Raw genomic sequence first — 144179 nt, 5'->3', positions numbered from 1 at the left:
CTTGAGTGGGATCGCATATTGATCGTAGTATAGTTTTTGTTTGGAGCATAGTACCCACATGTCGTCGAGAACCGGTGCGTTGCCGGGGTCTCGGAATTGCTTTGCCGGTAGGATTGTCCGGATGTCTCTGCCGAAGAGCATTTGCGCTGGCGACAGTCCGGAGCTCAATGGGGTTGCTCGGTACGATAACAGAGCTAGGTTGATGTCAGAACGTGACTCGGCTGCTTTGCTGATGAGCCGTTTGATGATGTGGACACCTTTTCCCCTGCTCCATTTGATTGCGGGTAGCGATTCTGTGTCGCACCATTGTCTGACCTCGACTTTTTGTTGTGTTTGTAGTAGTAATTCTGTATGTCATCGTTCGTGAAAGCTGTTTTGCTGGTTTGTTCTGGAGCAGATGTGAATTTGTGAGATTCTTCATCATGCCATGGCATATTTGCAGTCTTGTCATTGTTTCACAGTGTGCTGTGGCATTGTCCTTCAAGGGCAGAGTTGTACCATGTTGTACAGATCGTTGTTTCATTGTTGTTGTTTGTGTCGTTTGTCTTTGTTGTTTTCGTCGGAGATCTTGTTATTGTCATTCTTGTTGTTCTTTTTGTCATGCTTGTTGATTCTGTGTTCGTTGTTTTCGCTTTTATTCTTGCTCTTTTTCTTGTTGTGCTTGGTGTTTCTGGGATGCTTCTTGTTGCTTTTGTCGTTCTTGTTGCGCTACATGTTGCTTTTGTTGTTGCTGTTGTTCTTGTTTCTGATGTGCTTCTTGCGATTTTTGTTGTTCTTGTTGCGCTCAATGAGTGTGCCATGTCGATGATTTGAGTCATTGTCACAGTTATTGGTGTCCGTGCCCTTTGTGGTCTCTGCTACATTGAGTGTATATTCTTGAGAATTGTGAGAATGATCTGATGTTGCATTGATGTTGGTGACATCAGTCATTTGTGGTGGATTCGATTCCTCTTCTTTGCTTACTTGGTACTCCTCTTCTAGAGTCATTTCTGGTTCACTTGAATCAGCATTGAGTTCTTGTTGCTCCTCTTTTGGAGTCATTCAGGATCTCTTGAATTATCATTGATTTCTTGGTGCTTCTCTTTTGGAGTCATTTCAGATTCATTTGAATCATCTGTGATCTTTTTGTGCTCCTTTTCTGGAGTCAAAATCGTCAAGATTTCTATTGACGTGGTCTCTCTGGACTCATGGGTGGCGATCCTCTGATTATTGAGTGCTTCTGTGCAGACGAGCTGAGATGTGTCAGTCTCGCTGTGATCCTGCACATCCTGTATGGGAATTGTGATTTCTTCGTCACTTGTCTCACATACAGTGGGTAGACATTCAGTGTCGTCTTCTGGTGGCTCAAATAAGCTTGCTAGATCTTCATGGTCTTGTACATGCATGGCCTTCGCTATGGAGTGTTTGCTTACTTCCATTTTTGAGCTGTCAAAGAACAAAGAACAAAGAAATGTACAGCACAGGAACAGGCCCTTCGGCCCTCCAAGCCCGTGCCGACCATGCTGCCCGACTAAACTACAATCTTCTACACTTCCTGGGTCCGTATCCCTCTATTCCCATCCTATTCATGTATTTGTCAAGATGCCCCTTAAATGTCACTATCGTCCCTGCTTCCACCACCTCCTCCGGTAGCGAATTCCAGGCACCCACTACCCTCTGTGTAAAAAACTTGCCTCGTACATCTACTCTAAACCTTGCCCCTCTCACCTTAAACCTATGCCCCCTAGTAATTGACCCCTCCACCCTGGGGAAAAGCCTCTGACTATCCACTCTGTCTATGCCCCTCATAATTTTGTAGACCTCTATCAGGTCGCCCCTCAACCTCCATCGTTCCAGTGAGAACAAACCGAGTTTATTCAACCGCTCCTCATAGCTAATGCCCTCCCTACCAGGCAACATTCTGGTAAATCTCTTCTGCACCCTCTCTAAAGCCTCCACATCCTTCTGGTAGTGTGGCGACCAGAATTGAACACTATACTCCAAGTGTGGCCTAACTAAGGTTCTATACAGCTGCAACATGACTTGCCAATTCTTATACTCAATGCCCCGGCCAATGAAGGCAAGCATGCCGTATGCCTTCTTGACTACCTTCTCCACCTGTGTTGCCCCTTTCAGTGACCTGTGGACCTGTACACCTAGATCTCTCTGACTTTCAATACTCTTGAGGGTTTGAGGATTCTACCATTCACTGTCTATTCCCTACCTACATTAGACCTTCCAAAAAGCATTACCACACATTTGTCCGGATTAAACTCCATCTGCCATCTCTCCGCCCAAGTCTCCAAACAATCTAAATCCTGCTGTATCCTCTGACAGTCCTCATCGCTATCCACAATTCCACTAACCTTTGTGTCGTCTGCAAACTTACTAATCAGACCAGTTACATTTTCCTCCAAATCATTTATATATACTTTCCTCAAAATCATTTACATATTTCTGTGGAGGCTTGCATCACTCTCTTTGTGGAGGCTTGCGTCGCTCTTTGTGGAGTCCATCATTGCTCTCTCTGTGGAGTCCTTCATCGCTCTCTCTGTGGAGCGCTTCATTGCTCTCTCTGTGGAGTTCGTCATCGCTCTCTCTGCGGAGTTCGTCATTGCTCTCTCTGTGGAATCTGTCATTGCTCTCTCTGTGGAGCGCTTCATCGCTCTCTCTGTGGAGTCTGTCATCGCTCTCTCTGTGGAGTCTGTCATCGTTCTCTTTGTGGAGTCGTGCAGTGTTCTCGCTGTAGAGACGATCTGTGCTCTCTCAACGGAGTTGTTCTGTGCTCTCTTTGTGGTGTTGTCTTCATCTTGGGTATTGCTGTCATCCAATGTATCGACGATCTGCCATGGCATCATGGTGTTGGATTCATCTACCATGAGAAGAGTCGTATTGAGCTTTTCAACAGTGTTGCTGATGCTGTGATCAGGATCTCCGAATAACTCAGCCATGTCTGAGCAGTATTGTGTGTATTGTTCGATAGACAAATCATCACTTTTTGTTTCGGAGTTGTGATCGTTCTCTTCATGTTCAATTAACAAATCATCTTCTTGTGTGGAGGCTGGGACCCTTCGTGGTGCGTGGACCACTCTCTGTTTCTTGGCATCAGGCCGCAGCATAATCCTGCACTCACGAGTCGGGATGTCATATATGCTGGGCTGAAGATTCCCCATTCCGAAGAACTCATCGTCGGGGTCTTCACGGTACAACACCTCTAGTTGCAGTTCGGATTTGGTACTGGGGTAGCCATCTCCCAAGATGAAATCTTCGTTGAGTCGTAGTCTACGAGGACCATATCATCTTCTAGGGCGGTACTAACTGCTTGTTCCAGGGTGTTGTGAAAGTTATTTTTAACTGCTGGTGTAAGTTCGGGCATTGTTCTGCCTTTTGAGGCAAGAAAATTGGGTGTTACAGCTTTAAATTTATTTTTGTTCATTTTCGTGCATTTCCCTTTTAAGTGGGCGTGGTCCTGGTCATCTGACGTCATGACGCTAGTGACGTTATGTGTTGGACTCGATTGCGCATGCGCAATTCGAGTTTCCATTGCTATGTGCTCTTGGCACAACTGCGCATGTGCGGCTCCTTCCTCCAAATGGCTGCCGCTCAGAACTTCCTTCAATCCTGTCTCTGCCTCGTGGTAAGCTTTGGCGCCGTTTTTTCCGATTTTCTTTTCTAGACACTGTTTCTGTGTTTGTAAAGACTGACAGTATTAATTTTGTTTTTGTTCATAGGCAAGGCATTTTTGTATAGCGATTTCTAGAGTTAGATGGTTATTTTGTAATAGTTCTTCCTTCAAATTTTTATCAGATAGTCGAGAAATTAATTGATGCATTATCACAGCGTCTCTGAAATCAGCATAATCACAGCCTTGTGGTATTAACTTGAGATTTGTAATAAAATCAGAGATGGGCCCTCCGTTTCTCTGGCAAGAGTTAAATCTTTCCAGCATCTCACCAGCCTGACTGCTACAGCATTTAGCAAATTTTTTGAGTACGATTTCTACTTTGGATTTGTCTTCATCTTCTAAGTAATTAAAGCAATTATAGATTTCTGTAGCTCCATGCCCTCCTGTTGAGAGAAGTAGGGCTATTTTCGTTGCATCAGAGGCATGGCTTAAATCATTAGCTATGATAAAAATTTGGAACATCTGTTCAAACATTTTCCAGTTATAACTTAAATTACCGGTTGTTTCCAGCCGCCATGGAGTTCCAACAAGTTCCATTGAATCAGTTAGTCACCGAGGATCCATTTGCTGCGAAGTCTTCTGTTGCTAACTTTTGGTTGGCTCGTAAATCGTAATTTGCTCTGTTTGTTTAACCTTTGCTCTAGAGTCGCCAGGTATCTTTATATCTGATATATACCATGAGGTTCAAGTTCAAGTAATGATCAATAACTCAACACATCAATTAGTAAGATTCAAATCAAAGCACATTTATTATACACAGTAAATCACTACTCATGCATAAACTCTACTTTCTAGGCTACTCCTATCACTGAAAGGCCTATACTTAGCTTTGGACTGGCCCACCAGGTCAGGGGAACAAATGGCCTTTCGTTCAGGTCCTGAGTCTGCAGGATTCAAAAGCTGGTATGGACTGGTAGCTAGGAGCGCCTATCTCATAGCAAGCGTTGACTTGAGACTTACTTGGTTGGAGGCAGCGAGGCAGGTCACTGTCAAGGGTTGGTTTGAGCTGCTGAGTGACCCTGCCAAAGAAGGACGATTTGAACTTGGGGGCTTTACTTTATAGTCCCCAGGGGCTTCCCGCCCTTTGGGGCGGACCCCGTACCTGGTTCCAAATGATTGGACTGCGTTCCGATCATTTGGATCGATTTCTCCAATACCGGAGGTGTTCCATGATCCCTGGGCGGTCCCTAAATGTACGTTGGCCCTCCTTTGTCTTGGCTCCTGCTGGCGCCGAGGAGTCTGGCTTGGCTTTATTCACCTCAACTGGTGCCATTGTGCCCTGGAATCGCTCATTACTATGCAGATGGCTGCTGTATTACTATGCAGATGGCTGCTGGTTTTAATGCTGTCCGGTTTCTTACAGGTTCCAATACACATGATTTCTGTATTTGCTAGTCTTTGCCTGTGTTGGCTGAATTTCCCTTCAGCCTTTGCGGTTCGCCATTTTAAGTCGGGAAGTGGTCAACTCAGGTGGCTACACTTCCACAGTCGAATATTCGGTTTAAGTTTTTCTTCTCTTGCTGATGTCTAGCTAGCTTTCTGAAATTACTCCTGGTATCATATATTAGTCTCTTAGTCTGAATAAAGATTGTAGACTCCCAGTTAACACAAATACTTTATTCAGTAGGTTTGTTCTGTTCCCAGAGCTTAACTAGATATACTACAGTCAAGAGGTATGACTGCTAAGGTAAGCTGCCTATGCTGAGCTGTCTCTGCCTGCTGCTGCTTCCTAGCCCTGTGCTTCTGAAAGAGGCGGATCCTACCTTGGGCTGGACCCTTTATACCCATCTCTGATGCCCTCTAGTGATGCTGTGGCTGTTACATCTGTCTGCAGTCCCTGGTGTATGTGCGAAGTATGTACAGATGTACAGATCACTACATGCTGAATTTTAAACTTCTCCCAATCCTTAGGCCTGTTATTGTTTCTGGCCAATTTGTATGCCTCTTCCTTGGATCTAATATTAACTCTAATTTCCCTTGTAAACCATGGTTTGGCCACCTTTCCCGTTTTATTTTTGTGCCAGACAGGAATGAACAATTGTTGTAGCTCACTCGTGCGCTCTTTGAATGTTCGCCATTGCCAATCCACACTCATCCCTTTAAATAAAATTCCTCAATCCATCATCGTCAATTCGAACCTCAGACCATCGTAGTTTCCTTTAGTTAAATTCAGGACCCTAGTCCCAGAATCAATTACATCACTCCCCATCTTGATGAAGAATTCTATTACATTTTTTAAAAATGTAGTACCCAGTTCATTTTTTTCCAATTAAGGGGCAATTTAGCATGGCCAATCCACCTACCCTGCACATCTTTTTGGGTTGTGAGGGTGAAACCCACGCAAACACGGGGAGAATGTGCAAACTCCACACGGACAGTGACCCAGGGCCGGGATCGAACCTTGGACCTCGGCGTGGCGAGGCAGCAGTGCTAACCACTGCGCCACCGTGCTGCCCTAAGAATTCTATTAAATGATGGTCGCTCATCCCAAGGTATCTTGCACAACCAGATTGTTCTCATTACACAATACCAAGCCTGGGATTACCTGTTCTCCAGTTGGTTCCTCACCTATTGGTGGAGAAAACAATCCTGTATACACTCCAGGAATTCCTCCTCCACGGTATTGTGACTAAACTATATGTAGATTAAAATCACCCATAATTATAGATGTTCAGTTATCGCATGTGTCCCTAATTTCCTGTTTAATGCCATTCCCAACATCACCACAACAGTTTGTTTTTTGCCCCTTGGTGTTTCTCAGTTCTACCCATAAGATTCCACATTGCCGCAGCTAATATCCTATCTCACTATTGCATTCATTTTCTCTTTAACCAGCAATGCAACCCCACTGCCTTTTCCTTTTTGTCTGTCCTTCCTAAATACTGATGGCGGGATTCTCTCAGCCCAGGCCGGGCTGGAGAAACACCAGGACGGGCACGAATCGCGTGATGCCGCCCCGACGCCGGTCCGCCAAGTGGAGAATCGGCGCCATTGGCTCTGCCATTGGCGCCGGCGCGGCGCGGGTCGGGGGCTGCTCTACGAGGACCCCCCCCCCCCCCGGCGATTCTCGGCCTGGGCTGAGCCGAGCGGCCACACAAAGAAACCCGAGTCCCGCCAGCGCCGTTCACACCTGGTCTTACCCGGCGGGACCTCGGCGTGGATGCATCCGGGGGAGGCCTGGTCGCGGGGGGGGGGGGGGAGAAAAGAGGGGTCCGGCCCTGGGGGGGGGGCCTCCGCTGTGGCCTGGCCCGCGATCGGGGCCTACCGATCGGCGCGTCGGCCTCTCGAGCTGGGGGTCTCTTTTGTTCTGCACCGGCCGCTGTAGCCCTACGCCATGTTACGTCGGGGCTGGCGCGGAAAAGGGAGCCACTGCACATGCGCACATTGGCGCCAGTCCCACTGCGCAAGACGCCCATCTCATGCCGGGATCGGCAGCTGGAGCGGCGTGGGTCACTCCAGTGCCGTGCTGGCCCCATGTAGAGGTCAGAATAGCTGCTCCTGAGGCCATATTGACGCCGTCGAGAGACATGACGGCATTTACGACAGCGTCAACACTTAGCCTCAGGATTAGAGAATCCCGCCCTGAATATCTCTGGATGTTCAATGCTCAACTAATAGGATGGAGGGAGAGAGAGAGAGAGAGAAAGTTAAAAATAACCACACTTAAAATGTGTTATTCAAAGGGGGCAGAATAGAGACAGTTGAAAGTGAGCCTGTCCTCTTAGGGAAGCTTGTTTTAGCCGCACAGTCTCTGTAGAAGCAATTTAAATATTGCCATGTTTAATCCTCCTGTGAATTGCAACTTAATTCTCAACAGATGGTGAGCTGACTACACTCACCTCTCTTTTCTTGAATTTCACTTTTAAACTCTTCATTTTCTGTGTTTCGTGGCCCTCTCCTGCTTGTCTCCGGGATGCTGACTGCTGGGAGGTAAGGGAAGAAACAAATAGCATCAAAACTGTCTAAATCGCTCCGTTAGTCAAAGACCAGAACCTGCAGACTTTGCATTTTAATAAATCTGCTTATCCTCAATTGCACTTTGATATAAATAGAAGTATATATATTATATTGAGGTCAGAGAGTTACATTGTGATATGCAAAGGAGGTCAATTACTCTGCAATACACAAGATCAATTAACCTGCAATATACACAAGAGGCGGAATTTTCCCATTTTGAGACTAAGGGCACAATTCTCCCAAACATTTCTGAATATGGGGCGAAATTCTGCGTAATCGGCGCGATGTCCGCCAACCGGCGCCAAAAACGGCGCAAATCAGTCTGGCATCGCGCCGCACCTTGGGGGGCCGAGCCCTAACCTTGAGGGGCTAGGCCCGAGCCGGACTGATTTCCGCCCCGCCAGCTGGCGGGAAAGGCCTTTAGTGCCCCGCCAGCTGGCGCGGAAATGACATTGCCGGGACGCATGCGCGGGAGCGTTAGCGGCCGCTCACGGCATCCCCGCGCATGCGCAGTGGAGGGGGTCTCTTCCGCCTCCGCCATGGTGGAGACCGTGGCGAAGGCGGAAGGAAAAGAGTGCCCCCGGCACAGGCCTGCCCGCGGATCGGTGGGCCCCGATCGCGGGCCAGGCCATCGTGGGGGCACCCCCTGGGGCCAGATCGTTCCGCGCCCTCCCCAGGACCCCGGAGCCCACCCGTGCCGCCTTGTCCCGCTGGTAAGAGAGGTGGTTTCATCCATGCCGGCGGGACAGGCATTCTAGCAGCGGGACTTCGGCCCATCCGGGCCGGAGAATCGCTGGGGTGGGCCGCCAACCGGCGCGGCGCGATTCCCGCCCCTGCCGAATCTCCGGTGCCGGAGAATTCGGCAACCGGCGGGGGCGGGATTCACGCCAGCCCCGGCGATTCTCCGACCCAGCGGGGGGTCGGAGAATCTCGCCCATGGAGCTGGAATCTCGGTTCTGGGCGCGATTCTCCGGAAAGATTTCTAAGTGTGGGAGCGAGCAGGAATTGCCTCGAGCTTCCTGGTGCTCAGTCTAGCAAGGCCTGCAATGCTATTCATCATTAATTAGTCTACTTAACAAGGCCAGTGTCTCGCCACAAATGAAGGCTCACCAGCTGGGACTGCGCCCCGTTAACAGCAGCACTTACCCAGCCAACCCCAGCCTGCTCGCAACAATGGCACCGAGCAGACCAGCCCCAAGATTCGGGGAAGCTATCCTGGGGAGGTTGCTAGCCACAGTGGAGGCCAGGAGGATTTTCCTGTTCCCCCGAGGGTCCTGGGTTAGCCACAGGACAGCTAGTGCTGTCTGGGATGAGGTGGCGGTGACTGTGAACACTGGGCGTGTGATCAGGAGGACTGGCCTCCAGTGCTGGAAGAAGGTTAATTACCTAAACCGGGCACCACTGAGTAGACAACATAGTCTCCTCCCCCGAGACCATCAGCCCCCCATTGGGTGGGGGGGGGAGGCTGACGGTCGCCCCAGAGGTGAGGAACCACCGTGCCCCACCCAGAGGACCTGTCAAACATGAGTTGTTATTGCCTTACTGACTGACCCATCCCTCCCGCTGACCACATGTCCATTCTCCCGCAGGTCCTCCAGCCGACGGCGCACGCCCATCCTGGCCATCCCCTAACCTCCCAGGAGACCACCTCGGAGCTCTGAGGATGCCACCATAATAGTCGCGGGACAGCTGACAACCTCACCCTCCACCAGCACAGATACACACTCCTCGGTGTTAGTGGTCAGGCTTCTGGGGAAATGAAAATCGCTTATTGTCACAAGTAGGCTTCAATGAAGTTACTGTGAAAAGCCCCTAGTCGCCACATTCCGGTGCCTGTTCGGGGAGGCTGTTACGGGAGTTGAACTGTGCTGCTGGCCTGCCTTGGTCTGCTTTCAAAGCCAATGATTTAGCCTGTGCTAAACAGCCCCTACTTCTGCCACATTCACCTTTTTCAAATGGAGTACTAATTGGGGCCAGCGTGATAACTTGCTGAATGATGGGAGGCGGTTGGATATGTGGTGGCTCTTGTTAATTGTATGGAAATGGGGCTTAAGTGATGATAATTGGTATCTCTCCACGGTCTAGCGGTATCCCGATTTTGCCTGCCTGAGTGAGCCGGTTGCATCGCAAACTGTTTGGCACCTGGTGCGTTTCTCGTTTTTGGCCTCTCCCGCAATGAGGCCAGAGAATCTCACCCTAAGTGCTGTGACCAGAAGAGAATCACGGAAACTGCCCTCTCACTTTCAGAGTACCAGCCAAGAGAAATTCATGTCATACAAATGGGTTAGCACGATGCCCACGTGCAGCCGGCCAGATTCCCGGCCCCACTGGCGTCTGATTCACTGGGGTCGGGAATTGTGTTCAGAGCATGACAAGCTGGAGCAGCTTTTAAGCGCTCCACTCACCACAGACCGTCATTCCAGACAAGAAGATGGCTGTTAAAAATCCTGCTCCAAGGTTCCGAAAGTCAGATATCAACTGAATGCTGGACGCGAATGAGGAAAGGAAGGACACCCTCTTCCCTTGAGTGGGGCAGAGACTCAAGTCCGCCCTTCTGAAAAATGGGATGAACATAGTACAGTGCAGAAGGAGGCCATTCGGCCCATCGAGTCTGCACCGACCCACTTAAGTCCTCACTTCCTCCCTATCCCCGTAACCCAATAACTTCTCCCATTCTTTTTGGACACTGAGGGCAATTTAGCATGGCCAATCCACCTAACCTGCACATCTTTGGACTGTGGGAGGAAACCGGAGCACCCGGAGGAAACCCACGCAGACACGGGGAGAATGTGCAGACTCCACACAGATAGTGACCCAGCGGGCAATCAAACCTGGGACCCTGGCGCTGTGAAGCCACAGTGCTTCCACGTATGCTACCGTGCTGCCCATATGAGATGGCAGAGATAGTCACTGCTGCCAGCCTCACCAGGAGGACCAGCAAGCAATGGCAAAAGAAGATGAACGACATCCTTGGAGCAGCTCGGGTGAGTCACCACCTCTGTGCCCCTGGCATCACTCCTGTCCCTCACTCACTCCTCACATCAGCTCCAATCTCCGAGAGGCAAAGAACATCCCAGGCAGATGTTGCACTTCTGGAAAAGATGATCGCATCACTGGTGCATAGCCAGAATCTAGAGGGGGGGTCTGCAACTTTCCAGCAGCTGCAAGTACAGCTGGAGGAGTAAAGCCGCAGGTGCAGGAGATGGTGTCGACAATGCGTGGCATCTCGGTCAACACTGAAAGGCTGGCAGCTGCGGTGGAAAGCCAGGGGCAAGACGTCAGAGCCATGTGTCAGGACATCCAAAGCTTGGGGAACACTGTGCTATCCATGGGACAGGAGAGCCCAGTCACAGGCGTTCATGTTCTGGGTGCACTTGGCACTCCAGAGTTCAGCTGGTTCACAATGGGTCATGGCTGAGGGCATCGAGAGCCGGGCGCTGACTGAATTTAGCCAGTCACAGAAGGACATGCCACAGGCACAGAGAGTCATGACATATTCCCAGAGGGACATGACCGAGGCAATGAGGGACATGGCTCACATGCTGAGGGTCATGTCCCAGTCTCAAGTGCACCATGGCTGACAGCATTGAGACAACAGTTAAGACAACGGTGAGCCTCCAGGATTGGCAGCACCAGGTGATGGTGGCACCTCCAGAGCCTCCTGTCTAGCCCATGGAGTAGCCCGGGGTCCAGCAAGCACCCTGAAGGAGGGAGAAATGATGGAGCCAATGCCAGCGCCTCTTGCAGGGGAGGTGCTCGAACACCTCAGCCCATCCGAATCCCACCCACCTGACACTGGCGCCTCTCATGGGCAGCGGGAAGAACAGGCTGACATGTCGTCACCTCTGACACCCAAAGGTCAGCCGGGCCCACCCAGGCCTGGGCCCTCCAGAGGACGCCTGTCAAGGGCATCACAGCGCAGAGAGGAATGCACTGCCTGGGAGGGTGGTAGAGGTGGGTTGCCTCGCATCCTTTACAAAGTACCTGGATGAGCACTTGGCACGTCTTACATTCAAGGCTATGGGCCAAGTGCTGGAAAATAAGTTTAGGATTGGCAGGTCAGTGCCTTTCATGCAGCGGTGCAGATCAGTGCCTTTCATGCAGCGGCGCAGATCAGTGCCTTTCATGCAGCGGTGCAGATCAGTGCCTTTCATGCGGCGGTGCAGATCAGTGCCTTTCATGCAGCGGTGCAGATCAGTGCCTTTCATGCGGCGGTGCAGATCAGTGCCTTGCATGCGGCGGTGCAGATCAGTGCCTTGCATGCGGGGGTGCAGATCAGTGCCTTTCATGCAGCGGCGCAGATCAGTGCCTTTCATGCAGCGGTGCAGATCAGTGCCTTTCATGCAGCGGCGCAGATCAGTGCCTTTCATGCAGCGGTGCAGATCAGTGCCTTGCATGCGGCGGTGCAGATCAGTGCCTTTCATGCAGCGGCGCAGATCAGTGCCTTTCATGCAGCGGTGCAGATCAGTGCCTTTCATGCAGCGGCGCAGATCAGTGCCTTTCATGCAGCGGTGCAGATCAGTGCCTTTCATGCAGCGGCGCAGATCAGTGCCTTTCATGCAGCGGTGCAGATCAGTGCCTTTCATGCAGCGGCGCAGATCAGTGCCTTTCATGCAGGGGTGCAGATCAGTGCCTTTCATGCAGCGGCGCAGATCAGTGCCTTTCATGCAGCGGTGCAGATCAGTGCGTTTCATGCGGCGGTGCAGATCAGTGCCTTTCATGCAGCGGTGCAGATCAGTGCCTTTCATGCGGCGGTGCAGATCAGTGCCTTGCATGCAGCGGTGCAGATCAGTGCCTTGCATGCAGCGGTGCAGATCAGTGCCTTTCATGCGGCGGTGCAGATCAGTGCCTTTCATGCAGCGGTGCAGATCAGTGCCTTTCATGCAGCGGCGCAGATCAGTGCCTTTCATGCAGCGGTGCAGATCAGTGCCTTTCATGCAGCGGTGCAGATCAGTGCCTTTCATGCAGCGGCGCAGATCAGTGCCTTTCATGCGGCGGTGCAGATCAGTGCCTTGCATGCAGCGGTGCAGATCAGTGCCTTTCATGCGGCGGTGCAGATCAGTGCCTTTCATGCAGCGGCGCAGATCAGTGCCTTTCATGCAGCGGTGCAGATCAGTGCCTTTCATGCAGCGGCGCAGATCAGTGCCTTTCATGCGGCGGTGCAGATCAGTGCCTTGCATGCAGCGGTGCAGATCAGTGCCTTTCATGCGGCGGTGCAGATCAGTGCCTTGCATGCAGCGGTGCAGATCAGTGCCTTTCATGCAGCGGTGCAGATCAGTGCCTTTCATGCAGCGGCGCAGATCAGTGCCTTGCATGCAGAGGTGCAGACTCGATGGGCCGAGTGACTGATGCACTGCGTTTTTCTGTGAAACTGTGAGACAAGGAACAGCCCACCTCCACTTCTGATGTGCTGTCTGGGCTAACACCTCAAATGAGCTGTAGGCCACAAAAGAGTAGAAAGACAGATGCCACTTAAGTTGGCATGGATGTAGGAGAGAGCAGATAGTAAGGGGATGGGGGGGGAGGAGGTCACATTTATTGTAAATACTTACACTTAAACACTTGCACCACTAGTCGGGCAGCACGGTAGCATTGTGGATAGCACAATTGCTTCACAGCTCCAGGGTCCCAGGTTCGATTCTGGCTTGGGTCACTGTCTGTGCGGAGTCTGCACATCCTCCCCGTGTGTGCGTGGGTTTCCTCCGGGTGCTCCGGTTTCCTCCCACAGTCCAAAGATGTGCAGGTTAGGTGGATTGGCCATGATAAATTGCCCTTAGTGTCCAAAATTGCCCTTAGTGTTGGGTGGGGTTACTGGGTTATGGGGATAGGGTGGAGGTGTTGACCTTGGGTAGGGTGCTCTTTCCAAGAGCCGGTGCAGACTCGATGGGCCGAATGGCCTCCTTCTGCACTGTAAATTCTATGATAATCTATGATAGTCCAATCTGCCTCCAACCTCTGTCACATTGGTGTGAAGGATAGGTGGAGGGTGTGTTGTGTGGAGGCCGGGTGGGTTGTAGGGGCACCCATGACCGTCGCACATGGTTACACCCTCAGGTTGCAGGGCAAGGGGACAGCAGTGTGAGCCCGCCTTGTATGACAGTATCCCCAGTGAGTGACCCCTTACGGTTCACCATCCCCCACAATCCCCCCATGGCTCTCCACACCACCCCCAGCATTGTTGGGCCGTTGAGGAGAAATTCCCAGCACATGTGCAGGGATCATTTGGCAGCACAATGCTGTGTTATCTTAAAGACAGGAGTCAGACTTTGACAAACAATGAAAAGCAGCAAAGCTCATCTAACATGTCGTCAGCATCCTCCGTCCCATGGATACGACCCACTGATATGCCAACCCGGGGCCAACACCTTGTGGCGATGATGGCATGACCCTCAGAGGGGGAGGAGTGGAAGATGGAGTGAAGGGCTTTGGGAGAGGGAAGGGGTGAAGGGGCTAAGGGGAAGCTGGAATCAGTGTGGGGTGCATGGGGGGAGGGGGGGGGGGAGTTGGTGTGGTGGGTAAAGAGATGGGACAGGGCAGCGGAGCTGCTGGTGGTCTGGCCTCATGGTTGATAAATCGGGAGCTAAAGAGGTTGTCCCATGTGTGGCAGCCCGGGATCACAAGCTGGGCGGCCTGCCTGGACAGCTCAGATTCCACGCCCGGATCCTCCTGGACACTATCATCATCCTCCTTGTCAGATGAGGCCTGCTGTTCCTCCTGCTCCTCCAGCATGTCATCTGCTGCCACATGATGTTATGAAGAACACAGTAGCCACCACAATGCTTGAACCCTCGGAGGGATATTTTAAAGCGCCCCACCATAGTGGTCTAGGCATCAGAACCACATCTTAAGCATGCTGATGCACTGCTCAATAATGCTCCTGGTTGCTGCGTGAGCATCGTTATAGCAGTTCGCTGCATCACTCTGCGGCCTCCACACATGTGTCATTGGCCATGACTTCAGCAGGTAACCCTTATCGCCCACAAGCCAACCCTCACCCAAGGGAGTGCCTCAAGGTACCGGGAACCTCAGGGTGTGCCAGGATGTAAGGGTTGTACCTGCTGCCTGGATATCGGGTGCAGACGGCATAATGTGCAGCTGGTGGTCACACACCAACTGCACATTCATGCAGTAGAAGCCCTTCCTATTGATGAAGGGCGTCCCATGTCGAACCGGTGCTTGGAGGATGACATGTGCTCCATCGATCACCCCATGGACCTGGAGCATACCAGCGATGGCAGCAAGTCCTGCTGCCCGGGCATCTTGTTGGGCCTGATCCAGATTGAAGGTCATATAGTCCAATGCCCAGGCGCATAGGTCATTTATGACAGCACTGATAAACCTGTGAACGGTTGCGAGATCCCACACAAGTTCCTGCGCTCAACCTCTGGAATGAGCCGGAGGCATAAATGCTCAGGATGACCGTCTCCTTGACAGGCACCGGGAGTGGATGTCCTCCTCTGCAGTGCCAGGTGCGCCACCATCTGGCATAGGTGGCGCACGGTCTCCCTGCTGAGCCAGAGGCTCTCCAGCAGCTCCTCGAAAGGCACGCACCAACGGTATACATGTGGCCTGATGTGGCGCCTCCTGCTCACCTTCTCCTCAGCCTGTTGGACGGCCAGTACTTGAGCCTCACCGGTGGGCCCCTGCTCTTCTGGGGCAGGATCACCTTGCGCAGGGTTCTCCCTGAGCCGACCCTGGTGTTCTCGCCACCGTGCATCTGCAACAGCAGTAGTGGCCAGGTAGATCGTGAGCACAGCTGGCTGTAGTCCAAATTTCATGTCTGTGTGGGGGGAAGGGGGAAAGACAGAGACTGTCAGCAAGGTGAGGATTCTCTTGACCATCCAATGCCATCAGGTTACATGGTCACCCTGAGTTATACTGCTGCGCTAACCTCAACCTGCCTGCCCCGCTTCCCGGCTCCTTCGAGATAATGTAGTCCACACAGCAATCCTGTCCCCCACCAGTGACTGGCACCCAGGATGTGATGCAGAGAGCCTTGATCCTCACCACCCATCCCTGCCAACAGGGATACCAGTAGCTGCCTCAACCGGTGTTAGTGATAGGTTCTTTGGCCTCTGTACTGTTTCTCATAGTGAGGTCTACTGTGGGTCCTCACTGGATGAGTCTTGTGCTCTCCCACCAGGAGGGTGGCAATCGGTTGTGTGCTGGAGACATTCATACTGTTGTTATGACCCCATGGGCAAGTGCGCAATCAATTCCAGCCCCACTGATCCCAAAGTCACAACATAAGTGAATTAACCAATAATTGTTATAACAATACCCAAAGTTTTGGGCCCGTGGCTGCCCAATAATTAGTCACCAGGTTTGTAAGTTTAAACACAATTATTGCTTATTTATAACAAGAACTATAATGAACTATGCAGCAAATACAACTGGTGAATTATTAACTAATTCCTAACTCCCCATTTTAACTTCCCCCCTACCCTCTACACAAACACTTACAAGAAAGACAAACACAGAGGAGTGGAAAAGGGTAAAAACAAATAAGCGAAAGGAGTCTTTGTTTCAGATGATGCTTTTTGGCACACCTTTCTTCACAGCAAGCTTGCAGGTTAAAGTCTCTGTTTGCAGCCTGTCCCAGTCTTTTCTGTAGAATCACTCATTCATTCAGGTTCTCTGTAGTTTAGAAATACAACACTTGTAATATCCCACACAGGGTCTACGGGGTGGGAATGCTTGCCTACCCCGTGTTCCTTGCCAGTCCAGGCTCTCCTGCTAGGGGTGGGGTATTTCAATTACCTAGTGCATATAAGGTCGGCTAGTAAGGAACCAACCAGAGAAGAAACTGCTAGGGGGTCTACCGAGGAGTGTAAATATACTGTTTGCAAATAAAACCTTGTTTTTACTTTTACTCGGTATGGACTCCCGCATCCTTATTAAAGCATTCACAGCAGGCTTTCTGGAGAGAGAGAGAGCACCCAGGGCAGGTATTCTGAAGAGAGCGTTAGTACTCAAAACAGATTTCCTGGAAAGAGAGATAGTTGGTTTTGCCTCTATTATTCTGGGGAGAGAGATAGCACTCATTGCAGCTTTTCTGAGACGAATTTGCAGGTTCTTAGCCTGGGCTGCCAGAATCAAAACTGAAACCTTGGGGCTCTGAAAAGCATACCAATGAAATAAAATCCAATCACCACCTGTTACCAGGCAGAGCACGGTCTTTTGGGCCAATTCATGGTGCTAATCCAATTTTTCAACTGAAGATCCATTTCCTGCGAGGTTGGGAAACTCGCTACTGGCAGTGGCCAAGAGGATCCACCCATGATCTACAGACAGAAATGCGATTCCCACTGGATGGGTTGGCACAATCCAGAACATAATCCACCTACACTTCGACATTCTTTTGAACATTGGGGTTATTTGTGCCACGAATAAGGTCTGCGGGACTAAAGACGCCGGCTGGTTCCTCCGAGATTGGGGCACCCTTTTTAAAGGAGACCCTGATCTTAAGGCAACCCTATGGAAGCCTCCCCCACCCAACTGCCGACAAATTACCCCCCGCTGATCTTCATTGAGCGGCATACTGCTCTGGAGTCACCAAAGGCTCTTCCCTTCATGGCACCCCTCAGACCATACCTTCCAAGCTCCCCACCCTGGCTCCCTCAGACCCTGCCCCTTTACAGTGCCAACCTGGTATTAACCCCAGCCCCCTGGTAGCCCCTACCGGCCTGGTAGCGCCAACCTGGAAGTGCCACATTGGCACTGCCAGGGTCCCAGGAGGTAGTACCAGGACACTTCCCACAACCTAGGGCCTTCAATGGTACCTGAGCCCCCTAGCATGGTCGTCACTTCTGTATTCCAGTTTTAGAGACCAGAAGTGATACCCACTGGCATAACATGAAGTGGGTGGGTGGAAAAATTGAAGGGGCCCGGTGAATTTGTCTTAAAACCTAATCTGAATATGTTAATGAAAATTTAAATGTGCTAATCCAGTTCACACCCTCGCTGGGTGCAAACCAGATTACGTGCCGGCTGGGTTGGAGAGAATCTCAAAATACGTTCTCCCCAGCACAAATCGCATTATGGCCCTCTCGCAATGGTCTCCAACCATATCGTGATTTGCGCCTGCGTGAGCGAGTCCAGAGTGGAGCGAGTGCAGTGGTGAGTGGCTCTGGTTGTGCTTTCCCACAAATCAGAACAGTGGGACCCCATGCCAAATTCTGCACTTGGAGAACCCCATTAATTTTTTTGCATGCTTCCATGCGCTAACAATTTTCACCAAATCATCAGTGATTACTGGCAAGGTTCGGTGGAGAAGAGAGCTCTGCACAAATGCCTTGTGCAATGCATGTTGCACTGCACAAGGTCTCATGCTGTGCTCTGCAGCCACTGACAGCCCTACTGGGTTTCCTTCCCCTCAGCCACACTGTTACGCTGCGACGGTGTGAACTGTGAGGCACCATGTCCAATCTCAACAGGGTGGGCATACCCTGGTATGGCAAGAGGTTGTGATAATGAGCCAGGCAGTGTTCACCATTCATCCACCCGCTGAGTCTTGGCAGCTAACCATATGACCACATAATCTCTATACCTGGTAGCGGTGGCAAGGTGGTGCCATGACTGTGTCTTGAGAATCCACTCCATGCGTACAGTGGTTCAGTAGAGAGCACTTTGATTGGGCAGCAACAATGTTAATTCACCCACAGGGAAAGCCAATAATTGGCCAACTGTTTCAGAATTAGCTAAGAGTTGGGCAACTTTGACACTCACCAGACAAGGTAAAGTTGTCTCCTTCTGGGCACAAATGTTTTACCATTGATGATCTGACTCTCAAATGGGCCTTTCTGAAGGCTGGCTTTTTATCCATGCCTGATCACCTAACCTGCTCCCGGCCCATCTTCCAACCCCTCACTATTTCTGGGGTCGCCTTCCCTGACTCCAATCACACCCGTCTCCCGGACCGAAAATTGGAAATTCAGGCAGCATTTTAACATGTTGGGTTTGCAGAGTTGGGAAATTCCCCCATCCTTGCGCACCTGACCAGAGAGAGAAAGGCTCTACTCCATCGCTCTCTTCACACTCTTTCGGAACTCATGCGAGTAATCAAGGGTTGGCGTTGGCATGGTAAACCCAACTAAAAGAATGAAATCGGTTCGCAGTTAAAAAATGATACAGATGTGGGTCCTTAAATGCCAGCATTCAAACAGGACTCCAGAGCCTTGTGTTTTCATTCTGAGCTGTAGATGCCTATTTCTGACCATATTTGTTAATGAGGAAGAGAACTCCTGAAGAAGCTACAAGTCAAGACAAGGTTATAAATAATCTTCTTCTTCAATTCTCTGTCCAAAGGCAGACCTGATCCACAGCGTCATGACCCCCAGCATGGGCAGGACAAGGACGCAGGGTCACAAATCCATGCAAGGCGATTGAACCCCGTGCTGTTGACTTATATCTGATCCATACTGACTGTCCTGCCAATTGAGCCAACCAACCGCCTCTCCCACCCAAGGAGCCCAAGTTGTTATGACAACATATACTTTAGATATTGCGGTCCAGAGCGGTGATGGTAGACGCTCCCAATTTTCTGTCCATCACCTGGCTGACTGGGAATCTCTCCTGCTGTTACCGCCAACCATTGGTAGTGTGTTGGAGAGATTTACAAGCTAATGTTCAATCTGCTGTCCATATTATGGGATACATCCTCCTTGTCCATAAAGTTCTGGAGTGGAACTTGGACCCAGGCATTTTGGCTGAGTGTTACCCACTGGGCCACAAGATCTTCCCTAGGGTTGTAAATATAAGAATGAAAATATATTTTGGTTCCAGAACATTGAAATGTCACTCTAACACCTATGTCATTGCCCAGCCATGAGACTGAAACAGAACCAGTGACAAGAACAAAGAACAAAGAAATGTACAGCACAGGAACAGGCCCTTCGGTCCTCCAAGCCCGTGCCGACCATGCTGCCCGGCTAAACTAAAATCTTCGACTCTTCCGGGGTCCGTATCCCTCTGTTCCCATCCTATTCATGTATTTGTCAAGACACCCCTTAAACGTCACTATCGTCCGTGCTTCCACCACCCCCTCCGGCAGCTAGTTCCAGGCACCCACTACCCTCTGTGTAAAAAACTTGCCTCATACATCTCCTCTAAACCTTGCCCCTCGCACTTTAAACCTATGCCCCCTAGAAATTGACTCCTCTACCCTGGGGAAAAGCCTCTGACTATCTACTCTGTCTATGCCCCTCATAATTTTGTAGACCTCTATCAAGTCGCCCCTCAACCTCAGACGTTCCAGTGAGAACAAACTGAGTTTATTCATCCTCTCCTCATAGCTAATGCCCTCCATACCAGGCAACAGCCTGGTAAATCTCTTCTGCACCCTCTCCAAAGCCTCCACATCCTTCAGATAGTGTGGCGACCAGAATTGAACACTGTACTCCACGTGTGGCCTAACTAAGGTTCTTTACAGCTGCATCATCACTTGACAATTTTTATACTCAATGCCCCGGCCAATGAAGGCAAGCATGCCGTATGCCTTCTTGACTACCTTCTCCACCTGTGTAGTTAATTTCAGTGACCTGTGGACCTGTACACTTCGATCTCCCTGACTGTCAATACTCTTGAGGGTTCTACCATTCACTGTATATTCCCTACCTGTATTAGACCTTGCAAAATGCATTACCTCGCATTTATCCTGATTAAATTCCATCTGCCATCTCTCCGCCCAAGTCTCCAAATTATCTAAATCCTGATGTATCCTCTGACAGTCCTCATCACTATCCACAATTCCACCAACCTTTGTGTCGTCTGCAAACTTATTAATCAGACCAGTTACATGTTCCTCCAAATCATTTATATAAACTACGAACAGCAAAGATCCCAGCACTGATGTCTGCGGAACACCACTAGTCACAGCCCTCCAATCAGAAAAGCACCCTTCCATTGCTACCCTCTGCCTTCTATGACCTAGCCAGTTCTGTATCCATCTTGCCAGCTCACCTCTGATCCCATGTGATTTCACCTTTTATACCAGTCTGCCATGAGGGACCTTGTCAAAGGCCTTACTGAAGTCCATATAGACAACATCCACTGCCCTACCTGCATCAATCATCTTTGTGACCTCCTCGAAAAACTCTATCAAGTTATTAAGACACGACCTCCACTTCACAAAACCGTGCTGCCTCTCGTTAATACGTCCACTTGCTTCCAAATGGGAGTAGATCCTGTCTCGAAGAATTCTCTCCAGTAATTTCCCTGCCATTGACGTAAGGCTCACCGGCCTGTAATTCCCTGGATTTTCCTTGAACAAAGGAACAACATTGGCTATTCACCAGTCCTCCGGGACATCACCTGAAAACAGTGAGGATCCAAAGATTTCTGCAAAAGTGTTACAAAAGAGTTTGTAACTTCTCTGGGAGGCCACTTCAAAACACTTAACTCTAGAAGGTTTAAAAAGTGATCTAATTCAGCTATTTAACTTGATTAAAGAATTTGATAAGATTGATAGAGAGAAAGAGTTTCTTCTCATGAATAGAGTTCAGAACTTATGGAATAACCTAAGAGTTAGGCTGTTCAGGGATGATGTCAGGAAACCCACGAGGTGGTGGAAAACTGGAACTCTATCCCTGCCAAAAAGCTAATGATTGAAAATTTTTGTGAGGTAAAGTTATTGAGGGAAGAGTATTAGGACATAAGACTCTTAATACCATTGGCCAAAGCAGCTAAATGGAGATAAGATACAGATCAGTCATGATCTCATTGGCACAACAGTTTTGAGGGGTTGAATGACCAGCTCCTGATCCTTTGTAGCTCATTCACTTGTGTCAAATTGCATTCAACTTCATTAAAAGTAGTTCTTGCTCCAAATGAATTGAGCCAACACGGGTAATTCTGGTCAGATACGGCTTTTTCTCCTTTTGCATTAGACGCATTGAATTTTTAGTGTGTCACTGAAGAACACACAAAGGGAAGTTAATGTTGAATAATATAAAAGTGGTGAGAAGCTGAAAGGAACCAGCTGCCCGCCTGGCACATTAATAAAACATAAAGCGCAGCAAGAAAATGGTGCAGGTTCTGTAATGGCACTGTCTCACTCCTTCCTTACTGGAAAGTGCTGTCACATAGAATTAGCCTCTTTTACTGCCCGTAGTTTACTCCCTCTTAAACATTTCAAAGAAAAAGATCTGTTTACATTTGTATGATACCTAACACATTCTTATGCTATAGAAAAGTGCTTCACAGCTAATGAATTACTTTTATTCCTTCAGCTGCTTCATTATTGACCACCTCTCATGTGACATGTTACACCGAGGTCTTGTCTTCCTTTACAGTTCAACATTAAAAGATCCCATTACACTATTTTAAAGGTGAATAGAAGAGTTATTCTTGGTGTCCTGGCCAATATTTATCCCTCAATCAACATCACAAAAACAGATTCTCTGGTCATTATCACATTGCCATTTGTGGGAGATAACTTTTGTACACTAAGGGGCAATTTAAGCTTCACTTTAAAAAGTGCTTAATTGGCTCAGAAGTACTTTGGGATATCCTGAGGTGAAAGATGCTATATAAATGTCACAATACTGAAGAAACTTGATACCATCCAGGACCACTTGAACTGCCAACAGATTCCTCTGTTACGTTGGTGAGATATTAAAATGCTGTCAGTGTTGGATTATAAAAGCAAGAGCTTATAATTCATATAGCACCTTTTACAACCTAGAGACACCCTAAAGCGTTTGAGAATAATGAAATATTTTTGCAAGTGTAAGTCACTTTTGTAAGGTAGAAAATGTGGTAGGCACAGCAAGATTCCAGTGGTGTGGCAATGATGGGTTAAGTTTGCAGCTTCAATTTCTCGATTCAACCGTCTCCCCTCCCACCCACCCCCAACCCCCCGCCACCCCCCCCACCCAGCACATCAGTTGCTAAGTGCCCACACCCCACTTGGACAACTACCCACTGTCTGTGGAGTCTTCTCCAATCCCCTTCCAGTACACAATGTGGTATCCCTTTCACCCCCTTGTTTGTGACCTTTTCATGCTGCTTTGTCGGGTTCAGATTCCCTCCCCTCGGTCTTACCTCTGCCTTCCATTGTTCATCTTCCATATCCAGTTCCTTGCCCCCTACCTGCCATTATAAACCCTCACTCTTCCGCCCCCCCCCCCCCCCCCACCCTGCACAGCCGCCTTCCACATTGTCCCTCTTTGTCTACCCACCTCATCCCCCGGCCACACCTCGCACTCCACCCCTGATCAAACTTCAGACCTTTGTTGTGATGGTTGCGTGAGTCCCACAGCACAGTGCTGTCCAGATAAACACTGCTGTGTAGCACCAGAGACAAGGAGAACCCTGTACTCCCCAACCCCAGGTGCAGTACTGACCTGGCTCGGTGACACAGGCGGGCCCATGGGTCCAGCAGCATGGTGCTGTCCATGACAACCAGCTCAGAGGTGGAGGCCTGCCCCGGCAGAGTGGGGAACAGCGCATCAGGAGCAGCGCAGCACGATGACAGAAAGTTATTGCACTCACCCCAAAGTCTCTGGTGAACTGAGGACTGCCTTGTACACACCATTCATTAGCAATCGTGTTTGACGCCAACATAAATTCCTGCAAGGTGGCAGAGTGGTTAGCACTGCTGCCTCCCGGCACCGAGGTCCCATGTTCGATCCCAGCTCTGGGTCACTGTCCATGTGGAGTTTACACATTCTCCCCGTGTTTGCGTGGATTTCGCCCCCACAACCCAAAATATGTGCAGGGTAGGTGGATTGGCAATGCTAAATTGACCCTTAATTGGAAAAAATGAATTGGGTACTCTAAATGTATATTTTTTTAAAATTGATGGGACACTGAGGACAGCTGCTTTACTGAGCATTCGTGAGATGTTATTGAATCCAAATGGAATTTGCACCACCTGGCAGTGGGAAGAGCACCCGCCAGTGGAAGAATTGTATCCGGATTTTACGCTGGCGGATTTATGGCATTTTGGCTCCCACCAGTCACTGTGCCCACCCACTGTCAGACCCATTGCGGACTGGTTGGGAAAATTCTGCCATCTGTTCCTCTGAAACGGCACTCTTGTGTATCGTCCTCCCTGCTTTTCACCCCCAATAGTCATAGCCTCAGTACCTAGGCTCCATGCTCCGGAATTCTATTTGTATATCCTGTACCTTTCTATGCCCCTATACATAAAACGTTCCTCCAAAAACAACCACTTTGACAAAGCTTTTGATCACCCCTAATATGTCTGCCTATGGCTTGCTGTTTTTTTAAATTACTTCTTGGTGATTACTTCTTGCTACCTTATGAGGTGGTATAAAATTGCAAGCTGTTGTTGTCAGCCTGTACCTCACTCCCAGGTATACATTATTCGATGTATTAAATCAACTAACCTACCAACAAGATTTCAGGTTGCCCCTCAATTCCATATACTCATTATTCTATGGGTAAACATCTGAATCTCTCTTTTAGTTCCAGCCTGCAGCTCATTGTAAGACAATAAAATGTGGGGCAAGTCAATGTATTATGATAACCCAGTGTACAAAACATCACCAGAAACAGCAATCCTTTGAGTCAATGTGATCAACCGAACCTGCTTCAGGCTAAGGAAATGCGTTAACACCTCTCATCAGAGATCACCAATGACTGAATTGTTTCCTCCTGTATTAAATATCCACAGATAATGTTTGAGGTAAAACTCACCAATGGTTCAAACTTGCCAAAAGTCTCCTTTATGTGGTTGATAATATATGATTATTCTTGTGAGCATGTTTCCAGAGTCTTGCCTTTCATCATTAGATTGTAACCGTTGGCATATCGCCTCATGACACTTTGTGTAGCCTGATACCTGCTAATGACTGACAAGTGACAAGCCAATCAGGACTTACAGGAAACACTCCAAATATGATTGTCTGATTCAATGGGCTGAGGCTGTGGGTGGAACATGGTGAGCTTGATTGCTGGCTTTACATTGCTCTGCATGATGCAATGTGAATAACAGCAATGTGTGCATTTATTGGGTATAGATCTGGATCACAGAAAGTGCAGGAACAACCAGAGAAAAATTCATCTCTTCCTTTCTGACTTTGTTCATTATTTTCAAATCCCCATGGCTATAATCTCCTCCCTATCTCTGTATCCTCCTCCAGTCCTACCATCCGCCAATTCTGACCTCATGAGCAACCCAATTTTAATCTCGACAAATGGTGGCTATGCGTTCAGCTGCCTAAGTCCTAAACTCTGGAATTCTCTTCTTAAAATTTTCCTCCTCTTCATCTTTCTCACTCTTTCTTTCAAACTCTCCTTAAAACGTACATTTTTAACCAAGCTTTTTGTCATCTATTCTAATATCTTCCTGTGTGACTTAAAGGCACGATCTACCCAAACGGGAACAGAGTCCCATAACGCGTGCAATTAGCCGGGTGTTTCCCAGTGCTCGGACGCCGAGAAACACCACGCTGTTGAATGGGCATTCGGCTAGATCGGGGGCCTCGGCGCACTCAGTCCCGTTGTCTGCACTGAGGAGCTCCACTCACGGAACTCCTCGGTGCTGCGAGAGATCGGGATGTCATTTTAAAATGGCATCCCTATCCCTTTACCCCCCCGGCACGACGCCCGAACCCCCAGCCCCAGCTCACAGATAAGGGAGTCCTCACCACCCACCCTCCCTGCACCCCTGGGCCCAATCCCTGTCATGCACATTGGCAGTGCCAGCCTGATACCCTGACAGTGCCAGCCTGGAACTGCCAACTTGCCCAGAGTGCAAATACCTGGGGGCCTCCAATCCCTAGGGAGACCCCCAATAGTGCCATTCCATCTAGTCCCCGTTTGTGGTCTCCAAGACGAAGGGGTTAGATCCCATGCCTTGGTTAGATATCAGAAATGCGTATGAAGAGTGAGACTAGCTACTGTGCAAATTTGCCAGAAAGTGATCCCACCCACGGGTCGTATAGGTGTCCCCCCAGGGCACCCCCTTGGGTGCCGTCTGGCCCCAGCAGACCTATCAGCTGTATGGGCGTGCTCCAGCAGAACCTGCACCATCTTGTTGGCTGGGTTGACGGTGTGTGAGGATTGTAATGTGTATGTGCAGCTGCAGCTTGTCAGCCTCCCGAGTGTCAAACACACGGACCCGGCGAATCCCGCACCGCTTTTCATTGGAATCGATTGTGTTCCACCAGCACAATAGTAGCGGAATCGGTCCAGGTGTGGCGCCAGTTCTTCTGTCATGAAGGTCCACGAATTCTGCATTGGCGTCAACACTTAGTCTAGTGTTTAGCTTAGTAAGATGATGTAGTTCATGTTTTGCTCTAATATTTTGCTTTAATAGTTTGCCAGATTTAAAAAACTGTTCTGGCAATGCTCACAGAAAAAATTCCATGTCCTCAGTGGAACAGTGCACACTTCACTGGAAGTTAAAATGTTTCAAGTGAAATCACTCTAAATTCACATTACACTCCACACTGTCGATGTTTAGAACATAGAACACAGAAAAGTACAGCACAGTACAGGCCCTTCAGCCCACAATGTTGTGCCGATCATTTATCCTAATCTAAGATCAACCAAACCTACACCCGTTCAATTTACTGCTGTCCATGTGCCTGTCCAAGAGTCGCTTAAATGTCCCTAATGATTCTGACTCCACCACCTCTGCTAGCAGTGCATTACACGCATCCACCACTCTCTGTGTAAAGAACCTACCTCTGACATCTCCCCTATATCTTCCTCCAATCACCTTAAAATTATGTCCCCTCGTGACAGCCATTTCCGCCCTGGGGAAAAGTCTCTGGCTATCCACTCTATCCATGCCTCTCATCACCTTGTACACCTCTATCAAGTCACCTCTCTTCCTTCTTCGCTCCAGTGAGAAAAGTCCTAGCTCCCTCAACCTTTCTTCATAAGACCAGTCCAGGCAGCATCCTGGTAAATCTCCTCTGCACCTTCTCCAAAGCATCCACATCCTTCCTATAATGAGGCGACCAGAACTGGATATTCCAAGTGTGGTCTAACCAGGGTTTTATGAAGCTGTAGCAAAACCTTGCGGCTCTTAAACTCAATCCTCCTGCTAATGAAAGCCAACACACATACGCCTTCTTAACAACCCTATCAACCTGGGTGGTAACTTGAGGGATCTATGCATGTGGACCCCAAGATCCCTCTGTTCCTCCACACTTCCAAGAACCCTGCCTTTAACCCTGTATTCAGCATTCAAATTCGACCTTCCAAAATGAATCACATCACATTTATCTAGGTTGAACTCCATCTGCCACTTCTCAGCCCAGCTCTGCATCCTGTCAATGTCCTGTTGTAACCTGCAATAGCCGTCAACACTATCTACAGCTCCACCAACCTTCGTGTCATTGGCAAACTTACTAACCCACCCTTCCACTTCCTCATCCAAGTCAGTTATAAAAGCCACAAAGAGCAGAGGTCTCAGAACAGATCCCTGCGGGACACCACTGGTCACTGACCTCCAGGCGGAATACTTTCCATCCACTACCACTCGCTGTCTTCTTATGACCAGCCAATTCTGTAATCCAGACAGCCAAATTTCCCTGCATCCCATGCCCCCTGACTTTCTGAATGAGCCTACCATGGGGAACCTTATCAAATGCCTACACCACATCCACTGCCCAACCTTCATCAATGTGTCTCATCACATCCTCAAAGAATTCAAGGAGACTTGTGAGGCATGACCTGCCCCTCACAAAGCCATGCTGACTATCTTTAATCAAACTATGTTTTTCTACATAATTATAAATCCTATCTCTCAGAATCCTTTCCATATTTTGCTCACCACAGACGTAAGACTGACTGGTCTGTAATGCCCAGGGATTTCCCTATTCCCTTTCTTGAACAGGGGAACAATATTCGCCTCCCTCCATTCATCTGGTACTACTCCAGTGGAGAGTGAGGATACAAAGATCATCACCAACGGTTCAGAAATCTCCTCCCTTGCTTCCTGTAGTAACCTTGGGTATATCCCCTCTGGTCCAGGGGACTTATCTATCCTGATGCTTTTCAAAATTTCCAGAACATCCTCCTTCTTAATATCAACCTGTTCGAGCCTATTAACCTGGTTCACGCTGTTCTCACAAGCAACAAGGTCCCTCTCCCTAGTGAATACTGAAGCAAAATATTCATTTAGTATCTCTCCCACCTCCTCAGACTCTAGGCACGAGTTCCCTCCACTATCCCTGATCGGCCCTACTCTCACTCTGATCATCATCTTATTTCTCACATAAGTGTAGAATGCCTTGGGGTTTTCCCTAATCCTTCCCACCAGGGCTATTTCATGTCCCCTTCTAGCTCTCCTAAATCCATTTTTGAGTTCCTTCCGGCTACCTTGCAACCCTCTAGAGCTGTGCCAGATCCTTGCTTCCTCAACCTTACATAAGCTTCCTTCTTCCTCTTGACTAGAAGCTCCACTTCTTTTGTCATCCAAGGCTCCTTCATCTTACCATTCCTTCCTTCTCTCAGTGGGACAAAACTATCCAGCAATACAGCAAGTGCTCCTTAAACAACCCCCACATTACTGTTGTGCATTTCCCCAAGAACATATGTTCCCAATTTATGCTCTTCAGTTCCTGTCTAATAACAGTATAATTTCCACTCCCCCAATTAAATACCTTCCCATACTGTCTGTTCCTATCCCTCTCCATGATTATGGTAAAGGTCAAGGAGTTGTGGTCACTGTAACCGAAATGCTCTCCCACCGAGACATCTGATACCTGGTTCGTTGCCAAACACCAAATCTAATATGGCCTCCCCCCTAGTCGGCCTATCTACATACTGAGTCAGGAATCCTTCCTGGACACACCTGACAAAATTTGCTCTATCCAAACCATTTACTGTCAATCCAGTCAACAAAACAATTGAGTAATTTTTATACAATCCTTAATTTGTGCTGTAGGAGTGCATTTTGGTAATTCAAGTGCAGAGATCAGGCAATAGTTTCATGGCCTGCATAATTTTCTGATCGACCATCAGCCATGTCTCAGTGGGTAGCACTCCTGAGTCTGAAGGTTGCGTGTTCACATCCCTCTCTTGGACTTGAGTTCCTAAGCCAGGCTGACATTTTGGTGCAGTCCTGAGGGAGTGCTTCACTGTTAGAGGTGCTGTCTGTCAGAAGAGATATTAAACTGAGAATCTGTCTGTCTACCTTCTCAGGTAGAAATGAAAAACCACTTGACACTATTTGCAATTTTGTCCTTCCATCATTTTTGGTGTTGGTTTGTGAAATGAAAATGAAAATCGCTTATTGTCACGAGTAGGCTTCAATGAAGTTACTGTGAAAAGCCCCTAGTCGCCACATTCCGGCGCCTGTTCAGGAAGGCTAGTACGGGAATTGAACTGGCCTGCCTTGGTCTGCTTTGAAAGCCAGCGATTTAGCCCAGTGAGCTAAACCAACCCCTGGAACCTAGCTAATTAAAGTAAATTAGATGCTGTGTTTGCCTGCATAACAAGTTTGGGGCATTTTTAGAACAAACAACACCATACAATGTTTTCTGTAATTGAGGGTTTCAAAATGAATTAAAAGATTAAATTTAAAAGACCTAGAATAAAGAGCCGAAAAATCATCTCTCACAGAGTGTTTTGAGGCTATAAAATACACTTCCAGTCTTATTAGATTAGACAGAATAGGTGAATGAAGGAACTGGGCTAAATAGGTGTCGGAAAATGGAGTGTTAATGTCAGCATAAATTTGTTGGGCTAAATGGCCTGTTTCCATGTTGTAATTTCCTTATGTAACAGTGAGTACACTTAAAAAGCACTTTATAGGAAGTGAAGCATTTTGGGATGTCCTGAGGACAAGCAAGAAACTGTATACACATAAGTTATTTTCTAATTGTTGGAAATCCAAGACAATCAGGCAAAGTGACCTCTGCGTTTGGATTTATGATACGCACTGGGGTACTACTTTGTAAAATTGGCTTCATGGGTTTTCAGAGGGGGCATTAACCATTGATATACTTCACCAAATAGCTTGGATAGTAAGTAGAAGTAAAGTCGCCATAGTCCACTTGCCCCTTTTGAGAGGGAGAGCCGACTGGTGGTGATATAACCTGAGGATCATCACACCTCAGGCGAGGCTGAGAAGGCAGGCCTTCATGAATAACCTAGGTAGTATGGGGATTGAACCTGCATCGTTGATGTTCCTTTGCATCATGCACCAGCTGCCCAGTTAACTGAACTAAACCTTTTCTATTCTTGTTCCAAACTGTTCCTGACCTAAGTATAACTGTGAGCCAATCAGATAAATGAGATTTACAGCGTAGGTACAAACATAGAGCAGGTGAGTAGCAAATTAGCCACATTTCTGGGTGAAAGGAACATTTTGGTTGTGAAATTTCATGTAATATAGGATTCATTCTGCTTGTAATATTATCCTGGAAGTTCAAACTTTGAACATTTGTAGGTTTGTTACACCTCATCTATTGAACTCCATTTCTTTTTTCTAAGCTTTTGTTTTTTGCATAATTGACATGCTAAATTGGATATTGCGTCAGAATAGGAAGTACTTCATGCTTTTTTCATGGAGGTTAGCTGTCAATACAAAGCTTTGTTAAAGTATATTTAAAGAAGACTAATCTAAAAGTATTTACAAACTGCGGTTGAACTTAATGTTGTTATATAATTTATTTTCAATGTGTTTTGTTTGACCATTGCTTTTACTTTTCCATTGATGGTAGCACAGTGGTGAAGCGCACTATTGCTTCAAAGCGCCAGGGTCCCAGGTTCGGTTCCTGGTTTAGGTCACTGTGCGGAGTCTGCACGTTCTCCCTGTGTCAACGTGGGTTTCCTCCGGGTGCTCCGGTTTCCTCCCACAAGCCCGGAAAGATATGCTGTTAGGTAATTTGGACATTCTGAATTCTTCCTCCTTGTACCTGAACAGGTGGCAGAATGTGGCGACTAGGGGCTTTTCACACATTGCAGTTAATGTAAGCCTAATTGTGACAAAGATTATTAAAATTAATGTAAGCTTACTTGTGACAATAAAAATTATTATATTTTTTAAATTTCCTTTCTCTATAGCCCAGACTCTCCACCCCTTTCCTCTCTAGCCCCACCCATTCTCCAGCCCTCCCATTCAGTCCCTCACCCCTCCAGCCCCTCACCCCTCCAGCTCCCCCTCCTCCCCCAGCCAATCCGCGTCCCCTCCTGCCCCACCCTTCCCCAGCCCCACCCTTTTCCTCTCCAGCCCCTCCTCCACTCCAGCCCCTCCTCCTGTTCAACTGCTGCTCCTCCGGCCCTGGTAACGTCAGCGCGGCTGTCTTGCTGTGCCTCTGCTCCCGGGCCCCGGCTTTTCTTCGAGTGTTGGCGCTGTCTCCGCCCGTCATGTCCGTCAACTACGCGGCCGGGCTGTCCGAGTACGAGCACAAGGGGAAATGCGGCCTTCCTGAGGTAAGCAGCCGCGGACCGCCTCGGAATGGAGCCGGGCCCCGGTCCGGCGATGCGGAAGATTCCGGGCCTGTCCCAGGACAGTCCCGACCCGGGGTCATTGGGAAGGGTTAACAGCACAGCCCCGGTTCTCAGCACACTCCCCAGGTCCTCTGGGGGTGCACAGCCTGGCCACAGAGCCGGGCTGAAGGGGGAAGAGGGAGTGGATTCCGGAGACACATCCTGCAGGAGGAGGGCACAGGGTGACAGGAGTGGGGTGATGATGGGAACAATGATGGGTTGTTGGAACAGGTTACAGAGACGTCGATCCGATTTTATTCCATTCTTATATTCATGAAGAACATTCTAGATGAGAAGGTACTGGTGAAAAAGCAATGGACGACTACATCCTTTTGTGGGCAGAAGCGAAAGGGTTAAATTTGTTTACGAGCTGGTTTAGCACGCACTTCCAGACAAAGTCAAATCATCAGATTTGCCATTCTGAATTTCGAGACTTGAGGCGGGAATTGGGTGAGCCTGTTGATAATTTCTTAAACAGAATGGATGACGCAGCCAGAAAATGTAAATTAAAGATGAAAGCTGCTCGATCAGCGCATCTAGGGCTCTACACACTCTGAAACACAAAAACAATTGTTTGGACAGCACCAGCTCACATTCACAGGCTTTGGACACTGATAGAAGACACAAAGCCACAAGACGCTGACTTCCCAGCTATGTTTCGGTTAAGTCAAGAGAAAGGCAGTGGCATTGATGCAATGAAACAGCACCCAAGGAATGCATCGCAGACCACCACACCAGAGTGGAAGGTGTACAGGAGAAATACACTCCAAGAAGCTCCAGCATTTTGAGTCTAAAGTGTCATTATTTCTAACTTGTTGGAACCAGAAGACACCACAGATTTCAAGTTGAGGTTGAGAGTCTTAAAATTGAAGGCTCTGTGGAATCAGGAGCCAATCCAGAGCAGTAGTGTTGAGTGAGTTTGACTGGTATGAGATTGGGTGCAGACAGTACCCAGTCATCTTTCTTGCATCTATCCTGTCAAGCCCTTAAATAATTTTGTATGAGATCACCCCATTCTTCAAAACTCTCGAATATATACCCAGTTTCTTCGACCTCTCCTCCGCGGACGATCACACCATCCCAGGAATCTCCATCTCGTGAACTTTGTTGCACTCTTTCTGTGAGACACCAGTAAAGAGACCAAAACTGTAAAAGTGCTCCAGCTGTGGTCTCACCATTGCAGCAATATTCCTGTACTTAAACCCACTTGCAAAAAAGTCAACTTCCATTTGCGTCTCAAATTGCTTCCTGAACTTGCATGCCAGCTTTCAGTGACTTGTGAACAAGGACGTTCAGGTTCTTTGCACATCAACTCTTCCTAATCGCTCATCATTTAAGATATACTCTGTATGTCTGTTTTACCGACCAAAATGGATAACCGCATTTTCCCCATTATGTTTGATCTGCCATGTTCTTGCCCACTGACTAAATCCCTTTGAAACTTCTTTTATCCTGCTCACAACTCAGATTCCCACTTATTTTATGTCATCAGCAAAATTAGACATCTTGCATTTTGTCCCCACATCCAAATAATTGCCATAGATTGTGAATAGCCAGGGTCTAAGCACTGATCCTTGCTTTGCCCTAATAGTCACAGCCTACCAAGCTGAGAATTACTAATTTATTCCTCTGTTTTCAGTCTGTTACCTAATTCTCAATACATGTCAGTATATTACCCTCAAACCCATGTGCTCCAATTTTGCTTGCTAACTTTTGTGGAACATGATTGAAAGCCTTCTGAAAATTCAACTACACACTATTCGCTGGTTCCCCCTTATCTATTCTGCTAGCTGTATCCTCAAAAACTCCCAACAGGTTTGTCAAACATGATTTCGCTTTCATAAATCTATGTCGACTTTTCCCAATCCTATGATTTTTTTCCCTAAGTTTCCAGTTATCATATCCTTTATAATAAATTCTAGCATTTTCCCCTATGACTTATGTCAGGATAACAGAATCTCAAACAGTGGGGTTTTATTTGCTACCTTCCAATCTGCAAGAACCATTCCAGAATCACAGGAATTTTGGAAGATGACCACCAATGCATCCACTTTTACAGCAATCTCTTTCAACACTGGGATGTAGATCATCAGGTGCAGCAGATTTATTAACAGTCCCATTAATTTTGCCAGTGCTACATTTTTAGTAGCACTAATTTCTTTCAGTTCCTCATTCTCACCAGTCTCCTGGGTCTTTAGTATTCCTGGGAGTATTTCGTTTCTCTGCCATTTCAAATAGTTTATTGATTCTGTTGACTCCTTAATCGTTTATCAAGTCTCAATTGTAGCACCCCTCAATCTTCTAAATCAGGGGATTACAAAGGGTGGCATGTGGCACAGTGGTCAGCACTGGGATTGCGGCACTGAGGACCCGGATTCGAATCCCGGCCCTGGGTCACTGTCCACGTGGAGTTTGCACATTCTCCCCGTGTTTACGTGGGTTTCAGCCCCACAACCCAAAGATGTGCAGGTTAGGAGGATTGACCATGCTGAATTGCCCCTTAATTGGAAAAAAATAAATAATTGGGTACGCTAAATTTATTTTAAAAAGTCAGGGGATTACATGACGCTTATCTGAACCAGTTTTCATAATTTAAGTCTATTCAAGCCCTTGTATCATTCTAGTGAATCAACCCCCTCAAAGGTCAATTTAACCTTCCTGAGATTCTGTTCCTGAATTCAATGCTGCAGCTGAGGTCTGACTAAGACTTTGGATAACTGAAGCATCCCTTTCACCCTTTTATATTGCAGTTTAGGTAAAGGCCACAATCCTTTTTGAACCTTTTGCACCTATCTGCTGGGTTTCAGTGAACTGTTAACCTGGCTACCCCGATATCTCACCATGAAGAAAACATCCTGACTTGTGGTGGATCCGAATGTAGGCAGGTTACAGGTGGCAGAAAGGACATAGGATTAGAGACTCTGGTCAGGGTCAAATAGAAGACGCAGGTTATGGACAGTGCAGCTCAACCCTGCGACTGGCTGAGAAGAAAGGGAATTTGTGTCAAGGATTTGGTGTTTGTGATAAGAGCAAAGACTGTGGCTTTGATCTTCCTGGCCTTTAGTTGGAGATATTACAGAAAATCCCCAGGATTGGATGTTCGGCACAGAGGCACCAGTGGAGCGGAGTGTTAGTGCACTTAAGGGAGCTAATTCTATGTCTGCTGATATTGCCTGTAGTTGAGGAAGGATAGAGCTTTGGGAGACTTCACAGGTAGCAGTGTGGTGCAGAAGAGACCATCATGGGCGAAGCTTTGGCTATGCTCATTGCAGTTGAGTGTAGAATGAAAGTGGAAAGAACTAGCATTTATAAAGCGTCTTTCATGACTTCAGGATGCTAAAAAGAATCTTCACAACCAATGATGTACTTTTCAAAGTGTATTCATTTTTGTAATGTGGGAAATGCATCATCCAAAATACACACACCAAGGTCCCGTAAACAGCAGTGAGATCAAGGATCTGCAGTGCTGTTGGTTGAAGGCTAGATATTCGTCACGGCATTGGGAGAACCTCCCTGCCTGTCAGATTGTGCCAGGTCAACTAGGACCCTCAATTGATGTTTTATTCAAAATGTGGCAATTCTGACAGTGCATTATTCCCTCAGTACTGAACTAGATTGTGTTCGGGTTCCTAAAGTGGAGGTAGAGTGCTATGACTGAGCCAGGGCTGATGCCAAGAGGTCAGTTTGCCATTGAGTTGCACAGAGGCTTGAAGAGGACAGCTTCATTTTGTATGTTGACTAATGTCAAAGTTTGTGGAAACTTCATGCATGGTCACAGAGGATGTCATGACATTCTTTAAACATTGTCTATAACATTGCTGAATGGGTTATAACATTCCAGTCTTGTGCTATATTCTATTCAAAAATATAACATTTTCCCACTGTTCGGGGGGGGGGGGGGGGGAGAGTCATAGGTATTGTTATAATATGGCTTTTCAATGTTAGTTGTTGCATAAACATTAGCTGCTTAAACTATTGTCTCATCAATGTCTACTGAGAATTGATGCCAAAAAGCTGAGTAAAATCTCTCTGTAACTTCAGTGTTGCTGATGAACTATCCTTTTGTTAAATAAATTTAGAGTTTTTTCATTTAAGGGGCAATTTAGCGTGGCCAATCCACCTAGCCTGCACATCTTTGGGTTGTGGGGGGTGAAACCCACGCAGACACTGGGAGAATGTGCAAACTCCACACGGACAGTGATCCAGAGCCGGGATCGAACCTGGGACCTTGGCGCCGTGAGGCAGCAGGGCTAACCCACTGCGCCACCGTGCTGCCCAACTGATGAACTTTCCTAACATTCCATGTACTTAACTGGTAGCCTGTTAGTATAGACAAATATTGTCATATGAAATCATTCACATCTCTTGGGAATGATTAGTTTCTGCCTTGCACTCCTGTAATTTTTAACTCCCAATCAAATGAACACCCACATTGAGTAGCCCCAAATATCCCCCAACTCTGTCACCCGCACGTGATCCACTCAGCTCCGACCTTATGCCTGCTTCCATCGGCTATCTCGTCACCTAGTCGCTCTGCAGATCCATCGGTCACAATCATCAGTCAGCCTTGATTGTTTTTTTGGGTGCCTTGAGAGGTACACCTCAATTTTCCTTTCGTGATGGCATTATTTTGAAAAGAGCAGAGGGAATTCTGCCACTGTCTTTTTCATTCCAACAATCTTGCTAAAGCGGATTTTCTGATTGTTTGTCTCCTTGGTGTATGTGGGATTCGGAATGCAAATTGACTGTTGCACTTGTCTACATTATAGCAGTGATTAAACTTCGGAAGTATTTTGTTGTGAAGCACTGGGGTGTTGTGAAAGGCACTGTGTAAATGGGGGGGGGGGGGAAAATCCCCTTGAAGCATCCAAAGTGATAGGGTTCAACACAGGTAAGCAAACACATGTAGAAACTAAGACGAATGAGCACTCATTGAGTTCGGGGATTCCTTACCATCAACACCCCAGTTTAAAAACTTATAATCTACTAAACACTTAAGGACAAAACTAATTTTGTGTCGACTTTTTGAAGAGAATGCGAGAGGAGACTAAGTTCCATCTGCCTGCTAATGAATTTGACCCCCATCTCAACGCGAATGGACACTGTTAATCACCCTCTAGAATACCATGCTTCAAGTAATGAATCTGCTTCCTCCTGTTTCAGGATCTGGAATGGTGAAAGTGCAGGCTGATGATAAGCTAGCCAGTTGTTTGTAAGCCACTTAAAGAAACATTTTATGCAACAACTGTCAGAGCTGCAGGAGGTCCAAGAAACCTCTCCAACATACTTGTCACATACTTTAACATACTTTTAAGAACTAGGAGCAGGAGTAGACCATCTGGCCCTTCGAGCCAGCTCCGCCATTCAGTGAGATCATGGCTGATCTTTTGTGGACTCAGCTCCACTTTCCCACCCGAACACCATAACCCTTTATTCCTTTATTCTTCAAGAAACTATCTATCTTTATCTTGAAAACATTTAATGAAGGAGCCTCAACTGCTTCACAGGGCAGGGAATTCCATAGATTCACAACCCTTTGGGTGAAGAAGTTCCTCCTAAGCTCAGTCCTAGTTCTGCTTTCACCCACTAGTGGAAACAACCTGCCCACATCTATTCTATCTATTCCCTTCATAATTTTATATCTTTCTATAAGATCCCCCGCATCCTTCTAAATTCCAACGAGTACAATCCCAGTCTACTCAAACTCTCCTCGTAATCCAACCCCCTCAACTCTGGAATTAACCTAGTGAATCTCCTGCACACCCTCCAGCGCCAGTATATCCTTTCTCAGAAGAGAGACCAAAACTGAACACGCTATTCCAGGTGTAGCCTCACTAACACCTTCTACAGTTGCAGCATAGCCTCCCTAGTCTTAAATTCCATCCCTCTAGCAATGAAGGGCAAAACTCCATTCGCCTTCTTAATCACCTGTTGCACCTGTAAACCAACTTTTTGCGATTCATGCACCAGGACACCCAGGTCTCTGCCCAGCAGCATGTTTTCATATTTTATCATTTAAATAATAATCCCTTTTGCTGTTATTCTTACTAAAATGGATAACCTCACATTTGTCAACATTATATTCCATCTGCCAGACTCTAGCCCATTCACTTAAACTATCCAAATCCCTCTGCAGACTTCCAGGTTCCTCTGCACTTTTTTACCACTCATCTTCGTGTCGTCTGCAAACTTGGACACAGTGCACGGTCCCCAACTCCAAATCACTTTGCGGCCTGCGTTCCCTCAATCCCCTCAGGCAGCCCCACGATCTGGAGATTCTGCCTCCTGGAAGGGTTCTCTAGGTCATCCACCATCTCCCTGAACCTCTTAAGACTATCCACCATGAGTACCATCTGCGCCTACCAATGATGCCAGCCGGTCTTCATGCTCTCCCATTGATGACTCCACCTTCTGGGGTGCCAGACCCTTGCACCTCCTGCCTCTGCTCCACTCTCTCGATAACTACCCTAAGCGGCTCCACCACTGTTGCCAGGTCTTCTGAGGCCTCCTGCCTCTGCTGCTGGAGCATAGCATTCAAAACGTCCTCGAGCAGTTTGGTATACCACTGGGCGGGCAACAGCACTCCAGTTGCTGCCTCTTTCTTGCTCCTCATCTGGAAAGCCATAAACCGGTCCCACCGGTGGAGTACTGCAATTCTTCAGTGCTCATGCACCTCACAACAGCAAAAAAACTCTAAATTAGGTGGGAAAGGACCAAACAATTCCACCTCGTGCGGGAGCCACCAAATGTGCAACCAACCACTCCATGGCCATCATCGGAAGTCGCTGTACAATGATCTTGAATGGGTAGAAAAAGCAGGAAGCCTGGTCGTAGCCATTGAGTTAAGTTTTGAATTGAAACCAGTTTCCTTTCTGTTTGTGTGTTGCAGAATTTTGATCCTCCTGAGGAACTGGAGAGAAAGGCGCTGGAACTGGCAGATCTCGTACGAAATGCCTCCTATGTGGTAGTGCATACGGGGGCTGGCATCAGCACATCCTCAGGAATCCCTGACTTCAGGTACATTGCCTTGGCTTCACAGTCTTTGTCTAGAACAATGGCCTGCCACTTTGTCATGTTTACTGATGTGTCTGAAATGCTTGACTTAAATGGTGCTACCCAGTTGACACACAATGTCTTTACATGACATTGATCGTGTTTATATTTACCCCTTATTTGAAATTGGTTGCACTTGGCAGATTTGAGATGAGTTTCTTGGAGTTACTTATTTTCAGTTTGTCGAGAGCAAATTGTGAAACAGTATGAATTTACTCCGCCTAAAGTATAAAACAGTATGAATTCAATTTTTAGTTAATTTCCGTGCTTTGCTTTATATTTCCACTTGTAGGGAAGGTCAAAACTAGAGATCATAAATAAAAGATAGTCACTTCCTTCCCAAAAGGATGAATGAAACTCTCTACCTCAGGTGGTTGAGCTAATAGTGTTGATGCAGCTAAGTGAAAGTTGGATAAATGGATTACGGAGAAATAAATAGAAGGACTTGCGGTAGGGTTGGATGAAATAGGACCTGTTTCTGTGTATAATTGCTACATGATTATATTTGTTCTTAAATTTATTCCTTGCCTTCTCTTCCCAATATGTGCATCTCCTGTAGCTGCTACACACTACTCTCCAAACTCTCTTGTTCTCTGATCTATTGTGAATTTCCCCCTCCTGTTTCCCTATCATCGACAGCTATGCCGTCCGCTGCCTAGACCTGATGCTCTGAAATTGATTCCCTTAATCACTCCACCTCCCTTTTCCTTTAAAAACCTTCCCAAAAAACAACTTCTTTCACCACATGTTTTATCACAGCTGCCAAATTTGGTGCCTATTTTTTTCTATTACAACTCTGAAGTACCTTGGGGCAGTTTAAGAGGCACTCGGTAAATGCAGGTTGTACAAGAATAACCAAATAATGTTCCTAATCATATTGTTCTCATTAATGTTCACTTTGCCATCTTGTTCAGAGAATGGTGAAGATCCAGTTGATTTGGTCGGAATATTAAATGGCTACATTGCTTAAATAACCAACGAGTACAGTTTGAGGATGGTGGGGATCAACAGAACCTCACCAGTCATTCGGTCTTCGGCATTATATGTTATAATAGAGATGTTTGCGCTCCTCTTCAGAACCTGGAGTTATTTGAAATTGGCTGCACTTGGCAGATTTGAGATGAGTTTCTTGGAGTTACTTATTTTCAGTTTGTCGAGAGCAAATTGTGAAGCAGTATGAATTCTGTAACTGTATTTGTTCTGTTTTCAGTGAGGCAAGCAGCACCTCTCTCCAAATGTCTGTAGATGGTGCTGTTGAAACATGGTGGAATGTCTCCATGTTAGTTAGGCCGTCTCCGGTCCATTTGCAACCATTCAGCACCAAGCATCCCCTCAGCTCTGTTCTCAGTCACAAGCTGCAAAGATCAATGTGGCAGTAGATCTTTATACCTTGAAATATCTCCCCAAATCATGACAGAACAAAGTGAAACCTATATAGTAAATTAATGCTTGCTATAAATTATCTTAAGATTTCATTTGTATAATTCTAAATTAAAAGTTCTGAAATAAAGCCACGGAATGCAGAGCCTTGTGAAGTTTGATCCAGTGGTGGCACTCTGCCTCTTGTGGACTCTCATTCTGGGGTGTTTATGTTGTTGGTATCTCCAACCAGTGGAAAAGTTTATCTTTATCTACCCTGTCTTTCCCTGTTAATATCTTGAATACATGGATCCGACCACCCCTTATATTCTAGTGAAAACAAGTCAAATTTGAGTAATTTCTGCTCATAACTGAACCCCTGTAATCCAGGTATAATTTTTGGAAACCTACATTGCACTCCCTCCAAGGCCAAAATATCCTTCCTAAGGTGTGGTGCTCAGAACTGCTCACCATACTCCCAGGTGGGGACTAACCAGGGTTTTGTATAGCTGCAGCATCACCCCTGTGTCTTTATAGTTCAATTCTCTAGGTATAAAGACTAGCTGCAGGTGTTCTTGGCATTTTAAAGACCTATGCACCTGATACCTCAAGTTTCTTTGGACATCCACTGTATCTAATCTCTTCCCATTTCAAACATACTCCGCTCTATCCTTTTTTGGTCCAAAATGGATAACCTCACACTTACATTAAATTCCACAATTTTGCCCATTAACCTCGTCTGTCAATATTTCCTTGCAATTTTATGCTATCACCCAGGCTGCCTACAATGCCACCTATCTTTGTATCATCTGCAAATTTGGATATTAGACTTTCTATGCCATCATCCAAGTTATTAATGAATAGTTTGGATAATTGAGACCCCAACACAGTTCCCTGTGGTACACCACTAGTCATCTCCTGCTGACATTTCCCTGTCAGGTATGACCTTCCCTTCACAAATCCATGCTGGCTCTCCCAGATCAACCAACATTTTTCAAGGTATTTCAGGGATATCCCATCCCTGATTATAGACTCCAGCAATTTCCCCACCATAGATGTTGGGCTAACTGGTCTGTAATTCCCTGGTTTTCCCCTTTCCCCCTTAAAAAATGGAGTGACGTGCAATTTTCCAATGCAGAGGGACTACTCCTGAATCTAGAAAACTCTGGAAGATTATCGTTAGGGCATTGTGCTCCCCTACATCCTTTCACACACACTCTGATGGAAATCATCAGGTCCTGAGAATGTGTTACTCTTTATCTGTGGAGGGATTCAAAATTCAGTAGCCTTCAGCATTAACATTCTGTTCCTTTCTCATGTTAATCTAACTTCCTTTTAAATGCATCTTTGCTATTCACCTCAATTACTCCAGATTAGCAAACTCTTCATTCTTACCACTCTGGGTAAAGAGATTTCTCCTGAATTCCCTCCTGGATTTATTGGTGACATAAATGACCCAAGTTTTGGTCTCCCCACAAACTGAAACATCTTTACATGTCCCTTCTCAAACCTCTTCAAATTTTAGGCACAGGTTGAGCACCACTTATTTTAAATGTTTAGGGCCCAAAGTGTCTTGGATTCTGTGATTTTTTTTAATTTTGTAATACCTGTAAAATTATATAATGCGGCAGCACATCCGGCAGGGATGGGACCCAAGTTTAAGCACAAAATTCATTTATATTTCATTTACAGCTTATAGATATAAATAGCCTGCAGGTAGATTTAGGCAATATTTTTCATCATTTTGTGCATGAAATAATAAGATGTACATTGAACCATCACTACCTCGTCCGCCCACGTGAGCAAGTGCCGAAGGCGATAGATGTGAAACGACGCAATCTAGCTAGCGGATCTCAGGTATATTTTTATTTTTTACTAGGAGCATGATTTTGAACTTTAGAAGTTAGGTGGGGATTAAATTCAGATTTTGTGCAAAAATAATATGTTTTGTACTTAGCAAAAAACTGTGACGATTCACACTTAACTTAGGAAAATACAAATGCGTCACGAAGGCACAATGGTTAGCACTGCTGTCTCACGGCGCCAAGGACCCAGGTTCGATCATGCCCCCAGGTCACTGTGCGTGTGGAGTTTGCACATTCTCCCCGTGTCTGCATGGGTCTCACCCCACAACCCAAAGATGTGCAGGGCAAGTGGATTGGCCACGCTTAAAAAAAACAATTGGGCACTTTAAAGTTTAAAAAAAAAACAATGGAAGGTAAATTCAATGAAACAGTACATCAGGTTTGATGTGGGAGAGAGTACATCATCACAGACATCGTCGTCATGAGGAGAAGCATCAGAGGCGACTGGGGAACAGGAAATGGATGCCATAAGGATGAGGATGCACTGTGCAGGATGGCTTTCTTAAATGTTTCTTCTGGCGTCATCTGCATCATTAACAATGTTTTCTGTCGTAGCAGTCTCTCTTTATTTTATAAACTGCCATGATTTCTTGATCTGTTATGAATGCTCGCTATTCTAGTCCTTCAATCAGTCTGGCACACATTTTCACCATGCCACCTATGGCCATTTTTTCCACTGAGTTAACAATGTCATCTTCATCTTCATACACGTTTTCACCATGAAGTCTATGGGCACTTTTTCCATTGAGTTAACAGTATCATCTTCACCTTCTCACACGTTTTCATCATGATGTCTATGGGCACTTTCTTTCCGCTGAGTTAACAATGTCACCTTCATCTTCTTGCACGTTTTCGCCATGACATCTATGGGCACTTTTTCCACTGAGTGAACAATGTCATCTTCATCTTCTCACACATTTTCACCATGACGTTTATGGGCACTTTTTCCACCTTCACTGTTATCATCACGATCGCCTTGATTCAGAACCATTTCAGCTATTTAACCAACAGTCATTGAATAAACAACTGGAGCCTCATTATCAATGTTGAGAAATTATTGACAGCATCCGAGGGTATCCTTTTCCATATGTAACTAGGTCCAATATCATCTTTTCCTCACTTGCCACATGGAATCCTTGAAACTCATCACTTTGTTCATCATCATTGAGCATAGTCATGCACAAGGGTGTCTTTATCCATGGTGTTCCATCCGTTAACAGTGGCATAGATGACATCCTTCACGGTAAACTCCTTTTGGAAACCTTCCATACCCATGCCTCTGTTCACTGCTGCCAATATGCTGTCCAATAAGCAGTCTTTCTATTTACTCTTCATTTGATCTAAGGATACCTTGGTCACATGGCTGAATTAATGAAGTCACATTTGGAGGAAAGTAGAAGGCATAAACATTATTTTGAAGAGAAGTTCAGCTGGGGGATGTGCAGAACAGATGTCAAGGAATAGCAAAATCTTGCAGTCATCATCCAGTCCAGCTTCCCTGCAATGGGCACGAGTTGCTGGTATAAAATGTTTGTGGAACCAATCAGAAAAGATGTCCCTGGTGACCTATGCACTCTTGTTTGTGTAATAACGGACTGGTAAGCTATTCACTCCTTTAAAACAGCAAGGACGCATGCTCTTGCCTATCACAGCAAGTTTGCACTTTTGCGTGATTGCTGCATTAGCACATCCCAGCACAGTCATTCTGCCCTTGGCATTCTTAACACCTTAGGCCTTCTCATCAGCTGTAGTATCTTCCTGGGACAATAACGCCAGAACAGCAATGTCTCATCAGTATTGTAGATTTGTTCTGGCATTAGATTTCCATCAGTGATAATCTTGGCAAAAACATCAATTAATTCCTCTGCTGCCTCGTGATCAGCAGAAGCTTTATCACCACAAATCTTAAAAAATTTAATGCTGTGTCTTTTCTTAAATTTCTGCAACCGCGATCCTGGCCCTGGGTCACTATCCATGTTGAGTTTGCACAGTCTCCCCGTGTCTGCGTGGGTCTCACCCCCCACAAACCCAAAGATGTACAAGGTAGGTGGATTGGCCACACTAAAGATTTCCCCTTAATTAGAAAAAAATAATTGGGTACTCTAAATTTAAAAAAGTAATAATTCTGCAACCAGCCTACTGAATATTCACAGTTACCTTCAATTTTAAGTTCGTCATGATAGATCTTTGCTTGTTTCATGATAAGCATACCGTTAAACAGCATATGTTCACTCCGCTGATGAATCCACCATTTCAATACAAGGTCAAGCTCTTAATTTTTTGCCTCATGCAATGTTTTTCTATTTTTCATTAGCTTCTGCTCTTCACTTTCAGCATAGAACATTAACAGTTTGTCCTTCTGTTTCTTCACATCATAGATGGTGGTCATTCCAACACCTCTGTAAGACGTCTCACACTTAGACCATGGTCAAGCTTTTGCGATAACTTGATTTCTGTTCTATAGATAAGCGTAAATGCTTCCTTTTTTTATTTCGCTATTACCCATAAGATTATCTGCAGGCCTTTTCGATACTTTCAACAGTATAAAAAAGTGGTTTAGCACAGTGGGCTAAATAGCTGGCTTGTAATGCAGAAGAAGGCAGCAGCGCCAGTTCAATTCCTGTACCGGCGTCCCCGAACATGCGCCAAATGTGGCGACTAGGGGCTTTAAAAAAAAAAAAAAAAAAATTTCGAACAACCAATTCATTTTTTCCAATTAAGGGGCAATTTAGTGCTGCCAATCCACCTACCCTGCACATCTTTGGGTTGTGGGGGCAAAACCCACGCAAACACTGGGAGAATGTGCAAACCCCACATGGACAATGACCCAGAGCTGGTATCGAACCTGGGACCTCGGCGCCGTGAGGCAACAGGGCTAACCCACTGCGCCACCGTGCTGCCCAGACATGGGGCTTTTTCCAGTAACTCCATTGAAACCTACTCGTGACAATAAATGGCTATCGTTATTATTATTCACACCACAAAGCACAAAAACCCCACAAAATATTTCGATAATCGTAGTGAGTAATGCCCTAACATCTGGCTATGATGGCTGCTGAAAACAAACTGATGTCTTGACACCAAAACAGCCACACCTAGGGCTCGTAACTGTCTTGAGGCGTATTGGGACCTGCGCATCGCCCGGGTACCTTCCCAGAGCCTTGTAGAATTTTCCACTTGTGTCACGTCGGCACTTGTAAAAAGTGCGGATTTGATAAAAATTTGATTAAAAACGTGTTAAGGGGATCTGGGGAACAGGTAGGGAAGTGGATTTGAGACCAGTAAGAGATCTGCCATGATCTGATTGAAAGACGGAGCAGGCTTGAAGGGCTGAATTGCCTACTTCTGCTCCTAATTCCTAGGTTCAAAACTTTTCGAATTTTGAGCCCACCCTGTTCAGCCTTTCCTGCTAATTAACGACCTCAGTTTTCGTATCATTAATGTGATTTTTTTTGTAGCCGCTTGACTGCTTCTATATTTCTTTATATAATATGGAGATTTGAGCAGTTCGCTGTACTCTGTGTAGTCTAACAAAGGTCTGGACAAGGTGAACACAATGTCTGCTTTTCAGTTCATCTTTAGCTCTCTGCTTGCGGGCAGATCATCTTTGTGTGTCATCTCATTTTGGGCAGCACAGTAGCACAAGTGGATAGCACTGTGGCTTCACAGCGCCAGGGTCCCAGGTTCGATTCTCTGCTGGGTCACTGTCTGTGCGGAGTCTGCACATCCTCCCCGTGTCTGCGTGGGTTTCCTCCGGGTGCTCTGGTTTCCTCCCACAGTCCAAAGACGTGGAGGTTAGGTGGATTGGCCATGATAAATTACCCTTTGTGACCAAAAAGATTAGGTGGGGTTATTGGGTTACGGGGATAGGGTGGAAGTGAAGGCTTAAGTGGATCGGTGCAGACTCGATGGGCCGAATGGCCTCCTTCTGCACTGTATGTTCTATCTCAGATACCCTCCTATCCACTCAACTCACCTGGCTCCCAGTCCTGCGCAACATGGTGCACCCTCACATCAGGAGGGAGATTGCAACAAGAAAGCTACTGGAGAAGATTTACATCAACCCAAGACTGCGGCTACACAAAAATCTTAACGAATCCACCTGCTGATCGTCTCCCATCATGCCAGCCTGTATAGCTAAGACGCTGCTAAGGAATAACAGCAGCGACCCTGTGGCAGCAGGAATGGAACCAACATGTCACCAATAAAAAAACACTTCCTCATCATAGATCCCACAGCCCGCCCGGCCTGAGCCTGCCACCCCAACCCTCATCATAGATCCCACAGCCTGCCCGGCCTGAGCCTGCCACCCCAACGTTTGTGGAGTTTTCACTATCTGCCCTTGTCTGTGTGCGTTTCCTCCGGGTGCTCCGGTTTCCTTATGCAGTCCATAGACTGCAGGTTAGGTAGATTGTCCATGCTAAATTACCCTTGGTGTCCAAAAAGGTTGGGTGGGGTTGCTGAGTTGCAGGGATAGGGTGGAGGTGTGGGCTGGAATGGGGTGGAGATGTGGGCTTGGGTGGGGTGCTCTTTTCAAGGGCCAGTGCAGACTCGATGGACCGAGTGGCCTCTTTCTGCACTGTCAATTCTATGACTCCTCAACTCCTTCCGCACTGGCCATGGCCTTTTTGACTCAAATTGGACCTTGGCAGGGAACCCGGACTGCAGCTGCGATGCACCCCAATCAATGACCCACATCAAAGAAGAAGGCGCCCTGCCAAACTTCAGCAGAGGGCTTAGAGAATTCCATTTAGCCATAGCGGGAGCTATTGCTTGGCTTGGTGTTTGCTGCACACTCTTTAAAAACAAAACGCATATCTTTGCCAATTATTCGCTGATCTGCAGCAAAGTGCCATATCTTGAACAGTTATGAGAAATCTCCAAATTCTTCCTACCAAAATGCACCACCTCACCCTTATCTAAGTTAAAATTAATTTGTCAATTACAGACACATTCTGCAATTTATTATTGCCCTGTATTTTTGTGCCTTCCGTAGTATTAACTATACCCCATGTCCACGCATCCTGACAACCCATTTTGGTGTAATTTGCGATTGTTGAAATTGTATTTCTGATCCATATTCAAATTGTTTATGGAAATTGAAAATTGTCAACAGCCATGGTCAAAGCACCAATCCTTCACACCACTTCCGACCTTATTGTCCTCGAGGGTCAGTGAATTCTCTTACCCTGGTGGTGCAAGAATGGGAAGGAAGTGTAATGTCGGAGGAAATAAGTTTGATACTCCTGAACACTAAGGTACCTTTATCTGTATGATGTTGAGGTTTCTGATCTTGTGTGACTGTTGCAGTTAGAGTTATCTTGCACCTTATACACTGACTCTTGAGAGCAACCTGTAACCAAGCTCGCATAATCTCAACTTATCCGCGTATTGTCTGACTTGCGTGGATTTGTGCTGGTTGGCAAGTGCAAGTAATGTTATTGCTGTACCTCGTGGTACAGAATGGATGCTTGATCATAGCTAAAAGAGCACAGCCAGTGCATTGCAAATAACTTGGGCAAGTGCCACCCCAGTAAGGTCATCTTTACTAGCAAATTTGGGAGTAGTAAACTTGGCAAGTTTACGCTTGATTTTAATGTAGACCTGCCAATACCCTGTCCTTCTAAGCATGCTAATAGCGATGGCCTTTGCTAGGCTGACACACGTTGGCTGCAGTGGGTATTGGCTTCGTTAAATGCCTAGAGTCAATGCCACATGTGTTGTTAAAAGTCATATTGCAGTGGTTCAAATAAGATTCCGTAGATAAGCCAATGGTTGTGTAATGAAGATCGATGGATCACATTAGCTGATCAAATGTTTCTTATACTTCAGGTGTAGTCACAATGCCATGTTTGTACTGCTGATTTCCCAGCTTGTAACCTCATAATGAAGACTTGCCAGCTTAATTTGTAAACCTATAAATGGTAATGTTGACAGGGGACCACGTGGAGTGTGGACGATGGAGGAACAGGGCCTGGAGCCCAAGTTTGACACAACTTTCGAGGAAGCCAGGCCTTCCAAGACCCACATGGCACTGGTGGCACTGCAGAAAATTGGCTTGGTGAAGTACGTGGTCAGTCAGAATGTGGATGGACTTCATGTACGGTCAGGTTTTCCCAGGTAGGATTTCTGTGCTTTCTAAAGGCAGTTTAACTGAGATTTTCTGATTTATAAATCTGCAAACAGTTTGTCTCAAAGTCATTCTGCTGCAAGCTTTCTATAAACAGTGAAGAAAAGTTGCCAGCATTAGTAAATGCCATCTAATTTACAGACCTAGACATGGATTTGCCCCACTAATAATACACTGCCAAACCTATTTCAAAGATTTGTCATTTACAATTACTAAACTTTAGGAAGAATGGGATGACCCAAAAATGAACATGTGAGTTTATTTAGAAAAGCATTAGGATAAATGTTATTTGAGAGATTTAGTAACCAGTAAGCCCAAATAGTGGATGCCTCTGCTTGGTCACAAATCTAATGTTGAGACCTTTAATCCAGATAGATGGATTTATTGGATAGGAAAATACTTAGCCAAGGCGGCATAATCCATTCTCATGGCTGATGAAATACATCTGAAATCTAGTCACTGCTGTCGGAAACGTGATAGCCAATTTGCAGACCACAAGATTCCATGACAATAAATGTGTTAAGGAACGGGTAATCTATTTTTAGTAATGTTGGTTCAGCGGAAAATATTGCCCAGAACACTGGGGAGAAAGTCCTGCTGTTCTTTGGAATAGCCCCATGCAACCTTTAACAAGGAGACAAGACCGCCACTTGGGCATCCTATCCTAAAGATGACACCTGCCATAGTGTAGCACTCCCTCAGTACTGCATTAGATTTTGTCCTGGAGTTCTTGTTCCTATTTTAAACACAGCAATACTGTGGCGCACTGCCCATTGTGATAGCCTTTAACAGTCTTTGAGTTGAAAGCCTGTTTCATATTCCAATTTAACCTAGGAATTTTCAGTTTACGCTATCAAGCTGATATAAACTCGGGTTCATAGATTTGAAAGATTAATTCTCACCGACTGAGCATTCTTTCTGTCACTTTGACACAGTAAAGTAGACAAAGATTGAATTGTTAATTAGCTCCTCCTGAAGGTAATGAGCCAGCTATTGAACCTGTTACCCATAACGATCTGAGAGAATAGATGAATCATTATATCGTTTCAGCCACTTTCAATAAATATTCACAGATGCGAAGGTGTTCCTCTGTACGCAGCTTGGATTGTCTGGGTGGTGTTCACTATTGATAAGTCAATTGAGTGTCAACTCCACCATACAATCCACCATCCAGACAATATTGCGCAGAAGTTGGACTCCTGGTGACATGGTAGCCAAGGACTCTTCACAAGATTTGGAAGCACCACTAACCTAAGACGACTTTTAGGATCATATTCTTGACAGCACCATGCGACCTTGCCCCTCACAATCAACATTCCAATGTATGTATGCAACAGTAGGGAGACACCAAGGTGATGTTTTCTGCCGTTTAACCCTGCATCCCACCCCTCCTCACCACCACCGCATTCACAGGATGAGGGAGGAATATTGATTAGTCTCAGGGAATGTCTTGTGCATTATCGAGCAACTGGGTAAGAATGGCTCTATGCAACAGTGGTTTACCTTTTGTGCTTTAATCAGTGAGATCTGAGGATGAATCCATCTTAAATGATAGTTTGAAAGTCTGCCTGCCCCACAGTCTGTAAGGGTCCAGTGCCAACCTTGGGTGCATTGAAGTGGTGGCGATAGGCGTGCTTAGCAACTTGGAACTGCAACAGGCTCTGAATAGTAGCCAGGTATTAACAGTCACCAAATTGAGATCTGCTGTGGGAAATGGCACTGTGGTTCTTCTGGGGCAAAAAGCTTGACATTGCCACGAGGTGTCTAAAGTATAAAACGCAGGAATAGATAACTCAGCCCCTTGGGCCTGCTCCGCCATTCAAAAAGGTCATGGCTGATCTGATTGTAACCTCAACCCCACATTCCTTCCTACTTCTATAACCTTTCATAGAATCATAGAATCCTACAGTGCAGAAGGAGGCCATTCGGCCCATCTATACTGCACCGACCCTCCGAAAGAGCACCCCACCTAGGCCCATGCACCCACCCTATTCCCGTAACCACTGAGGCCCCTGCACTTGTCACATCCTGCCATCCAGAAAAAACGCTGTTTCCTGTTAGCTAGCCAATCTTCAGTCCATGCCAACATGTTACACTCTGCACCATGAACTTTCATTACCCGCAGTGACCTTTGATGTAGCACCTTACCAAATGCCTTCTGGAAATTTAAGTACAGTACATCCACCGGTTCCCCTTTGTCCATTGCATATGTGACTCCTTCAAAGAAATCCAATAAATTGGTTAAATGTGATTCCCAGGAGACGGCATGGTGGAGCAGTAGTTATCACTGCTGCCTCAAGATGCCGAGGACCCAGGTTCGATCCCGGCCCCGGGTCATTGCCTGTGTGGAGTTTGCACAATCTCCCCGTGTCTACATGCCTCTCTTCTCTCTCCCCATCGCTCACAACCCAAAGATCTGCAGGGTAGGTGGATGGCCGTGATAATTTTTGCCCCTTAATGGGAAAAATAATGAATTGGGTACTTTAAATTTAGGGCCGCATGGTGATGCAGTGGTTAGCACTGCTGGCCCACGGCGCCGAGGATCCGGGTTCGATCTGAGTCCCGGGTCACTGTGGAATTTGCACATTCTCCCCGTGTCGACATGGCTCTCACTCCCACAACCCAAAAAGATGTGCAGGGTAGGTGAATTGCCATGCTAAATTGCCCCTTAATTGAAAAAAAAGAGAATTGGGTTATCTAAAAAAAAATTTTTTAAGTGATTTCCCTTCACAAAACCATGTTGACTCTGAATTTTTCCAAGTGCCCTGCTATAACATCTTTAATAATGGCTTCTAACATTTTCCTCATGTTAAGCTAACTGGTCTAGTTTCCTGTTTTCCGGCTCCCTCCCTTTTTAAATAAAGGAGTTACATTTGCTATCTTCCAACCTAAGAGAACTTTCCCAAGTCTAGGGAATTTTGGAAAATTAAAGTGAATGCATCAACTATGTCTTTCGCCACTTCTTTCAAAACCTTAGGGAGAAGTCCACCCGGACCCAGGGATTTGTCTGCTTGCAGATCCAACAATCTCAATGCCACTTCCTTTGTAATTGTACTTTTCCGGAGTTCCTCCCTCCCTTCCATTTCCTGATTTACAGCTTTTTCTGGGATGTTACTTGTGCCCTTGATAGTGAAGACTGATGTAAGATACCTATTCAATTCATCCGTCATGCTCTACTTTCCATTATCAATTGCCCTCTGTCGCACTTTCTATAGGTCCAATATCATTATACCACAGGAGCGTTTTTTCTTTAATTGCCTCATAGGCACGGCCAACATTTATTTCCCATCTCAAATTATTCTTGAGAAGGTGACAGTGGGCTGCCTTCTTGAACTGCAGCAGTCCGTGTGGTAAGTTACAGCCACAGTGCTGTTCGGTAGCGCATTTCAGGATTTTGACCCAGTAGCGACAAAGGAATGGCGGTGATATGTTTTCAAGTCAGAATGGTTTGTGAGTTAGAGACGGACTTGCAGGTGGTGATGTTCTCATTCATTTGCTGCCTTTATTATTGTAGGTGGTAACAATTGGAGTTTGGAAGGTGTTACTGAAAGAGCATGGTGGGTTCCTACAATTTAACATGTAGAGCTAGTACGCACTGCTCCACTGCACTGGTGGTGGAGGGAGTGAATGTTCAGGGTGGCAAATCAAATAGGCTGTTTTGTCTTCAATTTCATCAAGCAATTATTGGCACTGCACTCACCTGGCAAGTAGAGAGTATTCCATCACACTCTTGACTTGTGCCTTGTAGATGGTGAAAAGGCTGGGAGACCAGAATACCAAGCCTTTGATTTTGTTTTGTAGCATTAGCATTTATATGGCTAGGCCAATTATGTTTGTGGTCAATGGCAACCCCCAGGCTGTTAATGGTGATGGTAATGCTATTGAATGTCATGGGGAGATGGTTAGATTCTCTCTATTTACTTGCAACTTAGCAACCAATCTTGAATTAGCCCAGATCTTGCTGCATGCAAGGATGGAATGCTTCAGTATCGGAGAAGTTTTGAATGGTACAGTCATCAGCGAGCAACCCCATCCCATCTCTGACCTGATGATGGAAGCAAGGTCATTGATGAAGCAGCTGAAAATGGTGAGGCCGAGGACAGTTCCCTGAAGTCCAAGGGCAGAGATGGTCAGCCTGAAACAACAATAACCATTTTCCTTTGTGCTGGGTATGCCACTAACCAGTGGAGAGTTTTTCCCCTAATTCCCATTTACTTGAATTTTGCCAAGACTGCTTAATGCCACAATCTGTCAAAAGGTGCCTTGATGTCAAGGACCTCTGGAATTTAACTCTTTTGACCTTGTTGAGCAAGTGACACACACTTGTGAACACTGCGAAAGACTCCTTCCCCTATTTTGTTGATGATTGAGGATAGATTGATGGGTCAGGAATTGACTGGATTGGATTTGTCCTGTTTTTGTAGCCAGGCGTGTCTTTCATTGTGAGCACAAAATAAAAAGAAAGGTGTAACTTTAGCATTGACATTCGTGCTTTGTCTTCTTTTTGGATTGAGGATGATGAAAGACTAGTCCCATCTGAGGAGAAAATAATGAAATTTCAATACCGCGGAGAGAATCTGTCAACGCCTAACTATAGAGATTGTCCTTTAAAAGCCATGTTCCCATTTCGGGAGAAGAGAAATGCCCTTGGGTATGAATTCACTCAGGTTTGAGGCTAGCACTGTTAGAAATGTCATTTCTAGTTGTTTCAGATGACATTTGAATCCTGTATGATAATGGGCAGTGACATTTTTACTGAAAGCCTTTGAAGATCTGATCTGATAATACAGAGGATTTTTTTTTCAATATATTGCCTCATCAGTAGTTATTGAATGCACTGGATTTTTAATGTAATTATTTGCAGCACCCTGCATTATCTTGTCAGACTGGAATTAAATTATCACAGAACATTGTAGAAAATGCCTGTAAAATGCTTTAACCTTTGAGTGAAGCAAAAAAAAATCAATTGAACTGAAGTTCTGGCTGAAACCTTGAACTTTATGTATGGTTTTAATATCACGTCATTGTATTATGGTGAGATACATAACTGAATCTAAAATAAAAACAAATTACTGCGAATGCTGGAAACCGAAACAATAGCAGAAAATGTTGGGAAATCTCAGCAGGTCTGACAGCACCAGTGGAGAGAGAACAGAGCTTGGAGACTTGAAACGTTAGCTTTGTTCTCTCTCCACAGATGCTGTCAGACCTGCTGACACAGTTCAATCTGTCTGGTTCTTAATGGGATCCTTTAGACTGAGAGTGGAGATGTGGGGCGTGATTCTCCACTCCCACGCCGGTTGGGAGAATCGCCTGGGCCGCCAAAATTTCCGGGGACACCGGTCCAACGCCCTCCCGCGATTCTCCCAAGCGGCGGGAACGGCCCGTTTCGCGGGCCGGAGAATCGCCGGAGACACCGAAAATGGCGATTCTCCCGCACCCCCGCTATTCTGAGGCTCGGATGGGCCGAGCGGCCAGGCCAAAACGGCGGGTTCCCCCCGGCGTCGTCCACACCTGGTCGCTGCAGTCGTGGACGGTGAATGAACGCTGGGGGGTGGGGGGGGGATCCTGCACCGGGCTTTACCTGTAATGTGGGGTGGCCCGCGATCGGTGCCCACCGATCGTCGGGCCGTCCTCTCTGAAGGAGGACCTCCTTCCTTCCGCGGCCCCGCAAGATCCGTCCCCCATCTTCTTGCAGGGCGGACTTAGAGAGGACGGCAACCACGCATGCACGGTTGGCGGCGGCCAACCCGTGCATGCGCGGATGACGCCCGTTATGCGGCGCCGGCCGCGTCATCTATGCGGCGCCGCTTTTACGCGGGCGACAAGGCCTGGCGCGTGTAGATGACGCGGCCCCGATCCTGGCCCATTGTCAGGGCCTGAATCGGTCGGGACCGGGGCTGTTCCGCGCCGTCGTGAACCTCGATGGCGTTCATGATGGTGCAGCCACTTCGGCATGGGAGTGGAGAATCCCGCCCGTGGTGTCCTGTTCAAATTTACAATGCAGTTGGTTAGCTGTGTGGTTTGTATGTGCAGAATATCCTTTTAAAGGTGGTGAAACATTATTTTATCAGCAGTGCAGCCCTTTCTGTCTGGCTTTATTTTAAATAAAACTTTGTTGCTGAAGGAGAAAATGTGTTAAGATCTGTCTCTTTCTCTTGAGTTATTATTTTAGATGTCTGTTTTAGTGCAGAACTGCTGCAGTGATGTGAATTGTCTGCCTTAATTAGAGGCTCCATTTGCTAATATAGAACTTGGCATGCAAACAATAATAGACAGAAGAAGGGCCACTGGTCCATCCAGCCTGCCCCATACCACTGCAATATCTTGTGCATCACAGCTAGGGAATATTGGTTTAGTAATATAGTGCAAAGCTTGAGTATTGCTGGAAAAAGTTTTTTTTTTTTTTTTGTTGAAGCTTTTCATCTAGCTTGGATGAGTGCAAGACAAAAAGCTTTAATGAAAAATGTCATTTTTGTCTAGGGCAGGTGACAAACCAAATAAAAACCCAGGCTAATGAGGGGAGAGAAAATCTGGAAAGTTTCTCTGATCCCACTAACTGATCAATGCTAGTCCAGGTGCCAGGATTCTCTAAAAACACGGCTGAGTGTTGACGCAGACGTAAACACCGGAGTGTTTCATGCCGGCGTCAACGGGCCTCTTGGCCTCTGTAGCCCACAGGGGGCCAACACGGCGCCGGAGTGCTCCGTGCTGCTCCAGCTGGCGTACGCGGCCCTGCACTGCTCGCCGCAGGTCCACGCTTGTGCGCCAGCGCCGCGCAACATGGCGGAGACACAGCGGGCTGGCGCGGAAGAAGGTAGGCCGTCCCCAGATCGCGCGTGCCCGCCGATCGGTGGCCCCCAATCGCGGGCCTGGCCGTCGTGGAGGCCCCCTGCAGAGACTGATCCCCCCCGCCCCCCCCACCAGGACAGCCACCGCAGTCACGACGCCGAGATCCCGCCGGGTGGAACCATACGTGTGCCACGCCGGTGGGAACTCGGCTGGTCGACCGCGGAGAATCTACGCGGGGACCTCTTTCATCAACCCCCAACCAGCGCTGCGTCGACTGCTCCGCCGATTCTCCGGTCGCCGGAGAATCGCGTCCTGGCGTCGGACCCGATTGCGGGTCTAAGGCCCCATTCTCCATCCCCGCGCCGAAGCTCAGAGAATCCCGGCCCAGGTTAATGCTATAAAATATAAAGTGATTTCTGTCCCACATAATACGTCAACAAGTTCCCCTTTATCCACAGAACATGTTACTACTTTGAAGAACTCCAATAAATTGGTTTAACATGATTGCCCTTTCACGAAACTCGGTGGACTGCCTGATTATCTTGATTTGTTTCTAAATGCCCTGAGGTAATGTCTTTGATAATAGTTTGCATCATTTTCCCTATGACAGATGTTAAGCAAACTGACCTGTAGTTTTCTACTTTCTGCCTCCCTCCCTTTTTGAATAAAGGAGTTACATTTGTTATTTTTCAATTTAATGGAACCCTATCTGGGGCATTTTGGAAAAGTCAAACCAATTCATCAGCTATCTCACAAGTCAATTCTTTTAAGATTCTAGGATGAAGTCCATCAGGACCTGGGGACTTGTCGGCCGGGCACCTGTCGGCCAGCAATTCCAACAATTTACTCGGTACCGTGTCCTTGGTTGATTCTTTCACTGTTACTGGATCAAAATTCTGAAACTCCTTTCCAAATGGCACATGCATTCCAACGGTTCCAACTGCCACCCTCCAGCCCCGGATTCCAGACTCCAACTTTTTCTTGGGCAATAATCCCACATTCCATTAAATAATTATTTTATTTTAACAATGGAGCTTGCATTCCCCACTTTTGACCCGAGTTTCCAGGTTCAATAAACATTTTTACTTACTACTTTTGAGTTAAAAGTAGTTTTCATGTCAGCAGGCTAGTTCAATAAAGATAGCAGCTTTATTTTGCTGTGAAATATGAATTTAGATGGAATAGTTGAGCTGCACAGCATCAGTCATGTGGAAAATGTTTTTAGGCTGTTGAACCTCAGAATGCCAGGGACTGATTGTTCTTCATGATCTGTTTATCACAGAATTGTTGCAGTTCAGAGGAGGCCATTTAATGGTGCACCGTGTCTGCATTGGCTGCCCAAACCAGCATGATGACTTAGTGCTGTACGCCTGCACATGGTTTCTTTTCTTTTTTTTAAAAATTTGTTTTTATTCAAAATGTTTCAATAATTTTTACAAACCACTACAAGAAGAAAAACAACGACAAGAAAACATAGCAATAAAACAGAAAACAACTTAACCATTTAACAATTTAACAAAACAAGGTGGGGTAGCTGCCCTTCGCAAATGAAATCCATCCACCGCCCAAACCCCCCCCCCCCCCCTCTGGTTTGCTGCTGCTGCTGACCTCCGCCTAACATTCCGCGAGAAAGTCCAGGAATGGTTGCCACCGCCTGGAGAACCCCTGCAAGGACCCTTGCAAGGCAAACTTTATCCTCTCCAACCTGAGAAATCCCGCCATGTCACTGACCCAAGCCTCTACGCTTGGGGGTTTCGCGTCCCTCCACATTAACAAGAGCCTTCTCCGGGCTACCAAGGAGAAAGGCCAGAACTCCGGCCTCTTTTGACTCCTGCACTCCCGGATCGTCTGATACCCCAAATATCATTATCCCCAGCTCAGTTTTACCAGTGTCCAAGACCTTGGACATAGCCTTTGCGAAGCCTTTCCAAAATCCTGTAAGTGCCGGGCATGCCCAGAACATATGGACGTGATTTACTGGGCTCCCTGAGCACCTCACACACCTATCCTCCACCCCAAAGAACTTACTCATTCTCGCCACTGTCATCGCCCAGTGCACCACCTTAAACTGAATCAGGCTAAGCCTGGCGCAGGATGAGGAGGAATTGACGCTGCCCAGGGCGTCAGCCCACAGGCCCTCATCCAGCTCCTCCTCCTACTTGCCCTTCAGCTCCTCCACCGAGGCATCCTCCTCCTGCAGCTCCTGATATATTTCCGATATCTTGCCGTCCCCTACCCACACGCCCGAGACCACCCTGTCCTGTATCCTCCAGGCAGGCAGCAGCGGGAATTTCACCTGCTTTTTCACGAACGCCCGAACCTGCATGTACCTAAAGGTATTCCCCGGGGGTAGCCCAAATTTCTCCTCCGCCGCCCTCAGACTAGCAAAAGTCCCATCAATGAATAAGTCCCCCATCCTTTTGACACCCGCCCTGTGCCAGCTGAGGAACCCCCCGTCTATTCTACCCGGAACGAACCTGTGATTGTTCCGTATCGGGGTCCAGTCTGAAGCCCTTGCCTCCTGCCTGTGCCGTCTCCACTGCCCCCAGATCCCCAATGTCGCCGTCACCACCGGGCTTGTGGTATACCGCGTTGGCGGAAGCGGCAGCGGTGCCGTTATCAGTGCCCCCAAGCTAGTATCTTTACAAGACGCCGCTTCCAACCGTTTCCACGCCGCCCCCTCCCTCCATTACCCATTTCTGAATCATGGATATATTCGCGGCCCAGTAATAGCTGCAAAATTTCGGCAGCGCCGTCCCCCCCCCCCCCCCCCCGGACTGCGCTCCAAGAACAGTCTCTTAACACGCGGGGTCCTATTTTCCCACACACATCCCGTAATAATCCTATTTACCCGCTTGAAAATGGACTTGGGGATGAGAATGGGAAGGCACTGGAAGACGAACAAGAACCTGGGGAGGACCGTCATCTTTACGGGCTGCACCCTGCCCGCCAGGGAAAGCGGCAGCATGTCCCACCTCTTAAAGTCCTCCTCCATCTGATCCACCAGCCACGCTAAATTGAGCTTGTGCAGGACCCCCCAGCTCTTGGCCACCTGAATGCCCAAGTAGCGAAAGCTCCTCTCCACCATCTTAAGCGGTAGCTCTCCCAGTCTCTTTTCCTGGCCCCTTGCATGTATCACAAATAGCTCGCTTTTATCAACATTCAGCTTATATCCCGTAAAGTCTCCAAAACCCCAAAGAATCTGCATGACCTCCCCCATCCCCTCCACCGGATCCGCAAAGTACAGGAGCAGGTTATCCGCATACAGTGAAACACTATGGGCCCCCCCCTTTCCAGTATCTGGACTCCCCCAACGCCGTGGCCAGCGGCTCGATCGCCAGGGCAAATGGCGGGGGGGGACAGGGGGCACCCCTGCCTCGTTCCTCGATGTAATCTAAAGTATCACGACCGCAGCCGGTTCGTCGACACTCGCTACCGGGGCCTGATACAACAATTTGACCCACCCTATAAATTCCTCTCCAAACCCAAATCTGCCTAACACTTCCCACAGGTACTCCCACTCCACCCGATCGAAGGCTTTCTCCGCGTCCATTGCCGCTACCACTTCTGCATCGCCCCCCCCTTCCGAGGGCATCATGATCGCATTCAGGAGCCTCCGCACATTCGTATTCAACTGCCTGCCCTTCACAAACCCCGTCTGATCCTCATTGATCACTCCTGGGACACAGTCCTCAATCCTAGTGGCCAAAATCTTGGCCAACAGCTTGGCATCCACATTAAGGAGCGAAATTGTCCTATAGGAGCCACATTGCAACGGGTCCTTATCTCGCTTGAGGATAAGCAAGATCAGAGCCTGCGACATCGTCGGGGGAAGGGTTTCCGTTTCCTTAGCCTCATTGAAAGTCCTCAACAATAGCGGACCCAGCAGCTCCGAGAATTTCCTATAAAACTCTACGAGATACACATCCGGTCCCGGGACCTTACCCGCCTGCATACCCTTCAACCCTTTTACCAGTTCCTCCATCTCAATCGGGGCCCCCAATCCCTCTATTCGCTCCTCCTCCACCTGTGGAAACCTCAGTTGGACCAGGAACTGCCTCATCCCCCACCCCCCAACTCTTACAGTTTGCCATAAAAGTCCTTGAAGACCTCGTTAATCCTTGCTGAGCTCAGCACCGTGTTCCCCCTCTATCTCTAATTCCCACGATCTCACTGGCCGCCTCTCTCTTCCGCAGCTGATGCGCCAGCATCCTACTTGCCTTCTCCCCATACTCGTACACTGCTCCCTGTACGTTCCTCAACTGAGCCTCAGCCTTCCCCGTGGTAAGCAAGTCAAACTCCGCCTGCAGGCTCTGGCGCTCCTTCAACAACCCCTCCTCGGGGGATTCCGCATACCTCCTGTCCACCCTCAGTATATCCCCCACCAATCTCTCCCTCTCCATCCTATCCCTCTTGTCTCTGTGGGCCCTGACTGAAATTAGCTCCCCTCTGACAACTGCCTTCAGCGCCTCCCAGGCCACACCCACCGAAACCTCCCCATTATCATTGGTCTCCACATAGCTTTAGATACACCTCCGAACCCACCCACAGACCTCCTCGTCCGCCAGTAGTCCCACGACCATTCTCCACAGAGGGTGTTGGCCTCTCTCCTCCCACAGCCCCAACTCCACCCAGTGTGGGGCATGACCCCCCCATTACCAAACTGCATGACTCCAGATCCGGAATCCTACTCAACATCCGCTTCATGAACCCTGCATCGTCCCAGTTCGGAGCATACACATTCACCAGCACCACCTGGGCCCCCTGCAACCTGTCACTCACCATAACGTATCGACCCCTTTATCCGCCACAATACCCGCTGCCTCATGCCACCCGCTTGCTCACCAAAATTGCGACCCCCCCCCCCCCACCTGTTCTTTGCATCCAGCCCTGAGTGGAAAACCTGCCCCACCCATCCCTTCCTCAGCCTGGTTGGATCCGCGATCCTCAGGTGCGTTTCCTGTAGCATGGCTACGTCTGCCTTTAGCCCCTTTAAGTGCGAAAACACACGGGCCCTCTTGACTGGCCCATTCAGGCAGCTCGCGTTCCACGTGATCAGCCTAGTTGGGGGGCTAGCCCCCCGTCGACTAGCCATCTCCTTTTTTAGGCCAGCCACGTGCCCGCGCATCCCGCACCCTCCAGCCCCCCCCAGGCGGAGGCTCCCCGACCCGACTCTCCCCTTGAACATCAATTCCCCCTCAGTCAGCACAGCAGCATCCCAGCCCCCTCCCTTAACCCCCCAGTCAAGCATCCGCTTAACCCCCCTACCCCCCCCCCCATTGCATTCCTGTAAGTCAGCTGACTCGTGCTGACCCCGAACGCTCCCGCCTCCACCTCCAATCCCCCTGTGGGTTCCCCTTACAAATCTCCAACCCCACCTCCTGTGATGCAGCTCTTCCCAACTGCGACCTCACCCAGGGCAACGGGGCCACAAAAACACAAGAAAACACGGGGAAAACCCCATCATAACATTGCCCCCTCCCCCTCACCAACAACCCCCACAACATTCTGCAGTCCATTAACTCGAGTCCAGCTCCTCATTCTTGATGAAAGTCCACGCCTCGTCCGGCGTGTCGAAATAGTGGTGCCGGTCCTGATAAGTAACCCACAGCCTCGCGGGTTGTAACAACCCAAACTTCACCCCCTTTCCGTGGAGGACCGCGTTGGCCCGATTGAATCCTGCACGCTTCTTGGCCAGCTCTGCACCCCAGTCCTGATAAATACGGATCTCGGTGTTCTCCCACCTGCTGCTCCGCTCCTTCTTCGCCCATCGCAGGACACACTCCTTGTCGGTGAAGCGGTGGAACATTGCCACCATAGCTCTCGGCGGCTCGTTCGCCCTCGGCCTCCTTGCCAGGACTCTGTGCGCCCCGTCCAGCTCCAGGGACCGCGGGAAAGCCCCCGCGCCCATCCGTGTACCCAGCATCGTGGTCACAAAAGCCCCAGCATCCAACCCCTCCACGCCTTCAGGGAGACCCAGAATCCGCAGGTTCTGCCTCCTTGACCTATTCTCCATGTCCTCCAGCTTCTGCCATTTTTTGTGCAGCGCCTCGTGCGCCTCCACTCTAACCGCCAGGCCCAGAATCTCGGCGTCGTTATCAGAGGCCTGCTGCACCTTGATCGCCGTCCCCTGCATCTTCTGGGTCTCCTCCAACCTTTCAATCGAAGCCTTCATCGGGGCCAGCATCTGCACCTTTAAATCTGCAAAGCAGCTTCTTAAAAACTCCTGCTGCTAATGTGACCACTGGGCCCACGCTGCCTGATCCCCGCCAGCCACCATCTTGCTTGTTCGCGCCCGTTCTCCTCTCTTCTCCAAAGCCGCTTTTTTGACCGCCCCACTCCTGGTCCACTCCATACAGCGCTGGGGGACCCTCACTGTTTCCTTCCCACACCGGGAACCGTCGTCAAAGTGCCGCTGGAGCTCCTTAAAAGGGCCCAAAGTCCGTTATCGGCGGGAGCTGCCGACAGTACGACCTACTTGGGCATAGCCGCAACCGGAAGCCTCCATGGTTTCTTTTCATGTAATCATCAAATGCCCTCTTGAATGCCTCGATTGAACCTGCCTCTACCACACTTCCATGCAGTGCATTCCAGATCCAAACCACTCGCTGTGTGAAAAAGATTTTCTCATTACATTTTCTTCTTTTGCAAATCACTTAAGTCTGTGCCCTCTCGTTCTTAATCCTTTTATGAGCTGCCAGCCCCTTCATGACTTTGAACATCTCTATCAAATCTCCTCTTAGCCTTCTTCACTCCAAGGGGACCTGATTCAAAATCTTCAAACTAGCCTCATAACTGAAGTTTCTAAACCCTGGAACAATGTAAATATCTTCTGCACTCTCTTCAATACAGAGAGCTTCTATCGTATGGCGCCCAGATCAGTACACACTATTCTAGCTGAGGTCTAACCAATGACTTGCATAGTTTCAGCATAACCTCTTTGTTATTGTCCTCTATGTCCCTATTAATGAATCCCAGAATACCATATGCTTTATTAACTGCTCTCTCCACCTATCCTGTCACCTTCAATGATTTATGAACACATACACCCAGGTCCTTACTTGTGACAATAAAGATTATTATGTATTTTTCCTAACAAAATGCATCACCTCGTACTTTTCCACATTGAACGTCATCTGCCACCTATCTGCCCACTCCAACAACTTGTCTTTGTCCTTTTGAAGTTCTACACTGTCCTCATTGCAGTTTACGGTACTTCCAAGTTCAGTGTTTTGTGTCATCCGCAAGCTTTGAAATTGTCCCTTGCGCACCAAGAGCGAGATTATTTTTTCCCTAATTAAACATCAATTTAGCGTGGCCAATCCACCTGCCCTGCACATCTTTGGGTTGTGGGAATGAGATCCATGCAGACCCTGGGAGAATGTGTAAACTCCACACGGACAGTGACCCGGAGCCGTGATCGAACCCGGGACCTCAGCGCCATGAGGCAGCAGTGCTAGCAAATCATTAATATATATCAGGACATGTTGGAAGTTGAAAAAGGTAACTGCCTCATGGGTTTTAATCACCATCTGTTTGAATGGATTCCTTTCATAGGCTGAGGTAAAGGTGGCGTTTAAAACTCGCCAATTCAGTTATCGTGTTCAACAGAAGTGAAGTGTGATAGCAATTGAGAGCCAGAAAGCAGCTTGTGTTTGGATGAAGCACCAGCCACTCCTGTCCCATCCTGAATTTAGATAACATTAGATAGCTGGAGACCATGGCAATAAATAGCGAACAGGCCATATTGATTTTGTGGCGCAATACGTTATTAGAAGGGCAATACTTTTGACCTTCCATGATGTAGGGAGATGGAATGAAGAGCTAAAGAGAATGTGCCTGGAGAGCGAGTGACTCAGTAAAGATTCTTAGGAGGGTAGGAAAATGGAGGGCATTTTTAATACTGACGAACAAAAGGAGAAAACACAGTACAATAGACAGGAGGACATAAAATAGGGAGATCTTGTGAAAAGAAAACTGCAATGCTGGAGAACCGAAATAAAATGGGAAACTTTGGGAATGTGAGATAAATTTACTGGCATCGTTTAGAAGGAAGAGCAGGCCGTAATTCTCCTTTGTAGAATAAAACTTGGCCATTCTGTATAGATTAATTATTTTTCCGCTGACAGTCACATCTTGTCCTGCAGCAGTTACTGAAAAAACAAGTTGACTCCCCATCATTCTTTGAATAAATCGACTGAAAATCAGATAAGGCAATTTGCAGAACGAGGATGGAAATTTCCAGAGGTTTCGAACTTGTGAATCTCAAATATAGAATCAAACTTGTTTGAAATCTGGAAACAAGAAGTTATTAAGACATGTAAGTTAAATGGCACATGAGATTGAAATGTTCAAAATGTGAAGTGATCTAATTATTGGCTGCCATTTCAGGCTGTGGAGGCCATCCTGAAACTCTAATATATAATTCTCACCATTCTCTAGTTACATTGTTCCCTCTCAGACCATCTTGAAAAATCGGTAGGAAAGTAAGTTATGAAGAGGGCATAAGGAGGCTACAAAGGAATATGGGTTGTGAGTTGATAAAGATCTGGCAAATGGAGTATAATGTGGACAAAGGTGAAATAGCCCATTAGTGTCACAAGTAGGCTTACATTAACACTAATGAAGTTACTGTGAAAATCCCCTCGTCGCCACACTTTTGCGCCTATTAGGGTACACTGAGGGAGAATTCAGAACGTCCAATTCACCTAACAAGAACATCTTTCGGGACTTGTGGGAGGAAACCTGAGCACCCGGAGGAAACCCACGCAGACATTGGGAGAATGTGCAGACTCCGCACAGACCGTTAACCGAGGTCGGATTCAAACCTGGGTCCCTGGGGCTGTGAGGCAGCAGTGCTAACCACTGTGTCACTGTGACGCCCCATGAATCTCAAAAGGTTGGGATGCAGATACGGCAAGTAATTAAGAAAGCTAATTTAGTACCAGGAATGAGGCATTTTCTGAAGACAGATTGGACTGGAAAGGCTTGTATTCGCTGTTTAAAAGAGTAAGATTTAAACATACAAGATCCTGGGTGGCATTGACAGGGTGGATATGGGGAGAATATTTCCTGTTGTGGGTGAACCTTGAACTAGGTTCACTGTTTAAAAATAAGTGGTCACTCATTTTTGGAACTCCTTCTCAACGTTGTGGAAGGGAAGTCTTGAGGTAGTTGGATTATCGATAAACACAGGGTGAAAGGTTAGTGGGGGTAGGTAGGAGATTACAATCGGATCACCCATGAACTTGTTGAATGGTGGAGTGGAGCCGAATGGCCGCTGCCTCATTCATATATTCATATCGTTCGTCTTCCACAAACTTTCCCCTCTAATGAAAAATAGTGTCATGAATTAATTTGTCCCTGGGTTTACATGATGTATGTGCGCGGCATTGGTTTGTGCATCCTGAGACACATTGTATAAAGCATGTTCAATGCCATGTAACCAATTTAAGAAGAGAAAGGCTGGGGATGGAAAGGTGTAGTTGGCAATTAACCAGGAAGTGAGGCGCTTAAGGCAGTAACTTGGATTAAACAACAATGAAAAACTATAAACAAGGAACATCTGAGATGTTTACCGTTACTACATAACCAAAACTTTTTTGGAGCACCTCGCCCACTGTGCCATGGAATGGGCAAATAGAAACAAAAAATAGTTATTCATAGGAGAGAGCCTGCCGGCCCATCATGCTGATGCTGGTTCTCTGCAAAGAGAATTCAGCTCGTCCACTTCTCTGCCCGTTTCCCATAATCCTACATTTGTTTTGTCCTCGGCTGCAGTAGCCAGTTTAGTTTTGAAAGCCCCAGTTGTATCTGTCTCTACTCTACTCGAGCAGTGCATTCCAGACCCTAACCACTAACTGTGAAAACACGTTTTCTCCTTGTATCACTCTTCGTTCTTTGGCCAGTCACCTTGAATCAGTGCCCTCTAATTCTCGACCCCTTTGAATAGGAACAGTGCCTCTCTACCTACCCTCTCCGGACCATCCTCTCTGCCCCATGGTGCGGTGGAATCGGAGTCATTAAATGATTTCAAGAAGGAGATAGATATATTTCTGAGAAGAAATGGGTTAAAGGGATATGGGGGACAGGCGGGGCGGTGGATTTGAGACCAGGAAGAGGTCAGCCTTGATCTGATTGAATGACGGAGCAGGCTCAAAAGGCTGAATTACCTACTTCTGCTCCCAATTCTTATGTAAGTGCAGTGGGTGTAAGAAGGGAACAGTTGGGGCTATCTGATAGAGTGAAGAACAGAAATGGTTAAATGACAAAGGGATTGATGATGAAGAAACAAAAGATGTGTACAGATGTGGCATACATATTGAAGAATGTCCAAAAGGTAATGGAAGCAGTGGTTAAAATTTAGCTAGTCATTAATTTACAAAAATTACACTAAGATCTACACTCGTAATAGAAACTTCAAAATGCTCATGTCATTTCATGACAGCAACCTCTTGCCTTCAACATTCACATAAACTTCAATAATTTGGGGATTCAACACTTCTATCAGTTCTGCTTTTGCATAATGTAATAAAAGGAATCAGAATCATAAATTATATTCGATGCCCAATGACTGCCGTTTTATCCTAACCAGCATTTAGTACCCATCACTCGTTGCTGTCGAAGATGAACCACCTTGAGCCACTGCAGTGTTGAAAGTACCCTTAGTTCCAGGACACCATGCAGGAGTTCCTCAGCATCCTCGGCCCAACCATCTGCAGCTGCTTCATCAATGATCTTCCTTCCATCAGAAGGTCAGAAGTAAGGATCTTCGCTGATGACTGCATAATGTTCAGCACCATTCATGACTCCTCAGACACTGAAGCAGTCCCTCTCCAAATGCAGCAAGACCTGGACAATATCCAGACTTGGTCGACAAGTGGCAAGTAATATTCATGCCACACAAGTACCAGACAATGACCAGCTTCAACAAGAGAAAATTTAACCATCATCCGATGATTTCAATGGCATTACCATAGCTGAATCCTCCACTATCAACATCCTAGGGATTACCATTGGCCCGAATTGAACTGGACTAGCCATATAAATAGTATGACTAAAAGAAGTTCGAAGCTAGCTTGGACTCCTGCGTTGAGTAAATTGCCTCCTCCGTTCCCAGAGCCTGCCCATCATTGACGAGGCACAAGTCAGAAGCGTAATGGAATACTCTACACATGCCTGGATAAGTGCACCTCCAACAACACTCAAGCCCGACACCATCTAAGCAAAGCAACCTGCTTGATTCGTACCTCTTCCGCAAACATCCACTCATAAAATCATAGAATTTACAGTGCAGAAGGAGGCCATTCAGCCCATCGAGTCTGCATTGGTCCTTGGAAAGAGCACCCCACTTAAGCCCACACCCCCACCCTATCCCAGTAACCCCACCCAATCTTTTTGGACACTCGGCAATTTATCATGGCCAATCCACCTAACCTGCACATCTTTGGACTGTGAGGGGAAACCGGGGCACCCGGAGGGGAATCATGCAGAAACGGGGAGAACGTGCAGATTCCGCACAGACAGTGACCTGAGCCGGGAATCGAACCTGGGACCCTGGAGCTGTGAAGCAACTGCGCACTGTGAAGCACTGCTACCGTGCTGCCACTCGCTCCACCACTGGCAAACTCTTGCAGCAGTGTGTGCCATTTACAAGATGTACTGCAGGAATGCATCAAGGCTCCTTTTTCACCAAATGTTCTGGATTTGAATTGTTTGGTTGTACCAAAGAGCCCTGTTTACATCTGAAAGTGCAGCCTTGAGTGTACCTTTCAATGCAATAACTTAACTTTGAACTGTGTTAGGTTTTTAAGATGCTAATGTTTAGGACTATATATTTTGATTTATAGGATTTTTAAACCTATTTAGTTCTAAAATATAAGGTAAATTAAGGGAGTAATATGACCTACGCAAGATTGTTAGAGATAAAAGGAGGACTCAGATTGTTCTACCCAACGCTGCTAGATTTTTAAGCTTAGAGGCAATGAAAAGAAAGAAGAAAATCACTTATTGTCACAAGTAGGCTTCAAATGAAGTTATTGTGAAAAGCCCCCTAGTCACCACATTCCGGTGCCTGTTCGGGGAGGCTGGTACGGGAATTGAACCGTGCTGCTGGCCTGCCTTGGTCTGCTTTCAAAGCCAGTGATTTAGCCCTGTGCTAAACCAGTTGCAGTCCTTGAGTATGTTCTGAGTCCCAGAAAGGTGTTATAGGTATCACGTAAAGAGTGGTGCTGTAAAAATCTACTTCAAAAATGAAAGGGAATTGTTATCAAAGATCACTAATTAGTATTTGTCGTCGGAAACTAGGCTAATGTGACTCATGTTGTCTTGGGGAAGAGGGTAAAGGAAGCCATTTTTTAGATCAGATTGCAGGCTTCGCAATAAAGCAGTTGGGGACTTATGGCCAGATTGATGACTGCATTTGTGACAATTTAAGAGGCTTGAAGGGATCCCTTACTGTGAAAAACCGTTCCGGAAATAGAAGTTACCCAGTTGGAAAGGGAAAAAGGCAACAAGCCACTGGAAGATGAGAATAGTTTTAGATCGACTCCTTAAGGTTCCTGAACAGAAAATGTACCATATAACCTTAGTGGGAGATTTTTGTTTGTGCTCAAAGCTAAATGGGGAATTTCTTGCCTGTAGTTTGAAGTACAAGTTTGTCTACAAAATGAAGTGTTTGGTCAATAATGCTTGTTTTTAGTCATTATTACAGCAAAAATTTTAAAACGTGAAATCTTAACATGTTATTTATTCAGCTGTCAATTGGAAGGTTGAATTTCTCTTTAAAAGTCACCAGCCTCTACGAAGTTTGTAACAAAACCTTCAGCTTTGCTTATTAACGGGAAGGAATCTTTGATCATGCAGAGTATGATGACTGTGACAGGGTAACTTTTATCAAAGGCTGCCAAACGGTATTTTCATTATTGAATGTATGCAAAAGTAACTGGCATCTCGCACAGTTCTTATTGGCTTCAGCCTTCATATGATTCAATTTTTGTACGGTCAGTCGGAACTTTAATCATTTCTGACCTGAGGCACTTGAGGCAGGATCATTGAAACTAATCTCTTCAAACAAATAGTTTTTGAAATTCTGTTCAACACTTCACATGAATTGTCATCACCTGATGGTTCCATGCCTAATTTAAGGCGGTGATACTTACATAAAAGTATTTAAAATGCAGGTTTTAGAGAGGGATATTTTGATTAACTATTCATGTTGCAATAACATTGAAGGTGACACAATGTTGGTGAGGCCACTGCAGTACCATGGAGGGAAAAAACAAAGCGGGTGGTTTTGAGGTGTGAGCACTTCCATCTCAAGTCCCATGTGATGAGAAAGAAAGCGAAAACGTGCCAGTACATTTCAGAGTCTTGGGGCGTCCCACAGCTCTTTACTGGCTTTTGATGTTTATCCTCACTTGTGTGCTGATCAATAATTTGTCATGGGATGTGGGTGTCACTGGCAAAGCTAGCATTTATTGCCTGTCCTTGATTGTCCTTTAATTCAGTGACTTGCTAGGTCATTTCAGAGAGTGCCCCCTCCCCCCAGCCAGGTCTCACTGAGCTGCCAGGATTATATGCATGCTAAATAGCGGACGCAGCAAGGTACAGACAGAGTGATCAGATCAAAGCTCCTGCCACATCCAGCCTTAAATTTCTTTTAAAATTTAGAGTACCCAATTAAGTTTTTCCAATTAAGGGGCAATTTAGCGTGGCCAATCCACCTACCCTGCACATCTTTGGGTTGTGGGGGCGAAACCCATGCAAACACGGGGAGAGTGTGCAAACTCCACACGGACAGTGACCCAGAGCCAGGATCGAACCTGGGACCTCAGCGCCATGAGGCAGCAATGCTAACCACTGCGCCGCCGTGCTGCCCCACATCCAGCCTTAAATGATGGTGGATAATTAAGCAACTGACCAGAGGATGGGGCTTCACACATATCCCTTCCCATTCCTCAATGATGGGAAGCTCCAACACATTAGTGCAAAGGACATGACTGAACCATTTGCAGGTATCTTCGACCTGAAGTGCCAAGTGAATGGTTCATCACTGCCTCCACCTCCGGTCCCCAACATCACAGAAAACTGATTGCAGCCAATTTGATTCCGAGCAGGTAATGCTGAGAAACAGCTGATAGCACTAGACACAGCAAAAGCTATGGTTCCTGACAATATTTCAGCTGTAGTACTGAAGACTACTGCTCCAGAACTAGCTGTGCCCTTAGCCAGACTGTTCCAGTACAGGTACAAAACTGGCATCTGTCTGGCAATGTGGGAAATTGCTATGTATGTCATGTCGACAAAAAAACAAGTCAAATCCAATTCAGCTAATTCCAGCCCTTTCATTTTCCTCTCAATCACTTGTAAGGTGATGGAAGGTATTGTCGACAATGCTATCAAATGACACTTACCGACCAATAACTTACTCATCAGTGTCCAGTTTGGGTTTCACTAGGAACAGTCAGCTCCTAACCTAAATACAGCCTTGGTCCAAGCATGGACAAAAGAGCTGAATTCTAGAGTAGAGGCATCCCATCCACAAAAATTCACTCCCCCACCATCAATGTACAGTAGCAACAGTGGGTACCATTTACAAGACGCTTTGCAGGAACTCACCAAGACTCCTTCAATAGCAAGTTTCATACCCACGACTGGTACCATCTAGAAGGACAAGAGCATTAGGTGCATGGGAACACTACCATCTGGAAATTCCCCACCATTCCATACAACATCCTGACTTGGAACCATATCACCGTTCCTTCGCTGTCGCTGGATCAAAAACCTGGAACTCTCTTCCTAACCTAACAGCACTGTGGGTGTACCTCCATCCCATAGACTGCAGCAGTTTAAGAAGGCATCTTCTTGATGAAAATAAAGCTCAGCAAAAAAAATGCTGGCCTTGCCAGCAGTGCCCAGATCCCATCAAAGAATGAAAACAAATCATCTGAGCAGTCTTCTCTTATTGTCTTACTCACCACATCCTTGGTCTGTTTGCCTCAGTTCCTCACCATGCAGTAGTGAGCAATCTACCAGAGTGAGGACAGGGAAAGAGTATATTCAGCGATGAATTTCTGTAAACGGAAATGTAACGTGATACAATGTAGGTAAGAGAATTGGAGAAACACGTGATCTAGAAAATGGAAAACAGAATTGCCATTTGAGGTTCATGAAAATTTGTACATAATTTTTAGAAATACAATCAACAACAAATTTATAGGTCAAGAACAATTTGTAGAACGGTTGCTTGTGGGTTAAATACACTGGTTTTAAACTAAGGAACAAGTGTTTTTCAATACTCCACACAGTCATATTTCAGCAGCTGGTGTGTTCTCGCCACACAGGATCGTCATCCAAAATGCTAACCCATTCCTTTCCAGGCATGCTGGGTCAGTTATGTGTTTTCCAGCAATATCCTTTTTTAGTTAACCTGATTTTCATGTGCCTGGTCAAACATTTACACATGCAACACCGTGATCTGAATGCACTGCCACATGGCTCATATCTTTTTGTATTTAATCCGTGTTAAGGACAGAGGAGGAGAGAACAATTGAAATCTCCAATTCCTTCCTTTCTGTCCATAATCAGTGTTGTTTATTTTTGAAAAGATGGTTGTGTTTCTAAACCCCCATTAGTGTGTAGGCGATTTAAGGATATTAATAGGAGGCGATTGTAGGTTTAAACATAATCACCACAAAAGATCTAAACATTGTCACCTCCTACCCCTCCAGAAAAATACAATTAAAGTAGATTGTGCACTTCTACAAGTATTAAACTAAAATCATTGTTAACATTTTACGTGTGTTTGCAAGTCTAATAAGAAGGAAGTTTCATTCTGCACTTAAATTGTAGTTCCGGTTAAATTCAGGGAGCTGGGGTTGGATATCACCATTACCACAGGATTCCTTCGATGAGAAGAATATTCAGTAGTTCCTGAAACCAGGCACTCGTGACTGTCGTATCCAATTTTCTTACAGATGAATATGCAACTTTGAAATCGGGCTGGGAGGCTTTTAAAAAACATTTAAACTTCTTAGTTCTTAAAAAGCAAAAGTGGCATTGCCTTTTCTGCAGCTGTTGTCTCGTCGGTGTTATTCTACAGACGGCCTCCAGGTCTCTTCTGAGTTTTTCGATTAAATGATTTCAGTATCCGAGAACCAGTTTCAATCACATTGCCATTGATATACTGTAGAAAGTAGATGGTGGTCACTTGTGCATAACTGGTTTCGTCAGATTTACTTTGTAATGTTGCAAATCTGGAGACGGTCTAGAAGTCTATTGACTTTGTTTTGGAGTAAGCTCAGAACAGTGGCAGGTATGAATTCCACAAAGAAGTGCTTAAATAAATAAAAGCAATTCCTGAAACCTCCGTGTAAGAACAATCCATGTTTAAAGTTATGAATGTGACTGCCGTTTGACATCAGTATATTTCAAAACGTGCTGGTCAATCGACATTTTTATTGCACACATGATGAAACCTCAGTGTATTCTTCACATGAAGGGTTAGAAGGTTGGCGCCCATTGAACTAGAGGAGCAAATATAGTTCAGTCCCCCTTTAAGCAATTTTTTAACCTTATTTTCACTATAAATTTCCATATCCATAGTAAAAGCAGGGGCTATCTATGTAAACTTGTACCACTAAATTATAATTTGCTACTGTTCCAACACTCGAGTGAGAGTGTAATTACAGCATGACTGGTTTACATAGGCAGTTTCAATTTCAAAGGGAAACTTTATAATGGGGGACATGTTGACAATAGACATGATATACTGAAGAGTTTTAGTATATCGCTGAGCAACATCTTGCAATTACTCATCTGGTTCAAGTTAAAGACAAAGGTTTTCGGTCATTCTGCAAAGAAGTGTAGGCAGTTTTTAGTGTGCTTGCTGACAATCCTCATACACCAATAATAAATACCCAGAGATTAAGTGGTTGTCAATCCCTTCGCCATTTGTGCAATTCTGTGAATAAAATGGTTGCAATCTTGCCGAGTATGTGAAATGCTTTGAGCCATTTCTGAGAAATGTTAAGGTGCGATGGGAAAGTCTTTCTTTGCAACAAGAATAGGCTGCAAATATAAAACTTGTAACTGCTGCTTCAATTAGATGTACAAAGACTGATGAGTAATATTTGATGGACATGATTCATTTTTCTAAGGTTGCATCTTATAGCGTTTTATATAATCAGCATTAAACCCATCCGTGCCTTTTTCTTTCCTCCTTCCTCCACTCATGAACAGTGAGAGACCTTCCAAGCATCGCGACACTAACTTAGGCGATGTTCATTCCAAGTAGCGCCTCAATACAGTTTCAGCTTTCATAGAATTGACAGTGCAGAAGAAGGCCATTTGGCCCATCTGTGTCTGCACCAATTCTCCAAATGAGCCTGATGACTTAGTGCTGCCTTTCCTCATACCATAACACATTTTTTCTATTCAAATAAACATCTGATCCCCCCCTTGAATGCCTTAAATTTCCTTTTTTTAAATAAATTTAGAGTACCCAATTCATTTTTTCTAATTAAGCGGCAATTTAACGTTTCTAATCCACCTACCCTGCACATCTTTTGGGTTGTGGGGGCGAAACCCACGCACACACGGGGAGAATGTGCAAACTCCACACGGACAGAGCCGGGATCGTACCTGGGACCTCAGCGCCATGAGACAGCAGGGCTAACCCACTGCCACCGTGCAGCCCTTAAATTTCATTGTTATGTCAGTAATAGTTACTAATGTCATAAAGTAGTCAAATAAGGGTGAAATCCCTTGTAATCAAAGTGTTCTGGGAAGGGACGTGTAGGGTTACAAGTTCTGGGCATGAGAGGGGGGGGGTGGGTGGGAGTCCTATAATTTCTAAAATAGGTTTATAAATGGCTGGTTAGATTCCAGAGCCCTATCAAACTGCGATTGAATGTTTGAAGTAAGCAATGGAGGTGTTTACTTTTGCAAACAAGACGTCTGGGACCTGCTGATAATTACTTGGAGTAATGTTTGGCTGACCATTCCTAGGACGACATCTAGGATGACTTCTATGTTGTGAGACCCCTGAAACTGCAGCAGAGGCTTGCTAGTCCACCGTTCCTGGTTGCAGCTTCCTTTTAAGAGGATCCTTTAAATTAGTTCAAAATATTTACATCTGAATCTTAAGCAGCCCAGGTCTCAATTTGTGGTTGGGTCCCCCCCTCCCCCCCCGCCCGCTCGCTTGCTCGCTCAAGTATGTTCCACTTCCACCAGCACCTAATGAAAACCCAGCAAGTGACAAGTTTGCTTACTTTGAGTTCTAGCCACACTCCACTCTTCCACTCTTAAGGACATAAATCGATTTTGTCACTAATAAATCCTTTGAAGAATTCTGGAGAAACCTCTTTACCCAGAAAGTGCTTTGAGTATGAAACTTGTGACACATGGCGTGTTTGATGCGAAATAGTATTAAATATTTCAGAGAAAGCTGGTTAGAATATGTGCGAAGAGAAACTGCCGATGGGGTTGGATGGAGTAGGGGTCGGAGGACACTTGTGAAGCATAGGGGGAGGTGGTGACATAGTGGCATTGTGGACTAGTAATCCAGAGATGCAGGATAATAATCTGGGGACCCGGGTTCGATTCCCAAAGGGCGACACGGTAGCACAGTGGTTAGCACTGTTGCTTCACAGCTCCAGGGTCCCAGGTTTGATTCTTGGCTTGGGTCACTGTCTGTGCGGAGTCTGCACATTCTCCCCATGTCTGCGTGGATTTCCTCCCACAGTCCAAATATGTGCAGGTTAGGTGGATTGGCCATGCTAAATTATCCTTAGTGTCCAAAAAGGTTAGGTGGGGTTACTGGGTTGCGGGGATAGGGTGGAGGTGTGGCCTTAAGTAGGGTGCTCTTTCCAAGAGCCTGTGCAGACTCGATGGGCTGAATGGCCTCCTTCTGCACTGTATATTTTATGATTCTGTAATAAACACTGACATGGAACAGGTGGGCTGGCTGAACAGCTTGTTTGAGTTTTAAATTCTATGTAAATATGCTGGTCACAGGTGGGTTTTGATGTTTTTACTGCGTTTTGTTTCCACAGAGACAAGCTGTCAGAACTCCATGGCAACATGTTTGTGGAAGAATGCACCAAATGTGGCAAGTAAGTTAGCTCCATTTCCACAACCACACATTCCTGGGTTGAATACTCAGATGCTGCAATAACAGCTGGATAGATCTCATTTCATTCGAGGATCTGTGTATCATTTCCCCCCATTGTGCAATGTCTTATTCAAAAATTCAGCCAATTGGTTGGACTCCCGTGTTTTATTCAAGATTAATTTCAATGACCTGTTGAAATATCTTAAGTTTGCGAGAAGTTCAAATGTAATCATTATCAATTATTCATCTCCATTGGACAGCCTGCTGATGTGACTAATAGCTTTATTTTGTAAAGGAAAAGTTTGTGAAAAATTGTGGGGCATAAAGTTTAGAGGGTGTTAATTAAATGTTTGACACGTTAAATGTTGAACACATGCTGCCACATATCCATGGCTACCGACTGCCTCATCACCTTACAACTATTATCGCTAGGTCTTTGACCACATTGATCTATGTAGCCTTTTTGACATGGTTGACTACACCATCCTTCTAAAGCCACCTTGATTGTTCAGCTCAGTAGAATTGACGTTGCCTGCTTCCACTCTTCTCTGCCTACAAGCAGGCGATATTACACAAGAAGAATAGATTGTTTTTGTAGTGAAGAGGATATAAGGCCAGCAGCTTCACTTGAGATTGTAAACAGTCAGAGACAGTGGCTGGAATTTTCTGGCCATTCTCGCCGGCGCAATCGTCCGGTCCTGCCAACAGCGAACCCCCACAAGTTTCCTGGTGACAGGGCCGCATAGAACGGGAAACCCCATTGACAGCAGTGAAACAGAAGATGCCATTGCCAGCAGATGACAGGCCGCCTCTGCACCGTGAAGAATGCTTCAGTGGGAATTGAAAATCCCGACCAATATCTTTGTTGGGAGAGGGGGAATAACGAAGGAATCAGTGACGAGGGAATTAGGTTTTGCCAGGGCTTGAAGGCAATGACTTTGGTCTTCCATATTGATAGCTAAATAATCTGCAGTATTGGCTACTCTTCACTCCCGGTATTGTTGCCTCTGGAGCTCATCAAAGATCTGTCCTTAATAAAAACAGCAAAATACAATAAGAGTGGGAGCATTTTTGAAGAGAAAAACACCGTTATAACCCTACGACAGAACATAGACAAAGATCTTTCCCTGATCCCTTGTTCTTCGTACTTCTTGTCAGCTTCGTCAGAAACATGAAATTATCTTCCCCATTTAGAGTAAAGACTCCCAGCTTTGCCTTTTCCCCCCTCTTCAATCCCTCTACTGCCTCTTTTTTCTGATCTGTTTGTCCGATATCCAGCCTTGGGTGAGTCCCAGTTTAACACTGGGGAGATTGTCTCAAGCCCCCAGCACAAATGCCGGTCCCTTGTCACTGATGCCATCTCATTTCCCAACCCCCGCCATTGTCTCAGGCCATTCAAAATCTCAACCACGGGCTACGTTGCTGTGACTCCACTTCCTCTTCATCACAAAGACAAGTACTTCCTGGATCTATCAACTTGTCAAAGACAGGTTAGGGGCGTTTGATAAATTCAAATGGTTAGCTTGAGTAATAGCTAAACCTTATTGTGCTCCAATATTTTCTGGACTGGCACGCACACAAGCTACACCTGCGTACAGGCTGCACTTCTAATCTGATTGTTCAGTTCAAAGAACAAAATTATTAGTCCAAAGATGTGCGGGTTAGGTGAATTGGCCAATGATAAATTGCCCTTAATGTCCAAATTGCCCTTGGTGTTGGGTGGAGGTGTTGAGTTTGGGTATGGTGCTCTTTCCAAGAGCCGGTGCAGACTCAAAGGGCCGAATGGCCTCCTTCTGCACTGTAAATTCAATGATCTATGATTAATCTAGGACAAAGGTTCGGCACAACATCGTGGGCCGAAGGGCCTGTTCTGTGCTGTATTTTTCTATGTTCTATGTTCTTTTAATTCTCATATAGGCTACACTTTGTGCTCAACTTAAATTGGTTGCAGGTATTTCTGGGACCAATAGGAAGGTCTCATTCTGTAGGATGAAAACTAGTTTTGCTCCATTTCTATCTCCCATCCATTGAATCCCTACAGTGCAGGAGACCGTTCGGCCCTTCCGGTCTGCACCGCCATCTGAAAGAGCACCCCACCTCAGGCCACTCCTCAACCCTATACCCGTAACTCCACCTAACCTACACATCTTTGGAGGAGCAATTTAGCATGGCTAATCCACCTAACCTGCACATCTTTGCCCTTGCCAATTTGGTAACCAGTTATATTTCACAGGCCAGCAAAGAAGCTGCAATACTGTATCCTGTATCTGTTCCTCCAAATCTGTGACCCACCCCCAACCCAACCCACCTACTCACTCCTGCACATATAATGAGGACAAGAAGATTTGAATCTTCAGGCTTGGGAATGCAAATGTTGACCCTCTTGGGCGAAATTCTCCGGTATCGGCGCGATGTCCACCGACCGGCGCCAAAAACTGAGCAAATCAGTCGGGCATCGCGCCGCCCCAAAGATGCGGAATCATCCACATATTGGGGGGGCCGAGCCCTAACCTTGAGGGGCTAGGACCGTGGCGGACTGATTTCCGCCCTGCCAGCTGGTGGAAGTGCCCCGCCAGCTGGCGCGGAAATGGCATTGCCGGACGGCGCATGCGCGGGAGCGTTAGCGGCCGCTTAAGGCATCCCCGCGCATGCGCTGTGGAGGGAGTCTTTTCCGCTTCCGCCATGGTGGAGACCATGGCGAAGGCGGAAGGAAAAGAGTGCCCCCACGGCACAGGCCCACCCGCGGATCGGTGGGCCCCGATTGCGGGCCAGGCCACCGTGGGGGCACCCCCCAGGGCCAGATCGCCCCGCGCCCCCCCCCCCCCCACCCAGGAGCCCGCCCGCGCCGCCTTGTCCCGCCGGTAAGGTAGGTGGTTTAATCCACACCGGCGGGACAGACATTCTAACAGCGGGACTTCAGCCCATCCGGGCCGGAGAATCGCGGGGGGGGGGGCCCGCCAACCGGCGCGGAGCGATTCCCGCCCCCGCCGAATCTCCGGTGCCGGAGAATTCGGCAACCGGCGGGGGCGGGATTTATGCCAGCCCCCGGCGATTCTCCGACCCGGCGGGGGGTCGGGGAATCTCGCTCCTGGTTTGGGATTCTGGCCCTCTGAAGTTTGAGTAATTGCAAATCAATCATTGTGCATTTAATCATTTTTATTGGAGTCTGTGTGCAGTGCAGCAGATTTCTTAGCCTTCATGCTCCATAACTTTTCCCCTTTTAGCTGTCTATTGTAAAATTGCACTATTATGTGCGATGAATGCAATTTGAGACTCTGGTGGTTTTTCTGAAGATGTAGAGCTTGAGTGAACTTGCTGTGTAATGCAGGAACAGGTAAGACTATTAGAAAAATTGGTAGTGAAAGGCAAAGCTTGAATGCTCAGCTACAGTGTCTGGTTCCTTTATGCCTTCAGAAGGTTGAAAGCTTTTCATATTTCTTTGATTATAGCATTTTTATCACTAGTCTCAGTTGCTGCTCTTATTTTAAAGTAACCACTGTACTTCATCCTATTAGGAATTATTTAATGCAAACGCACATCTCCTCTTGCTCACTGAGTTCTAACATTGTGCTCATGATTCCTGAGCAGTGAAACTTTGCATTGCTTTTGGAGCTTGAAATATTTTGTAGATCCACCTCCCCTGGCTAGCCTTCTGCTTCCTGTCATATCTTTAGTAATTGTATGATATATGTTATGTTAGATGATATTATACTCTATCCTGGTTTGCTTGAACAGAGAAAAGTAGATTCATGGTAATGAAATGCAGTTCGTTAACCTGTTACTGTGTTTACTGTTATTGAGGACATAGCATTAAAAGCAGTAGTTGCCTGGGGTTAGCACTGCTGCCTCACTGCGCCGAGGAACTGGGTTCGATCCTGGCCCTGGGTCACTGTCCGTGGGGAGTTTACACATTCTCCCTGTATTTGCGTGGGTCTCACCCCCACAAGCCAAAGATGTGCAGGGTAGGTGGATTGGGGGGAAAAAAGAATTGGGTAATTACTTTTTTTTTAAACCAGTAGTTGCTGAGATGTTTAATTTCTTCTGGCATTTGTTTATTCCTCTTAGTTCCAATGATATAGTTAACACCCTCTGTTGGAAGAAAACTATTGCCTATTACTATTAATATGACCTGAAGACAAGATTACACTTCAAATACTACAGAAAACCTGAAAATCGATCACTGTTGGCTACAGTTGTAGGCAGAACCTTGGAACAGGAGTAGGACAATCAGTCCCTCGAGCCTGCTCCACCATTCAATGAGATCATGGCTGATCTTATTGTGGCCTCCCACCAACCCCTGATAATCTTTCACCCCTTTTTTTAATCACAAATCTATCTAACTCTGCCTTAAAAATATTGAAAGACTAATATTCCACTGTCTCGTGAGTAAGAGTGTTCCAAAGATACACTATCTTCTGAAAGAAAAAATTCCCCAAATGTCTGTGTTAAATGGGCGACCCCTAATTTTTACGCAGTTACTCCTAGTTCTAGATTCTCCCACAAGAGGAAACATCGTCTCCACATTCACTCTGTCACTACCCCTAAGGATATTAAAGGTTTCAATCAAGTCACCTCTTACTCTTCTAAACCCTAGTAGATGCTTTGCCTTTCTGTCCAAGCCTTCCTCATAAGACAACCTACCCAATTCTGGTATATCCAGCAAACCTTCTCTGAACTGCTAATTCATTTACATAATTCCTTAAATAAGTAGACCAATACTGTACACAACTCCAGGTGTGGTCTCACCAGTGTCCTGTACAATTGAAGCTTAACCTCCCTACTTTTACTTTCCACTCCCTTTGCAATAAATTATAACTTTTATACTTAACTTTCCTAGTTGTGCCTACATGGTATCCTTTTGTGATTCATGCTTAAGGACCCTTCGATCCCTCTGCATCTCCGAGCTCTGCAATCTTTCACCATTTAGATAATAAGCTTATTTCTTATTCTTCCTTCCCAGATGGACCATTTCACATTTTCCCACATTGTCAGATGTTTGCCCACTCACTTAACCTATCCATGTACCTTTGTAGCCTCCTTATATCCTCCTCACAGTTTATTAAAAAAAAAAGTAAATTCAGAGTACCCAATTATTTTTTTCCCAATTAAGGGGCAATTTAGCATGGCCAATCCACCTAACCTGCACATCTTTGGGTTGTGGGGGTGAAACCCATGCAGACACTGGGAGAATGTGCGAACTCCACAAAGACAGTAACCCAGGGCCTAGATCAAACCCTGGTCCTCAGCGCCGTAGGCAGCAATGCTAAGCACTGTGCCAGTGTGCCACCCCACCTCCTCACAACTTAATTCCCTACCTGTCTTTGTGTCATCAGCAAATTTATCAACCATACATTCAGTCGCTTCATCTAAGTCATTTATAAAAATTGTAAAAAAGGGTGAGGCCCGACACTGGTTGGGGCAGCATGATAGCATAGTGGTTAGCACAGTTGCTTCACAGCTCTAGGGCCCCAGGTTCGAATCCCGGCTTGGGTCACTGTCCGTGTGGAGGTTGCACTTTCTCCCCGTGTCTGGGTAGGTTTCCTCCGGGTGCTCCGGTTTCCTCCCACACTCAAAAGATGTGCAGGTTAGGTGGATTGGCCATGATAAATTGCCCTTAGTGTCCAAAACAAAAGTTAGGTGGGGTTACTGGGATAGGGTTGAGGCGTGGGCTTGGGTGGGGTGCTCTTTCCAAGGGCTGGTGCAAACTCGATGGGCCGAATTGCCTGCTGCACTCTAAATTCTATGATTCACTGATCCCTGTGGCCACCACTTGTTCTATACTGCCAACCAGAAAATGACCCATTTCTGCCAACTCTGCTTCCTGTTAGCCAGCCTTCTTTCTATCCATGTCAATATGTTGCTCCTATACCATGAACTTTTATTTTCCACAGTTTTGATGTGGTAGCTTATCAAATCCTTCTAGAAATTTAAGTATTCAACTCCTGTCATTTGCAACCCCCGTATCACACATTTGTTTATCTGTGTGAATGTGTATGTACCAAATCGCAGTTAGCTTCAAGATTTTACTCATCCATGATTTAGACTCATGTTAAACTGTTAAACTCGCACCGTCCCATATCTTTCCATGTAGAAAGTGCGCATTGTGCATGCATTGCCTCTGCGCATGCACAAGTTCACCGTTCGCGATTTCGTCCTTCGTAAGATTTCACGGGAACAGGATCCCGGAGAACAACCAGACTTGACTGTACAGTACATCCACCAGTTTCCCTTTATCCACAGTACATGTGAATCCTTTCAAGAACTCCAGGAAATTGGTTAAACGTAATTCCCCTTTCCAAAACCAGGTTGACTTTGCCTTGAATTTTTTTCTAAGAGCCCTGCCATATCATCTTAGTTTCTGACACTTCGATCATTGCTGATCTGTATCTTTATTTTTTTTAAAAATAAATTTAGATTATCAAATTATTTTTTTCCAATTAAGGGGCAATTAGCATGGCCAGTCTACCAACCCTGTACATCTTTGGGTTTGTGGGGGTGAGACCCACGCAGACATGGGGAGAATGTGCAGTGTCCACACTGACAGTGACCCGGGGCCGGGATTGAACCCGGATCCTCGGCGCCGTGAGGCAGCAGTGCGCAATCGTGCCGCCACGATCTGTATCTTTATTCCATTTTATCTACCTTCATTCCGTTTCCCTTCACAACCAAACAAAAATCTGTTGATGATTTTTCAGTTGACACTAAACCAGCAGTAACAAATTCTTGGGATCGGTAGTTCCAGATTTCCACTACTCCCTTTGTGTGAAGAAATGCTTCCTGGCATCACACTTGAATAACCAATTTTAAATTTATGGGCCCTTGTCTTGCACTTTCCCACCGAAAATATTTCTCTCTCATCGTCAAACCCTTTAAAACCTTCATATTGATCCCCATTAACCGTCCGTAGTCAAGGGAATGCAAACCTAGATTATTCAGTGTGTCCTCATAATTTAACCCTAAAGGTCCAGGTTTCATTCTGTTAGAAGAGTAATTTGCTCGATATGTCCGATGGGCATCTCTTACTTTTTTCAAATTCATTTATGGGATGTGGGTGTCGTTGCTTAGGCAAGCATTTATTGCCCATCCCTAATTTTCCTTCAGAAAGTGGTGGTGAGTTGCCTTCTTGAACCATTGCAGTCCTTCAGGTGTAGGTGCACCCACTGTGCTGTTGAGTGTTGTTGGAGCTGCACTCATCCAGGCAAGTGGAGAGTATTCCATTACACTCCTGACTTGTGCCTTGTACTTGGTGGACAGGCTTTGGGGGGTCAGGAGGTGAGTTACTTGCTGTAGCCCTGGTAGCCATAGTATTGATGTGGCTAGTCCAGTTCAGTTTCTGATCAATGGTAACCCCCAAGATGTTGATTGTAGGGGATTCAGCGATGGTAATGCCATTGAATGTCATGGGGCGATGGTTAGATCCTCTCTTGTAGGAGATGGTCATTGCCTGACACTTGTGTGACGCGAATGTAACTTGCCACTTGTCAGCCCAAGCCTGGACATTGTCCCGGTTTTGCTGCATTTGGACATGGACTGCTTCATTATCTGAGGAGTCACGAATGGTGCTGAACATTTTGCAGTCATCTGCAAACATCCCCACTTCTGACCTTATGATGGAAGGCAGGTCATTGATGAAGCAGCTGAAGATGGCCGGAACCCAAACTGAGCGTCCGTGAGCAGGTTATTGCTGAGTAAGTGCCGCTTGATAGCACAGTTGATGACTTCTTCCATTACTTTGCTGATGATGGAGAGTAGACTGATGGGGCGGTAATTGGCTGGGTTCGATTTGTCCTGTTTCTTGTCTACAGGACACACCTGGGCAATTTTCTGCATTGCCGGGTAGATGCCAGTGTTGTAGCTGTACTGGAACAGCTTGGCTAGAGGTGTGGCAAGTTCTGGAGCTCAAGCCCTCCGTACTATTGCCGGAATATTATCAGGACCCATAGCCGTTACAGTATCTAGTGCTTTCAGCCATTTCTTGATATCACGTGGAGTGAATGGTATTGGCTAAAAACTGACACCTGTGATGCACTTCTGGAGGAGACCGAGATGGATCATCCACTCCGCACTTCTGGCTGGAGATTGTTGGGAATGCCTCAACCTTGTCTTTTGCACATATGTGCTGGGCTCCTCCATCATTGAGGATGAAGATATTTGTGAAACCTCCTTCTCCAGTGAGTTGTTTACTAGTCCACCATCATTCACGGCTGGATGTAGAGCTTAGATCTGTTGTGTTGGTTGTGGAATTACTTAGCTCTGTCTATTACCTGCTGTTTATGCTGTTTGGCACACAAGTAGTCTTGTGTTGTAGCTTCACCAGGTTGACACCTCATGTTTCAGTATGCCTGGTGTTGCTCCTGGCATGCTCTCCTGCACTGTTGATTGAACCAGGGTTGATCCCCTGGCTTGGTGGTAATGGTAGAGTGATGGATATGCCGGGCCATGAGGTTGCAGATTGTGGTTGAATACAATTCTGCTGCTGCTGATGGCCCAGAGCGCCTCGTGGATGCCCAAACTTCAGTTGCTTGATCTGTTTGAAGTCTATCTCATTTAGCTCGGTGGTAGTGCCACACAACACGATGGAGGGTATCCTCAATGTGAAGATGGGACTTTGTCTCCACAAGGTCTTTGCGGTGGTCACTGCTACCGATACTTTTATGGACAGATGCATCTGCAGCAGGCAGATTGGTAAGAATGAGGTCAAGTATGTTTTCGCTCTTGTTGGTTCCCTCACCACCTGCTGCTGACCCAGTCTAGAAGCTATGTTCTTTAGGACCCAGCCAGCTCGGTCTGTGGTGGTACTACCGAGCCACTCTTGGTGATGGACTGCAAGTCCCCCACCCAGAGCATATACTGCGCTCTTGCCACCCTCTGTGCTTCATCCAAGTGCTGTTCAACATGGAGGAGTACTGATTCATCAGCTGATGGCGGCTGGTACATGGTAATCAGCAGGAGGTTTCCTTGCCCATGTTTTAACCTGAAGCCATGAGGCGTCATAGGGTCCAGAGTCGATGTTGAGCACTCCCAGGGCAACTCCCTCCCGACTATATACCACTGTGCCGTTGCCTCTGCTTGGTCTGCTTAACTAGTCTGTGAGACAGCTCTCCTAACTTTGGCTCAAGCTCCCAGATGTTAGTAAGGAGGACTTTGCAGGGTCGGCGGGGCTGGGTCTGCTGTTATCGTTGTCGTTTCCGGTGCCTGGTTCGATGGTCCATCCGGTTTCATTTCTTTTTTTATGTTTTTGTAGCGGTTGAATACAACTGGCTAGGCCATTTCAGAGTTGCATTTAAGAGTCAACTATATTGCTATGGGTCTGGAATCACATGTAGACCCGACCTGGTAAGGATGGCAGATTTCCTTCCCGAAAGGACAATAGTGAACCAGATGGGTTTTTATGACAATCGATAATGGTTTCACGGTCATCATTAGACTTTTAATTCCAGATATTTTATTGAGGTTAAATTCGGCCACCTACTGTGGTGGGATTCAAACCCAGGTTCCCAGATCATTATGCTGGGTCTCTGGATTACTAGTCCAGTGACAATACCACTACGTCACCGCCTCCCCTTTGCTACCTGATTAGTGCTGGATGGAAATGAAGAGAGCAGTGCCTTTAATGTGAGTGTAGTGCATGTGATTTTTGTGTTACTGTGAGCTAGCTTGGTAATCCACTGGTTCTTCTCTGTTACAGACAGTATGTTCGAGATTCAGTAGTTGGAACAATGGGACTGAAAGCCACCGGCCGATTATGTGACGTTAAAAAGGCACGAGGCCTTCGAGCATGCAGGTATGAGATCGTGGTCGCATTCTGTTGCACACGTCATGTTGTTATCTCCAAACATTGAATAATTATGATGTATTTTGGAACAGAGACAGTCCAGGCCACCTGTCATGTCTGTTTACTCTGACTTAATTTCAGAGCAAGTGTTAAGTGTTTCTAATTCTTCCCCATCACATTCGGTGATATCAGCCTTTCTACGTTTTTGGACCCACCTGAAGACAGTCGTGTCAATATCGAGTTCCACAGGCGTTGTCCACTTTCCAGTAACTTACCTAAAAGGGTGCACTTCGCAAATTAGGCTATAAACAGTGAATATTGGCAGATAATTAATCACAGAGCGCATCACTGCCAAACCTTTTCCTGGCCTCATCTAACTTCTCTGCATGTGGTAGGAGTTTCAGAGTAATGTGTAGGATTGAGAACCCTAGACCTGACACCAAGTTACTATTGACAGTGATTCCTGACAGAGGCATTAAAGGATGGAAATTCTATTTGGGTTAGACATTTACAATTTGAATACATCGGAAATTTATGATCATTGTGATCTTGCCATAGTGATGTTTGGATAACAGATTCAAAGAAGATTGAAAGGAAAATTGGGGAGTTGGTGATTTATTGTACAAAAATAGATGAGTATTGTTGGCCACATGTTCAGGGAGTTGTGGGCTTTGCTCCATCGCTGTCAGTTATAAAAGTAGATCGGTCCATTGTGCCTTCTCTGGTTCTTGTTGCATCTCCTAAGTTGAACTGTGAGCACCAAGAGATTTGAACATCTTTCTTTCGTGAGAATGAACTTGCAGTGTCCTGTATCTATTGTAAGTTAATGTGGCCATAGGCATAACAGTAGTATCCTCTTGAACCCACCACTGCTTATCTATGTCTTTCACACGCGCATCATCAATCTCCCCAACTGAACAAATCCTTGTTCAGAGAAGGTTAGACACAAATTGATCGGCTGCTTTTTTTTCACAGCCAAGGTAATGCTACAGAAAAGCCATTCCAAACACACTTGTTCAATTCAATTCCTAAAAACTTACCTTTGCAAAGAAATACAAAATAAACAATTCTCCACATATTTCCACAGCATTGTTTCACCTTTCTTGATTTAAAGGATGGTTTTTAACTAGTCATCAGCATTTTTGACCCCTTTATCCCAGCAAAAGTTCAAAGCTCTCACAGCTATCTGTAATAAAGCAAACTGTCTATTCAGCCTTTCTATTTCCCTGAAGCCTCACTGCCTGTGGTTGAGTTTTATTTTTATCTTTTATCATTCAAAGTAAGCAAGGGAAGGGTTGCAAGCCCACTCACTGAGTTCCTGGCATAAAAGCTGATAATGCTGATAATTTTGTGTGTTGTATATGTATGATGTTTACGTAGGTATGTGTGTATATAGTATATAATATAACTATGTTTATTTATATATGATGTGTATATATAAATATGTATTCATATTATGTACTCCAACCTAGATTGCTAGCATTTCTCACAATCTCCTGTTTGACTGGAACATTTAAATTGAGACCTTTCTGACTTTTTTTCTGTTCCAATTTTTTTTGTCTGACTCCAGATAATCAAGTCGCTTGCGTGACACATGAACCGTAACCATTCTATGAAAATAAAGTGAATAACAGTTTTGAATCAACCGGTGTAAAATAATTCAGAGCACATTGTTACTCAGTCGGCATGCCAATCAGGGAGATCATTTACAGTTAGAATTAATAACATTGTAAAGTTTGCTATATTTTATTTAATTGCATATTAAATTGAATGCAAAATAAACTCCCTGATGTGATTCCTGGTTTTCAATCAATGTCAGAAATGTAAGATCTTATTGATCTTGCTGTAGTGATATTAGGATGAATGGAAACAAAGAATATTGAAAGGAGAATTGTGAGTAAGGAATTTATTGTGGAAAAGTTGTTGAGTATTGCTGGCCACCTACGCAAGGAGCTGTAGGTGTTGCTTCATCGTGACAGCCTTGACCCATGCAATTAATTGTAAAATGCCTGCCTTGCAACTTTGGGCCCAATTGTCAGAGTGCATATAATGAGAAGCTGTAGAACGATGCCCACATCTGATGTATATTGAAACCTCTGCAACCACTTCAGTTTGATCATATGAAGTTCATTAAGGGGAACTTTAAAATGCGCTTCAACACTGATGGTGCTGAACACCAGGGATGGTGTTTCAGTGCCAAAGCCTGGAAATGCTCCAGAGATTATGCTTACAGTTTGGAATTCCAAATATGTCTCCATCCACAGTTAAGAGTACTTCTAACCATGTTATAGTTGAACATAATGGGGACTATATTTTGGTCAAGTATTCGCAAGACCTTCTGAACAATTTATGCTTCATCAGCGAGTTGCTGTGCTCTGATGGGAAGAACTTGGACAAATTGCATCAGTCCCATTTTTGGCCAGAAAGCAGGAATAGGTTTCTGGTGCTGTCATCGTCTCAGCTGTGCATACCCAAGATGAGAGCGCCTTATCTGTGTTATGATCCCAGTTGATGTTATTACTGGGCATGAAGACCCCAGAGTGGAACCTTGGCTCAAAAGGCAGTAACTTTTACTTTTTGTTGATAAACAGGGAGAAACAGAGTTGCAGGATCACTAATTCAATTCAACAACAAGAAGAAACATTTATTAAACATTAAAAGTTGAATTATTATACAAAACTCCTTTATTCATCCTGAGTTTAATAAATACACAAATTTAAAGATTAATATGGATTACAAAGTGCATCTTAAGATACATAAACACAAAGCCCTTTTTAATCACGGAAGATGACTGTGGTCAAAAACACACTCTGCTCTGAACCCATGTTCTGTGGTTTTCTCCTCTGAATCTCTCCAGATGATTGTCATGAGAGTTTCCAAACTCCACTCCCAAAAATACGCTTCAAATTCTTCCCTCACAATAACGCTTAATAATAATCCTTAACAGTTTGCATTCCAAAATCCAGTCTACGTTTTACAAATGACTTCTTCAAACAGAGCTTCTCCACTTTTAACAGCAAATCCAATCCAGGATTTCACACTAACCCCGTTAGTATTTATTTGGCTTTACTGCTGTGCAAACTGCTTTAACTTTTAATTCCCAGATTGTATTAAAGTGACATGAAACATTTCATCTACCTCCTGAAGTCTGCTGTCCCATTTTAAATTTAGTTACTGCGATTGTCTCTGAACACCTTGTTTACTCTCCCTTGAATTCTTCTGAACAATACCTTGGTCTCTGTTCACTTAACTCCAGACTTCTTAGGCAGTCTTTCTGTCCCAAATCCCCATCTTGTTCTCTAGGAAGCCTGCATCTTTGCAACTCCTTTTTTCCTAATCTTATCCTGGCAGAGTTGAGAGCTGTTCACTCCACCATGGCGTGGCTCCAACTGTTCTGTCTTCCAGTTAATGGCCTCCTATTGCTAAGCAACGCCGTGCAACTACTATTTTATCTTCATGCTGCAGCCCCCTCTAAGCACAATAGAAGCACAGTTGGAATTTAACCAACTGCCACACATAGAAACACCTTTTGAATCTATCTCTCAGTATTACCTTTCCAAGTACAGAAACATTAAATTAAACACACTTAAAACTGCACCTTATTTCTAATGATTACCAAAAGAAATATAAATCCCTTCCAAAAACTACTTTTGTTTTCCTAGCATCAGGCCCAATCTCATTCATGAGCTGTCTGTAGCACCCCATCCTACTTGTGCCCTTGCCTCATGTGAGTTGGAAAGAAATGCAGAACATTTAGTTGATTCAGGAATCCTCTGTGAAAAAGAGTCCTCTCCACGAGAGGTCAGACAAGAGGTTCCCTATTCACTCCATTACCCAGGAATGATTTACTCTTCTCATGCGATGATCTTGTTTTGTAGTTTTCTATCTAAAGCCTTATTCAAGGACTATAATGAATCAGTCTTCACTGCCTTCTCCAGAATCTTGTGCCACACCTTCTGGAAAAAGTAGTTTCTCGATATCCAACTTTACCTCTGCTTCCTCTTTTTTGCACAGGTGGTCCCTCGTTCTACTTGAACCCCTCACATCAAATAGACTATATATAATTCCCCCACCTTTAATCCCCCACCTTTAATCATCATAAATACTTTAATCAGATATTCCTCTAACTCTGCCTCCATCGCTACTATAAGCCCAAGGCATCAAATTGACATTTTCACCTTTGATTAGAAGTTACTCTTGTTTGCCCCACACTAACTTGCCACAATGTCCCAATCTCAGCAGAGTGATGATATTGCAAAGTTAACATGTAGGTGAAATCCTTCCACACCTAGGAGAACTGCCCCATATTAGAGCAACTTTCAGAAATCTGCAGCTGAACCAGTGTAATCAGTAATATTGAACTGTTGTGTCCTTGTAGAATACACAACGCTAGAGAATACACAACGCTAGGTTTATCAGGTGTGGCTACTAAGTGGGCTGGCTAAGTGATGATCACAATTATTTTTTATAAATTTTAAAACACTCTGCTAAACATGTCATAGATGTTTAACTCCAAATGTTAACAATGCAATAAAACCAGATAGCATAGACTTGGCACCATATTATGACACCTGTTCCTGTATAAACTTCCTTTAAATTAAACATAAAGCCCATGTACAGGTTAAAAATCAGTAGTAGGAAACTTCAACCATTATTGAACAGAACATACTCACTGCTGTCAATGGTTACTCATCCGTGATACCTGTCAGTCACGTGTGTGTTTTTTGATTAGCAGTGTTACAAAGATCCGTGTTTTTCTGGAGGAAGAATTCTTTGGGATGTTGCAGGGATTGACTGTTTTAAATCTTATTTCCAGGGGAAAGTTACGAGATACCATTTTGGACTGGGAAGATTCTTTACCTGAGCGAGACCTCAGTTTGGCAGATGAAGCCTGTAGGTATGTCTGAAACTATTTAATAGTGGCAGAAACTGGCAAAACATTGGTGACTTTATAACTTACATTTTTGTTTTGTTAATTTTAGGGAATAGTCTTAATTTTTCGGGCAATTCTTTTGACTTCTGATTGATTAAACATGGGTTCTATGCGTCACAAATGTACTTGCACATTTCCTAGTTCCAAACATTTGAGGCATTAGTTTAAGTTTTCAGATGTTAGATTATTAAGCACCCTCAGTGCATATTTTGCTCTTTGCTCCTACAGCTGCTTTATCACTGAGTTCCTATTGCTGGCAGTTTTGAAATAATTTTATAGTTTTATTCATCCCTGTGATGAGGGAATCGGCGGTACTTATTGCCCAACTCTGAGATATCGAGATAAAACAAACTGGCTCAATAGGCCCCTTCAGCACAGTTGTCCACTTGTGCTATATCAGTTCAGCAATTGGTCACTTTTCCTCCTCGTTCGTCCCAACTTTAAGTTTTTGTTTTCTTTCTACTTAGTTATCTTGTACCTTTATTATACACTGATTACATGGCATAGATCCTTGTAATTTTTTACCACTTACACTCTCAACATAGAAATAGCCTTTCCTCATCCAGCCATCATAGACCCTGAAACAAAATTTTGTCTTGTAATCGCCAAGGAATATTTCAGTTTTGAGGGTCGAAATCCTATTTGCTCATCCTATCTTTCAATCTACCCAACAACTGTTTTTCCCATTCTCCAAACAGCCTCATTCAAGACGCCACTGTTTGAGAGCAATCCTGATCTCAGGAAAAATGCCCTTGCTGCCTTTCTTCTTTCAGAATTCCGCCAAAACAAACAGTTCAGTCATGATCTAATTGAGTAGTAGAGCAGGCACGAAGGGTTGAATGGCCTACTCTTCTTCCCAATGATTATTTACACTCGTCCCAACTCTCTCATCTCTGAGTTGAACAGCTGATCTATAGTATCCATGAGCGATGGAATGACATAAAACCAAAGCGCTTAAAACCTTAACTTTCCACTTTCCTCTCCAAAGCCCCAAGTTCCGCACTTCACGGTTTTCTGCTGGTCTTAGCCCAGACCAGGCTGCTTCCTGCTAAAAACATGCTCCTTCCTCCTGATTAACAGGAAGAAAAACTTGCTTTTAAATAGTGCCCCATGATCAAAATCAAAATTATCCCAAGCTGCTTCACAAGTAGTAAATAGCTTTGTAGGTGTGAATCCGTAGAATCCCTACAGTGCAGGGAGAGGCTGTTTGGCCCATCGAGTGCAGTGACCCTCTAAATGTGCACCCTATCTAGGCCCACTCCCCCAACCTATCCCTGTAACCCCACCTAACCTGCACACCTTTGAACACTAAGAGGCAATTTAGCATGACCAATCCACCTAACCTGCACAAGTTTGGACTGTGGGAGGAAACTGGATCACCCATAGGAAACCCACGCAGACACAGGGAGAAAGTGAAAACTATACACAGTCTCCCAATACCGGAATTGAACCCGGCTCCCTGGCTTGAGAGGAGCAGTGATTTTCTTTTTAAAATGTATCTTATTCCACACGTATATGAAAAGTTACAATACATAAAACAGTTTGGAGAAACAAACTTCCCAACACACGACTATACAATTTGGATAAATCCCCCCCCCCGCAACAAACAACTCCTCAAACATGGTCACTAACACCCCGCACCTTGCCTCAAAACCCTCTGCTGAACCCCTTGACTCGTATTTGATTTTTTTCAAGCCGAAGAAAGTCAAAAGGTCCCCCAGCCAGGCCGCTACCCCCGGTTGCTGACCGCCACTCCAATAGAATTCATCACTGGGCAATCAGAGGTGAAGGCCATTAGATCGGTCTTCCTCCCCTCCATCAGCTCCGGCTTCTCCGATATCCAAAGAGTCCGGCTCAACCTCCTCCCCCTGTTATCCTTGTTAGTGCCGCGAACACTACCGCCGTCTCGAATCTCCCCAACTTTTCGCAGCCCCAGAACATGTGTGAGATTCGCTGGCCCCCGCTCAAACTCGTCTGTCACCCCTTGAAAGAACCCACCCGTGTCATCCCACTCATATGTCATATGTACCCTGCGTACGACCTTGAACTGCATCAGGCTCATCCTTGTGCACAAGAAGGTCGATTTACCCTTCATAGTGCCTCACTCCATACTCCCCAGTTTATCTCCCCTCCCAGCTCCCCTTCCCACTTCTCCTTAATCTTCATCACCCGTTCAACTCCCTGTTCTCCCAGCCACCTGTACATGTCTCTGATCCTGCCCTTCCACATCCGGAAGCAACAGTCGCTCCTGCCCCAAACTTCTCCAACAGGCCCATGATGCTCTCCAGCGGGTCAGAAACATACAATAGTAGGTCATTAGGGCAGCACGGTAGCATTGTGGATAGCACAATTGCTTCACAGCTCCAGGGTCCCAGGTTCAATTCCGGCTTGGGTCACTGTCTGTGCGGAGTCTGCACATCCTCCCCGTGTGTGCGTGGGTTTTCTCCGGGTGCTCCGGTTTCCTCCCACAGTCCAAAGATGTGCAGGTTAGGTGGATTGGCCATGATAAATTGCCCTTAGTGTCCAAAATTGCCCTTTAGTGTTGGGTGGGGTTACTGGGTTATGGGGATAGGGTGGAGGTGTTGACCTTGGGTAGGGTGCTCTTTCCAAGAGCCGGTGCAGACTCGTTGAGCCGAATGGCCTCCTTCTGCACTGTAAATTCTATGAAATCTATGAAATTAGCTTAGAGCGACACCCAATGCTCCCTTCGTCCCTCGTAATCCCCTGCCGACCCCCTAAGAGCCATTGCCAGAGGCTCTATAGCCAGCGCAAATAGCAGCGGCGACAGCGGGCACCCTGCCTTGTTCACCTGTGTAGTTCAAAGTTCCGTGAACCCATGTCATTGGTCTGCACACTTGCCCTCGGTGCAACATAACAGGCGCACCCATGCCACAACCTTTGGCTCAAACCCAAACCTTCCCAGGACCTCAAACAGGTACCGCCACTCCATCCGGTCGAATGCCTTCTCTGCATCCCTAGACACCGCTATCTCCGGTACCTGACCTCCCGACTGAATCATATTCACATTTAACATCCTCTTTACACTACTAAAAAGCTGCCTGCCCTTTAGGAAGCCTGTTTGGTCCTCCGTAACCACCCCGGGACACGACCTTTCATCCTTCCCGCACCAATTTAGCCAACACTTTCACAACTGTATTTACGACGCATATTCCAACGGGTCCTTCCCCTTTTTTGGTATTAACGTGATCGTTGCCTGCGTCATCGTCTCCGGCAGCTCACCCTTCTCCAACGCCTCATTAAACGCCCCCAAGTGGTGCCAGGTCTAGGCTACTGCCTCAGAGACCTGTGCGCTCTGTCCACTACAGGGGTCTTAGCCAACACCTCCTCCACCGCCAGCCTCGCCAGCATCCTCAAAATGTATGTTGTGTTACTCGCACCTTCCACTCCTTCAGGCAGGCCACTCTGCAGATTCTGCCTTCTCGATCTATTTTCCTGCTCCTGCATCTTTGCTCTCAATGCCTTGCAAAGGTCTCCTCAGAGCCCACCTCCGCCTCCAATGCCACCACCTGATTGCTGTAGTCTGACATCACCCTCTCAATCTGTCGGATTTGCGACCCCTGCGCCTCCAAACATTTCTCCACTCTCTTCATCGAGCCCCTCAAGGGTGCCACAGCCCCTTCGATGGCCTTCGAGCGATCTTCCTGCATCTCCTTCCTCTGCTGGCAGAACTCTTCCTTGATGAAGGGCATCAACTGTTCCATCGGGAGCCTTCCAACTTGCACTAGCCTTTCCCCCCTCTACCATCCTTCCACTGGCTGCTGCAGGTCTCTTCCAACTCCTTGGCCAGATCCTTCACCTGCCGGGTTTGGTAACCAGCAGGCATACCACTCCCAGTGGGAACTTCTCCGACCGTCAGCTACACTTTTCTGTCGAAGTTGCACCCAATTTCGGGTAAAAGGAGCTCTTTTCTGTGCCTTCAAGCAGGAGCTGCCCTGTGTGCGACCACTCACACCATGGCCGCCACCGGAAGTCCGAGAGGCAGCAGTGTGATGTATGGTAGGCAAACACAGGACTTGCTGTAAACACAGTGCAATCCCACAAACAGCAGTTAGATGAATAACCAGCCAATGTTTTTGCTGCTTGTATGAACAGCTTTCTCTATTCTTTCTACCCTCTACTCTGGGCTGCTTGTTACTGTACCACGCCCACTCCAGCCTTGAACGCAATCCTCTGCCACTTCACGTCTGTGTAGCCCAGTCTGCACTGCATATCGCTTTTCACTCTTTACTTTCCTTAAGAAAGAAAGTTGCAGACTTAATCGCAGTTTATGCTGCCACAAGTTACATACATCATTTAGAAGGATATGCATAAATTGAGCGTTTTAAAGCTGCGATGAAGGAATGTAGAGGAGAGTTCGGTTAAAAACCAGTTAAATTGGAAGTTGATAGCCGATTACCAGTGAAGCTCAGAAAACAAAATGGAAATATTTAAAAGATAATGAATTCTTTTAACATGATCAATATTTTTAGATTGTAATATTTCAGTCTGAGCATTGTCATGTGTTATCAACAAGTTGTATCGAAACTGTGACACAACATCCAAACTTCCAGAACTTTGTAGATTTATACTGTTTCCTCCCCTACCCCCGTTCTTGCCCCCATCCCCTGCCATCCCATAGGAAGTCTGACCTGGCCATTACGTTGGGAAGTTCTCTTCAGATCAAACCAAGCAGCAATCTGCCATTCAACACAAAAAAGAGGGGAGGAAAGCTGGTTATCGTTAACCTACAGGCCACGAAGCTGGTTGGTACAAATAACCCAATAACAAAATGGGTAAAGATGCATGTTTTGTAATATTGTCATGCAGTTGAAGACGATTTAGGGAGTTCAGTGAAACTTTGGATGGTGCATGTGGCAGCCATGGTGGCGGAATGTGGTGAATGGGCTGCCAAACAGGCTGCTTTGTCCTGGATGTGGTTCGGTTTCTTTGCTGTTGCTGGAGCTGTACTCATCCAGGTAACTGGAGAATATTACTTTGCAAGTTAGGAGATGGGTTATTCACCACCAAAGGCCCAGCCTATGACTTGCTCTTGTAGCCACAGTATTTTCTATAACTGATCCAGTTAAATTTCTAGTCAATGGTGACCCACAGGATGTTGATGGTGGCTGATCCAGCAATAAAGACGCCATAGACCCAGATGGCCATAGGCTGCTTTCTCCTTTGAGGGGAAGAGCTGACTGGTGGTGATTAGCTGAGGATCACCACACCTCGGACGAGAGAGGTATGGTTGAGTAGGCCTTCATGAATAACTTCAATCATGAAGCAGTTGGGCCGAGGACACAGAACAAGAATTGAGCTACATATTTAGAGTTTTTAAGTGTATGGTGATATTACATTGGACAGCAGATTACCTCCCTGTCATTTCTTTCCATTCTACCCTTTACCCTCTGAAAAGTAGTTATGCTTCATAGAACATAGAACAGTACAGGCCCTTCGGCCCACAATGTTGTGCCGTCCCCTTATCCTAATCTAAGATCATCCTAATCTACACCTTTTTCATTTACTGCTGTCCATGTGTCTGTCCAAGAGTTGCTTAAATGTCTCTAATGACTCTGACTCCACCAGCTCTGCTGGCAGTGCAATCCATGCACCCACAGCCACTTCCGCCCTGGGGACAAGTCTCTGGCTATCCACTCTATCCATGCCTCTCATCCACCTTGTACACCTCTATCAAGTCACCTCTCTTCCTTCTTCGCTCCAGTGAGAAAAGCCCCAGCTCCTTCAACCTTTCTTCATAAGATATGCCCTCCAGTCCAGGCAACATCCTGGTAAATCTCCTCTGCACCCACTCCAAAGCATCCACATCCTTCCTATAATGAGGTGACCAGGACTGGACACAATATTCCAAGTGTGGTCTAACCAGGGTTTAATAAAGCTGCAGCAAAGCCTCGTGGCTGTTAAACTCAATCCTCCTGCTAATGAAAGCCAACACACAACCTGGTAACCTGCAACTACTGACACTATCTACAACTCCACCAACCTTCGTGTCATCGGCAAACTTACTGACCCACCCTTCCACTTCCTCATCCAAGTTATTTATAAAACCCACAAAGAGCAGAGATCCAAGAATAGATCCCTGCGGGACACCACTGGTCACCGACCTCCAGGCAGAATACTTTCCTTCCACTACCACTCTGTCTTTCGGCCAGCCAATTCTTTATCCAGAGAGCCAAATTTCCCTGTATCCCATGCCCCCTGACTTTCTGAATGAGCCTACCTTATCAAATGCCTTACTGAAACCCATATGCACCACATCCATTGCCCGACCTTCATCAATGTGTCTCGCCACATCCTCAAAGAATTCAACGAGGCTTATGAGGCATGATCTGCCCCTCACTAAGCCATGCTGACTAACTTTAATCAAACTAAGTTTTTCTAAATAATTATATCTTTCAGAATCCTTTCCAGTATTTTGCTCACCACACAATCAAGACTGACTGCTCTGTAATTCCCAGGGGTTTCCCTATTCCCTTTCTTGAACAGGGGAACAACATTCACATCCCTTCAATCCAGTGGAGAGTGAGGATGCAAAGATCATCGCCAACAGCACAGCAATCTCCTCCCTTGCTTCCCATAGTAACCTTGGGTATATCCCGTCTGGCCCAGGGGACTTATCTATCCTGATGCTTTTCAAAATTTCCAGCGTCCTCCTTAATATCAACCTGCTTGAGCCTATTAACCTGGTTCACGCTGTTCTCACACGCAACAAGGTCCCTCTCGCTAGTGAATACAAAAGCAAAATATTCATTTGGGGCCTCCCCTACACCCTCAGACTCTAGGCACAAGTTCCCTCCACTATCCCTGATCGGCCCTACTCTCACTCTGATCATCGTTTTATTTCTCAAATAAATGTAGAATGCCTTGGCGTTTTCCCTAATCCTTCCCGCCATGGCTTTTTCATGCCCCCTTCTAGCTCTCCTAAGTCCATTTTTGAGTTCCTTCCTGGCTACCTTGTAACCATCTAGAGCCATGCCAGATCCTTGCTTCTTCAACCTTACGTAAGCTTCCTTCTTCCTCTTGACTAGAAACTCCACTTCTCTTGTCATCCAAGACTCCTTCACCTGACCATTCCTTCCTTGTCTCAGTGGGAAAAAAACTACCCAGCACTCACAGTAAGTCCCCCTTAAACAACACCCACATTACTGCATTTCCCTGGGAACACCTGTTCCCAATTTATGCTCCCCAGCTCCTGTCTAATAGCAGGATAATTTCCCCTCCCCCCAATTAAATACCTTCCCATACTGTCTGTTCCTCTCCCTCCCCATGACTATGGTAAATGTCAAGGAGTTGTGGTCACGGTCATGGAAATGCATGCCACCGAGACACCGGACACCTGGCCTGGTTTGTTGCCAAGCACCAAATCTAATATGGCCTCCCCCCTAGTCGGCCTATGTACAGATTGAGTCAGGAATCCTTCCTGGACACACCTGACAAAATCTGTTCCATCTAAACCATTTACACTAAGGAGGTTCCAGTCAATATTAGGGAAGTTGAAGTCAACCATGACAACAACTCTGTTACCCCTGCATCTTTCCAAGATCTGCCGTCCAATCTGTTCCTTCATCTCTCTGCTGTTCTTGGGGGTCTATAGAAAACTCCCAATAAAGTGACCGCTCCTTTCTTGTTTCTGACTTCCACCCATACTGACTCAGTAGACAACCCCTCCTCAACTACCTCCTTTTCTGCAGCTGTGGTGCACTCTCTAATTAACAGTGCCACCCCCCCTCCTCTTTTACCTCCCTCTCTATTCTTCTTAAAACATCTAAACCCCGGAATACCTAACAACCATTCCTGCCCCAGTGAAATCCATGCCTCCTTAATGGCCACAACATCGTAGTTCCAAGCACTGATCCATGCTCGTAAGTTCATCTCCCTTATTCCTGATGCTCCTTGCATTGAAACATTCCTAAATTGCATTTAGGCATAACTGCAAACAATCTTTTTTAATCGAAGTTGAGGATCAATCACGGCAATATTCAGCATCCATAGTGTCTGTCAGAATCTGGCCATTCTCGGCATGATTATTTGTTTGTTTGACCATTGCCTTCTACCACTGTGTGAATTTTCTAACCAGGCTCTCCGTGAAACCAGGAATTCATTAGCATTGGCAACTGCATTGGTTTCACAAAGATCTCGGCAACCTTTTAATCTGCTGTGTTTCGTAAAAGCATTCAAAGATGTTCTGGCGGCTAATCATAAGACCATAAGACATAGGAGTGGAAGCGAGGCCATTCGGCCCATCGAGTCCACTCCACCATTCAAACATGGCTGATTTCAACTCCATTTACCCGCTCTCTCTCCATAGCCCTTAATTCCTCAAGAAATCAAGAATTTATCAACTTCTGTCTTAAAGACACTCAACGTCCCGGCCTCCACCGCCCTCTGTGGCAATGAATTCCACAGACCCACCACTCTCTGGCTGAAGAAATTTCTCCTCATCTCTGTTCTAAAGTGACTCCCTTTTATTCTAAGGCTGTGCCCCCGGGTCCTAGTCTCCCCTGCTAATGGAAACAACTTCCCTACATCCACCCTATCTAAGCCATTCATTATCTTGTAAGTTTCTAATAGATCTCCCCCTCAACCTCCTAAACGCCAATGAATATAATCCCAGGATCCTCAGACGTTCATCGTATGGTAGGCCTACCATTCCTGGGATCATCCGTGTGAATCTCCGCTGGACCCGCTCCAGTGCCAGTATGTCCTTCCTGAGGTGTGGGGCCCAAAATTGCTCACAGTATTCTAAATGGGGCCTAACTAATGCTTTATAAAGCTTCAGAAGTACATCCCTGCTTTTATATTCCAAGCCTCTTGAGATGAATGACAACATTGCATTTGCTTTCTTAATTACGGACTCAACCTGCAAGTTTACCTTTAGAGAATCCTGGACTAGGACTCCCAAGTCCCTTTGCACTTCAGCATTATGAATTTTGTCACCATTTAGAAAATAGTCCATGCCTCATTTCTCAGCCTACATCGTTAAAAGCGATGTGATATGGGGGCCATAGTGCTTCTGTGCTAGTAATCCAGAGGCATGGATTGGTGAACCAGAGGCAGGAGTTCAAATCCCACTGAGACTTCTGTTGGTGGCCATGGAGTGTGCGGTTGCACATTTGATAGCTCCCGCTCGAGGTTGATTTTTTTTTTTTTTACCATTCCCCGTTTGTAGGGTGGAAATTTGGATGGAAAAAGGTGTAGGAGTGCCAGGAGAAAGTGAGACTCTAATGTGGCTGGAGGATGGATTCACGGACCAGAAGTGGGTCAAGAAGAGAGCTGGTGAAGCAGGAGAATCTTGGTGCGCCACAGGTCAAGATGGCGGAGCGTAAAGGGCCTGTCCTGCCTTCCCAATGGTCAACCATCTTGTCCTAAATGAGAAGTTCAGCCTGCAGAGAAGGGAAGCCCATGAGGACCTAGCCAGGGTGGTAGAGCCGCTGAAAGCGGGGATTGACCATGTGGAGCAGAGGCTGGAGTTCCAGGGCCAGGCGATCCAGAAAGTGGAGACAATGGTGGGGGAGCACGAGGAGCAGCTCGCCTCGTTGGTTGCTGAGATGCAGGAGACCCAAAAGCGGCTGAAGGTGGAGGATCTGGAGAACCACGCCAGAAGACAGGACTTGCGGATCATAGGGATGCCCGAAGGCATTGAAGGAGCGGAAGCTGGCACGTGTGTGGCCAAGATGTTGGAAAATCTGATGGGGGAGTGGGGCCTTTGGCCAGCCCCTGGAGGTCGGCCGAGTGCACAGGCTGCTGATGTGGAAGCCGCAGGCGGACGGGCTGCCGAGGGTGATGGTGGTACGGTTGCACCGTTTCCTGGACAATAAGATTCCGCGACGGACGAGACAGACGAGGAAGTGCACCTGGGAAGGGAACGAGCTGTGGGTGTACCAGGAACTGGGCACAGAACTGGCAAAGAGGAGGGCCTGGTCAAGGCTGCCCTCTTCAAGAAGGGGTGGGCGGCCACACAGTGGTTAGTACATCCCGGCATGGGTCACTGTCTGTGCGGAGTCTGCATGTTCTCCCCCGTGTCTGCGTGTGTTTCCTCCGGGTGCTCCGGTTTCCCCTCAAGTCCTGAAAGATTTGCTTGTTAGGTGAATTGGACATTCTGAATTCTCCCTATGTGTACCCGAACAGGCGCTGAAGTGTGGAGACTAGGGGATTTTCACAGTCACTCCGTTACAGTGTTAAAGTAAGCCTACTTGTGACATTAATAAAGATTATTATTGCAAAGATTATTATGAAGTTTGGAGTGTTATACCCCGCACTCCTCTGGGTGACTTTCCAGAATCGAGAATATTATTTGGTACGCCAGAGGAAGGTGACTGAATTTTTGATGGACAATGGACTGGCAGGAGAAGGAGGACATTGAACTTTGGAGGAGGTGATTTCTTTTGGTGATTACTAGAGAGCTTTTTCACCTTTGAAATGTTTTGTTAGACTTGGTGATCGGGTGATTGGGGAGCATCAAGATTGAGGCACCTTTTTCGGTTTCTTTGTTTCTTGAGGGAGTACAAATGGGAGGGGAGGAGAATCAGTGGGGTGTAGGAGGTTTGGAGGCTTTGGGCGGGTGCTATCAGGCTAGCTTGGTGGGTGAGTTAACGGGAGCACAGTGGGAGGCGGTCAGGTGATTGGTGTAGGGGTGGTTGATGAGGTTGTTTTGTTGGGGGGGAGGGGAGGTGCTGACAAGGGTGTGGTTGTTGTGGCACAGCGAGAAAGGGAGTGATGACAATGGACATCTGAGGGTGGGCCTGGAGGGTGTGGTTGTTGTGGCACAGCGAGAAAGGGAGTGATGACAATGGACATCTGAGGGTGGGCCTGGAGGGTCATGTGACACGGGCTGGGGACATACCCAATAAAGGATATCGGCATGGGAGGGTTGCAGGGTGCCCCGCAACCCGGCTAGTCACATGTAACGTAAGGGGGTTGACTGGGTCGGTCAAACGGTCTGGTGTGTTCGCGCACCCGAGGAGTTTGAAGGTGGACATGGCTTTTTTACACGTGACTCATTTAAAGATAGGGGGCGGGATTCTCCCCTACCCGGCGGGGCGGGGGGGTTCCGGCGTAATGGAGTGGCGGGAACCACTCCAGCATCGGGCCATCCCAAAGGTGCGGAGAATTCCGCACCTTTAGGGGCCAAGCCCTCACCTTGAGGGGCTAGGCCCGCGCCGGAGAGGTTTCTGCTCCGCCGGCTGGCGGGATAGGCGTTTGGCACCACGGCAGCCGGCGCCGAAAGGTCTTTGTGGGGCGACGCATGCACGGGAGCGTCAGCGGCCGCTCACGGCATCTCCGCGCATGCGCAGGGGAGGGGTCTCTTCCGCCTCCGCCATAGTGAAGACCATGGCGAAGGCGGAAGAAAAAGAGTGCTCCCACGGCACAGGCCCGCCCGCGGATCGGTGGGCCCCGATCGCGGGCCAGGCCACCGTGGGGGCACCCACCGGGGCCAGATCGCCCCGCGCCCCCCTCCCCAGGAACCCGGAGCCTGCCCGCGCGCCTTGTCCCGACGTTCAAAAGGAGGTTTAATCCACTCCGGCGGGCGAGGGTTGACAGCGGCAGGACTTGGGCCGGAGAATCGCCGGGGGTGGGCCCGCCGACCGGCGCGATTCCCGCCCTGCCGAATCTCTGGTGGCGGAGAATTCGGGACACAGCAGGGGCGGGATTCACGCCAGCCTCTGGTGATTCTCCGACCCGGTGGGGGGTCGGAGAATCGTGCCCAGGGGATCAAACAAGGTTGAGGAAAGGATGGATAGGGCAGATGTTCCACTCAGGACTGGATATGAAGGTGAAGGGGGTGACAATGCTGGTACACAGTGGCGTTCGAGGTGAGGAACATTTTGACACATTCCGTGGGGGGCGGGGGTGGGGGGGCTGTTCGTTATGATGAGTGGGAAGCTGGAGGGGATGCCGGTGGTATTGGTAAATGTTTACTCCCCAAACTGGGACTATGTGGAGTTTATGAGGCTGATGCTGGGAACGATTCGTGACCTGCTTGATCTTGGAGGTGGGGGTGGATTTTAACACGGCCATTTAGTCAAATTTGGGCCGGTCGAGCCCAAGGTCAGGGAAGGTGTCGGCGATAGCGATCAGGCTTCATGGAGTAGATGGAGGGGGGCGGACCCGTCAAGGTTTGGGAGGCCGAGGGCGAAGGAGTTTTTGTACTTTTCCCATTTGCACAGGGTGTACTCCCGGATTGACTTTTTGTGGTGGACAAGGCGTTGCTGGTGGGGCTGGTCGACTCGGAATATGCAGGAGGGACAACGCCTGTAGTGGAAGCTGGGTGAGGGCTTGTTGGCGGATGAGGAGGTGTGCGAGCGGGTGAGGGCTGCCATCTGGGGGTATGTGGAACTCAACGATAAGGGGGAGTTTACGGCTGCTACGCTGTGGAAGGCACTCAAGACAGTGTTTAGGGGGAGTTTATTTTGATTCAGGCACACAGGAAAATGGTGGAATGGGCGGAGGTGGCAATGTTAGTGGAAGAGATTCTGAGGGTGGATAGGAAGTACTTCGAGGCCACAGAGGCAGGGTTGTTGAGGGAGAAGCAGAAGCTCCAGATGGAGCTTGGGCTGATGTCCGTGGAGAAGGCAGTAGTGTAGTTGTGGAGGACCAAGGGGACAATGTACATGTACGGGGAGAAGCCGAGCAGGATGCTGGCCCACCAACTTAGAAAGCAGGCAGCAGCGGGGGGTATTGGTAGAGTGAAGAACAGGATGGGACGGGTGGTACTGGACCCGGTGCAGCCTTTGCATGTGTAAATTGGCTTCCATGTTTCCTGCATTAACAGTAGTGACTACACCCAAGTCCTTTGTTTTGGTTTTGTTTAATTTAAGGGATAATTTTGCATGGCCAATCCACCTATCCTGCGCATCTTTGGGTTGTGGGGATGAGACCCACACAGACACAGGGAGAATGTGCAAATTCCACATGGACAGTGACCCGGGGCCAGAATCGAACCCAGGTCCATGGTGCTGTGAGGCAGCAGTGCTAACACTGTGCCATCAAAGTCCTTTGTTGGCCAAAAAACACATTGCGTTGTCCTGAAATCGCTATATACATATGCACGCCTCTTTTCTTTTCTCATCTCTCTCAGTATTTTGAGTTATATACTTCCGTATACTTCAGAAAACTCTTCCCTGCTGCCAATCAAATTAATTAAGACCAGTTGAATGCTGAATGCATTCAGCACACATCCAATGTCTCTGCACCAATCAACTGAGGATTAATATCCTGGTTACAGACTCCTTGCTGTATTTGGTACCTAATGAGCATACAGATTAATATAACGCCTTTTGTTAACTGATTCATTTGTCAATTCTGTAATTATGTCACTCCAACCTTGTATAATTTAAACCAGAGGTGGCAGTTTATATATAGATTTAAGTAGCAGGCATTGCCTCCTTCCCTAGAATTCGTGTAATATCAAGATTTTTGGTACTTCTGTTTGGAATTTTTCTTTCACAACATAGATGCTTTTTTCAATAATTAACTAAAAGTGTTATTTTATTATTCAGCGTCTCAAACTTGGTGTGCTTGTCATAAAGATAAAGTTTATTGAACGGCGGTGGAAGCAGATTCGGCAGTAACCACTTGAAGGCAATTTAAGAAATATTTGAAAAGGAAAGTTGGGCTACAGGGAAAGAGTCAAAGGGCGGGACTAATTGGGTAGTTATTTCAAATAACTAGAGATTCTATCATTTAATGCTGTACATGTATCTGAGTTGGATGGAGTGGGATAATTTTGAAATCTGAAGTGATTACATTGTTTTGCTCCGTTAGCTCTGTTGAGATCCACATAATCAGCTGAAAGAGATGGTTTCCTGGGCACTTTGTGACCCCTTTAAATTCCAAAACTCAGTTGTTCAGCCAGTTTGCCAAAATGAGGTTCTTATAGCTCGATGTGTTCTTGATGCAATACGTTTGGTTGCTTAGTACATGGGAATCCTTACAGTATTTGATCTTGAGTGTCTGATACTCAAAGGTACGTTGGTTATCCAACTTCACCAACCTGTGCTCTCTAAATGATGTTTTACATTGTTTTCTCCTTGCGCTCCCAGGACAGACATTCAGACCTGCGGATATTTGGTTACATTGATGAAGTTGTGGCCAAACTAATGAAGCACCTTGGCATCGAAATCCCAAAATGGGAAGGACCACAGGTGGTGGAGACAACAGAAGCAATTAAACCAGAAGTGGAGATACTACTTCCCGTCAAAGCATACCTCAACAGCAAACCAAAAACCAAAGTCAAAAGGCAAAGTAGAGACATTGAGGAAGAAGGGGCGAGTGGGTCGGATTCATTGCTGCCGGCCCCTTCGAAAGCCAATGGCTCCTATAAGCAAGAAGATTGTAACACCTTTGAGAGTAAGCGTGTCAAACTCGAACCTGTCATGGTGTGAAACGTCAACTCTTTCTACAAAACCTTAGGACTTTTTTTTTCAACAAACATGAATGTTTAATTGTAACTTTATATTTAACTATTTTAAATTCTGTGCTCAATGCAACAAATCTTGCTGTTTGGTTTTCCGTAAGCTTTCAGAGGAAGAATAAGTTGAACCCTAAGTAAAAGGGTTCTGTTTAATTGTAGCTCGAAATCTTCATTCTAAAGTGTATTAAAGGGAACATTAGGAATATTTGAGCATTAACTATGGAGTTTATGTATTCTTAAACAACAGTCCTTGACCCCTGGAAATCATGAAATGTTGAGGGGCGTTGTACTTGGTGTGTTTGGAATTATTCTGCCGTATGTTTGATACTTTTTCTATAAATAAGAAAAATGAACACTGTTTTACTGCTCAGTTTTTCAAACTTTATGCAATTTATGCCGACAGTGTAGTGCTCGACATGGTCACGCTTGGAGTGTTGTGAATTTGAAATCTGAAATGCTAGCACCAGCAGGATTTTTCGCTTTCAGGTGAATCATATGAAAATTAAACTCTACTGGGGACTTGATGCCCCATTTAATTTCCAGTGTGAAACCCACTCAGCCAGTTGTCAAAATAAGGTTCAGGTAATTATTTTTTTTGCTTATTATGTGTGTGAAGTGTGTTCCGGCATTTGAAATGTGGACACAAATGCTTTTCATAATGAGATTATCCCTCAAGCTTAAATTTAATGTCTCCACCGGCAGCTGTAACATTCAGTGGTAAATTTATTTCCCAGCTCTGAGTGATTAATGGTGATATTGTTCTTCCATTTATGTAGTAGCTAAAGATGCCAGTGTCTCAAAGGCTTTCACATATTGAAGTGCACTTATTATGCAGACAAAATTCACCGAACAATGAATGTAAAACCAAATAAACATTGAAGACTCCAACACTTAAGCATCGGATGGTCAGCAAACTTTAACAATTACAGGATAAACGAAGAAACCTAATCCAATTGTCTTCTGCCAGTCAACTTGAATTACATTCAATTACTGTGTTTACTGCTTTTGTATGTGATAGAACCTAAATTCCAAATGGTAATTAGAATCCATGGTGTCACCTTGTGCCGATGTTTGCGCTATAGTCCCGAATCAGAGGTTGTGGGGTCATTTCCACTTCAGAGAGTTGAACAAGTAATCCAGCCTGATGCCCCAGTCCTGAGAAAGTTCTATACCATCAGAGGTGCCATCTTTCAGGTGAAAGGCGAATCTCAGTAGATCCCATGCAACATTGAAGAAACACGAGAAATCTCTCTGGTTTCCTGGCCAATATTTATCCCTTAAGAAACTTTGTTAAAACTATATATATCTGGTCATTATATGATCTCCTAGAGACTTATAAAATTCTAACAGGACTAGACAGGGTAGTTGCAGGGAAGATGTTACCAATGGTGGGTGTGTCCAGAGCCAGGGGTCACAGTCTGAGGATTCAGGGTAAACCATTTCGGACAGATATAAAGAGACATTTCTTCACACACAGTGGTGAGCCTGTGGAATTCATTACCACAAGACGTAGTTGATGCTAAAACTTTGAATATATTCAAGAGGTGGCTGGATATAGCACTTGGGGAGAATGGGATCAAAGGCTATGGGGAGAAAGCAGGATTAGGCTATTAGGTTGGATGATCAGCCATGATCGTGATGAATGGTGGAGCAGGCTTGAAGGGCCTCCTGCTCCTATCTTCTATGTATCTATGTATCACATTGTTGTTTGGAACTTGCAATGTGACAGTTGGCTGCCACAGTTCCTACATTATGACAGTGACTACGCTAAAAGTACTGTATTGGTAGTAAAGCACTTTGAGATATCTTGAGGTCGTGAAGGGTCCTGTCAAATACAGGCCAATTTTACTCTTGAGAAAACCAGGCATATCTGCAACTTGCTGTTATTTATTCTTTCACATCATGTGGGCATCGTTGGCTGGCTAGGCTGTTAGGATTTGTTGTCCATCGCTAATTGCCCTTAAGAAGGTGGTGGTGAACCGCTGCCTTGAACCCCTGCAGTCCGTGTGGTGTAGGCACAGTCATAGTACTGTTAAGCCACTGAGAACCCAGGTTCGAATCCCAGCCCTGAATCACTGCCCGTGTGAAGTTTGCACATTCTCCCTGTGTCTGTATGGGTGTCACCCCCACAAACCAAAGATGTGCAGGGTAGGTGGATTGGCCATGCTAAATTGCTCCTTAATTGGAAAAAAAAGAATTGGGTACTCTAAATTTATTTATTTCAGTTTTAAAAAGAGTGCTGTTAGAAAGGGTGTTTCAGGATTTTGACCCAGTGGTAGTGAAGGAACGGTGATATAGTTCAATGTCAGAATAGTGTGTGGCTTGGATGGGAACTTGCAGGTGATGGTGTTCTCATGCACCTGTTGCCCTTGTTCTCCTGAGTGGTAGAGCTCATGGGTTTGAAAGGTGCTGTCAAAGGAGCCTTGGTAAGTTGCTGCAGTGCATTTGTAGGTGGTTCACCCTGCTGCTACTGTGCATCAGTGATGGAGGGAATGAATGTTTAAAATAGTGAATGGGTGGCAGTCAAGCAGGATCTTTTGTGTTGGATGGTGTTAAGCTTTGAGGGCTTTTGGAACTGCACTCATCCAGGAAAGTGGAGAGTGTTCCATCACACTCCAAACTTGTGCTTTGTAAACAGCAGACAGGCCTTGGAGAGTAAGAAGGTGAACCTGCTGCAAAATTTCCAAGCCTCTGACCATTCCTTGTAGCCTCCGTATTTATATGGCTAGTCCATATGTTCTGGTCAATGATAACCCCCCCAGGATGATGACAGTGGCAGAATCAGTGATGGTAATGCCATTGAATGTTGAAAGAGGTGGTTGAATTCTCTCATGCTGGAGATGGTCATTGCCTGGCACATGTGTGGAGTGAAATTTGCTTGCCAGCTGCTGATGCATATGGACATGGACTGCTTCAGTATCTGAGGAGTCACAAATGGTGCTGAATATTGTGCAATCATCAGCAAACATCCCCATTTCTGACCTTATGATGGAAGGGAAGTCATTGATGAAGTAGCTGAAGATGGTTGGGCTCAGTACTCTATCCTGAGGAACTCCTGCAGTGATATCCTGGATGTGGAAATACCGGTGTTAGACTGGGGTGGGCACTGTAAGAAGTCTTACAACACCAGGTTAAAGTCCAACAGGTTTGTTTCGAATCACTAGCTTTCGGAGCGCTGCTCCTACATCAGGTGAATGTGATGAAGGAGCTGCACTCCGAAAGCTAGTGATTCGAAACAAATCTATTGGACTTTAACCTGGTGTTGTAAGACTTCTTATTGTGATAACCTGGGACTGCGATGATTGACTTCCAACACCACAGTCATCTTACTTTGTGCTAGGTATGATCAGCGGATGATTTTCCACTGGATTCCCATTGATTTCAGTTTTGCTAGTGCGTATTAATGTTACACTCCGTCAAATGCAGCCTTGGGAGAAAAGCCAGTCATACTCACCTCGGCTCTTTGTCCAAGTTTGCATCAAGGCTGATGTCAGGGGGCCAAAACTGTTGTGGGCCAGCCAGAACCCAGATGAGCATCAGTGAGCAGGTTATTGCTGATGAAGTGCCTCTTTGATAGCTCTGTTGCAGCACCTTCCATCACAAAAGTAACATGATGGGATGGTAATTGGTACAGTTGGAGTTACCTGGGCAATCCCCCCACTGCCGGGTAGATGCCAGAGTTGTTGTTGTACTGGAGCAGTGTTGCTCGGGTTGCAGAGAGTTCTGGAGCACATTTTCAATACTGTTGCCAGAATGTTCTCGGGGACCGTAATCTTTGGTATCCTGTGGAGTGAATCGAATTGGCTGAAGGCTGGCATCTGTGATGCTGAAGATCTCCAGAGGAGGCAGAGATGGATCATCCACTCATTACTTCTAGCTAAACATCGTTACTAAAGCTTTAGCCTTGTCTTTTGAACAGATGTTCTGGGCTCTGCCATCATTTAGGATAGGGATTTTTGTGGAGCCTAAACGCACACCACCATTCATGACTGGCTGTGGCAGAAATCTGGTCCATTGGCTGTGGGATTGCTTGGTTCTGTCTGCTACTTGCTGCTTCTGCTGTTTGGCATGCAAGTAGTCCTGTGTTGTCGCTTAACTTTATGTTTTAGGCATGCCCTGGTGCTGCTTATGACATGCTCTCCTGCACTTTTCATTGAACCAGGGTTGATCCTTGGCTTGACCGTAATGGATATATGCTCAGGGTGAGGAAGTTGCAGATTTGTGGTTCAATGCAGTTCTGCTGCTGCTGGTTACCCACTGTGCCTCATGGATGCCATTTTGAAGAAATCTTACTCCATTTGGTGGTTTACCACATCATGGCGAGAACATAATGGGTTTGGAGTCATAGTTCAGATCTTCCAGTGCAACTTCCTCCTGACCATGTGACACTGGCCACTACCTCTGACGGATCTGTCATACCATTGGAGCAGGGCTTCCCCAGGGATGGTAAAAGTGGTGTATGTAAAAGTTATTGTATGTAAACTTCAGTGAGTATGATTGTCAGCTGTTGCTTGACTAATCTGTGGGACAGCCCCCAGATGTCAATCTGGACTTTGCAGGGTCGACGGTGCTGGGTATGCTGTTGTCTTTTCTGGTGCCTCGGTCGATGCCAGGAAATGTCTCAACTCTGCGCACCTGACCGGGAGCAAAAACCTCAGCCTTCGTTCCCCCTTCTGATTTTAGCTATGTTGCTAAATTCAGTGAAACAAGATTAGTCTAAAATTAATGTAATAATCTTATAAAAATATATACTTAACCTGGGGCTTGAAGAGTTAAATTAGGAGGGTAGGTTGTACAGCCAGACTTGCATTTTTATAGACGATTAAGAGGTGATCTCATCGAGGTTTTTAAGATGATTAAGAGATCGAATGATGTTGATAGAATGTGCATTTTATGTATATATTCTATTTCTAAATTTTAAAACTGGATCTTGACTGAACACGATCCTTAAAATGGCTGAACCTACATCTGTCTGCGACCCCAAAACAAGGCCTTTTGGCTAAGATGAGCGCGAGGTCAGGTGTAATGCATGAATCTGGGTTTTTTTTTTGGAGCAGGCAAGGAGCTGGATAAGGGGTTTGCCCCCGTCCACACTCTGAGCTCTGGCTTTGTAACTCCGATAAAGTAATTTAAAAAAAAGAAGCCACTTGCAGTTTTAGCAAAACTCACATCGTTATCTCTGAAGAACCACGAATGAACACCTGCTGCCTGCACAGCCCAACGTTAAAGAGAGCTGGAGAAAGACCTTGTTTGCCAGCAGGTACACAGGGTTTGCTGAGACAAAACAAAACCTCAAGTACTCTTGAGCATAACAGAAGTGGGATCTTGTCTGGGATCACTCACTTGAATTTGGCCAAATTCATGTTTCAGCCATGAGCCAAATCGGATAGATATAAAAGAGCCAGTAGGAAACCAAAAGGAAAAATCCAGTGGCTGTAACAAATTTGAGAACGTAGTAACTTAAGATGAGCAAATTCCTTTTCTCTAATGCTTAATAATGGCAACGTTCGATACTCAAATGTGGCAAACAAGGAAACCTGAATGGTGAAACAGTAGAATCCCTCGGCACAGAGCAACTGAATGCCACAGCTCGGGAGACACCATTAAAATTACCGAGAAAAGTGAAGAGGAACTGATCTAGTTGTTGGTAGAACACTTGACTCTCTTGTATCTGACAGAGCAGTTATATGAAGGGCTTAACCCTGATTCTGAATATCCACACCCCCAGCCAAATTTGAGCTCGGAAAGCTCAATGCTGCTAGAATTTCAGGAGAGTGAAAAAGGTTAAGAAAGAGAGAGAGTAAGGGAACAGAGATAGAAAGAGAAGCTTGGGAGATGGAAAGAGAATTCCAGCTCCGGAAAACAGAAATGGAGCCAGCAGCTTAAAGAGAGAGAGAGAATCCAGACAGGTGGAAGCTGTGAGGAAAAATGTCTCTATCTGGTAGCATCCCCAATCTTCCTGACCCAGAATAACTAACGCATCAAATATACTAGATCAATTTCCAAATTCGAAGAGAGTGACGTAGAGCCATTTGATGCCACTTTTGAGAAATTAGCAGGACAGCTAAAGTGGCCATTTTTAATTCAAGGGCAGCTGCCAGAGCCCACGGGGCCTACCCACTGCTGATTCCTGACATTTCCATGAATTACCTGCCATTTTAGGTGCTTTTGAGTTGGTCCACGAGGCATAGCGCCAGCAATTCCAGAGCGCACGTAAGCAGCCCACCCAAACCTACATTAAGTTTGAATGACCAAAGCAAATGGCATTTGACAGATGAATACGGCCCTTAAAGATCTTGGAGGGATTGTGCGATTGATGTCGTGAGAGAAATTTCAAAACTGCTTGCCCTCCTCTCTGAGGATACACTGGAGGAGAAGAGAATCCTCATAGCCCAGGATGCAGCCATCACAGTATATAGCCACAAGCCAGTGCCTAGGCTTGCATATCCAAGCAGCCATTTTCCAAACCATTCCCCTGACCATAGGAAAGATTGACAGTGGTACCCAGATGGGGGAGGCCCCCTGACCCAGAAAAGGAAAGACAAAAGAGGGTGGGGGGGGAACCCCTCCTGCAGCCAGAGAGGAGAGTCCCTGGAAACTACTGTATTTGCAATTTAATAAAATAGGCCATTGGGTGCTGAAAACTAAGAGGAAAGCCTGTTGGTGCAATAGGGCTCCACGTGAGTATTTCCTTTGAAGGTTGCTCCCCAATTCGTATCGCAGCAGAGCAGACAGATTCTCACTACAGAAACCTACTCCTTAGACAACATGGCACTTTTTGTGCACAAGCTGGACAACAAACTGTGAGCTTCCTAAATGTTGCCCTTTCAGGAAGTGTCCCCTTCCCCACCCTAACATTTGCACAAGTCAATTGCGTTGCTCCGTGACACAGGCTACTGAGGCCTTAATGTCAGAGGGAAACACAAATCTTCCCACCCAACCCACTCAGAACCCTCCATTAAGGGCAAAGCCCTGATCAGTAGAGCGAAAGCAGGATCTGTGTTTGCACCACTCCGTGGGGTCCACCTAGAGTGTGACCTTGATTCAGGCTCTGTCACAGTAGGAATTGTCCCTAAATTATCAGAAGCAGGAGTTTACTTCCTCCTCGGAAGTGGAATTGCACACCCTCCTTCCCGTGCTTTGAGTATGTATATAAACTTACTCTTTGAGAGTTCATCCTATCTCATATTTGCTGTGGAGTTAATAGAAACTTGGATGGCACAAAGACCAAGAGGTTGGGTGGATGCACCACTGCTTATAAAGCGTGAAACAAATCAAGTCGCTTTCTACTTACAGGTGGGTGGTATAAGGACCCTTCTTATTTATTCCCTTATTTCCCCTTTTATTTTTGCTGTTACATTTTTGTCTAGTACAGCTGCACTCTCTGTAAACCCGCGGCTCCCTTCCCGCTCTTTGAAGAAATGAAATGAAAGGAGCACCTTGCTCTCTCCTCACCTAACCCCCTCAGTCACCGAACTCTCACTTTAACACTCTATGCAACCCAGTTAGCGCTCCAGTGGAAAGATGTTTTATTTCTCATCAAACTGGGCCTTCAGCTCAAGCTCCACATTCAGGCCTTTATCTTTCTGTCACTTTATCTCACATCTATCCTAACTTTCAGCTTGAGGTTTGACTTCAAGCCTCTGCAGTCTCAAGAAAATGACACCCAGACTTCCTGGAGAGGGTCAGCCTTCACAGTTGCCTCATGGTGAGGATTAGTTAGATCTTTTTAGAGAGAGTTAGTTAGATTCCTTCATCCAGGCTGTAGAATCAAAAGAGAAACCAAACTGGAACTTTGTGACTTTAAACATTATCGTGGGATGAGATCCAATCAGCACCTTTTACCAGACAGAGCACAGCCTTTTGGGCCAATTCACTGGCCATCAGCCAAATCAATCAAACCGAGTCACCACTAATGTCAGCCTATCCAAAGGATTTTCACGATAACATCATTGCAGTGTGAATGTAAGCCTACTTGCAACACTAATAAAGATTATTACAGCGTTCTGGATCTTTCTGTTAGAATTAAAGACACAGGCTGCCTTAAAGGCACATAGAACATAGAACAATACAGCGCAGTACAGGCCCTTCGGCCCACGATGTTGCACCGAAACAAAAGCCATCTAACCTACACTATGCCATTATCATCCATATGTTTATCCAATAAACTTTTAAATGCCCTCAATGTTGGCGAGTTCACTACTGTAGCAGGTAGGGCATTCCACGGCCTCACTACTCTTTGCGTAAAGAACCTACCTCTGACCTCTGTCCTATATCTATTACCCCTCAGTTTAAAGCTATGTCCCCTCGTGCCAGCCATTTCCATTCGCGGGAGAAGGCTCTCACTGTCCACCCTATCTAACCCCCTGATCATTTTGTATGCCTCTATTAAGTCTCCTCTTAACCTTCTTCTCTCCAACGAAAACAACCTCAAGTCCATCAGCCTTTCCTCATAAGATTTTCCCTCCATACCAGGCAACATCCTGGTAAATCTCCTCTGCACCCGCTCCAAAGCGTCCACGTCCTTCCTATAATGCGGTGACCAGAACTGTACGCAATACTCCAAATGCGGCCGAACCAGAGTTCTGTACAGCTGCAACATGACCTCCTGACTCTGGAACTCAATCCCTCTACCAATAAAGGCCAACACTCCATAGGCCTTCTTCACAACCCTATCAACCTGGGTGGCAACTTTCAGGGATCTATGTACATGGACACCTAGATCCCTCTGCTCATCCACACTTTCAAGAACTTTACCATTAGCCAAATATTCCGCATTCCTGTTATTCCTTCCAAAGTGAATCACCTCACACTTCTCTACATTAAACTCCATTTGCCACCTCTCAGCCCAGCTCTGCAGCTTATCTATATCCCTCTAACCTGCTACATCCTTCCACACTATCGACAACACCACCGACTTTAGTATCGTCTGCAAATTTACTCACCCACCCTTCTGCGCCTTCCTCTAGGTCATTGATAAAAATGACAAACAGCAACGGCCCCAGAACAGATCCTTGTGGTACTCCACTTGTGACTGTACTCCATTCTGAACATTTCCCATCAACCACCACCCTCTGTCTTCTTTCAGCTAGCCAATTTCTGATCCACATCTCTAAATCACCCTCAATCCCCAGCCTCCATATTTTCTGCAATAGCCTACCGTGGGGAACCTTATCAAACGCTTTGCTGAAATCCATATACACCACATCAACTGCTCTACCCTCATCTACCTGTTCAGTCGCCTTCTCAAAGAACTCGATAAGGTTTGTGAGGCATGACCTACCCTTCACAAAGCCATGCTGACTATCCCTGATCATATTATTCCTATCTAGATGATTATAAATCTTGTCTCTTATAATCCCCTCCAAGACTTTACCCACTACAGACGTGAGGCTCACCGGTCTATAGTTGCCGGGGTTGTCTCTGCTCCCCTTTTTGAACAAAGGGACCACATTTGCTGTCCTCCAGTCCTCTGGCACTATTCCTGTAGCCAATGATGACATAAAAATCAAAGCCAAAGGTCCAGCAATCTCTTCCCTGGCCTCCCATAGAATCCTAGGATAAATCCCATCAGGTCCCGGGGACTTATCTATTTTCAGCCTGTCCAGAATTGCCAACACCTCTTCCCTACGTACCTCAATGCCATCTATTCTATTAGCCTGGGGCTCAGAATTCTCCTCCACGACATTATCTTTTTCCTGAGTGAATACTGACGAAAAATATTCATTTAGTATCTTGCCTATCTCTTCAGACTCCACACACAATTTCCCATCCCTGTCCTTGACTGGTCCTACTCTTTCCCACGTCATTCGCTTATTCCTGACATACCTATAGAAAGCTTTTGGGTTTTCCTTGATCCTTCCTGCCAAATACTTCTCATGTCCCCTCCTTGCTCGTCTTAGCTCTCTCTTTAGATCCTTCCTCGCTACCTTGTAACTATCCATCGCCCCAACCGAAACTTCACACTTCATCTTCACATAGGCCTCCTTCTTCCTCTTAACAAGAGATTCCACTTCCTTGGTAAACCACGGTTCCCTCGCTCGACGCCTTCCTCCCTGTCTGACCGGTACATACTTATCAAGAACACGCAGTAGCTGATCCTTGAACAAGCCCCACTTATCCAGTGTGCCCAACACTTGCAGCCTACTTCTCCACCTTATCCCCCCCCAAGTCACGTCTAATGGCATCATAATTGCCCTTCCCCCAGCTATAACTCTTGCCCTGCGGTGTATACTTATCCCTTTCCATCATTAACGTAAACGTCACCGAATTGTGGTCACTGTCCCCAAAGTGCTCTCCTACCTCCAAATCCAACACCTGGCCTGGTTCATTACCCAAAACCAAATCCAACGTGGCCTCGCCTCTTGTTGGCCTGTCAACATATTGTTTCAGGAAACCCTCCTGCACACACTGTACAAAAAACGACCCATCTATTGTACTCGAACTATATCTTTTCCAGTCAATATTTGGAAAGTTAAAGTCTCCCATAATAACTACCCTGTTACTTTCGCTCATATCCAGAATCATCTTCGCCATCCTTTCCTCTACATCCCTATTAGGAGGCCTATAAAAAAACTCCCAACAGGGTGACCTCTCCTTTCCTGTTTCTAACTTCAGCCAATACTACCTCGGAAGAAGAGTCCCCATCTAGCATCCTCTCCGCCACCGTAATACTGCTCTTGACTAGCAGCGCCACACCTCCCCCTCTTTTGCCTCCTTCTCTGAGCTTACTAAAACACCTAAACCCCGGAACCTGCAACATCCATTCCTGTCCCTGCTCTATCCATGTCTCCGAAATGGCCACAACATCGAAGTCCCAGGTACCAACCCACGCTGCCAGTTCCCCTACCTTGTTTCGTATACTCCTGGCATTGAAGTAGACACACTTCAAACCACCTACCTGAACACTGGCCCCCTCCTGCGACGTCAAATCTGTGCTCCTGACCTCTATACTCTCATTCTCCCTTACCCTAAAACTACAATCCAGGTTCCCATGCCCCTGCTGCATTAGTTTAAACCCCCCCAAAGAGCACTAACAAATCTCCCCCCCAGGATATTTGTGCCCCTCAGGTTCAGATGTAGACCATCCTGTCTAGAGGTCCCACCTTCCCCAGAAAGAGCCCCAGTTATCCAAAAATCTGAATCCCTCCCGCCTGCACCATCCCTGTAGCCATGTGTTTAAATGCTCTCTCTCCCTATTCCTCATCTCACTATCACGTGGCACGGGCAACAACCCAGAGATAACAACTCTGTTTGTTCTAGTTCTGAGCTTCCATCCTAGCTCCCTGAAAGCCTGCCTGACATCCTCCTCGGGTTTACAGAGAGTGCAGCTGACTGGGAGCAGAGTCGGAGGGCCGTGTTCCAGTTGGTTCACAGGACAGGTACAATCTGTCAGGTTTTGTGGTTTTTTAATTTGTTTTTATTTTTGTGTTTGTTTTGTTTTTTGGGGACAGCAAGCTATCATTGTATCATTTATCGGAATCACCAATTTTAGAGGGTTTACTTTGGAGAGTAGCAACAGTATATACATGTATATATTTTATTTTAAGGGCCTAATGGGTGTTTAATCTTTTCTTTTTTTCCCCCCTTTAAATCTCTTTGGGAATTCAGATCAGAGGGGATGGAGGCTAGGGCAGTTGCATGCTCCTGTAGGATGTGGGTGGTGAGAGATACCACCGGTGTCCCCGCTGACTACACCTGCGGGAAGTGCACCCAACTCCAGCTCCTCAAGAGACCAGGTTAGGGAACTGGAGCTGGATGAACTTCGGATCATCCGGGAGGCAGAGGGGGTGATAGAGAAGAGTTACAGGGAGGTAGCCACACCCAAGGTACAGGACAAGAGTAGCTGAGTTACAGTCAGAGGAAGGAAAATGAACGGGCAGACAGTGCAGGGATCCCTCGTGGCCGTTCCCCTTTAAAACAAGCGTACCGTTTTGGACGCTGTTGGGAGGGGGGGGGGGGGGGGGGGACACCTACCGGAGGAAGGCCCTAGCGGTCAGGTCTCTGGCACTGAGTCTGGCTCTGTGGCTCAGAAGGGAAGGGGGGAGAATAGAAAAGCAATAGTGATAGGAGACTCAATAGTTAGGGGAACGGTATGAGATTCTGTGGTCGCAAACGAGACTCCCGGAAGGTATGTTGCCTCCGAGATGCCAGGGTCAGGGATGTCTCGGATCAAGCCTACATGATTCTTAAGGGAGAGGGGGAGCAACCAGAAGTTGTGGTGCTCATAGGCACCAACGACATAGGTAAGAAAGGGATGAGGATCTAAAAAGTGATTTTAGGGAGTTAGGTTGGAAGCTAAAGAGCAGGACAAGCAGAGTTGTGATCTCAGGATTGCTACCGGTGCCATGTGCAAGTGGCACTGGTAATTAGGGAGTGCATCACAGCTGCAGAAAAGGAGATAGTTGAGGAGTTCTTGTCTACTGAGGCAGTCTGGGTGGAAGTCAGAAACAAGATAGGAGCAGTCACTTTATTGGGAGTTTTCTGTAGATCCACCCCCAATAGCAGCAGAGAGATAGAGGCACAGATTGGGTGGCAGATATTGGAAAGGTGCAGAAGTAAGAGTTATTGTCATGGGTGACTTCAACTTCCCTAATATTGACTGGAACCTGGCACCAACGACATAGGTAAGAAAGGGATGAGGATCTAAAAAGTGATTTTAGGGAGTTAGGTTGGAAGCTAAAGAGCAGGACAAGCAGAGTTGTGATCTCAGGATTGCTACCGGTGCCATGTGCAAGTGGCACTGGTAATTAGGGAGTGCATCACAGCTGCAGAAAAGGAGATAGTTGAGGAGTTCTTGTCTACTGAGGCAGTCTGGGTGGAAGTCAGAAACAAGATAGGAGCAGTCACTTTATTGGGAGTTTTCTGTAGATCCACCCCCAATAGCAGCAGAGAGATAGAGGCACAGATTGGGTGGCAGATATTGGAAAGGTGCAGAAGTAAGAGTTATTGTCATGGGTGACTTCAACTTCCCTAATATTGACTGGAACCTCCTTACTGTTGCACAACTCCTTTCCCGTAACAGCCTCCCCGAACAGGTGCCGGAATGTGGTGACTAGGGGCTTTTCACAGTAACTTCATTTGAAGCCTACTTGTGACAATAAGCGATTTTCATTTCATTTCATACTGCAAATGGTTTGGATGGAGCAGATTTTATCAGGTGTGTACAGGAAGGGTTCCTGACTCGATATGTAGACAGGCCAACGAGGGGGGAGGCTATATTGGACTTGGTGCTCGGCAACAAACCAGGCCAGGTGTCAGATGTCACGGTGGGAGAACATTTCGGTGACAATGATCACAACTCCTTGATCTTTACCATAGTCATGGAGAGGGATGGGAACAGACCGTATGGGAAGGTATTTAATTGGGGGAGGGGAAATTATACTGCTATTAGACAGGAGCTGAAGCATAAAGTGGGAACAATTGTTCTTGGGGAAATGCACGACAGTAATGTGGGGGCTGTTTAAGGAGCACTTGCTGCGAGTGCTGAATAGTTTTGTCCCACTGAGACGAGGAAGGAATGTTAAGGTGAAGGAGCCTTGGATGACAAGAGAAGTGAAGCTTCTAGTCAAGAGGAAGAAGGAAGCTTACGCAAGTTTGAGGAAGCAAAGATCTGGCACTGCCCTAGAGGGTTACAAGGTAGCCAGGAAGGAACTCAAACATGGACTGAGGAGAGCTAGAAGGGGGCACGAAAAAGCCCTGGCGGGAAGGATTAGGGAAAACCCCAATGTGTTCTACACTTATGTGAGAAATAAGAGGATGATCAGAGTGAGAGTAGGGCCGATCCGAGAGAGTAGGGCCAGATCCGAGTGAGATCAGAGATAGTGGAGGGAACTTGTGCCTAGAGTCTGAGGAGATGAGGGAGGCCCTAAATGAATATTTTGCTTCCGTATTCACGAGAGAGAGACCTTGTTGCTCATGAGAATAGTGTGAACCAGGTTAATACACTTGCACAGGTTGATATTAAGAAAGGATGTGCTGGAAATTTTGAAAAGCATCAGGATAGATAAGTCCCCTGGGCCTGACGGGATATACGCAAGGTTACTGTGGGAAGCGAGGGAGGAGATTGCTGCGCCTTTGGCGATGATCTTTGCGTCCTCACTCTCCACTGAAGTAGGACCGACCGGATAATTGGAGGGAGGCGAATGTTGTTCCCCTGTTCAAGAAAGGGAATAGGGAAATCCCTGGGAATTACAGCTCCATCAGTCTTACGTCTGTGGTGAGCAAAATAGTGGAAATGATTCTGAGAGATAGGATTTATGATTATTTAGAAAAACATAGTTTGATTAAGATAGTCAGCATGGCTTTGTGAGGGGCAGGTCATGCCTCACAAGCCTCATTGAATTCTTTGAGGATGTGATGACACATTGATGAAAGTCGGGCAGTGGATGTGGTGCACATGGATTTCAGTAAGGCATTTGATAAGGTTCCTCATGGTAGGCTCATTCAGAAAGTTAGGAGACATGGGATACAGGAAAATTTGGCTGTCTGGATTCAGAATTGGCTGGACGAAAGAAGACAGCGAATGGTAGTGGATAGAAAGTATTCCACCTGGAGATCGGTGACCAGTGGTGTCCCGCAGGGATCTGTTCTGGGACCTTTGCTCTTTGTGGTTTTTATAAATGACTTGGATAAGGAAGTGGAAGGGTGGGTTAGTAAGTTAGCCGATGACACGAAGGTTGGGGGAGTTGTAGATTGTGTCGAAGGCTGTTGCAAGTTACAACAGGACATTGACAGGATGCAGAGCTGGGCTGAGAAGTGGCAGATAGAGTTCAACATAGAATAATGTGAAGTGATTCATTTTGGAAGGTCGAATTTGAATGCTGAATACAGGGTTAAAGGCAGGAGTCTTGGAAGTGTGGAGGAACAGAGGGATTTTGGGGTCCACCTACATAGATCCCTCAAAGTTGCCACCCAGGTTGATAGGGCTGTTAAGAAGGTGTATGGTGTGTTGGCTTTCATTAACAGGGGGATTGAGTTTTTACGAGCCGCGAGGTTTTGCAGGAAAGGATGTCCCAAAGGGTGGTACATTGGCGAGACCATGCAGACGCTGTGACAATGGATGAACGGACATCGCGCGACAATCGCCAGGCAGGAATGTTCCCTTCCAGTCGGAGGTCTACCTCATTTGCTGCAGGAAATTATGTCCCGAAGCGTGGTATATTGGCGAGACCATGCAGTTGCTGCGACAACGGATGAATGGACATTGCGCGACAATCACCAGGCAGGAATGTTCCCTTTCAATCGGGGAACACTTCAGCAGTCAAGGGCATTCAGCCTCTGATCTTCGGGTAAGTGTTCTGCAAGGCAGCCTTCAGGACGCGCGACAACGCAGAATCACCGAGCAGAAACTTATAGCCAAGTTCCGCACACATGAGTATGGCCTCAACTGGGACCTTGGATTCATGTTGCATTACATTCACCCCCCCACCATCTGGCCTGGTCTTGCGAAATCCTACCAACTGTCTGGCTTGAGACAATTCACACTTCTTTAACCTGGGAGTACTCCTCTCGCTGGATCTGTGAAGACTTAATTAGCTGCAAATACTCACATTCAAAGCATTGTCTTGCATTTTTGACTTTGTCTATATAAATGTTTCTGGAACCTCCTCTTCTTTCACCTGAAGAAGGAGCAGTGCTCCGAAAGCTAGTAATTTGAAACAAACCTGTTGGACTTTAACCCGGTGTTGTAAGACTTCTTACTGTACTTGGATTACGTTTAAGCAGCGATTGCCAGCAGGAAATCCTATCACTGTCAGAAGACGGGACACTTCATCAAATCTGATCCTCTCCTCTCCCATTGTTAGACCAGCCACCCCAATCTCCTTTTCAGTGTCAAATGGTGGCTGATTTTAGAGCAACATTTGCCTTTGAAAATTACTTACCCTTAAGAAGACAATTAAAGGAAAGAATTATAGTTTGATTGCACCTTTCACAATATCAAGACAACTAAGTAATGTTGAAGTGTAGTTCCTGTTGTTTTGTATGAAATACTGAGCAGCAAGTTCCCAGAACAATGGGACGATGACCAGGCAATCTACTTTTATTGATGTTGGTTGAGAAATTAATATTGACCAGGACACTGACTGGTGAGAAATTACTCTGTTCAACTTCAAAACAGTGTTGTGGGATCTGTTCCATCAATCTACCTCTTCATCAAGATAAAATTCATTTTTCTTGTTTTCCAATCCAGTTTGTGGTGCTTCATGATGCAATTCCAGGCATCTAATCAATGGAAGAGCATCACAAGGTAATCCTTTTGGAATGTGCCCATTGTATCTGGAAGCTAATGTAATTAAATGGTATGTAGAAAGACTTGCAGACAAAACCAAAATAGATCAATAACCTTGACACAGTTTAAAGTGGAGAATGCAATCTGAAAAAAGCCTTACTGCCCGGTGACCATTCATTATGGGTAGCAATGTAGCACAGTGGTTGGCACTGTTGCTTCACCGTGCCAGAGACCCGAGTTCGATTCCCGGCTTGGGTTACTGACTCTGCGGAGTCTGCACGTTCTGCCTGTGTCTGCTTGGGTTTCCTCCGGGTGCTCCGGTTTCCTCCCACAAGTCCCGAAAGACGAGCTTGCTAGGTGAATTGGAAATTCTGAATTCTCCCTCCATGTACCCGAACAGGCGTCGCAGTTTGACGACTGGGAGCTTTTCACAGTAACTTCATTGCAGTGTTAATGTTATTATTATTATAATGTAAGCCTACTTGTGGCACTAATAAGGTTTATTATTTTAAGAGCCTTCAGTTGATTCTATATAAAAAAAGGGCAATGAATAGTGTAGTCCCTCTACCTATTGACCGGTTTAGCTCAGTTGGTTGGATGGCTGGTTTGTAATGCAGAGCAAGGCAAACAGTGCGGGTTCAATCCCCGTACCGGCTGATGTTATTCTCAACCTTACCCCTCGCCTGATGTATGGTATCCTCCTATAAGTCACTAAGTGCCAGCGCTCCCCCTGAAAGAATGGTCACCTGGGACTACGACGACTTTAATTGACTGACCATCTGTGCCCTTGAGAAACTCTGTTTAAAAGTCATGAAAGAATGTGTATCCAAATTTTCATTAATCAGAGTTTGCTGGATGATCACCAGGATACCCTCAGGTAGCTGACTTTGAAGCAAGATGCAATAATGCTAACATGGAGAAAATAGGCTCATCTTCTATTTTTAATTTGTAAAGGACATTAAAAGTGCACTTGCCTTATACCACGTTCACATGCCAATGCTGAAGTAAATGCAGCAGTACTGCTACTTCTGGGATCCGTTTAAAGAGATGGTAGTTTCTTAAGTGTCTACTGATGCCACTACCAGAAAGACATGCATTTATAGTATGCGAAATGTTCTGAAACCTGACCCGGAATCCCTACAGCAAGAGGAGTGGTACCTTACCCCACTTCTGCAATACCAATTCAGCTTAAGTTCTTGATGGTAACAGTTGAAGTCCTGTACATCAATTTTATTTCACTAGTAATAGATCTATTAAATGGTGTTGCCCAGTTAGAGCGGGCTTGGTGGCCTAGTTTGACAGCAAGCAGTCGGAGTTAAATTCTCACAATGTTGAGTTGAATTTAATACATGCGGCACCACCCAGCACGAGGTGGAGAAGGCCATCTGACAGCTTAAAGAACAACAAAGCATCAAGAGCAGATGGAATCCCCATCAAAGCACTAAACCATGTGGAGAAGCACCATTAGCGTGAATGCATGACCGCATTTCCCTTATCTGGAAGGAGGAGAGCATCCCAGGATATCTCCGAGATGTTGCAATTGTGACCATCTTCAATAGAGGCGACATCTCCCACTACAGTAACTATAAAGGAATTTCCCTGCTGTCGGCCATCGGAAGAGTCCTTCTTAATCGCCTTCTCCCTGTGGCTGAAGAACTCCTCACAGAGTCGCAATGCAGATTCTGCCCACGAAGGGGCACAACGGAATTGATCTTCACTTCCCAGAAACTACAAGAGACCCTGGTCAGTTGGCAGTTAGTGACATTAGGGTGTCTTTTTTCCCCGGTGCAGGTGTTCAGTTTGTTCATCACTGATCCAGGACCAAACTTTCCCCTTGCTGACCTGGTCGAGGTTCTCACGCAATTGCTCAACCATCCATTGTCTGTAGATGCTGCACAGTGTCCGGTTCCGTTGCCTGGCATCATCTCCCACCCTCCCTTGGGCGATCTGATTGATAGTTTGGGTGTCCTAGAATAGTAACCAAAAGGCTACTGGTCCTGTTTCCGGCAAAATTTCCCTTGGCATCCCGTTGAGCATTTCTATTTATGCTGTCAAAGGTCTGTTTAACTTGCCGGGTTAGGACTCTTGAGCTTATTATCCAAATCTGCCAAATCCAGCGCATTAATGATAGATAGTTCAGGATATCTCTCCTCTTGCTCCCCTTCGACCTAGGTACCTCTTTTCCCTCGTGTGTCCCAGTCTTTCAGCTTAGTATCCTCTGGGTCAAGTGGAGGTAGATGGGGAGGGACACCGATCTGGTAACTGTTCCGGCCAAATCTACAACTACTAGTACCAATTCGTAGTATGTGTTATCGAATAGTACTTTCCCCACACGTTTTAATATCAATCCATTTTGAGGCCCTGGGTTAGTTTCAGGACAAGGGGGGAGGGCCGGGCCAACTGTTGGGTTTGAACCATTTCTAATTTCGTAGTAGATGTGCTTGTTCTGAATAACCTTACCGCGCACCTCTTTCCTAATTCCAGCCCTTTCTTCGGGCCATGAACTAGGCAGGTTAGCTATGTACACCCAGGGTCGTCGTTCGGATGTAGTGATCTGAGTTTCCATCCTCCTTCCTGTCCACTAGATTTTGGATGTCACACTCATCGGTGGCACTCTAGGTAATCCCATAGGATGCCATCCTCCCATTCGCCTGAATCTGGCGGGTGAACCACGTATATCCGGGGTATCGTGGGTTGATCTGCTGGTCTTTGGTTCGTGTAGTGTCTGTGGTTCGGGTAGCACAGAAATATGTAGTGCATTCTGGGAGGAAATCAAGATAGCATCGGTTATTTTCATTGACATCCGATTCTGTTTTTATTAATTGACATCCTATTCTGTTTTTATTAATCAAAGTGTCTTCTGACTTCCCTGTTTTAAAAAAAAAAGTACAAAAAAATGGTGTTCTCAATAGGATTTCCTTTTGAAATCAGCGCTTAATTTGGTTGCCTTTCTCGGGGTGGTGGTTTGTGCCACCAAGAGGATTTTGTTTAGAAATCAGTGTTTAATGGGGTCTGTTTTCCTGGTTGGAGATTAGTGTCACTCACAGGCGAAGGGACTGGTGTAGGTGTTTTCCTGGTTGGGGATTAGTGCCACCCACAGGCAAAGGGAGTGGGGCCGCGTTTTTCCTGGGCGGGGATTAGTGCCACCCACAGGCGAAGGGAGTGGGGTAAGGTAAAGAATTGTTGGCAACTGGAGCTGTATGGGTTTGGGTGAAGAGGCACCCTTGGAGTGTTCTCCCAATGTGAGTGGGTGCAGAGTTTCACAGCTAGAAGCTATGCCACAAAGGAAAAATCACATATAAATATGTAAATATGTGAAGACTCAATTGCAGTAGGAATGGATAACTACATTCTTTATCCCCAACCAGCCTGCTGTTGATTGGAGGGTGAAGTGGGAGGAAAAGCTTTTGCAATTGGGTGGATGTGTGGAGTGGGCAAAGAAAGCTATTTAAAATTGGGACAGAGATGTCCTGATACCTCGGAGGAGGAGGAAACCTACATGGGGGGACTTTGGTTACCGGGTACTCACTCTGTTACCACCTCTGGTAGCGAGCGCTGGTCAAGTGGTTTTGGGAGTCCCCGGTGTCAGGGACCCCATGGGGAGTAAGGTTTACTGGTGCCGCATCTTTTTGGTCAGAGACCCCACGGGCGGGTATTTAATAAAATGAAATGAAATGAAAATCGCTTATTGTCACAAGTAGGCTTCAATTAAGTTACTGTGAAAAGCCCCTAGTCGCCACATTCCGGCGCCTGTTCGGGGAGGCTGGTACGGGAATTTAATCCTGAGGCCCTGTGAATTGGTGCTGGAACCAAGTGGGCATGGGTTGGTCCTGGAGGCACAGCATGGAGGTCTGGAGCCTGGGGACAGGGTGTGTTTTATCTTTGGGGCTCGAAGATTACTTCTAGGGTGATGTGGTGCTGGTGGAATTTCTGTTGGGACCCAAATGCCTTCATTTGGTTGATATGGTACCATCTGGCTTTCTTGGGGTCCACCAATACCTTGTATACAGAGGAGCTGGTCTTATCTACCACGGGATAGAGTTCGGCGTTTTGGGGGGATAAGAAGGTACCAGGCTAGAAAATTCAGCGTATCACCTTTTGCCCAACTTCATATTGAACAGCATTCACTTTCCCATCGAAGTAAGCCTCCTTGTTGTTTTCGTTATCCCATCTTCATCGCTGCAGCCTGTTGCGCTGCCTGTCAGTTTCCTATTCACCCTTTCGTGGCTTTCCCGTGTGTGAGGACCGCGACTTTGAGTCCAGACAGATCCAACCCTAATGGAGGTTTGATTCCTCGCATAAGTTGCCCAGTCATTAAGACCTGGGAAGTGAAAACTGGTGGAACTAGTCACAGAGTTTTGTACTATCATGAGGACAAAGGGCAGGACTTTATTCGAAGAGTGGTCGTTCTGCTGAACGATTTTACGGATTATGTCTTTTAATATACAGTTCATTTTTTCCACAATACCACTTGATTGGGGGTGGTATGCAATGTGGCATTGCTGTTTAATCCCAAACAGTCCATCACCGGTTGGATTAATTGGGCTATGAAATGGGTGCCCTGATTGGAGTCTAGGCTGCGGGGAAGACCCCACCTTCGTGAATATGTGCTGCATTAGGATGATGTGACCGTGACTGTGTAAGTGCGGGTTTGAAAGGCCTCCACCCACTTACTAAATGTGTCTACATCGACCAGGATGTATTTGTAACCTCCCGTGCTGTGCGGTAAGGGGCCGATATAGCAATCTGTAAGTCCAGGGGCCTTCCACAGGGCGGGTGTGTCTCAATTCCCCTTTGTGAGCATACTTGTCGGGATTACTCTGTGCACATATTATACAATTTTCAACGTAATGCTGTACATCCTGTTCCAGAGTTAGCCACCAGCTCAATCCCTTAACTCGCTTATATGTGATCCCTGCCCCCTGATGGCCCTGGCCATCATGATTTTGGAAAATAATTTAATTGCAGTCCCTGGTCAGAGCCACATAGAAGCCGTCCTTGAGGACTAGCCCGTCCTTTATGGTGATAGTGTTCTGCCATTTTTCAAAGGAGGCGGGATGTGTCCCTTCCTGAATCTGTTTCAGGTCCTGGTCTAGCTTTGGGCCTGTTTCAGCTCTTCGACCTTGGTCTGGCTGATGCCAACAGCTTCAATGCGTTTGGGTTGCCAAAATTCTCCCACTCGGGCACCCTGTGTGGCTAATTCATCCGCCCTTATATTCCCAAGTGGGAAGGTGTGGTGGTTTTGGGCCTTGACTTTAATTATGCCATACTCCCAGCCTAGGGATGTCTGAAAAATGAATCTTAACAGTGGGGCTGATGCAAAAGGTTTCCCTTCGGCCGACATGAATCCCCTTGCTTCCCATGAAGTCCGTTAAAGTGTTGCAGATATCCACTCAAGTACTATATATGTCTGCTGGCGTGAGGAACAGGTCGGAGTTGGTGATTACTTATGCTTTCACTACTAGCTCTGCAGCCTGGGCACTCGTGTGTAACAAACTTTAGGGCTACCTCCCTCAGGGGCTTGCCTTCTTGGTCTTCCACATAAATGCCACATCCCGTTTTCTTGTTCCTGTTCCCCTCCTCCATCATGGATTTTTTAACTGTCCTGGGCTTGGCAGCCTTCCCTGGCTCCTCCTCCCTTTTGTTTTGGCAGAAATGGCTCCTTGGGGTAATTTATTGCCGAAACCTGCATTGGAGGTGGCGACGTGGCATTATCGCTGGACTAATAATCCTGAGACCTAGATTAATGCCCCGGGTACCTGGGTTCAAATCCCACCGCGGCAGATGGAACAATTTATATTCAATAAAATTCTGGAATTAGAAGTCCAATTGACGTAAAAACCCATCTTTTTTTTTAAATTTAGTGTACCCAATTCATCTTTTACAATTAAGGGGCAATTTAGAGTTATCAATCCACCTACCATGCACATCTTTGGGTTGTGGGAGCGAAGCCCATGCAAACACGGGGAGAATGTGCAAACTCCACACGGACAGTGACCCAGGGCCAGGATTCAAACCCGGGTCCTCAGCGCCGTGAGGCAGCAATGCTACTCACTGCGCCACCGTGCTGCCCGTAAAAACCCATCTTGTTCAATAATGATCCTTTAGGAAAGGAAATCAACAGAGGCAGCACAGTAGTTCAGTGGTTAGCACTGTGGCTTCATAGCGCCACGGTCCCTGGTTCGATTTCCCCACTGGGTCACTGTCTGTGCGGAGTGTGCATGTTCTCCCCATGTCTGCGTGGGTTTCCTCCTGGTGCTCCGGTTTCCTTCCATAGTCCAAAGACATGCCGGTTAGGTGGATTGGCCATGCTAAATTGCCCTTCGTAAACAAAAAAGGTTAGATGGGGTTATTGGGTTACGGAGATAGGGTGAAAGTGAGGGCTTAAGTGTGTCAGTGCAGACTCAATGGGCCGAATGTCCTCCTTCTGCACTGAATGTTCTACGTATGGGCTCCCCTCCGTAGGTTAAGTTGTCCGCTAGGAAGTTGGGCCTTGGGTATGCTTCACCGCAATGTTACGACCCTGGAGCATTAGTGTCCACCGTGTTATGCGGTTTTGGCTAACTGTCCTGTCTTTGATTCACCTGTTCAGCAGTAGTGGTATGGGTGGGGGTTCTGTGAGGATGGTAAGGGGGTTTAAGAAGACTATATAGTTAAAACAGTGTACCGCCCAAATTCATAATCTTTATTAGCATCACAAGTAGGCTTACATTAACACTGCAATGAATTTACTGTGAAAATCCCTAGTCCGCACTGTCGGGTACACTGAGGGAGAATTCAGAATGTCCAATTCGCCTAACAAAGGCTGATAGCTGATGTGTCTCACATGCCAGGAAGCTTTGGTCCACCGGAGTTAGTATGCGGGAAGCTTAGGCCATTGGGCCGAGTTGCCCGTGCCGTTCTTGGAGGAGCACGGCGGCCAGTGAGCTGTAAGTGACCACTACTTCAAGAGCAATGGGGAGGTCAGGGTTAGGTACCTGTAGGGCAGGGGCCTGTGCCAGGGATTGTTTGAGCTCTGAGACAGCTTGCGTGTGTCGCTCAGTCCAGATCCACGGGGTGTTTTCCGTAAAAGCTCAGACAGGGGTGTAGCTTTAGTGGCGAAATGTGGTTCTGGCACAACCTCACCAAGCCTAGAAAGGAGTGCAGTGAGCTTATGTCCTTTGGTAAGGAAATGCATGTTACCAACTTGATTCTCTTCCTTTCAATCTCATGCTTTCCCTCAGTCGCTACTGTACCCAAGTAGGAGACTTGCGGTCTCATGATCTGGGCATTCTTGGAATTTATTTTTAAACCTAATGTCGTGAGGAGGTCCAGCAGTTCATCTAATAATTCAAGATGTTCCTGTCCACTTTCGATTTGGAGGAGGAGATCTATCCAGCCAGCCAGGCCCAGAATAGTTAAAAAAATGCATAATGGAGGTGGGGAACAGGAACAGGAAAACAGGATGTGACATATTGTACCAGGAATTCTGGTTTGGAAAAAGCTTCCAGGGTCTTGGTTAGTTGCTGGTGAAATATGAAGGGGGAATTATGAAAACCTTTCAGTAGGCACGTCCAGGTGTACTGTTGTCTCCGAAACGTGATGACAAATTTTGACAGTGCTGTCTACGGGGACTGACCAGAAGCTGTTCCTGATATCTAACACCGTGAAGTACTTGCTGTGCGGAGCTTGTCTCATCATGACTTTAGGGCTGGTTGCCATTGTGGGGGCTGTCACAGGGGTAGTTTGATACGCTCGGTAGTCAATTGTGAGCCTCCAGGAACCGTCCGGCTTTTTCACCGGCCATATGGGAGAGTTGTTAGGAGACGGGACGGGGTGCAGGACTCCCTGCTGGAATAAACTATGAATCACTTTAGTTACTTCCTCTTCGGCTTGCTCAGGGAAGCAGTACTTTCTTTGGGGTTTTGGGTCAGGGCCTTCGATTATTATTTCTCTATTAATTTGACTCGATCATGCTTTTGGTGGGCGAACGCCTGCACATGTTCAGCCAATATGCCTGCCCCAGGCCATCAGTCATTTCTGTGGGTCTTAACCACAATTTTCCAATAGTGGAGATTGTGGTAGTCACCCCTGATGTATATATTAGGTGATTTGTGGTAAGGCCCTGTACTACAGGTAAGGGGGTAGTTCCCTGCCTGCTGGCTCCGCCCAGTAGGCAGAGTATAAATATGTGTGCTCCCCATACAGCAGCCATTTCGCCAGCTGCTGTAGGAGGCCACATATCTTAGTGTAATAAAGCCTCAGTTGCATTCAACTCTCGTCTTTGATCGTGATCGTGCATCAATTTATTACACTCAAGTTTTCAGAAGGTGGACCTCCGCATCAAGCCGGATCGCCTGCAGCTGGATCCGCAATCGGGCAACGCCAAAAAGGACTTTGAACATTAGCTAGCCTGTTTCGAAGCTTACATCAGGTCTGCACCAGACCCAATTCCGGAAGCTCAGAAGATTCAGATCCTCTACATGCGGCTGAGCTCCAACACCTTTCCGCTTATCCAGTACACATCGAACTACGACAAAGCCATGGCGCTACTGAAAGAAAACTACGCTCAGTGGACTAAACACGCTTTACGCCAGACACATCCTCTCCATGCGCAGTCAACTCCCTGCTGAGTCAGTAGAAGACTTCTGGCATGCTCTAATCCCCTAGTCAGAGACTGCGACTGTCAGGCCACCACGGCCACGGAACACTCAAACTTGCTTATGAGGGACGCTTTTGTTACAGCGATAGGGTCAGATTACATCCGCCAACGCCTTTTAGAAGGGGTCACGCTTGACCTCGCGGCAACCAAAATGCTTGCGCCCTCGCTGACCGTCGCCTCGCGCAACATCCAGACCTACAACCCCGGCCGCGCGGCCCACCCCTCCTACGCATTGTGGACTCCGCAGATGGCCACCCCATCGGGGACCCCACTCAGCCAACCCTACGCCTGTGCCAAGCAGCAGCCAACCAACCCCGGGGGGCCCAAATGTTACTTCTGTGGGCAGCCAAAACACACCCAACAACGCTGCCCAGCCCGGAGCGCCCTTTGCAAGGCCTTTGGTGAGAAGGGGCACTTGGTGGTGGTGTGCCAGGCCTGTTCAGTCGCCGCTATTGTTCCGACCCCCCACCACCATATGGCCAATGGGCACCGCCATCTTCCCCTCCTCGGACCACGTGCAGCCCGTGGGCGCCACCATCTTGTTCAACCCCCACCACGTGCGGCCACACATCTTAGTGTAATGAAGCCTCAGTTGCATTCAACTCTCGTCTTTGTGTAATTGATCGTGCATCAGAGATCGTGGTCTATGTATTTGCCAGTGGTCACCTTGACCGGAGATCGCAGGTGGTCAGCATCAGCCATGTACAACAGTGAGCAGGGTCAAATCATAAATTGCATTTTCTCATGAAATTGGGCTCTTAAATATGTTCTGCTTCGGGGTGGAGTTTAATCACGATAGCAGGGTGAAAATATATTACATTACCCAGTCGAGATTTTAGTGGGCCCGTTTCTGAACCCTTCTGTAAATGTCCCGTGAAGCCACTTAACCTGAAGTGTTTCCCTGGTACGCCAGGTATAGCCTAGGTTGCGGAATGTGTTGAGAGTAGTGCGGGATCCTCCTGTATCATATAGGAACCTGATTGGCGGCCTCCTACCTCGCCTTGTACCAGGGGCCTACCTGCACTATCCTATTTAGCGTTACACACCCATGTGGGTGTGGTCGACACCGTCACCCGTCCGGTTCAGAGTCTAATTGTGGGTATAAGTTGTAGGGAGTGGCCAGGTCATCTACTGGGGTTATTGTGGCCTGTCAGGCAGGTGGACAATGTTGGGGTTCCTGGTAGGGGAATGGTTGCGAAGGCCGTGGTGTCTGTCTGGGTGGTGCCCTACATCCCCTGGCACAATGTCCAATCTGGCCGCAGTTACAACACTATGCTTTTGGGGGTGGATATCTGGGATTGATTTTGTCTTGTTCCCTGTACCTGGAGTTGGGAATGTACCGGGGTTCAGCTCGGGGCTGCAGTTCCCTGCGTCAATGATTGACGGGTATATGGGGATGGTGCACTGAGCTCCCCTGCCCCCAGGTTCACCCCTCACCCCCTCGTTGTGCCAGATGGACTGGATGCAGGTCTGTGAGGATTGGATCCATCTTCCTTGGTTTTTTGGGCTTGGGGTTACTTATATGTTTGACTTCCTGTTCCCAGATGCGATTCATTTTCCGGATGGCCCAGACTTCGGTATTGGTATTGTCATTGGGGTAAAAATTCTCACAGGCTTTCCGACTCCCATCGGATTTGTGTGCTATCAGGGTCCGGATCCGTGTGGACCGGTTTACGGGTTTACTTTGACCCAAGCTAATTGACCGTAAACCCCCACAAATTGGTTCCATAACCCACCGGCAAATGCTGTTGGATGTTCCCCCCTCTTTTGGCAGTTGTTCAGCCTGAAGTTATTGGGATGGGAACTGAATCTGGTGGTGCTGTAGGTTCCGTTGCCTGGAACGGAGGCGGCGGTCCCCAGTCGGTAGTGGGGATAGCCATCGCATAAGCACAGGCATCTTCCTCTAATTCCTCCCATTCTACCCCACTGTCCCCGGCACGGGTGCACACTACACCCCTCTTTATAGTTAATTGCGACTTTAATTTTTACATCTCGTGCAGGCGTTTGGTGTGGTCTGTTGCGCAGGCTCTATTTTCTTTTCCTGCCTTGTCCAGGACTTTTACTGCAGCTTACAGATCACTGCATTTATGTTTCCCTTCCTCCAACTGCTACAGTGCAGCTTGTTCTCACCAGCAGCTCGCTGCGCTTTCTGGTATGGATGCTTTATCACATTGAGACTGGAATTGGCTCATATGGATCAGATTTACCTGGTTTCTTTCCTCTCGTGAGCCTCGTTCCGCTTCCAATTGTTGGATGCGCACTGTAGCGCCCAGCAGGTCTTGTTTTAATTGAGTTATTTCTGCATCTCTGTCTCGTTTAACCCTAATTATTTCTATCTCTTTCCCACAGAGCTGTTCTAGATAACTGGTGATCGCAATGGCCTTATTAAGCTTGGGAACCCATTTGTCCACCTCTGAATGGGCATGACTCCCACAATTCTCTCCCTCGGATCCCAGACCCGATTTCAGGATAGTGCCTCACTGCACCCACTTGGGCCATTTACTATTCAAACATTCCTTCCATTCCCCACGACTGGTCATGACTATTTTTCTCTTTTTCCTTTCAGGATTCGCCGTGGGACATTGGAATTAATCAGATTGGGGTCTGGCTTTCACTAAATTCCCTCCCACAGGTTTCACATTTCTAACTATACAGTTTGTTCACCTCGTCCTACAGACGCCAAATTTACTGGTCGAATCTGTATTGGTCCTTCACTCACTTAAGACTGACCATGACATGGGGTATTTAGCCTGTTAATTCAGGCTCAGATGGAGTATTGGAGAATACGGCATTTATGGGTTCGACTTCGGAGCAACAGGGTTACTTATCGAAGTCCCATCTGACGGTGCCAACATGTTGTACCTGTCAAATTCAGATATTTTGGCCAGTATATGAATCAAAGTTGGCTTTACCCAGGGGCCCTTAGTTGTGAGATGCATAAAGGGCAAAACGTGAGTATAAATTCAACAAACTTTATTAAACAACAATATTATTTACCCATAAATTACCCACATATGGTACAAGAAAATACACAAGATTCAGCTATACTACCCGTAAAGATGGCTGGATTGAACTGTAGATCCAATCCTTGAGGCTCTTTGGTCCATCTTCATGAAGGTTAGTCGTGCAGCTTCTTCCTCCTTCCTTCTCTGGTCAATCTTCGGATGGTCACGGTCACCTCCCACGTCGAGTCTTTGCTGCTGATGTGCCTCGGGTGCCTATTTTTATCCTCCCTCCCTTTGCGCCCTTTTGCCATTTCCTCTGGCTTTCTGCCAATGAGGCTTAGGAGGAAAGTCACAACACCCAATGGTCTGATTGATGACCTGTTGACAGGACACCTGGGCCCATCCCAGGTGCCCATCTTTGATAGTGTAGCCTGCACTTACCCCTTTACCAAATAAGGTATTGGCGGGAACTCTAGGTTTTGGCCTGATCTGGGCTACTGACTCTGGGCTTGTGCATATGAATAGGGTGCAATGATCTTTTGATGGGTGATTGCTGGGGCCGGTTCAGACTGTCCTGGGACTTGTGTGTTGGATTTTGGTCTGTCTGAATTTCAACAGCTTGCCTGAGGTTGGACTGTATTTAATTTAAAGTAAGAAGTCTTACAACACCAGGTTAAATTCCAACAGATTTGTTTCGAGTCACTAGCTTTCAGAGCACAGCTCCTTTATCGGGACTCACCCGATGAAGAAAACGTCTGATAGTTTTCCCAATATTCCAAGTACCTTTTAAGTTTCAATCTCCCTTTTACTTCTTGATTTTCAAATATTTTTGGTTGCATTTTGTGCTATCCATTGTGAAGACAGACACAAACTATGTGCTCAACCCATGCAGCCATTTCCTGGTTTCTTATTATTAATTCCTCAAAATAATCCTCTAAGGGACCAACACTTGCGTTACTCCTTCCTTTCTAAATAGTTATTAAACAATTCCCTCACTCACCAAATTCTCTGAGCTAAATACTTTGTGCCATTTACGTCATGTGTAAGAAAGTCTGCTGTGTTTACACCAGCTGAAATACGAAAGATCTGAGTCAGACCCTGCCAGCTCAGGAACCAGTTATAATTCACTGTGCTGCTACCACTAACTAAGATTAGAAGAAACTAAATGCAAAACCTGACCAGATTCTAGAATGAGTCGAAGTCTCAAAGTTCCCAAAATCATCAAGTTCCCCTAGTCTTGTTGCTAACTTTTGGTTGGTTCAATTAGTTCTGTTTTATAACCTTTGCTCGCGAGTCGCCAGGTATCTTTATGATACCGCCACGAGGTTCAAGTTCAAGTAATGATCAATAACGCAATACACCAATTAGTAAGATTCAAATCAAAGCACATTTATTATACACCGTCACCGCTACTCATGCACAAATTCTACTTCTAAGCTACTTCTACAACTAACAGGCCTACACGTAGCTTCGGACTGGCCCACCAGGTCAGGGGAACAAATGGCCTTTCGTTCGGGTTCTGAGTCTGCGGGATTCAAAGTCGGTATGGACTGGTAGCTAGGAGCGCCTATCTCGTAGCGAGCGTTGACTTAAGACTTACTGGCTTTTGGTGGCAGCTGAACCGGTCACTGTCAAGGGTTGGTTCGTGTTGCTGAGTGACCCGGTCAAGAAGAACGATTTGAACTTGGGGGCTTAACTTTATAGTCCCCAGGGGCTTCCCGCCTTTCGGGGCAGACCCCGTACCTGGTTCCAAGTGATTGGACTTTGTTCCAATTGTTTGGTTCGATTTCTCCAATACTGGAGCGGTTCCCTGATTGATGGGCGGTCTTGAGGTGTCCGTTAACCTCTTTTGTGCTGGCTCCTGCTAGCGCCGAGGAGTCTGGCTTGGCTTTGTTTATCCCAACTGTTTTGATTGTACCCGGGGATCGCTCATTAGTATGTAGATGGCTGCTACATTATTATGCAGATGGCTGCTTGTATCGATGCTGTCTGGGCTTTTGCAGAGTTTAATACACAGTAAACTTGCACCTGCTAGTTTCTGCCTCTGTTGGCTGAATTTCCCTGCAGCCTTTGCTGTTCTCCATTTTACGTCGGGAGTTGGCCAACCCAGGTGGTTACAGTCTTGAAGCATTTTTCAGAGGCTAAGTATTAAAATGGCTTAGTTCTTATTGTTATGGGCCAGGGTTTTGAGAACCCCAAAGTGTATAATGGAGTTCACCTGACCCACAACTTTTAATAGATTGTGTCATGGGGAGCACACGGCCCACTCTACAGGTGTGGTACAGCAGAAATGGAAAAGTTGTTTTTTAAAGCAAAACAATGTTTATTCTATGAACGCTAGTTAACCTTTTTAAAACATACAGTGAACATCTTAGCAACCATCAATTCAAATACAACCCCCAAAGAATACAACACTAAGTAATCCTTAATAACTTCTCAAACAACATCCAGAAGACAAAAGAAACACCTTTTAACAGAAGTACATCAGGTTTACATTCACTATTGAGAACATTTATAATTCTGAATTCACCAAATGATCAAGAGATAGTCTTTTCATGGCAGAGAGAACAGCAGTATACCTGCTTTGTCTGGCTTCAGCTCCAACACTGAAACAAAACCAAAGAAACACAGACACACCCAAGCTTTTCTCAAAGTGGAACTGAAAAGCAGAGCCAGAGCTCAGCTCCACCCACACTCTGACATCACTGCACTAACATGAGCAGCCAAACGTTTCTTAAAGCGACATTCTCATGACATTAAGAGTCACGGAAACAGCAACTCTGTAAAGATGATTTTATTCTCCAAGCTTGTTTAACGTACAAAGGAGAGTGATTCAGGTCAGTTTCCAAATCACTCTAACTTTACATGTTTGTGTGTACAAACTTTGATGAATGGTAACAGTTATTACCATCTCCAACATTTTACTGTTTGGCTAACAACCACATACATTTCTACTGTGCTTTACTGTAATAAAACCCTCGATGTATTTCACAGGACCATTATCTGACAAAATGTTACACCGAGCCACATAAACGTGATCAGACAAGTGGCTAAGACCTTGGTGAAAGAGGTTGGCTTTAAGAAGCATCCTTGAGGGGAGAGAGAGGAGAGTAGAAGAGACGCTCAGAGAGGGAATTCCATTGCTTTGGGTTTCGATGGTAGAAGGCATGACCTCTGACGAAGGGAAGATGGAAATCATGGATTCACAAAGGCCAGACTTGGAGGACTGCAGTAACCTCTGAGGATTGTAGGGCTTGAGGAGGCTACAGCTATAAGAGAGTGAGACATGGCCCAGAATTCTCCAGCTGTTCGCTGGCAGCGGCATTCTCTGATCCCGCCAGCAGTGCACCCCCACCTGTGGGTTTCCGGGCAGTGTGGGGTGGCTTCAATGGGAATTTCCATTGTCAGTGGCAGGAGCAGAGAATCTCGCCACCACCAAACAGCGCACTGCCGAGAAAAACACGTCTGCGAGGCTAAAGAATCATGCCCATAATCTCTACGCTGTATATATGGTAACATGACCATAACAGCCAGTGCTTACCATTGAAATGCATAAAGCAGCAGCTGTGTGTGCTAATGTGAAACTATTCTTTCACTTCCAGAGAATCTGGAGGAAATCCAGCTTGAGGCCAAGGGACCAAGGTTTTCTTTGTCTGATAGCTGCTCTGAATGGGTAATTAAAATTTGCCACTGGGTTCACCAGTATCAAACATTTTAGAATAAATTATGAATTGTCTTTGTTGCATTGTGATAAAGTCCTCAATTTAATATTAATGGAATGTAGGTTCCAAAAATTGCACTGTGCCTAGCAGGCAAGCCTAGGAGTTAACAATTAGAAACCATTTTCAATAATTTCTGACAAGTAGTCAAAACGCCACGAGCAGTAATGATTTTTTAAAAATATATATAAATTTATAGTACCTAATTCATTTTTTCCAATTAAGGGACAATTTAGCGTGGCCAATCCACCTAGCCTGCACATCTTTGGGTTGTGGGAGCAAAACCCACACAAACAGGGGGAAAATGTGCAAACTCCACACGGACAGTGACCCAGAGCCGGGATCGAACCTGGGACCTCGGCGCCGTGAATGGTTAATCCACTGCGCCACTGTGCTGCCCCACGAGCAGTAATGATGAGTGAGTCAGTGAAAGTTTCAATGTAGTATCATAGAATGCTGCAGCACAATAGGAAGCCATTTGGCCCATCGAACCTTTGTCGGCTCTTTGGTGGAGCAATCCGATTCATCCCACAAGTGTGCTCCTGCCCTGTCATCCTGTAATTTTTCTCCGCCTGAGGATTTATCCAATTCTCTTTTGAATATTACTTTGATTCTGCTTCCTCCACTCTTTCAGTCCGTGTTTTTCAGGTAGCAGCAATCCACGGTGTAAAAAGAACGATGTTCCTGCATATCTCACCTTCTGGTTCTTTGGCTTTCAGTATGTGTCCTTTGTTCCTGATGCTTCCTCTACTGCAAATAGCCGTTCATGATCATAAACGCCTCCATCAAATCTCTTCAGCTTCCCTGTTCTAAGGAGAACAATCCTGGCTTTCCAAGTCTCTCGTCACACCTGAACTTCCTCAGCACTGCTACCATTTTGGCAAATCTCTTCTGCACCCTTTCCAAGGCCTTGACATCCTTCCTGAACTGTGCTGAAAACAAAACTATAGCTGAGAGCTAACCAGTGTATGGTTTAGCAATACTCCCTTATTTTCGTACACTATACTTGGACAAATAAAACCAAGGATCCCATTATCATTTTTATTAACAGCTTTCTCAACTTGTCCAGCCATTTTGTTTTAAATTGAGCGCACGTAGCCCAGGCTCTCTCCCTTTCTGCTACCATTTAAAATTATACCATTTAGTTTATATTGCCTTTCTTAATTTTTCCAACCAACTTCGTATTGCACTGTGTTAAATTTAGTTTGCTATGTGTCTACTAATTTCACCATTCTATGTATCTACAGCAGTGTTGTGTATCCATTGTACAGTCAGGAACAAGTGTTTCTGCAGGCGCACAGTGTTTCTCACTATCCTTTTACTGTCTTTCTGGTTGGGTGTGCATGAACAAAACAATCCTGGTTGTCAGATCAGATCTGTACTTCGGTTTCACATGATTTAAGTTCAAGGAAAAACAGATCCACTTAAGGTGAACCACACACAACCAAAGAAAGGGAAATGTTCTTGTTTATTTTTGTATCTCACCAGGTCTCCTCCATCCCCAATTAACTCAGGACCAAGATGTCTAAAACCGTCCAGGCACATCATCTTCCTTCCTGCTCTCATTCAAGGAGTATCAGTCCTCACACAGGGACGGGATATGGTTCTTTGAGAATTTAATTTTTTAATCAGATTTTTTATTCTCCCGCTAGTTTTGCCTCCCTGGAAGTATCCAATTAAACAGCAATTGATGCTTCAGAAAGATAGATTTCCATATTAGTAAGGCTGAAACCCCACAATCCAGCCTCAGCCACAGAGTGGCATTTAATTGGAAACATTTTTGGAACACAATCTTCCGTAGAATAATATATTTTGTTTTAAAAAGTTGTTAAAAGTACGAGACTGCCCTCACGTCCCAGTGTGGTAAAGTTCAGGTCATTCATATTGTGATGTCACGAGGGCTGGGACTCAAGATAGGCGGGGTGGAGTTCACTCAATTCAATAGGCCACACAGTTGTCCAAATACCAAAAACTGAATGTTTATTCAAAGGTCTTTAGCAAAACTGAAAAGAAAGGAAATAAATACCCAGCCCTTCTTTAAACCCAACTTTACACACAGCATATCCCTATTTAAACCTGAACGGCTAATCGATTTCCCAGGGAAAACTCGAGTATATGACAGCAACACTCAGTGCTCTGCTTATAAAGTATGGTAAGGCTACACAGCTGATCCTTGTTGCACTGATTCCTGATGGGGGTTTTCCATCAGACTACCATGTGACTCCCGGGTTGACGTCCTGTAGCCAACTGTCAAGGAACTGGAGAATCGTATGAGTAAATACTGTCTTTCGAACACAAAGCCCCTGGTGACACCACAATGAAGAGAAAACACACCAGATTTACATACCATTGTGTTGCTACTGCTCTCTTAACTCCACTGCTCTCCTTTCTTGGTCCTCTTGTTTACTCCTTTTGAACCCACTGTTCTTCTCCCTTAATTCTACTGCTCACTGCTCTTGACTCCTCTAATCTCTTCACAGAATCACAGAATTGTTACGGTGCAGAAAGAGGCCATTTGGCCCTTCCCCCAAATGACCATCATGGCTTAGTGCGATTCCCCTGCCTTTTCCCTCTTCCCCTGCACAGTCTTTCTATTCAAATAATCATCTAATGTCCCCTTGAATGTTTCATAAACCTTCTAACCAGAGAGTAATTCTTGTTGAGCTGTCTGGTTCCAGTCCCACTTGCAAGCCCTGACACTTAGCAATATTGATTCTGCTCTATTCCCTCTTACAAATGCAGTCCAATTCCAGTCACACGAACAAACATTGGAACCACTCCAGTCCCCATTTTAAATGTCAACTCTGCATTATAATCCATATGTAAACACTGATACCTCTCCTATCTCCCTTGTTAATCTCACTTTGACTCTAGTCCTGTTTCTAACACCAGTCCAACTTGTAAACATTGGTCCCTCCCCAATTGCACTTGTAAATCCCAGTCCCACTCCAGTCCCACTTGTAAATCCTAGTTCCACCGTGGCTTTAATGGATGCATCAACAAAGCCTTAATCCAACACAAGTCTGCCAGCCTTTCGGTTTTGTGCTGAAGTTAACTCTGATAGTTTGCCAATTAAATTTGACATCTGACTCACAAAAGGACCTCAACATGAAAATGTAAATGCTGAAAGGGTCAATTTGGAATAAAGGTTGAGGGGATAGTGTCAATGTTAAGTGTTGCTCATTAGTGTAATGATGGCTGGGAGTGTCCTAGGTGGCCGTTGGCCTGGCTTTGTTTGTGCTTTCGGTTTGGGGACCTGGCGCCGTGAGGTCTGGAGCCAGATTGGTTACTTGAGTACCTCCCTTCCCGGAGATGGGCCATCAATATGCTAATGAACCTACAGCATAAGTCTAGTCTGGGAGCTGCGGTTCCAATACACGTACACGCTCTGTGCCTGCCTGCTTTCTTAGCATTGTCCATAGTTCCCTGCAATCTTTGCTAACATCCATTTTGTATTCTGGAAGTGGCCATCCCAGATGGCTGCACAATGTTTACAAACATTGGGCCACTGAAGTATGAAAGGTTTTGAATGGATCAAAGCTACAGATGGTTTTTACAAGACCACTATTGGAAAACTATGAATGGCTTGCAGACAATGGACCTGTGGAAAACCAACAGATGCTCTCCTTCCAAGAATGAACATGTGGAACTGCAAGGCAAGTATTATAGATATAATGCTTCCCACAGCCTCTGTCGGGACTGCTCTCTAACTTCCAGACAGGGGTCCCTTTACGGGAGGATGATTGGTCTGTGTTATCTGGGGTGGGGGGTGGGGCGGAGACTGTGGAGGGGATTGCTTCAGGTAGCGGGTCTCTGTGGAGGACACTAGTTCCTGTAGCGGGGTCCCCCTAATACAGTAGTCCCTGGGGACAGTGGATCGGGTCACCCCCATACTTGGGGTAGGAGGGGAACCCAGGCATCCCACCCAGGGATGAAGGACTGCTGCGTGGTGGGGGGGGGGGGGGGGGGGGGGGGGCAGGCAATGGCCCTGGTCGGGACCTCGCTATTGGGCCGCCCGCTCAAGATGGCGGCCTGACAGCAGGATTCCCTGGAAATCCCTCGTATTCCATGCCATACATAAATTTGCATGGAGAGGAACTCCGAATTGCATCCCACTTTACGAGCACAAGGGGATCGTAAAACTGGTGCAATTCAGCTCCGCCCAGGGAACAAATAGTCTTCCAAACGGAGAATCCCACCCAAGATCTTTGTGCTTACTTTCTTATCTACTTCTAAACTTTCAATTTAGCAAAATACACACACACAGGTCAAATTCCACTTATTAATACAGTTAACGTTTAGTGGCATACAGATGTATTCACAAAGTCCTTGGAGGGCACCTTGCAGAAGTCAGTCTGAGAAACATGCCTCCTTTCCTCATAACCCAGAGCACAACTCAAAAACAAAACTAAAAGCAGAAACAGGACAGGACCGAAAAATGAAACTGAAAACAGACCCGCCCGTCCCCATGAGTGACATAAGACCATAAGACATAGGAGCAGAATTAGGCCACTCGACCCATCGAGTCTGCTCCACCATTCAATCATGGCTGATACTTTTCTCATCCCCATTCTTCTGCCTTCTGCCCATGACCCATGATCCCCTTATTAATCAAGAACCTATCTATCTCTGCCTTACACCCTGCCTAACTGTTAACCCCTTAATCACAGCTTTAACACAATCTGATTACCTTAACCTAAATTCTTTTAATATTACTGCAACAGACATTTCATGCAATATATATATTAAAAAACTGATCTATATCCTTTGAATCCATTATCTTCTCCTTGATAAGGCATTAAGCCATTGGCCAGGCTGCCCTCTCAGTTAATTAGAAAATATTCCATGGCATTAGTTAAAGAAAAACAGAAAACCTCTCTGGTGCCCTGAACAATTAGTCTTGTCAGCTCCACTAAAACAGGTTACCTGGACATTTTGTTCCTTCCTTGCTGTTTGTGGTTTCTTTTTAAAGTTAATTTTATAGGATGTGGCCATTGCTGGCTAGGCCCGCATTTATTGTCCTTCTGTAATTGCTCTTGACAAGGTGGTGGTGAACTGCCTTATTGAACTGCTGCAGTCCCTCTGGTGTAGGTGCGCCCACAGTGCTGTAAGAGAGGGAGTTCCAGGATTTTAACCCAGTGACAGTGAAGGAACGGTGATATATTTCCAAGTCAGGATGGGCATGCGGCTTGGAGGGGAACTTCCAGTTTGTGGTGTTCAAATATATCTGCTGCCCTTGTCCTTCTGGATGGGAGCGGTCGTGTATTTGGAAGGTTGGGTGCAGGACATCGGGAAGGAATGCGTTGAGCCTCGCAGCTGTGACCACCCGAATGTCCTGGGGAATCCAAATGCCCTCAAGGATCGAACGGGCATTCAGTTGACGCTGAACATGATGGCAGGGCGTCTGAATGTGCCTACCGGAGACAGTGAGGGTTTGAAAGTTTCCAGGACCAGGAGGCTAAGAGATGTCAGGAGGGTTTGGGGGTAACGGAATGGAATATCAACCTGACTGTCTTTCTCACTTTCTCTCATCTCTCCCAGAGTTCCGATTTGTATCGGGGTGGAGCCCATGGAATTTGCCATTATACACAGAACAGACTGCAGCGATTACAAGATGCCCAACCAGGAGACCACAGCACCAGGAGGTCAAAAGTAAACTGCACAGGCTGAAGAGCTGGCCACCCATAAGGCCGAAGAATGGGCTCAAAAGCATCAGAGAAGGAGACCAAGGGTTTACAGGACCCGGATGTCATTCACGGAGCTGTTGGATACCATTTGCCACAGGAGACTCCGCATTAACAAGGAGAGAGTGCAACACCTGTGCCGCGTTCTACCAAGCCTCGTACCACGTGCAGGAGGAGGGCACCCACTCCCTCTGGCTGTCAAGGTCACGGCAGCCCTCGACCTTTATGCCATCAGTTTGTTCCAGGCTCAACCGGTGATCTATGTGAAATATCTCAGTCATCTGCCCAAAGGTTATGGATGCTCTGTATCCCCTGGCTTCGGATTACATCAACTTCAAACTCGACTTCAAACTCGACTAGGCCCATAAGGATGAGATGACTGCAGACTTTGCAGCCATCGTCAGATTCCCACAGGTCCAAGGGGCCATCGATGGAACTCATGTGGCGTAAGGGGTTCCACTCCCTTAACGTTCAGCTCATGTGCAATGACCAGATGAACGTTATGCATGTCTGTGCACCTTTCCCCAGGAGTGTGCATATAGCTGCAGCCTGGGATATTCGCAGATGCTTGGTTTTTGAGGACTATCCTAAACTGCCAGAGGGGGACAAGGGCTACCCATCAAGGCCAGTGCAAAGGCTCGAGACCAAGGTAGAGTCCCGTTATAATGAGGCTCATGCACCAACCAGTCAGTTATAGAATGGTGCATTGGGGTCCTGAAGATGTGCTCCCGTTGCCTCGACAAGTCCTGTGTCTTCCGCAACTTGGTGCAGCAGCAGGGCGACATGCTGGAGGAGGACAAGGAAGAACATGCCGCTTCCTCTGATGAAGAAGAGGACCAGGAGGGAGTGGAGTGAGAGCCTGAGGAGGGCGCAGAGGAAGGAGGACAGTCAGCATGGTCAGGCGTGCGCTAAGGTAGGACGACAAGTGAAGCCACCATCACCTCCAGGTTCACCCATTAAGAGGCTTGTCATCCATCAGCTCCGCAAAACCAACCCCTCTCCCCAGAGGGTGCTCTGACATCTGGACAGGGCGGCACAGTAGCACAGTGGTTAGAACTGTTGCTTCACGTCTTCCGGTGACGGCATGGAGTGAGTGGTCGCATATGCAGTAGCTCCCGCCAGTCTTTTTGTGGCCTTTACCCCAGTTTGCAGCAGGAATTGTGAAGGAAAAATGGTGTACAAATGCGAGCAGAAGAGATTGACCCCCTAGTTTATGGAGCAGTGGACCAGAAGTGCCTGAAAAAGAGCAAACCAGTTGGTTGAGATGGGTGTGGTGCTGGCAACGCATGCGGAGATGGCGGAGGGGCAGGGGGCAGCCCTGCTGGCTCAGAGATCGATGGAACAGTTGGTGAGCTTCCTGCACGAGAAGTTCACCCAACAACGGAAGGAAAGGCCTGGGCGGGGACTCAATCAAGGCAGTGGTTGACCGCGTTGCGACGAGACTGGCAACCCACGGACAGACGATCCAGAGGTTGGAGGAGCTGGCGGGGGAAGCATGAAGAACTGTCCACCTCGATGGCAACAGAGATGGGACTGATGTGAGACCATAAGAAGCGACTACAGGAGAAGATGGAGGATCTGAAGAACTGGTCTCGTAGGCAGAACATTCGGATCGTGGGTCTGCCGGAGGGGAGCGAAGGAGGGGAAGCCCCAGGGGGGGGGGGGGGAACCCCTGAGAGCGATGGTGGTACAGCTGCATCGGTTCCTTGATAAGGAACGTACCATGAGGTGGGCCAGGCAGACGAGGCATTGCACCTGGGAAGGTGGTGAGATCTATGTGTACCAGGACCTGGGGGCAGAGCTGGCAAAGAGGAGGGCGAGCTTTAATAATGTCAACTCGGCCCTGTACACTGAGGAGAAGTGGAGTGAATGTACTGTATTGCAAAATACTTTGCTTTTTGTATGTTCTTTTCTCTGTTTTTTGGCTTTAGGCTTGTTTACTGTTCTTTGTTAAGGGATGAGGGGTGAGTCTCTGTTCGGGCCTTGGGAAGGATTGTTTGTTTGTTTTTACTTCTTGCCTTATCTTGACTGTTTGCACTAATGTTCAAGTGGGGGTGGGAGGGGAAGCAGTGGGGGGTAAGATGCCAGGCGCCTTGGGCGGGCTAGTTTACAGAAGCGCAGTGGGGGGGGGGGGGTGGTTGAGCTGAAGATCAGTGGGGGGGGGGGGGTGTTGGAGGTGGGTCAATCGGGTTGGGGGGGGTGAAAGTATTGCTGACAGGGAGAGGTCTTTCAAAGTGGAGGAGGAGGAGGGTTGATGATGGTACTTGCCCGAGGGCGGGCCAGGTGAGGTGCGTGACATGGGCCGAAGACTGGCCTCGGAGAGGTTATGGCTGATTGGGAGGGGATGGGGTGGGGTGCCCCCCGACCAGACTGGTCACATGGAACGTTCGGGGACGAATGGGCCAGTCAAAAGGGCCCGTGTTTTCGCACATTTGAGGCAACTGAAGGTGGATGTGACCAGGCTTCAGGAGACACATTTGAAGGTGGGGGATCAGATTAGGTTAAGGAAGGGATGGATGGATGGGTTGGGCAAGTGGTTCATTCAGGGTTAGACTTCAAAATGAGGGGGGGTGGCGATTCTGGTTAATAATCGGGTGGCGTTCGAGGTGGGGAATATAGAGGCGGACCCAAGGGGGAGGGATATGTTATGGTTAGTGGGAAACTGGAGGGAATTCCTGTGGTGTTGGTGAATATACATGCCCCGAACTGGGTAGACGTGGAATTTATGAGACGGGTGCTGGGGAAATTCCGGACCTAGATTCGCATCGACTGATCATGGGAGGGGATTTTAATACAGTTCTTGATCCAAGGCTGGACGAGTTGAGTTCTGGTCTGGGAAGGTATCAGCTGTGGCAAAGGAGCTCCAGGGGTTCATGAAGCACATGGTGGGGGGGGGGGACATCCGTAGAGCACCGGGAGGACGAGAAGTAAGGTATACTACCATGTGTACAAGGTGTATTCCCAGATAGACTTCTTTGTGATGGACTAAACATTGCTGGCAGAGGAGGTGGATGCTGAATATTCAGCAACAGTGGTATAGGAGCACAGTAAGAAGCCTTACAACACCAGCTCCGAAAGCTAGTGTTTGAAACAAACCTTTCAGACTTTAACCTGGTGTTGTAAGACGTCTTACTGTGCTCACCCCAGTCCAACGGCGGCATCTCCACATTTTGAAAGAGCGGCAGAGACTGCAACAAGAATTTGGGCTCCTATCCACAGGCAAGGCAGTGGGACAGCTGAGGAGAGTAAGGGTTTATGAATATGGGGAGAAAGCTCGTAGGATGCTGGTGCATCAGTTGAGGAAACAGGAGGCGGCGAGAAAGATAGGGAAAGTGAGGGACATGGGTGGGAAGGTGGGTCTGGACCCAGCGGGGGTGACCATGATGTGTTTCGGGAGTTTTACAGCAAGTTGTGTAAGCCGGAACCCCCAGCCAGGGAGATGGGGAGGAAACGATTTGGGGGGGGGGGAGCTGGTGTTCCCGAGTGTTGTAGCCATCTGGGATGGCCACTTTCAGTGTATAAAACGGACACTCGCAGAGCATACAGGGAATAATGGACAATGCAAAGCAACAAGCAGGCACAGAGCCTGTATGTATATTTGGAAGGCAGTCTGCAGACGGAACCGAAACTCCGGGCCGATTTACATATTGATGGCCCATCTCCGGGAAACAAAGAACTAGTGCTCAGGTAGCCGATACTGTCTCAGACATTCCGGCGCCACTACCCCAGCAAGAAGACACAAATAAAGCAAGGCCAATGGCCACTTAGGACACGCCCAGCCATCAAGGCACCCGTCCCTTTATTGGCTCAGATCGATGGCAGTGATCGAGAAGCTGCCCAATTAATTGGCACCAAGTTTAAGGCCCGCCTAAAAGCGCGCGAAGCCCCCCCGAGTATAAGAAGGAACCCCCGCCACAGGTTCACTCTCTTGGATTCGGCTCTCAAGCAGAGAGACCCTTCCACCAGCACCACCAGAAGCAAGTAAGTTCAAGTTCAACGCTCACTACCAGACGGACGACCTTAGCTGTACTCCTGTTACCTCTTCGAACCCAACAGCCTCAGATCCGAACAACGGCCATTGTTCCTCTGACCTAAGTGGGCACCCAAAGTTAAGTATAGGTGTTAGTGATAGATATAGTTTAGCTTGTAGTGTTATTGTGCATGAGTAAATCATACTGTGTGTAAATAAAGTAGTATTGACTTTGAAATATCTAACTGGTGTATTGGCTCTTTGATCGGTATTCGGGTTGAACCTTGTGGCGTTATCAAGAGATACCTGGCGACTCTGAAAGCATACTCATAATTAGGATTAAGAAAGGCGACCTTATTAACCGCCATATTTATAGCAAGTAAATATAGCAACAGTGTAGATGAGGAGTTGGTGGAGGGTCTGGGGGCCCCTTTCAGACTCGGGGAGGTAATAGAGCGGTTGGGGGCAATGCAATCGGACAAAGCCCTGGGACCGGAT

At 46.6% G+C, this 144179-nt stretch overlaps 1 protein-coding gene across 4 annotated transcripts; it reads left to right on the top strand.

Annotated features, from left to right (window-relative positions):
* Positions 1-30794: 30794 nt before the first annotated feature.
* On the top strand, positions 30795-102844 carry sirt6 (sirtuin 6). Of its 4 annotated transcripts, none has more exons than XM_072482815.1 (8): positions 30797-30982; positions 37929-38056; positions 47254-47436; positions 73294-73353; positions 83041-83136; positions 87944-88024; positions 92700-92853; positions 102121-102844. In XM_072482815.1, the coding sequence occupies exons 1-8, from the start codon at positions 30917-30919 to the stop codon at positions 102460-102462; spliced, it is 1110 nt and encodes a 369-aa protein (XP_072338916.1). In that variant the 5' UTR covers positions 30797-30916; the 3' UTR covers positions 102463-102844. The 4 variants fall into 4 exon arrangements, with proteins under 4 accessions (XP_072338918.1, XP_072338916.1, XP_072338920.1 ...); XM_072482816.1 differs by having other exon boundaries at positions 30800-30982; positions 92700-92823; XM_072482817.1 differs by lacking the exon at positions 47254-47436 and having other exon boundaries at positions 30795-30982.
* The last annotated feature ends 41335 nt before the right edge of the window (positions 102845-144179 follow it).

This window comes from Scyliorhinus torazame, chromosome 18 (genome assembly GCF_047496885.1).
Source record: "Scyliorhinus torazame isolate Kashiwa2021f chromosome 18, sScyTor2.1, whole genome shotgun sequence".
NCBI lineage: Eukaryota > Metazoa > Chordata > Chondrichthyes > Carcharhiniformes > Scyliorhinidae > Scyliorhinus > Scyliorhinus torazame.
Note: the sequence above shows the minus strand (reverse complement) of the source record. Positions and strands in the feature narration are given on the sequence as shown.

Bases quoted from the DNA above. Each gene is read 5' to 3' on its own strand.
- sirt6 (XM_072482815.1), top strand. From the start codon at position 30,917: ATGTCCGTCAACTACGCGGCCGGGCTGTCCGAGTACGAGCACAAGGGG. The intron at 73,354-83,040 runs GTAAGTTAGCTC...TCTCTGTTACAG, and splicing joins GAATGCACCAAATGTGGCAA to ACAGTATGTTCGAGATTCAG. The intron at 88,025-92,699 runs GTATGTCTGAAA...GCCATCCCATAG, and splicing joins TTGGCAGATGAAGCCTGTAG to GAAGTCTGACCTGGCCATTA.